The sequence below is a fragment of the Pelobates fuscus genome, chromosome 10, assembly GCF_036172605.1.
Source record: "Pelobates fuscus isolate aPelFus1 chromosome 10, aPelFus1.pri, whole genome shotgun sequence".
NCBI classification, from domain to species: Eukaryota; Metazoa; Chordata; class Amphibia; order Anura; family Pelobatidae; genus Pelobates; species Pelobates fuscus.
The window spans coordinates 35,498,526-35,642,704 of record NC_086326.1 but is presented as its reverse complement, the minus strand read 5'-3'; the positions used below and the strand labels follow the sequence as shown (position 1 = coordinate 35,642,704).

At 42.6% G+C, this 144,179-nt stretch overlaps 4 protein-coding genes across 6 annotated transcripts in view; 2 read left to right on the top strand and 2 right to left on the bottom strand.

Moving 5' to 3' along the window:
- Positions 1-4,229, top strand: part of LOC134574687 (protein FAM118A-like) — a 9,012-nt gene extending 4,783 nt beyond the window's left edge. Inside the window, exon 4 of the mRNA XM_063433807.1 lies at positions 3,147-4,229. Coding sequence (XP_063289877.1) covers positions 3,147-4,223 — 1,077 coding nt within the window. The 3' untranslated portion in view covers positions 4,224-4,229. The remainder of the gene's footprint in view (positions 1-3,146) is intronic.
- A 28,523-nt stretch (positions 4,230-32,752) lies between these two features.
- Positions 32,753-98,292, bottom strand: SHOC2 (SHOC2 leucine rich repeat scaffold protein). The gene is made up of 9 exons (XM_063434927.1): positions 98,186-98,292; positions 63,931-64,836; positions 55,733-55,870; positions 48,684-48,814; positions 40,047-40,235; positions 39,389-39,511; positions 39,020-39,157; positions 37,945-38,062; positions 32,753-36,289 (listed from the first exon to the last, which is right to left on the bottom strand). The coding sequence occupies exons 2-9, from the start codon at positions 64,628-64,630 to the stop codon at positions 36,081-36,083; spliced, it is 1,746 nt and encodes a 581-aa protein (XP_063290997.1). The 5' UTR covers positions 64,631-64,836; positions 98,186-98,292; the 3' UTR covers positions 32,753-36,080.
- Positions 98,293-98,492: 200 nt separating this feature from the next.
- Positions 98,493-103,989, top strand: BBIP1 (BBSome interacting protein 1). Of its 2 annotated transcripts, none has more exons than XM_063433760.1 (3): positions 98,493-98,648; positions 102,982-103,041; positions 103,488-103,989. In XM_063433760.1, the coding sequence occupies exons 1-3, from the start codon at positions 98,639-98,641 to the stop codon at positions 103,652-103,654; spliced, it is 237 nt and encodes a 78-aa protein (XP_063289830.1). In that variant the 5' UTR covers positions 98,493-98,638; the 3' UTR covers positions 103,655-103,989. The 2 variants fall into 2 exon arrangements, with proteins under 2 accessions (XP_063289830.1, XP_063289829.1); XM_063433759.1 differs by lacking the exon at positions 98,493-98,648 and adding an exon at positions 98,664-98,722.
- An 8,773-nt stretch (positions 103,990-112,762) lies between these two features.
- The window catches only part of PDCD4 (programmed cell death 4), a 48,520-nt gene continuing 17,103 nt past the window's right edge, over positions 112,763-144,179 (bottom strand). Inside the window, exons 6-13 of one of the 2 annotated variants that reach the window (XR_010085679.1) lie at positions 139,131-139,352; positions 122,875-122,972; positions 121,424-121,538; positions 120,699-120,806; positions 118,261-118,371; positions 115,317-115,456; positions 113,415-113,535; positions 112,763-112,928 (exon numbers count right to left, since the gene is read on the bottom strand). Coding sequence is in view for 1 of the 2 variants with exons in the window: in XM_063434802.1 (XP_063290872.1) it covers positions 113,475-113,535; positions 115,317-115,456; positions 118,261-118,371; positions 120,699-120,806; positions 121,424-121,538; positions 122,875-122,972; positions 139,131-139,352 (855 nt within the window). In the remaining variant the exon portion in view is untranslated. Of the gene's footprint in view, positions 113,536-115,316; positions 115,457-118,260; positions 118,372-120,698; positions 120,807-121,423; positions 121,539-122,874; positions 122,973-139,130; positions 139,353-144,179 lie in introns of both variants that reach the window. The other variant, XM_063434802.1, reaches the window with a different exon arrangement.

The window sequence follows — 144,179 nt, the reverse complement described above, 5'->3', positions numbered from 1 at the left end:
GGGAGGCCCAAGGTGGATAGGTCCGAATGACTGACAAACAGCCAAGGGGCAGGATAAAATTCTTAGTCGCCATGGCAACCTGGCACCTGGGTTTCATGAGCCACGATATCTATATCTATTAAAATGTTGACGCTATATAAATAATTGTATATATTTTACAGTACAGTGATAGGTTTGTTTTTTGCCTCTTTTGGTTCATCCATTTCCCTAAGTAGTTTGGATGACTATATTCAGACCAACTGAACATTCATCGAGCAAAATGAAGGTTGTTTGGGTGAATTGAATCTCCCAAACCAATTTTCTTCAAATTTTGGTTCTTAGCCTTTGTAACACTCCGCAATACTCTGTAATAATAGACGAAATAGAAGAATCCTCTCACTCAGCTATGATTCCAGCTCAGCTACTTTGGCCTTAAATTTAAAATTCACTCGGAATTCTGACTTTATTGAATAACCACGATAATGAATAACTCTGGAAGAAATAGCCAGAAAATACAACACGGATAATAAACCAGAAACGATTCACTGAAACTGAATAAATAGATTAATTCCTTCATAAAGTACCAAGAGTGCGCACTGAAACGCTGACGTGTTGAAAGTAAACCCGGGATATCTGGCACTTTAATAAAGTTATTTCTGGTAATTGCTTGATTCTTGGAATAGTTAAGACATTAACAGGGAAAAACATTCCCCCTGACTTCCATTAGAAGTGGGTCATTGTGTTTATTTGAACTTTCTTTACTGGTGCAGGGAATTCGCAGGCATTAAAGGTAAAGTGGGTGCATTGTATGAGCAATCGGTTTTATAGAAACACAATTACAGAGAAATAGCCACAGCGCTAGCAGTCACGGCCTTCTGCATACTAAGTGCAAGACGCACAGGATATACTAATCAGCCCCGATTAAAATAACCTCAATGTGAGGCTTCAGATATCTACAGTAAATTAAATACCAGAAGGAGATTGTTCCCCAGTATTGTGGAAGGCGATCTAGGATTAATATTTTATCTCATTTTTTTTCCTGTGTGTGACTGTCTTTTTTTTATTATCTATCTCATCTTGTCTATCTCTGTATCTATAAAGGATACCTATAGTCACTTTTCAAGTGTTCTTGCATAGCAAGACCACTTAATGTTATCTCACATATATATTATTATTCTTATTATAGCCAAACTTACCACCCTAACTCCTCCCACAGTTTTTACACTACATAGACAGTAATATACCAAAACGTGCGGATTGTTCCCAATTGGTGTGTTATTACTTTGTGGAACGTTTCGCCGAATGGTTCACGAAATATCGTCATTTTTGTGGCAAAATTGGTCCCATAGGAATGAATGGCTGAAAAATCTGTACATGATTTCTAAACTGCCACCGCTCCCTCATTTTTAAGCCCACCTACACAAATCTTATATCGAAATGTTCAGCTATCTCTGCTGCCACTAAACATGTCCACGGCTAAGCCATAGTCCTGATAGTTTTCCCAATATGACCATTCATTTGCAACTCACGCCGTCCATTGACATTCATTGAAACTCCACTCTAGCCACCTCAAATTTGAAGGGCAATTTCTAAACTGCGACTGTGCCTTCATTTTTAATATTTGAGAGACATACTATGCATCACAATGTCTTGTGATTCTCACAATATAAAGCTCTTCACTATAGGATGTATAGTTTTTAAAATACTACCATTTGAAGATGGCAACTGCCAGTGAAGTGAGCAATTTGGAGCAGTTTGTTTTTCACCGCTCTTCTCTGCCCTATTTAAAATCTATTAGTTCCTGTTGGCAGTTGGTGGAATGTTCGAGGGATATGAAATGGCGGCTGCAGAAACCCTGTGTAACAAGGTTGTAATATGAAGATGCTGTTATGTATGTATTAATAAAGTGAGTACTTCGTTATACAGGAATTATTGACTGATTTGAACAAAACATAATAGTGGCAGCAGGGATAGCTGAACGTTTTGATATAAATTGGTACATTTATATCCCTACATGGCAAGACCACTTACTATTATCTCACATATATATTATTATTCTTATTGAGCAATTTGTAGCAGTTTGTTTTTAACTGCTCTTCTCTGCCCTATTTGAAATCTATTAGTTCCTGTTGGCAGCTGGTGGAATGTTCGAGGGATTTGAAAGATTTGAAAGCTCTTCTCTGCCCTTGCTGTAGAGTGAGTGATCCACACTCCAACCTTTCCACAGTTACTCCAACCACACAACAGTTACTCAAGCCACTCCACACAGTTACTCTGCCCAGTACAACCTTTCCACAGTTACTCAAGCCACTCCACACAGTTACTCTGCCCAGTACAACCTTTCCACAGTTACTCCAGCCACTCCAACCATACAAGTTCCTCAAGCCACTCCACCCAGTTACTCCGCCCACTCCAGTTGTAGACTACTGGTGGAGGCAAGAACACTTTACACAATTTCCCCAGAAATTGTAGCTTTTCTAGTGTAAATATGTGAGGGGGCTCTGATATACAACATTTATTGGGTTGATGGTAGGGTTCAGATATATAATATAAATGTGTGAGGGGTGTCTGATATACAATATATTCTAGGGTGAATGAAGAAACTGTGATATACAATATATTCTAGGGTGCATGAGTGAGGGGCTCTAATATGAGTGCATTTTGAGGTGCTTGAAAATATTTATGTTTTTTTTGTGTGTGGTTTCTTATAATATTCTTAGATATATGCTAGATGTGCATTGCGTTAGTATATTCCGTTTATATGATACACTGAATGATCCACACAGATTGCTACCCTGTCCAGCTCCCTCACTAAAGCCCAGTTAATGCAGAAAGTGAGAAGCTGGGCCAGACGAGGGATTTTAGTGAATAAAGGAAGTTTTTTAGTGTCACTCAGCAGCAGTAAGGGAGTTGAAGTTAACTTGTTACCATATATGGAGTTTTGCACATATCACAGACAAAGATGCTGCTGCTGTCATTGTGACACTGAGTGACAGCAGGGTATAAGACACAGTGAATCACACAGCAATGACACTGAGTACTGACCGATATGGTAAGTGGATAATAGGGCTATAATCTGTCCTCTCATACTGGCTACCTGGGCTCCATATAAAGAATGGGGAATATATATTACTTGCTCCATAAGATAACTATCTTTTCTAATACAGGATACAAAAAGTTTACTCAAACACACGTTGAAAGACAGTGGAAATAATGTTGCCCTCAGGTCCAGGAAGGTGTTAAAAACCCTTAGTAAGAAGAATCCCAGTGACCTTGTCCTGGTGATCGGAACCGGGGTGAGTGCGGCTGTAGCCCCAGGTGTCCCTGCACTCCGCTCATGGCGCTGTTGCATTGAAGCTTTGATAGATGCTGCAGAGCAGTTTGAAGTATTGCACCCTGGCGATGTTGTGGAATTCAGAAAAAGGGTGCTGCGTGAGCAAGACTTACTGTCTGTCGCACATGATCTGATCAGGAAAATGTCTCAGAGAACCGGTCACAGCAAACCCAGCTTTTTCCAAGACTGCCTAATGGAGGTGTTCAATGACCTAGAAAGCCACATCCAGAACCCCACCGTTTTGGAGTCAATTGTTAGTCTAATGGACAAAGGGGCGAAGGTGCTGACCACAAACTATGATAACCTGTTGGAGCTATACGGGCAGAAGATGGACAGACCCATGAAATCGCTTGACCTGAATGATAAAGTGAAGGTTTTGCAATGGGTACAAAGCTGCATCAGTTATGGCGTTTTGCATATCCACGGATTGTACACGGATCCCTGTGGCGTGATTCTGGACCCATGTGGATTTAAAGATGCTGCACAGGACTGTAAACTAATAGATGAGCTGCAGAATTTGTATTGCAACAAATCTTTTGTTTTTCTTGGCTGTGGAGAGACTCTGCGGGATCAGATTTTCCAGGTGCTTTCCCTCTACGCGGTGCAGAGTAAAGTCAGTGTGGAACATTACATGTTGGTGCGAAAGGAGAATGCAGAAACTTTTTTTAAGCTTCAGGCCGATTTGCTGCTCAAAGGCATCAAGCTTATGTCCTATGGTGATTCATTCACTACCTTTCCACTATATTTAAAAGGGCTGTCTGCACTCATATGTAAAGAGAGGATTGAAAATATCGCACATGTGGAAATTGAAAAGCTGCTTGAGCCTGCTCTTAACGTCCAACCAGCTGCCCAAAAAAGGAGGCTTGATGAAAACACAGAGACTGGAAAGCCAGCAAAAGGCTTGAAATAAGAGAAGTCTGACACCTATTACTAAATCAATAAAGGGCTTCCTAATTCTCAAATACCTGTGTCCCATCAAAGTGTCATTTCGTGTCAAACTCAATGAATGTGGTTGTGAGTTGTTTAGATCTTTCGAGGACTGGATGGGTAGTGGCAACGGTTTATGTTCTGTCTCTCTATGAGAATAACGCACAGAACTTTCAGGGACAGCTGTCCATACACTGACATTAAAGGTTACTGAAAGGTTAAAGGTTACTGAGCAGAAAGGAAACAGAGCCATGTCTATCTTGGGTGGACATTTTAACACATTGATTTCACTTTCGTTTCTTTTGGCTGTACAACACTAACTTTTTTTATAGAAGGTAACCCCAAAAGAAATGCGGCTTTCGGGAACCAATTTAATGGATGGCAAGCAAATTTGAATAACTTTGTTGTTATGTTTTGTGACAAAATGCCAGCAAACAAGAACACAAGAATAAAGCAAGTCTTAAATACAAACACTTTTGTGAATCTTCAAAAACAACACTGTTTTACAACAGTTAAAAAAAAATGCTTGACATGGGATGAATGCAAATTTCTTCTCCTTATTTAACATGTTCAATGTGATTATCTCGCACAATCTCAACATAAAGGGAGACAAACCGCAGAGCTCTACCTTTAAACTGACATTCCTTTATAGTTTAACGTAACATTTGAAGCATGGTTTTCAGTCACATAGCAGGTATTGGAATTTAAAGGGGGCACTATGCACCATAACTACTACAGCCATCTCTAATGGCTCAGGCTGTGGGTGCAATCCCATTTTTGTTAAAACGTTTGGCAGCACTTTGACAATAAACAGGAGTCTTCGGCACTGCCCCTGCTTGGCATTCAGCCTATCAGTGACATCCTGGATGGACACAATTGACAGACACCCACAATCCTTGCACAGAATAGCTACACTGAATTGTTGTGATTATAGTGCACAGAGTGCCACTTTAACATTGCAAAAGGATTTTACACGGACTGAGGAAAGTGTTATATGCATGCGACATGTGTGTTAATTAAGGCAATTGCATGTACTAAAATTATGTTAGTCCTTTCTGGAGTCACAATTTCTGTGAATAGGTTTTGGTGATTGGTTTTAGTTCCTCTGGCACTGTCCGCTCCATTTAGTGTTAAACCATTTTGAGCATTTTGACATTGAATGAGGGTCTCTGGAGGTATGGCTAAGGCAGAGATGACACATTTCTATATCCATACTACTATGGCCAGGTCTGATAGGCCGAATGCGGACAGCTGTTATTTTCAGATAATCACTGCCACCCATCTCTGCACAGTCTAATGCTTCCTCGTTAGCCCAAACAGCACAGAACAGAGATGGCTGCTAGGAACTCTCATTTAACATGTTTAAAACATTAGAACAGGGATTTTACAGGGATTTTACATATCTGCTATATACTTGCTCAGTCAGCATGCAGGCAGAGGCCAGAATTACCTTAGTCCTGGACCACATTCCTGGAGGTGCCTTCCTAGTTTTATTTTGGGTCTGGTCATGGTAAAAGCATTAAGGAGTGACCGAATTCCATGTAAAACTGGTGCATTCTAAGTGAACACATTGGTGGCTTAGTCAAAATCCAGGTACAATGTAACTATATATTCAGGGGGCAAACATTGGACCAAATATCAGACTATTCAGAATACACAGATTCTGCTAGAAACCTGGAAAGATCTATGTATTTCCGGTGTTGGTTTTGTGGAATAGCCAGATTCCATGGAAAATCGTGTTCAAAAATCTTTTCCAGATACGACATATAATTAAAACATTTTATAGTATCCAAAAAAACAAACACGAAGGCGCTATATTTGTCATTGCAACAAAATGACATGTAATCTATGTAATATTTCCTGTAGAAACTATTAATGTCTAAGCAAAATGCTAAACCATAAAGAATTTTTTTTTTTTTTTTTTTTTTAATGGAGTTCAACTGGAGTTACTTTATTGTACACAAATTGCAGACAATTATAGTCTTCTTTAAAAAAATAAATAAAAAAAATTGAGAGAAAGATATGCCGAGTTTGAACATGAAGTGGATTTGTTATCAAACTAGATATAAACCCAAAGGGCCTAAAATGATTTCATAATGCATGAAATGTCACAAAAGGGTGCAAGTAAATTAGTACGAAAATATTTATTTTGCACATGTAGAAAATGAAAGATAGATAGATACATATTTTACTATGATAAATCCTATGACAAGAAAACAAACAAACGAAAAAACCAAAACGTTTCAACCACGTCAGATCGTTTTCAAGTTGAAAAAATTACCAGCGGGGTCAAATCATCCATTTGTTTCCCATGGGTTTATTATAGCAAAATACTATTACATGGAAGACCTGTGGATGGATGGATGGATGGATAGAGAGAGAGAATATTTCCTATTAATGGAGAAAGAGAGAGGGGGCGGGGGAAGAACTAATGCTCCACAGTAATTAAAACTCATTTTACAAATTGCATACAGAATTCTGCTTTAATATAGAAACACACATTCATGGGGTTTCGATGTGCGATATAAGCTTAGTTAGGTTTGTAACGGCATAAGACATATATACTATTTAAATACGCATACTTCTATCTAACTCAGTTAGAGAAAGTTGGTTGAGGAGGCCAATGCAAAAAATTGTTTACAGGTCAAAGTGTGGCAGCTAAATAAACCAAATTTAGCATATAGCAGCTTCACTTATGTATATTGAAAAGATATTCTGCTTATCTCAATATACATACCTGTGTAAGGGCACTCAGAATGCAACAATAATGATTTCTGTTATTTACATAAGACATAAAAACATTAGAATATGTGTGCCCAATATGTTCATCCGGCAACAAATCCCCGATAGGTTTTGGCGAACTTTGGTAAATATAAAATCAAACTAAACCAAAACCAAAGGGAATGGGTAGGAAACCCCTATGTCAAGCATGTCAAACTCAAAGTCTGGCACAGGCCACATAAACAAGGTTTAAGTTTATGTGGGCCGCAAAAAAGAACCTTTAATTTTCATATAAAAGTAGGTAAGTACATTATAAAAAAAAAAAAAACGCATCCACCTCTACTAAACCACAGCACTCCCCTCTACTAAACCACAGCACTCCCCTCTACTAAATCCCATTCCCCCACCCCCTACTAAACCACAGCACCTTCCCTCTACCTCCCTGTGCCATATCTAATCCTCCCTCTACTTATTGAAACCCTGTGAAGGTGGAGCACGTCAATGTAACGTGGCGTTGCGTGCCTCCATGCACCTCCAGGTACTCCACTGTCCAGTCGCAGCCAATGCAACACTGATCAACACTCACAGACATCTGCTGCAGTTGCTATGGAAACTCCCTATCCCACACTTCTAGCTCCTGCTAGGAAGTATAGGAACATTGTGACGTGATGTCACTCCATTCCAATGATGGCACACTGGCAACAAAGAATGTTTGCCCTGCTTTGTGGAATCATCCCCCCCAGCAGGGTAAATCATTAAGAAGATTGGAAGCGGAGCACAGGACGGCCCAGAAGTGTATATTTTACATTGAATACATCATGTATCATTGATATATTATGTCTTCAATGTATATGGGAGCAATTTCAGGCACGTTAATTTCTCCTATACAGGCTCACTTTAAAGGACCACTATAGTGCCAGGAAAACAAACTCGTTTTCCTGGCACTATAGGGTCTTTAGGTCCCCCCTCCCCACCCTCAGGGCCCCACTCCCGCCAGGCTGAAGGGGGAGGAGGGGTTAATTACTTACCTTTCTCCGGGGCTGGGGAAATCTCCTCCGTCTTCCAACGTCAGCACCGAATGCGCATGCACGGCAAGAGCCGCGCGCGCATTCAATCAGTCCATAGGAAAGCATTTCTCAATGCTTTCCTATGGATGTCCAGCGTCTTATCACTGTGATTTTCACAGTGAGAAGCGTGGAAGTGCCTCTAGCAGCTGTCAATTAACAGCCACTAGAGGCTGGATTAACCCTAGTGTAAACATAGCAGTTTCTCTGAAACTATGTTTACAGCTGAAGGGTTAACCCTAGATGGATCTGGCACCCAGACCACTTCATTGAGCTGAAGTTGTCTGGGTGCCTATAGTGGTCCTTATACTGTGTTATCTATGTGCCTTGATTTAAAGCCACCCTTGTATGTATTTGTCCAGCTATATCACTATATGACTTGACTGTTTATCCATCTACTCTCTCTCTCTCTCTCTCTCTCTCTCTCTCTCTCTATATATATATATATATATATATATATATATATATATATATATATATATATATATATATATATATATAATCGTTTTATACAGTTTGGAGTACGTAGGAGGGCTGGCAAGTTGCAATGACTGTTAGCCAGAACGGCAAGAGTGAGGTGGCAGCAGTGGCGTAGCGTGGGTTGTCAGCACCCGGGGCAAGGCAAGTAATTTGCGCCCCCTAACCCGTGGATTTTAGCACTCAAGTCTCTTCCACTAGATTAGTTAAAGAAACCCTTACCCCCCAAGCACATGTATTGTTTGTTATGAAAATACTTATGTAATTAAAGTAAAATGCATCTAAATACAAGTTTATTTTCCAACACTTGAGTGCGAACATGCATTACACATTCTCCACATTTTCAGCAGGTCTATGAATACAAATATACAAATGTAGTAACCTAGCATGGGCCATGCTATTATATGTCGTCTCACAACCATCGTAAACGACAAAAAATATCAAGAACAAAAACTAAACATCAAAATGGAACCATACCCTGGAGATGATCCAAGACTGGGCTAGATGGAGCCAACTTCCTCAATCCTGTACCTCTAATTGTAATTCTTTAATAGAAGTGCAAGATATCAATCTGTATAGAATATACAGATTAATTTAAATTCGCCTGCTTTTAATTAGCGCAAATTTTTCAACAACGGAATTGAAATCTACATTAAAGTCTCTCTCAATGGACAGTATTGCTAGATTACTCAGTCTTTCTTGGCTCATTGTAGATCTCTGATATGTTTTAATTAGTTTAAGTTTTGAGAAACTTATTTCACAACTCGCTGTAGAAACAGTGATACTAAGAAAGATTCTTAATGTGACAACAAAGTTAATTAAAAGCTTCCACTTATACACCCAGCGAAGCAAATCTAAAGCTGACCAGTTTGCAACCTGTCTCGTCACTGTTGAACCAACCAAACTTCAATCCATCTGGTCAGCTCAACATGCCAGTCTTGACCTGCAGACCGGGAACATCCCAAAGAAACTTCAGTTTGGGAGATGCTCTGCTAGCACTACACAGCCAGCCCACTGAGCCCAGTACTACTCCAGTCAGTCCTGACTACTACCTTTTTTTTCACCGGCTGTCCCGGACCCGATCACAGCAGTCAGCAGGTTAGGTTTTCTCCTCCAGGTCCTCCTAGGTTTTCCTCCTGCAGCGTCTGTCACCACTGGCTCCCTCTCTCCTCTCTGGCCTGTGTCACCTGCCGTCGCTGCCAGCTTCTTCTTGCTGCTGCCTGGGCTGGTCTGGTGTGCTTCTCTCCCGCGCTCAGCGCTGCGCTGGGCGGCCGCTGCACTGTCCCTCAGGGGTCAAGTCCTGGGGAATAAAGTGTGGGAACTCACTCGAGTTCCACCCTCACCCCACCACCAGAAAAAAACAAAACTTGTATGCATATATAAATGCGTACACACAAACTCAGGTGCACACATACACTCCCAGACACACACACAGACTCACAGACACTCACACACACACATTCTCTCACAGACACACACACACACATACATACATACACTCACAGACACATACACACACTCCCAGACACATACACATACACTCCCAGACACATACACATACACTCCCAGACACATACACTCACAGACACACACACTCACATACACACACACACACACACATACACACACAGTCACACACTGTAGCGTTACTTACCTTATCCGGGGGCCGGCCGCGGTCCTCTCTTCAAGCCGCGCGCGGTCCTGCGGCTCATCCGACTCTCCGAACAGGAAGACGGGCAGTGACCGCGAGATGCGGTCACGTGTCCCGCCTGCAGCTAAGAGCGTGCCGCGAGTCTCGGGCGCGCTCTTAAAGAGACAGTGGGAGCCTAAATTGCAAAAAGGCTCCCATTGGCTCCTGTCATGACAATCACCCCATACACTTACCTTTTGGGGGTGTGGAAGTGACAGGAGCCAATCACATTAGTTTGAAGGCTACTTATACTTACCTTTTTCCCTTAGTTCCTTGCCCTATCGTGGTTTCTGCTACAGTTCCCTTTAGTGCTTGGTGTGTTCTGTTGTGTTTCTCCGTATTTGACCTTGGCTTTGTATTCTGACTTCGTTTTCGCTTTATCCTTGTCTGTACTGTTTGCCGGCTTGCTGATTCCTGTGTACCAGACCCCGGCTAGTTCTCGTTTACGCTGTCTCTTTGTGCCCTTGACCTCGGATCGTTCCTGACTCTGTACTTCTCCTATTACGTCGAGTCCGGCCACTCTAAGGTCCGGTAGACATATCTCTCCTCTGTGCTGTCTTCTGTTTGGCTGGATCCTGCGTGTAGGGGTATATTCTTGTTACATTACGATAGGGCCATGGACCTCGCAGATTTAGCTCAACAGATGGCGTCCCATGAGGCTAGATTTGTAGAGCAGGATCACCGTATGGATCAGATAGCTCAGGCTCTCCAGACGCTCTTAGCTAGAACCATTCCAGCAACCGCACCTAACCCTCCTACACCCCTGCTTCCTGAAGTATCCACTTTGCCTAATACTTTGGCCCATTTAACACCTCCTCCTAGGTATGGAGGGGATTCTAAGACTTGCAGAGGGTTCATTAACCAAATAGAGTTTCATTTTGAGATGTATCCACGTTCATTTCCCACAGAGAGGTCTAAAGTTGGGTTCTTTATGCACCAACTTACCGACAAAGCACTTGAATGGGCAAACCCTATTTGGGAGTCTAATGGACCTATGGTGCATGACTTTCACAGTTTTCTTACAGCTTTTCGCAGAACTTTTGACACTATGAAAAGGTCTAAGAATGCAGCAAGAGCATTAATGAGAGTTAAACAGGGTTCTAGGTCTGTGGCTGATTTCGCTATTCAGTTTCGTACCCTTGCCTCACAGGTAGATTGGACCAACAATGGGTTAACTACTGCCTTCATGGAAGGCTTATCAGACTCTATATTGGATGAGGTAGCAGCTAAGGAGCTTCCTGTTGCCTTAGAGGATATTATTGACTACCTCATTGATATAGATAATAGGATTCGTGACAGGCTCTATACCAAGAACAGAAATAGACGTTTTGTTACACCTATTCACCCCAGAGTTAATACACCGGAGAGTGTAAAAGTATCTGAAGAGGAACCTATGCAATTAGGGGTTGCCAAACTCTCTGATAATGAAAAATTACATGGGAGAAGGGAGGGACTCTGCCTATATTGTGGTAAGAGAGACCATATGGTAAAGGAGTGTCCTTTGCTCCCGGAAAACTCTCGCACCTAAGACCTTATAGGGGACTGGCCTTGGGTGTGATATCTAAGTCTCCTACATTGCCTCCTAACCGACTGCTTCTCCCTGTTTCTTTACATATGGGAGAGAGTTGTATAGCTGAAAATATATACGCCCTGGTTGACTCTGGGGCAGCTGAGAGTTTTATAGACTCTGGTTTTGTAAAGAAAAACAACATTCCCATCAGGGAGAAGGAGATACCCTTGGCCGTTGAGGCCATAGATGGTAGACCATTGATATCTCCAGTTGTTACTCATGAGACTGCACCACTACACATGTACACAGGGGTTTTACACTATGAAACCATTCGGTTCCAGGTCATCACCTCTCCCTCTTCACAGTTGGTGTTAGGGTATCCATGGTTACGTGCCCACAATCCCATTTTTGACTGGGAGACAGGGCAGATAAAATCATGGAGTGAAGCCTGCCATGAGTCATGTACTATTGAAGTCACGCCTGTGAATTATATCAATGTTCCTACCATTCCTCCTTTGTCTACGGCTATACCCTCTCAGTATTTATCTTTAAAGACTGTCTTTGATAAAAGAGAGGCTGACAAATTACCGCCTCACAGACCCTACGATTGTGCTATTGACTTGTTGCCTGGCACTATACCTCCAAAGGGCAGGGTGTACCCCTTATCGGTTCAAGAAAACCGTGTCATGGAGGAATATATTAAAGAATCATTAGACAAGGGATTTATTAGGAGATCCTCTTCTCCGGCTGGAGCGGGGTTCTTCTTTGTATCGAAGAAAGAAGGTGATTTAAGACCTTGTATTGATTATAGAGGTCTGAATAAGATCACCATCAAAAATGCTTACCCTATACCTTTAATAACAGAATTATTTGACAGGCTCAAACATGCTACGGTATTCACCAAACTAGACCTTAGAGGAGCGTACAATTTAATACGTATAAAAAAGGACCACGAATGGAAGACAGCATTCAACACTAGGTCAGGTCATTATGAGTATACCGTCATGCCATTTGGGCTTTGCAATGCCCCAGCCGTATTCCAAGAATTTATCAATGATGTCTTAAGAGACTTTATTCACTCATTTGTTATTGTGTACTTGGACGACATTTTAATATATTCTACAGATCTACACACTCATCACAGACATGTTACGATAGTTTTAAAGACCCTTCTTGCTAATGGCCTTTATTGTAAACTAGAAAAATGTCTGTTCGACCAATCCGAGGTCCAGTTTTTGGGGTATTTGATTTCCGCTAAGGGTTTTCGTATGGATCCCCAGAAGCTCGCTGCGGTCATAGAATGGCCTCTGCCGCAAGGTCTGAAAGCCATCCAGCGTTTTCTGGGTTTCTCTAATTATTATAGACGTTTTATCAAAGGTTTTTCGTCTATTGTAGCACCTATTACCCGTATGACAAAAAAGGATGGCAATACTCGTGTCTGGTCTACCGAGGCACTTCAAGCTTTTGACTTTCTTAAGACTACGTTCGCCTCTGCACCTATTTTACAGCATCCTGTCCCCTCTTTGCCCTATATACTTGAGGTTGATGTTTCCGATATAGGGGTAGGTGCTGTCTTATCCCAAAGAGAGTCTCCTGACAAGCCATTGCATCCTTGTGGTTTCTTTTCTAAACAAATGTCCAAAGCAGAAAAGAATTATGATGTGGGTAATCGCGAACTCCTTGCTATCATTTTAGCACTCAAAGAATGGAGACATTTGTTAGAAGGCACTAAGGATCCCATCCTCATATTTACAGATCATAAGAACCTATCCTACCTTAGCGAAGCTAAAAGATTGTCTTCCAGGCAGGCTAGGTGGTCACTGTTCTTGTCTCATTTTAATTATATAATCACCTATAGGCCAGGTGATCGGAACACTAAAGCGGACGCTCTGTCCAGACAGTTTGAAACTATTGACAAACAGGAGATTGATGTTACTCCTGTCATCCCCCCAGACAGGATAATAGCAACTACGATATTGTCTATTTCCTCGTCCCTCTTGCAGGCCATACAAGCGAAACAAAGCATGGCACCTAGCGAGAGGCCTAACGATAAATTGTTCGTTGACGTTCCCGAGAGAAGGGATATTCTGTCACTGTATCATGATACTAAGACTGCTGGACATCCTGGTATATCCAAAACGGTGTCAGCTGTTTCTCTGTATTTTTGGTGGGATACCTTACGCAAGGATGTCACTGATTATATAAGTGCTTGTACTACTTGTGCATGTATGAAATCCTCTCGTAGAGTTCCTTGTGGGCTGTTGTATCCGTTACCCGTTCCCGAGAGACCTTGGTCTAATCTATCAATGGATTTTATTGTTGAATTACCCCCTTCAAATGGTAACACAGTCATCCTAATGATAGTAGATCGGTTTTCCAAAATGGCTCACTTTGTATCTCTTCGCAAGTTGCCCACTTCCAAGGAACTGGCTCTTATCTTCGCTAGAGAAGTGTTTCGGTTACATGGTATTCCCGTATCTATTGTATCCGATAGGGGTAGCCAATTTATTTCCAGGTTCTGGAAAGCCTTTTGTTCGTAAATGGGTATTTCTCTCTAATTTTCTTCCGCTTACCATCCCCAGTCTAATGGAGCTGCTGAACGTGCCAACCAGTCTCTGGAGCAGTACCTCCGTTGTTTTGTGTCTCACCATCAGGACAATTGGTCTGACCTGCTTCCTTGGGCTGAGTTTGCTCGGAATAACGCCACTCATGATTCTTCCGGCAAAAGCCCTTTTTACGTTGTCTATGGCCTGCATCCCGTTGTTCTTCCGGCTGCATTCTCCTCACAGGGCATGCCAGTTCTGGACGAGCATTTGGCTGGTTTGCGTAATACTTGGGAGCAGGTTCAGCGTTCTTTGGTGGACTCTGCTGCCCGCCAGAAGGCTCAGGCTGACAAGCATCGCAGAGCGGCTCCTTCCTATGTTGTGGGGGACAGGGTTTTGCTTTCCACACGGAATGTTCGCCTCCGGGTGCCTTCTATGAAATTGGCTCCCCGCTTCATTGGTCCTTATCGCATTATACATAAGGTTAATCCCGTTTCTTATGCCTTGGGTCTGCCTAAGAATCTGCGTATACCTAATGTCTTTCACACCTCGTTGTTGAAGCCTTACGTACGCAACCGCTATACCCGGCATACTCCCCCTCGCCCTCCTGTCTCTGTGGAGGGTCATGAGGAGTTCGAAGTGTCTGCTGTTCTTGCTTCTAGTTTCCTTAGGGGTCGGCTTCAGTACTTGGTACATTGGAAGGGTTATGGGCCTGAGGAGCGCAGTTGGCTTTCTGCGGATGCTGTTCATGCTCCCCGCCTTGTACGTTCTTTCCATTCGCGTTTTCCTGCCAGGCCTGGTCCTGCCCGAGGGGGGGGGGGGGGTACTGTAGCGTTACTTACCTTATCCGGGGGCCGGCCGCGGTCCTCTCTTCAAGCCGCGCGCGGTCCTGCGGCTCATCCGACTCTCCGAACAGGAAGACGGGCAGTGACCGCGAGATGCGGTCACGTGTCCCGCCTGCAGCTAAGAGCGCGCCGCGAGTCTCGGGCGCGCTCTTAAAGAGACAGTGGAAGCCTAAATTGCAAAAAGGCTCCCATTGGCTCCTGTCATGCCAATCACCCCATACACTTACCTTTTGGGGGTGTGGAAGTGACAGGAGCCAATCACATTAGTTTGAAGGCTACTTATACTTACCTTTTTCCCTTAGTTCCTTGCCCTACCGTGGTTTCTGCTACGGTTCCCTTTAGTGCTTGTTGTGTTTCTCCGTATTTGACCTTGGCTTTGTATTCTGACTTCGTTTTCGCTTTATCCTTGTCTGAACTGTTTGCCGGCTTGCTGATTCCTGTGTACCAGACCCCGGCTAGTTCTCGTTTACGCTGTCTCTTTGTGCCCTTGACCTCGGATCGTTCCTGACTCTGTACTTCTCCTATTACGTCGAGTCCGGCCACTCTAAGGTCCGGTAGACGTATCTCTCCTCTGTGCTGTCTTCTGTTTGGCTGGATCCTGCGTGTAGGGGTATATTCTTGTTACACACACACACACACTCCCAGACACATACACACATATACATTCACAGACACACACACACACTCCCAGACACATACACACATACACTCACAGACACACACACACACACACTCCCAGACACATACACACATACACTCACAGACACACACACACACACACTCCCAGACACATACACACATACACTCACAGACACACACATACACAGACACACACACTCCCAGACACATACACACACTCCCAGACACACACACACACACATACACAAAAATGATTTGTATATTTTTTTAAAATGTAAAAATGTCCACCCAGCCTCCCTACCTGGAGAGCTGGCACGGACCTGTCCCTGGGGTCCAGTGGGGCTTCAGTGCGGCCGGCTCTTGTCTCGCTGTCTGACGCGGCGAGGGAGCTGTGTTCTCTCTGCTCCCTCTCGCCGCGCAGGCTGTCTGCTGATGCCGGGAGCCGGAAATGACATCATATTCCGGCTCCCAGCATCAGCAAACGGCGCGGCGAGAGGGAGCAGAGAGAACACAGCTCCTTCGACGCGTCTGACAGCGAGACAAGAGCCGGCTGGGGGGGTTCCTTCAGGTGGCCATTAGGCCACCTCTTGGGCCCCCCATGACAGGGGGAACACGGGGGGCATTTGGGGGCGGCATTTTTTGGAGCTGCGAGTGCGCCCCCCCCAGATGTTGCGCCCGGTGCGGCCGGCCCCCCCTGCACCCCCCACGCTACGCCTCTGGGTGGCAGGGAAGAACTGTGTCAGGCATTTGCTAGCCCAGCACTGATTGAGTTTGTAGTCAGGATGGTGGGCCGCCTATCTTGATGTTCTCCAGGCCTGGATTGCCCCAAAGGGATACTTCCTGTGAGTATCTGGGGCAAAGCTAACTGCCAGGTAAGTATGTTGTTTCTGGAGACTGAAGGTGTTTATATGTGACCAAAGATTGCAATGAATCAATGCTCATTGCATTTACGTAAGGACCACCTACACAGAGATCAGCAAGTTATGTGCACGTAAAAGGACTTTTCTTAGTACTTGTTCACCAGGACAAATGTTGCCAGCCCCCTCCCCTGTTAGGATATCTACCTAGCTATCTCAAACCCCATACGCCATACTGTAGTTTGTCAGCCCAGTGATCAACTTTTAAATAGAGACTCTATGCGCTAATACATTCTCCTATTGGATTCACAGAATGTTGGAATAATGTTACTGTTCTCAAGCAATAAACCAGCACAGGTCTGCAGTGTGAGCAGAGCTAAAACAACAGGAGATTATATTATATCTTTGCCTAAAAGTAAACCTAGGCATTGAAGGCTATTGCAATGGATGGCTAGACTAACGGTGATTGGAGTTTGAGTACTAAACCTGCTATGGCTCAGACTGCCCATCCTTGTTAGAAACACTGTATCCCCTGCAGTCAAACACAGACTGTCGGACACATTAATAAACAAAGCTAGGACCAGGAACCGAACAATGAGCTAGTGACACCTACTGGTAGATCCTACTGTGTGCAGGACAGTGAGACATTTTGCTGGAAAATGTAAAACAGAACCTCAAGCAGCACACTGTGATACAATGCTAATCCCAGGGCCCGATTTGCATGGCAGGCGCCTGTAGACACACATTTCTAAGGCGCCCCATGCTCCCCAACCCAATAAAAGGCATATAAATATGTATCATCAGTTTATGAGCAGGACATTGCAGGCCTAAAACAATCTATAAAAAAAAAAATGAAAAAAATTCACATTCATATTTGACAACTGTATATACACTGCTCAAAAAAAATAAAGGGAACACAAAAATAACATCCTAGATCTGAATGAATTAAATATTCTTCTGAAATACTTTGTTCTTTACATAATTGAATGTGCTGACAACAAAATCACACAACAATATAAAAAATGGAAATCAAAATTTTCAACCCATGGAGGTCTGGATTTGGAGTCACACTCAAAATTAAAGTGGAAAAACACACTACAGGCTGATCCAACTTTGATGTAATGTCCTTAAAACAAGTCAAAATGAGGCTCAGTAGTGTGTGTGGCCTCCACGTGCCTGTATGACCTCCCTACAACGCCTGTGCATGCTCCTGATGAGGTGGAGGATGGTCTCCTGAGGGTTTCTCCTCCCAGACCTGAACTAAAGCATCTGCCAACTCCTGGATAGTCTGTGGATGGAGCAAGACATGATGTCCCAGATGTGCTCAATTGGATTCAGGTCTGGAGAATGGGCGGGCCAGTCCATAGCATCAATGCCTTCGTCTTGCAGGAACTGCTGACACACTCCAGCCACATGAGGTCTAGCATTGTCTTGCATTAGGAGAAACCCAGGGCCAACCGCACCAGCATATGGTCTCACAAGGGGTCTGAGGATCTCATCTCGGTACCTAATGGCAGTCAGGCTACCTCTGGCGAGCACATTGAGGGCTGTGCGGCCCCCCAAAGAAATGTCACCCCACACCATTACTGACCCACTGCCAAACCGGTCATGCTGGAGGATGTTGCAGACAGCAGAACGTTCTCCACAGCGTCTACAGACTCTGTCACATGTGCTCAGTGTAAACCTGCTTTCATCTTTGAAGAGCACAGGGCACCAGTGGCAAATTTGCCAATCTTGGTGTTCTCTGGCAAATGCCAAACGTCCTGCACGGTGTTGGGCTGTAAGCACAACCCCCACCTGTGGACGTCGGGCCCTCATACCACCCTCATGGAGTCTGTTTCTGACCGTTTGAGCAGACACATGCACATTTGTGGCCTGCTGGAGGTCATTTTGCAGGGCTCTGGCAGTGCTCCTCCTGTTCCTCCTTGCACAAAGGCGGAGGTAGCGGTCCTGCTGCTGGGTTGTTGCCCTCTTACACGTCTCCTGATGTACTGGCCTGTCTCCTGGTAGCGCCTCCATGCTCTGGACACTTTTTTTGAGCAGTGTATATGTCAGACATCCCAAGTCTCCCAGGAGACTCCCGTATGTGTAGTGCGGCTTCCCTGACACCCTCAGGTGTCATACAATATCCCCGAAATCACACACAATCTGACATACTATATATATCTATATTTATCTCTTTATCTCTCTCTCTCTCTCTCTCTCTCTCTCTCTCTATATATATATATATATATATATATTTTTTTTAGATTGTGTGTGTGATTTACAGGCCATTATATATGCTAAATGCCCTCAATAAATTACAGACATTTCGCATATATTAAGAAACCCCTCTTCTCCCCCCGAATATTATTTCTGAGCAGGGGCCCGGTCGGGTGCCCGGCCCTTTAAGAGGCTGACCAGGCCCCTGCAGTATCTGCCGGCTGGAAGGAAGTGATCAAGAGCCTGTCACTTTCTCCCAGCTAAGAAGACAGACTCCCAGGAGGGAGGAGGAGGCTGGAGCAAACAGGCAGCATGGAGGCAAAGAAGAGGCTGGAGTGAGCTGCTAGATGCCTCAGCCAGGACACAAGGTAAGCCAAGAGTGGCTGCAGATCAAATGGTTATGCCTAGTATAATCAGAGAGCACCATGTCTCTGTATTATATATTATAGAATCCGGCACAGACTCTATATACTTCAAGCACTCTGCGGTTTTCAATGATACAATATCCTGATCAAGATTGTATCATCCTGATATTTATGTATCAGTCTGTATTTTATTTTAGGATATAAGACTGATGCTATATTATCTTCAGCTCTACCAGTATATTTTCCTGCTTGTATTACAGTAGGCAATTCTTCTGATCATTTTTAGCTGATACAGCCACAGATTTTTATTTAACAACGTTTAGGTGTTTTACCCAGATGGACTTTGATCAATGTGCAATATACATTTAGGATTTTTTTTTAGGTCTATTTTTGGACTTTATGTCCACTGTTTAATAGATCTATCACGTACTAAGATCTATTTCTAACGCTAATTTTTCCATTCTTGTTATACCCTATCGTTTATATTTTGCACTTTTATCTTCTATTTCACTATATCTACTTACTCCAGGTCAGTTTATTGATTTTTATCTGTGGGCAAGTGCCAACTCTGCCTAATTGGAAATCATGGCCACAGTATAACTTGTCTCAAAGGAGGGGGTAAAAATACCTTGTTTACAGCAACGTTGCATTCAATCTAACTAGCATATGCCAACTTCCAAGAGGAAAACAAAATTGCAGGACCCCCATGGACCTACCATAAGATGGACCCTCTGCATTTAGTTGGTTTGTGGGTTGAATGGGAAGAGGGTGAAGAAGCCAGTAAAGGAAATCTGATATTTATTTTAAAAGTACTCTTGACAAAGGCGCATTCTAGCGCTGAAACGCGTTGAGGTAGACTCCACTTCACTGTGGATTTTTTAAATTAGGACTACACTGCAAGCTCATTTTAGCCCAGGGCTTCTTTCCTTATCGAGCATGGGTTTTTGGATGCAGTTTTAGGTAGACTTATTCTCTTTAGCTAGCTAGCATTCGGAAGCGAAGCTCTTTTCTAACATTAGATGATATGCATTATTTACCAGCAGGCAGTTACCCCGAGATTTTCTAAGATTATACTTAGCTATCGATTTTATCATTAGACCAGGGGAACACTCTATTATCACGGCTGGCAAAACATTATACCTATTGAGGGAGCTGAGGGACCAGCAGTAGCTTACTGGACGGGACCCCGGCATTGCAACTAATATTTAAGACCCTAGTTTTTGCTTTTTTCTCTTTTAACCCCTTAAGGACCAAACTTCTGGAATAAAAGGGAATCATGACATGTCACACATGTCATGTGTCCTTAAGGGGTTAAGGAGCCCCTTTGGGATATGTGACCTAATACCTACTATAAGGTTTTGTTACCTATATGATTACATACATACGAAGGATTAAGATGTTACCTATAGATACTCACTCTTTGATACTATTAGAGGAGTATTCTTACTAACGCTTGTGTTATATTATCATAACTATCCACAATAAGGTGTAACTAGAGGATACTAGAATAGGGGATTTGATCTGGTTTCAATTTATGTGCACTGTCATTTTCCCGACCGCTGTTCAATCACGTCTGGGGTATGGTCTGGACCTCCCCAAGCTTTCTCCAACGTTATATACACCTATATTTTTATCCCTAATTTAGAGAAATACAGGCAATGTTACCTCGAGCTTGATTATATACCAAAGGATACCTCTACTCCCATGCCACTTGGCAACTGTACAGATAGGGTTACCTAATCATATCAACTCGCTTTGTACATTGTATATCTCTCTAAGGATACTTTATCTATGTTCAGTCTAGATTATCATCTTTTGTTGGCTACTTCGTTACAAGTATATTACAACTTGTACTAATAAGCTTCAGTAGTTGGTCCTATTATAGTAGTTGATATTTTGATTTGATTTTCTTTTTGCACTTATTTCTCACTTTGGTGTCTTTTTATACTTTAGATGTGTGTACCTGGTATGGGGAATAAAAGTTATTTTAATTTATAGTTTTTTCGGTCTCTATAAGAATAGAGCACTTTACACCAAGTATTCTATGTCAGTTACCGCTTCCAGGGTAATAGGACTGATATCAGGTCAGCCCTTCCTATCATTATTTTAAAAGTAATTCTTATGTTTATTAAACTGGGAATTGTCAGATTACCTGAAAAATTACTTTTTTGGATTTTGGCTTTTTTATGCGCTTTGGTCCTGATCTCAGCTGCCTTCTCATGTCTATCTGAAACATAGTAGAGAACTCTGCCCAATCCCACCAAGTGCCCAGTGAATAGACTAAATAAAATTGTAGATTATGCTAGCTTTAGTGTACTGATAATCTTAATTTTATTAATGACAGGAGGCGAGTATTTGCTTAAGACTTTCTTTACTTAAGCTTCACAGCAGCACTTTTTTACTTAGTAACAGGATAACCAATCAGAAAAATTTAACATGGTATAAAAGTCCCTCCCTGTGACGTCACTTCCTCTTTCTGGCTGCGAACAAAAGGAACGGGAGAACTGTAAAGGGAACCGATGAGAAATCCGGAAAAGCCAGACGAGAAAGTTGATGCTTGAGAGGGAACAGGAACGAAAACATGACTTCTAGTAGAGCTGAGATGAAGCTTGAGATGAGACAGCAGCTAGACTTGTCCTCTTGAGGGGCTTTACGCTGAAACGAGAGAGCAGAGTCGAAACCAAGGATTAATCCGAGAATTGGACTTCTAAAATTATGGTGTCCAGTAATTAGAAAAAATCATATATAATAGACCACCTCCCCTAAAGTGTTAATTTATATAACCATGGAGAAAAATCCTTAGCCCCCCCTGGTAGAATATACATAGCGTGTTACTCATATCTTAGATAAACTTACCTAAAGAGGCAACCTAAGGGGGGGGAAGAAACGAAGGTGAATGGGTGGGAAATACTCGCCTCCTGTCATTAATAAAATTAAGATTATCAGTACACTAAAGCTAGCATAATCTACAATTTTATAACATGACAGGAGGCTTCGTATTTGCTGTTTTAACGCTCCCCCAGGAGGGCTAAGGAAGCGTGCCCAGCTGGACGAAAGTAGAAGTTGCGGAACGTCTGTTCCCTGGACCAGTCTGCTGAGTGAAGGATGTCCCGAAGAGAGGCTCCAGCGTTGAATGCTCCTGATGCCGCCGCACCCCTGATGGAGTGGGCTCCGAAGGAAGTTTCAATCCCGGCTAGGGAGAGCAACCACCTAAGCCATCTGGCAAGGGTTGTGGTTGATACGGGATGATGGGGTCGGACGTATGAGATCAATAGTTGGCTGGAGGAGGTTGAACGTAGAGAGGAGGTGACTGATAAATAACGAGAGAGAAGAGAGACCACACACAATTTTGGATGGTTAGGGAAATAAGGGTAAAAAACTGAAGAGGAGTTTGATTTTGTCCGTCTGGATACGGAAAAGGTGACACCTTCTGGGGAGAAGTTGATAGCGTTATGGTCGAATGCTCGAACGTCCGATACTCTTCGGAAGGAGATGAGGCAAAGTAACAGAGTGAATTTTGCTGAGAGTTGACGTAGGGTTAGATCCTCGTTGTTCGGCCAAGCTTCAAGGAAGCGAATCATGACATTAACGTCCCATAGGTGGGAGTATTTCGGTGTTGGGGGGCGAGCTAGTTTAATGCCCCGCAATAGTCTCCAAACCAAAGGGTCCTGGCCAACCGGAGCTCCCTCTAAAGGCACGTGGGCCGCTGAAATTGCTGACCGGGCAACGTTGATGGAACGGTATGAGCGGCCTAAGTCGAATAGATGTGAGAGGAAATTCAAAATGAACTGTCTAGGGGCTGTAAGGGGATCGGTATTCCGTTCCAGGCACCAATTGCACCAAGCACCCCAGGAGGAAAGGTAGCATCTTCTGGTTCCAGGTGCCCAAGAATCCCAGAGGAGTTCCTTAGTTCTCTGCGATAATTCTCCGAAATTCCAGGATCCCCTGAAAGAGTCCAAGCCACTAGTTGGAGGTGGCCCTGAATTATCATCGGATGAGGGTTTCCTTGGGGGTCCTCTAGCAGGTTGGGCCATGGAGGTAGAAGGAGGGGATGTTGGCAGGATAGGTCCAGGAGATCTGGGAACCATGCTTGGCCCTGCCAGAGCGGGGTGAGCAGTACCAGCGTGACTTGTTGTCTGCGGATCTGGAGAAGGACTCTCGGGATCATTGCGAAGGGAGGGAAGGCGTAGGCTCCCGTTGTCGGCCACTTTTGAAGGAAGGCATCTACCGCCAAGCATTCTGGGTCTGGTAGCCAGCTGAAGAAATGTGGGACTTGAAAATTCGTTCGGGAGGCGAAAAGGTCCAGAGTAAACGGTCCTCGGAGCTTGGAGATGTGGAAGAAAACTGATTCGTGCAGGCGCCAGTCGCTGACGTCCCTCCAATGCCGGGAGAACCAATCCGCAGTAATGTTCGTTTCTCCCGGGAGATATTCTGCTCGAATTGTTATGTTGCGTTGGAAGCAAAAATTGTAGATGTCCTTTGTCACTTCGGATAGGGTACGTGATCTGGCCCCTCCCAGTTTGTTGATGTATTGGACAGCTGAGATATTGTCCATTCGAAGGAGGATACAGCAGTCTGAGAGGTGGTTGGCCAGACTGCGGATTGCGAACGAACCTGCAATTAACTCCAGACAGTTGATGTGGAGAGAGTGTTCTGCCGCGGTCCATGGTCCCCCGGTGGAAGTTGCATGACAAGTTGCGCCCCAGCCTTGGAGGCTCGCGTCTGATTCCACCACGAAGTCTGGAGTGGGGCCGAAAATTGCTTTGCCATTCCAGGCAGACATGTGGCGGAGCCACCAGTTGAGTTCCTCCCTCACCTCGGTAGTGATCGGGACCCTCTGGTCGTATGATGGATGGGTCTGGAGGAACTGAGCCTTCAGACGTTGCATGGCCCGATAATGGAGGGGACCTGGGTAGATCGCCTGAATGGAAGCCGAAAGTAGGCCTACAATCCGAGCTAAACCTCGGAGAGGAATATCCACTTGTCGAAGCGTCTTGCGTAGTTCCTTCCTGATCGCAGTTAGTTTGGCTTGAGGTAGGCGGAGAACACAGGTAGAGGAGTCGATCTCGAAGCCGAGAAATTGAATAATTTGGGATGGAGTCAGTGAGGATTTCGCCTTGTTGATGACGAATCCCAAGGATTCGATCAATGAAGATGCGTAGTTCGTTTGTGACTGTAGACTGGATGCGTCGTCGCAGAGTAGTAAGAGGTCGTCGAGGTAGATTAGGCAGCGAATGCCTCTTGCTCGAAGATGCGCGGTGACTGGTTTGAGTAGTTTGGTGAAGCACCATGGAGCGGAACTCAGGCCGAATGGAAGGCAGGTGAATTGGAAGACCCGGTGGTGCCAAAGAAAGCGGAGGAAACGTCGGCTGGATGTATGTACCGGTACGGAGAGGTAGGCATCCTTGAGGTCGAGTCTGGTGAACCAATCTCCTGGTCGGAGGATGTCCCTGAGTAGATGAATCCCTTCCATTTTGAAATGCCTGTATATCACGAAAGTATTCAACTGACGAAGGTTGATTACTGGGCGAAATTCCCCTGATTTCTTCTTGACTAGGAAGATGGAACTTAGGAAGCCTTTGTCGTGTGGAGCTGGTTGAATAGCTCCTTTTGTTAGTAAGGAACGTAGTTCCGAATCGAGGAGGGTGGTTTGAGCTCTTGACATTATCGGGTAATGGGGAAAACCTGTTTGAGTAGGAAGAGAATAAAATTCTATCAAATAACCCCGGACTGTGTTTAGAACCCAGGTATCTGAAGACAGCGTCTTCCACATATCTAGACAATGTAATAACCTGCCCGCATGATAAATCGTAGTAAGATGAAAGGTAGGAAGTCTCACCTGTAGGGTATCTGTTGCGTCCACGGGCTCTGCTTCCTCTTCCCCTGTCTGCTCTTTGGGTGTAGAAACCCCTTGACTGGTAGTTGGGGAAGAAGGATGAGGTGGGGGGTCGCTGGCGTTGGCCTGAGGCCCAGAAGCGGCTGACTGTACGACCCCTTGAACGGCCAGCCCTTCCAAAAACCCGAGAGGGTTGTTGGTGGAATACTCTTTTCATGGATGATTGTGCTTTGTTCAAAGTAGTGTATAAGTTTACATGCTTGTGTAACTCTTTGATATAGGGTTCTCCAAATAATAGACCCTTAGCCTTGGGGCCCAATTCTTTGGTGCCCAGATCAGTTAATTTGGCATCCATACGCAGCAGCACTGCTTTTCTACGCTCCGTACATAGGGAAGTATTTGCATTGCCCAGCAGGCAAATGGAGCGTAGTGCCCATTCTCTTATAACCGATGGGTCTAAGGGGCCCTCGTTAGTGAGGGCTTCATCAGCCAAAAGTAGAATTCTTGCCAGGGGCCCCAGGACATCCAACATCTTGTCCTGGGTGAGGCGTAGGCTGCGCTCAATGCCCTTTTTAGGGTCACGGCCAGTTCTGGCTAGGTATGTGCAGAGCATTGGATCGAACTCCGGGGTCATGGCTACCTTGTCCGGCAAGGTCGGCCTAGGGCATTCCGCTCTTAGGCGCTTGCGGACCTCTCGGTCTAGTGGTCTCCTGATCCAGAAATGGATATATTGGGAGAGATGAAATGGGAGTGACCATTCCGAAGACCGAGGATATCTGATATGCCGTGGGTCAAATAGGGGTTGACCCAGTGTATCCATAAAGGTTTCGGCGTCTTCCGAAGGGTTCTGTTCGGGTACAGAATCCGCTGTTGTGAGATCTCTATTAAAATCTTGAGGGAAAGGTGCCCCTTTAAAAGAAGCCACAGGCCAGTCTTCTTCATCTTCAGAAGAGTGGTCGGCTTGCCACTCATCTAGGATGGCCAAGGGGTGTAAATCAAAGGAGTCGTCCTCTTCCTCTGACAGAGTAGGTTGCACGGGATGTTTAGTTTTGGTGTCAGTCTGTTTCGGGCGTTTTGCCGGTTCTTTCCCCTTGCGTTTGAGGGGTTCTGGCCCATCCCCTTTCCAATATCTTTTATTGGGTTTGGAAGGGTTCCTTCTTGTGGAATCTGAATCATCCGCCTCTTCCTCAGAAGGCGGGGGCTCAGAGGTTTTTGGGTCTTTAGGCTCAATGGGCAGCACCCGAGCCAGGGCCTTTTCCAGTGAAGCGGCAACAGCCGCATTTATAACAGCTTGTAAGTTTTGGTCTTGGATTGAAGCCTCCATAGCAATAGTGATGATACCTATGGGGCAGAATAGGCCAGCATTAGAATGTATTTGAGGCCGTCCGAAATAACACAAAACTTTATTAAAATGTTTTAAAACAGTGCAAGCTGTAGCTGGGGGTCACCCAGACTTAATAACCTCAGGGAGTAATATTTCAAACCCGTATAGAGGTATAGCGGCACAGACAAAGCGGGCCAATCATGGGCTGTATATCATAACAGCAATCATAAATATATTTAGGGATTTAATCTTACAATAAATCAGTATAAATGTGATGAAAAACTCAGGTTGAATGGTAATGGGGTAATCCCAACAGTAATGAGATGTTGAATATAAAACCGAAATATAAATATTTGGTTCCAAGTAGTACTTTCAATTCACCACCAGGGGGAGTAGTATAAGCCAGTAACTCATCAAATTGAAATTACAGAGTAAGGTATTTCCAAGGGGAGTGAAATCAAGCCTACTCTGAGGTAATATTATTATTATCTGAAAAATAGTAGTGTAAAATATATATATATCTTTATCCAGGTGTTAGAAATAAAGGAACTGCTGAAGTGCAGTTAAAATGGCCGCCGTGCGGCTATTTGGGCTCCGATCGCGGCTCCAAGAAAATGGCCGCCGCGATCGTGCTCATGCGCACAAGGAAGAGAAGCGGCCGTTTGGATCTCGCAGAGGTGTGCGAGATCCAAGATGGCCGCCGTGCGCGCTCGGGGCCGCTGGAGGCGTTCTCCACGGCCCAGAAAGCCCGGGAAAACGGGGCAAAATATGCCGACCGCAACCCGGACTGTTAAAAACGGTATATTTGAAAATTTAAATATAATACATTCGATAGATATACAAAACAGAAATGTAACTGTAAGAATGAGAAAAGAAAAATAAGGTAGAAATAAGAACTAAGTTAAGAGAAACTTAGGGAAAAAATAAGATAGGGTAGGAAACAAACGCCTAGGAATAAAAACCATATATAAAGTGAAATTATGACAGAAACGGATAGGTAAAAAATAAAGAATAAAGAATAAAGAATAAACCACAGAAACCACAGAAAAGTAGGAGACAGTGGCACTCTGACCTGTACTGGTGTGAAGCAGCAAAGAAAGAGGAAGTGACGTCACAGGGAGGGACTTTTATACCATGTTAAATTTTTCTGATTGGTTATCCTGTTACTAAGTAAAAAAGTGCTGCTGTGAAGCTTAAGTAAAGAAAGTCTTAAGCAAATACGAAGCCTCCTGTCATGTTATAAAATTAAACATGTCAGTCTAGCCAGTAAGTCTGTCCCTAATGAGGTGAAGATTTGCGAAGGTGATTAACCAGCAGGTAGAGGTGTGAGGAAGCTGCTTAGTATGAAAAATAACAATTGTCATAGGGCACCTTCAAAATAATGAGTGATAAAAATTATGATAATAGAAGTATTAACACATGCAAAAATAAATATTTGGAGTGTATTCTAAAAATCAGTTTAGCTATTTTTCTAACTCAGCCATTTTGGCCCCAAGTTTTACATAGTTGCTGGTGTTGTCCAATTGCCTTCTAGAATAACATATCAGGCTGTAGATTTCAGTCCGTAAACACATTACAGGGACACTATAAGCAGCAAAACAACTTTACTTTAACAAAGCTGATTTAGTGTATAGTATTAGATCATGCCAGTGCAGCCTCACTGCTCAATTCACTGCCATTTAGGAGTAAAATCAGTTTTGTTTCTGTTTATGCAGCCCTGGCCACACATCCCGAGCAAACAGGCAGCATGGAGGCAAAGAAGAGGCTGGAGTGAGCTGCTAGATGCCTCAGCCAGGACACAAGGTAAGCCAAGAGTGGCTGCAGATCAAATGGTTATGCCTAGTATAATCAGAGAGCACCATGTCTCTGTATTATATATTATAGAATCCGGCACAGACTCTATATACTTCAAGCACTCTGCGGTTTTCAATGATACAATATCCTGATCAAGCTTGTATCATCCTGATATTTATGTATCAGTCTGTATTTTATTTTAGGATATAAGACTGATGCTATATTATCTTCAGCTCTACCAGTATATTTTCCTGCTTGTATTATAGTAGGCAATTCTTCTGATCATTTTTAGCTGACACAGCCTGCATTAAAACAAACGCCTACTTTTTAAATCATATGTTAACTTGCTTTAAAAGTATTTTTCTCCTGCTATGTAAATTACATTTTATTGACATGCAGGAGGCACATGAAGGGTCTAGGAGGCTATTAACACACCAGTAGAAAACACATTTTAGATTAAACAGAATGTGCAATACAAGAACCTAAAATATCTAGGTTCTTTTCAGGAAGTGTTTAGGAAGGCTGTGCAAGTCACATGCAGGGAGGTGTGACTAGGGCTGCATATAAAGAGATTTAACTACTAAATGGCAGATAATTGAGCAGCAAGACTATATGGGCATTATCTACACACCCCTTAAGGACACATGACGTGTGACATGTCATGATTCCCTTTTATTCCAGAAGTTTGGTCCTTAAGGGGTTAAGGATTAAAGAAGGTCCTAAGAGTGTGCTTCATTATATAGTTATTTCCACAACTATCGCAGAGATCCCAGCTTGACATGCAAATGAGCACAGACGGGCAATGTGTTTCAGACTCCTTACCCCTTTTTTTTTTAATACAACTTTATCAAAGTAATCAGAATATTGCAAGAAAGTATTGTGTGATATATTATTATTATTGCCATTTATATAGCGCCAACAGATTCCGTAGCGCTTTACAATATTATGAGAGGGGGATTTAACTATAAATAGGACAATTACAAAAATTTACGGGAACAATAGGTTGAAGAGGACACACTTCAACAGCTGAAAAAAATAAAATGAAAATCACATCAAACCGTATACACACTGCAACCAAGTCAACTAATTTAAAAAAAAAACACAATGCAAGATCAGAGATTTAAATGGTACCAGGTTCAGTTACCCACCTATCAAATAAGCTCATTTAATGGCAGATATTTAATGGCAGATATAAGTGTCCAAAGCCTTACAAAGTAATATTGGGCACAGCTCTGTCCTGACAAAACTGATGCAATTTGTTTAACCAAACCATTTCTAGGTGAGAACAGTGGGAATCTCAATTATTGTCTATTCTAAACAAACATTTTCTACCGATTATGGATTTGCAACATAACTACTACCGAGTGATTATAAACATCATTCAGTGAGCATGTAATTAGCCACCTGGTCGCTTGTTATGCACATCTAATCACAGCCATTACAGCAGGATGGAAGCCCAGGACAAACAATGACTGTGAAAACAAGAGTAGCTGATCTAGCAACACCATTTGATGTGTTGGCGAGTTTAATGGCAGCCGTCGCTACTTCCAAGACCTAACGTTCTGCCAAAAGCATGTTCTTGTAATTTCGCGAATCCGGCTGTCAAACATAGTTTTATTATTCTGGCAAAAATACATTGGTAATTACCTAGCTACAGGTGAATGAAAATACTTTATTTAAGCTGCATCAGTGCAGACTAACATAGAAGTGGTTGTTGTAAAACCACGCACTCAAATTAATTTTGTGTAATTCATATACTGCAATTAATGGATTATATTTTCTAGGTGTGGTTTCGTTATTGGGTTATGCACCATGTAAATACATAAATTTTTTATTTTAAACAAATTTAGTTTATTGCAATAAAATAAAGGCTACGAAGTTTCTGGACTAGCCCACTAGCGTCCACACCAGGATATCTATATTAATGACAACAGTCATCCATCGTGAGTTAAACAAACTTCCTGTACTATCAAAAATCTTTTGAAAAAATTTACCTGTGCAGGTATTACTTAATGTCCAACTTTCTGACCTCAAATCACTCTAATCCCCCCTCCCCACTCCCAAAATTGTTTGCAACTAGGTTCAGAGTGACATGGAAGAAGTGGGACCTTTGGAGCAGTTGAACTTCGCTTTGCTTTATAAAGTTTTTTTGTGCCGCGTTAAAATTATTGTGCATGAATTGTCTTCCAGGTTAAAGGGTGACACCAACCCTTTGCTATTTTTGTTAAAATTGATGGTGCTCTATTGGATACTAGTAACTTTGTCCATACCCCTGCTTTTAGAGTGCCAAAACCTGCAATTAGGAAGAGAATTCCCCTGAATCCAGAACCGAGCAAGGTTTTTTTTTTCTAGTATTTCAAAAAAGACAGATAAAGGCTTTAACTAAACTCATTAGATTTTGGTTGTGTCGTCTAAAATCTACTGGAGATTTAGTAGACTAAAATAATTCAGATGACTAAAATACAACTAAAAACCTAAAATGGCTTTTTAGTCAAAAGTCTATGACAAACTAAATTGAAATTTGTGGCCAAAATTAACACGGATTTCCAGCCTTTGTCTGTTGTCACGCCACATCACTTCTTCCCTCTCTAAGATCCAATCAAATTAGGATTTGATTGTCCAATCTCCAGAACCAGAGCAAATGCATAGGAGGGGGGAAGCAAACAAAAGAAAAAAAAAAAGAAAAAGTAACCCACCTAAACAGATTAATTTAGAATTTGTTTTGAAATAGTGTTTCTGCAGAGGTGAGATACCTCTCTCCCCTGACCAAACAAAAATTATTTAAAAAAAATTAAAACACTGTGCGCTGTTTAACATATCTATGGACATGATGATATTTACAGTAAAAAAAAAACAGTTTGGGGTTTAAAGAAAAAAAAACTAAAAGTGCAAAGTCAGTTGTAAAAGAAAAACTAAAACAAATACTTCCATTTTTCAATAACTGATACTTAAAAAGAGATGCAACTTGTTCAGTTAACTCACCAATGTCTGCCCTTTATCTGGATCAGTCTCATGTCAGACTCCTTAGGGGAACATATCGGACACCCAAGTAGAAAGCTTCTTTCCTTTATGAAACTCCAGGATCTGTTATTGTTAATCGTCTCTCAGGAAACTGCTAAAAAATGTCAGCACTTTGCAAATTAAAAATTGTATTTAATGCATCCATTAGCAACAAACGAGGGGCAAGCTATAACCGCTAACCAAGTAATCGATGAATACAGTGACTATTAGAATGAAGAATTTATTTTTTTATTTTTAATCTGCACAGACATAGAAGCAAACAACTGGTCAATCATTTAAGGTGCAAATCAGGTGTGCAATAAATGATGCACATATGCACCCCTCCAGTACAGCAATGGCCAAGCAGTACAAAGAGACAAGCTTGACATTCTTCCCTGGCTCCTCATAATGCAAAGCATTGTATCACAATGGCTCTTATTCACTTAAAGTGACACTGTCACAGTCTGAGGACTTTGCATAAATTGGTCTGGTTTCTGGGGGACCAGGAAAACGTGAGATTTAATTATCCGGCCCTTACTCTAGTGGGCAACGCCATATTCTTCTAGCCGGTCTTCTTCAGAGCCAGTAAAAGAGGGCACTGCTTTACGCTGTAGTTCTAGACATCGGCAGCTCCCAGTGGTAAGGGGGGAGGAGGGGTGACAGTGCGGCTTTGAATCACTGTGGTGATATCACAAAACAATTGCTTTTTTTACACCAAAATAGTCAAGCCATAAAAATCCTGCAACTCTATTTTCTTTTACTATTAATGATTATGGCCTTAAATCTGCAGTTTCCTTGAAAATATTCAACAGATCCGGATGTATTTAAGTGTCCCAGTTACACAATTTTGTTTAAGTCATGTCATGATACTCCAATACAAAATAATTTCACTGTGATGCCCTGCTGCTGGTGAAAGGTTTGGTAAGGAATTTCATTTTGGTGTTAAGAATAAAAAAAAAAAAAATGAACAGTATTTTTCATGATTTGAGAGTTTTTATAAACATCGACTTTTTGTCAACTTAAATTTTCCGTCAGGTTTTTTAATTCTAACTTTGAATGCAGAGGTCAATATATTCTATGCAGTCTCCTTGGTGCGGTGTGCCATACATTTAACAGTCTGTGCAGTTTAGGCACAAATGGAAGACTAAGAATTGGCCGATTTTAACACTGTGCGTTCAAGATGTGTCTTTGTAACACGTGTATGTCAATGAAGGTACAAGAAAATTATAATTTTCTTTACAAAAAAACCATAAACACCCTCCCATGCAAAACTCAAAATGGGCAAATTTTACAGAGATTATTTCACCAAAACATTTCAAATTAAATTTTCAAACATGAGCATTCCCTGTCAAGGGAAGTTTAATATATAGTTTGGAATTAAAATAACCAGAACTCACTGTAAACACTTCACTTTGTGGCTTTAAAAGGCTAAAACTGCTGGGAATCTATCTCATCCTCTCATTTTAAAGAACAAAGTCATGCAACTAACTTTATTTTCTCAAAATAATGGACCAAACATTATTGTACATAGTCTGTGTGTATGTGTATATGTGTGTGTGTGTGTGTGTGTGTGTGTGTGTGTATATATGTATTTATATGCAACTAATGCATTTATATCATTACAGCCAAGAACAACACAATGCTTCATCCTCAGATCATTTTTTATTCACTTATATTACAATTCATCATTTCAACAGATTATAGCACAGCCCAGAACCAACATATTACATCACGATGAACAAATAAGCGGGCATTGCCAACTCATGGTTTGGGCGACAGCTCGAGGGAAACGTTATTGAACACTATGGTATTCCTGTAATAATGTTTAATATGTTTAATTCAAGGTTTGGTTAAAAACGTGATAAAATGGTGAGAACCGACTCTTGGAATTGGAGAGAGGAACACAAATTAACAAAGACGGAACACTGCAAACGCTTCATACACTTGGCATTAAGTTTCACCTGCTTTTCGAAGGACAAATGCAATTGGACTAAAGGCGTTTGCAAACAGATTGTACCTCTATAAGAAATTACGTTACAGCCAGTTTCAGCTGACAGGCCAGTGTTATATGAGACAATATATACTGATGCTTTGACATGTGGAATCAGCAAACATATGGTGAACAAACATTTGTAAAATATACAGCGCTCATGGTCACCTGCCTTTAGTAAGTGTCTGATTTTAATTTGCAGCTGACGTGGATTGTGATTTTTTAAAGTTTGAAGCAAAACTATTTTTTGTTTGTTTTTATTAAAAGCATTGCTCTTCTAAATTGTAGAAACCAAAAGATCGTTTCAGCTGCTTTTTTTTTCCTATATCAAAACCAAAAGTGATCCTTCAGAGTTGTAGGCAGCACTATTTCAGTCAAACGTTTATACACACAATTTCAACACCATACAAAATTATATATATTTCACCAGGAACTCCTACACAATTCTTGAAAAAAAGTATTTCATCTTAACTTTTGTGTTATAACTTCAACTTGGATGAATTCAAGAAGACATTACACTATGTTTAACTTTTTAAGTGCCTTGAGCATAATGCTTCTTAAACGTACCCATGTTACTCATTGATGTGCTCACTAAACAAAATATTGCAGTAAACGGAAAACAGATTGCAACATTTAGGCCATAATAACAAGGTTGTGACAACAGCAGAAGTTGCGAATTTTAGATATCGCCAACTTTGGACTAATTTTTGCACTTTTGTTTTCAATTCACTATAATTCAATAAACCGCTCGGACTGCTCGTTTGGTTTTTTGTTTTTGTTTTTTTAAACTCAAGCTTCTAAGTTCAGTTCTACATATATTTATATGAGTTTATTTATATATATTTTATTACACAGACAGGTTTGCTTAGTAACAGGAGTAATGAAGGTGGGGCAGCAGATTGAGAAAATATTCTGGACTCTGCTTTGGCACAATGTTTGGGAACATGGGAACTGCTGGATACCAAATACATTTTAAATCACGTGCTGGATCATTTTGGTTTCTGTCGGGTGAAATTAGAAGCCAGGTAACAAATTACAACTATAATAATCCTGTTGTGATGGGAGAATAAAAGGTTTCTGCTATTGTATAACTAGGACTGGAATCATTTCCACTGCGTTGCATAAAAACCCTAAATGGGAAATAGAAATCTTTTGATAAATCATGTGCCAGCACTCACTGACTTACTGGTTTGTTAAAGAAATAAGGCCATCATACTAATATTATAAACTGTAACAGATTTATTTTAGGGGTGCGTTCCTAGCAAATTCAACTGTACCACAGAGTGCTGGTGAAGAGTGATGTCGACATTGCACATAATGAGAGATGGACACTGCTTCTAAAGGCAAGCCAAGCACAATTCTCTTCATCCACATTCACACAAGACCATACAAAACTCCATGCAATATAGCTTCTACAGATGCTGTTGTGTTGCATTCTTCGTAAAGTTGATTCAAGGTCGTCTTATGGTTTAGAAGGCAGCACATAGTCGATGCAAATCATGGCAAAAAATATACTGGAGACCAATACAAAATGTTGCATGAACATGGCACACAGAGACTGAACGCATAAGAACAAAGAAATAGCTTGGCACCACAAATAGGTAAAAACGGAACAAGCAAAAAAAAAAAATGGCACAATAGTGGAAATACTGATCTTTCATGACTTGACAGCACCATATTTAAGCCTCTAAAGGATCTTGCTGGTCAGAAATGGTGAAGGATGAATTTTAGCCGATAGGTTGAGATGAAAGCACCATCCCAGTTGCCTTGTTAGTTGAAAACTGCTGGGTACCAAATAGCAGGTAGGCAGCGGACATTTGTCTATTACAATGCAGTTTTAACCTTTGAGCATCTAAAAAAAGCATGCAGATCACTTGACGCTGGTTTAGAGCCCTTGCGAGGTTTCGTGCTTCAAAACGGTTACTTAGTGATGTTGAATTGCAAACAAAATCTAGCCCTATACCACTGTGTGAAGAAAAGGGTATTGTAAAGCAGTGTAAAAGACCTTTACATATTGTATGAAGCATTTACCTGTATGGAAATAAAAGCAAAGTGTTTTTGTAATTAACAACTCTGCAGTCAAAATCGTCTACACCTGTAAGGGAATGCAAATAATATGCACATAGATATTACTATAAAAATGTTTTAAAAAATAGTGCACAGCCAATAAGCACATTTTGATATGTGATAATGTTTGCAATGTGAATAAGAATAGTATGCTCATCACATCCAGGTATTATATAGAAAGAAAAAAAAAAAAAGGAGGCCATGGTCACAGCAGTCAGATAAGCTGGGGAAAGACTAGGAGGGTACACATTTGTTGGATGTCGGTTGTATTAACAGAAGTCATTTCACAATTAAATATAAATGACAAAACTGGCATATCTCCACAGGAAGCATAAAAACCAGAGCAGACCATCTTCAAGGATATGGTGACATAATGCAGACTGTAAACGATACATTATCAAAACAAAAACAAAAAAATAAGTTAACGACATCAGCAAGTGGGCAGTTGGCAATTTACATGAAGGTGATTTGAGGTGGGTACAGCTGGGTAAAAAAAAAAAAAAAAAAAAGTCTGTCTTGCTATTTTTGCAAAATGGCCAATGAACCAGGACTACAGGCTCTGGTCAACAGTGATTACAACTGAAAGACGATGGCAGCCAATCTGAAGTAAACTGGCATTTCAGATTTAATAAAAATAAAAAAAAGGAACAAAAAGGGCAGAAAACCCACCAAATTCAGCAAAGAAAGAGCTCAGACAAAGCAATTCTTATTCTTTACGTAATAATAATAAAAATCTAAATGGCTATGATTCCTCTATTAGCAGAAACACATAATGCAGTCTTAATAAATTTGCCTTTCAATACATATACATATATATAGATTTATATATCTATACCTCCATCCTTGGCCAGATATAGATATATATTAACACAACATGAATGCAGTATTGTACAGTGTGTGGGACATTTAACTTGCATTAAACCATGGCACGATAAGGCCCTTGCATCTTCAGAAACTGAATGATAAAAGAAGGGCCTCCAGCAACAATCTGTGGCGGTAGGTGGCTGAGCGGGCAGTTCTCAATACTCATTATTGACAGTTTGCTGCATAAAGCCAGCTCGAACGGCAAGCCATGCAGGTTGGGGTTATCATTCAGGTAGAGCTCCTCTAAATTCTCCAGTGTACCTGTAAGATAGGTGATTTAAAGTCAAGATTTATTACAATGCAATACACAGAGAATATAGCATTAAAAAGTTACACAATTGAATTCACAGCAACTAAGAAAAGAGATCGCTATGGAGGTCTCATATACTACCACTAGGTGGCCCCTTACTATAACAATCTTTTAAATATAGTCATTATATAAAAACAGATGATTAGGCAGGTAAAAGCCAAGTGGACCATCTGTAGTTTTCCAATTAGCAAAATTGCAGGCTTTATACTAAAAAATGTATTCTGCTCAGGATGAATGCTACATTTAAAAGATATTCCAGACTGTAGTTATTCCGCAATTTTTTAAAAGCGTTATACAAGTTATGCTTTAAAAAATTTTTTTTAAAAAAAGACTTACAAAGACAATGATAGCCATCTTGGGTATTTTATGCCAACGTAAGTGCAGCCTAAGCGAATAGGCTGCACCATGGTAGATATTGGCTTACAAAAAAAGCTCCATTCATGGCTTCATCAATGGAGCTACAGACAGAAGCAAGTGTGTAAAAGGGACCAGCACAGGATCCTTTACAAAAGCCTGTGAAGGAGCCTGCTCAGAGAGGTGGGAATTTGCAAAGAGAGCATCTGCACAGGCTCACGACCCTAAACAGTTAGAAGCGTATTTAAGTGAGGGGGTTTGCTTAAGTTTAGCACACTACTGTAATTGTATGCAACTAGAAGACAGGAGATGGGACCTCATCGCACTATAACTTATGCAAAGAGAATGAGCTATCTACATATTCTGATGCTCTTAATGGGACACGCAAACACTTTAGCACCTAAATCACTGTTTTGCTGAAAAGCTTTGTGTGAATAGTGTGTCTCTTTTCATTTTGCAAAAGGTGCAGATTTTAATAGAAATTGACACTTATATATTAACCTGGTTATACCACCTTGGCTTTCAAGCAGACAAGTCGTGTTACTTCTGTGAAAGTGTGAGTGGCCATTTGTGAATGCAACTTTTACAATTTGCCTATATACACAGTTATACGCTATGTTGTTTTATTTGTGATTGGTTCAGCAGATCATCCCCTTTTCTTTGTTTATATTGTGTGGAAGACAAGAGGAAGTCTTCTGGGATACTACTGAAATCTTATCCTATACAGGAAAGTTTCTTTCTGCTGATATAAATTAAGCATTTATTACACTGTGGTGGGTGTACACACATATTGTTTTTTCTGTACCTAAGTCGTGTTACTTACTGGTTTGGTTAGCTCTGTGGAACTAAACTCAAGAGGCAGCAATTGCCCAGATCACCTGCCTTGCAAAGACTTCTCATTGAGCTGCATTGGGAAGTCTGTGATTGGACAGCCACAGAAACTCGGGGCAGGGTTGGAAGGGGAGGGCTTGCAAAAGCAGCAGACAACAGACCTGCAGGTTTTGCTAATTGTTTTTAGATCTACCCCAATGAAAAAAATATTGTTGCATCCAAGTTTTCATTTGGGGTATATCTACTAAATAGTGATTTATACTTTGTATTTAGGCATTGGAGTATCCCTTTAACTTCACTGAAAATCAAGGAAAGCTAGAAAAGGTGTGATGGAGAGTTCATGACACAGCTAACTCCAAGCACCATGTAATCATGCCCTGACTAGATCGTATTTCCAGGAGTGTGGCTGAAAGGGACTCACCTATCTCCTCTGGTAGGTGACTGAGAAGGTTTTCACCAAGGCCAAGGTGTGTTAGATTTGTGAGATGGCCGATTCCTCTTGGTAAGGTCGTCAGCTGGTTATTTGTAAGGACAAGTTTCTGTTAATAAAAATAAAATGGCTTGTTAAGAAAGAAATACAGTTTCTCTGTCATGTCATCAGTGACTTAAGATATAATTATCTTAATTTGGCTCCAAGTGCTCATCACATTGCTGAAAGGGACATGTCATTGAAGTGGTATCGGTGCAGTGTTCCTATTCCCTTAGCCTTGCAATGTAAAACACAGCAGTGTTAAGACTGCCATTATTGGCTGTCTATTCCAGCTGTTTTTCAGAGTTTTACTCTGTGAAACAATGCTGGCCATCCTTACACTTTGTATGAGAATGTTAGCGTCTTCAAAAACTCCATAGAAAAACAATGACTCAATGCTTTCCTATGGGAATGGCCTAATGCACACTCGGCGCTTGCTCATTAGATTCCCTGTCAGCGGAAGCTGAAACAGAGCCAGCGCTGGAATAAGGTAAGTAAAAATAGTTATTTTTAACCTTTTCATTGCTGCAGCGGGGAGGAGGGGGGCAGTGACACGCTATAGTGTTACATTAACAAAAAAACAGGTAGTAGATTAACTATCAACTTCTGAAGTGCATCTGTCACCCACCATAATAATTACAAGGATATTTACTTTAATCAACAAATCACGGAGTGTCAATACTTTGTTAATGTTTCCCCCCCCCCCCCCCAAAAAAATTGTACTTTTTCAGTACATTATTAGTATTTTTAACAATCGTTTAATTTGATGTAATCTTTTTTCTGTGTCTATTTAGGGAGGGGGGGGGGGGGGAGGAAATAACAGAAAAGTGGCACTCACACCACCCCCTCTCCTCCCCCTCCCCCCCAAATTTAATGATGGATATTAAACTCATGATCCAAGACACTGAAATGTGAAGTTCACTGAGGTACATATCAATAAAATACGTATATAGCCTTTACAAGCTAGGTCATGGTCAGATGGCAGGGCTACTTTGAAGAAACAGTCTTGTGGACTAAGCATTATTACCTGCAAGTCTTTCAGATAGGCAATTTCATTTGGCAGAGACTCCAACTTGTTCTCCTCTAGATCCAGCTCTCTTAACTTGCGTAAATTCCCAATCCCGTGGGGAAGCTTCTTTAAGAGATTGTTTGACAGAATGAGAACCTGACGAGAACAAAACAATGCTACTTTTAGAACTCACAAAAAATTCAAGATACCAAGGAAAGTGATAATTCAGACCAGTGATTGTCAAAAAGACTTCTCAGAAGGTCAACCTCTTATTAATCGTATTTTCACATTATGAAAGATATGTGTAGAATATATTCTTTTTCAGTGCCCCATTGGTTCTGAACCAGGACACCTGGAAGGCATGGCGTACCAGACAGCAATCCGTACCTCTATTGATACTAATCCAGACACATCCTCAGGGATTTTGGTTAACTGATTGGTGGCCAGGTTTAGCTCTACCATACTTGTCCATGTCCCAAAATCCAGAGGCAGAGAGGTCAGCTGATTGTCCTGTTATGATAAAAGATGAAGATCTTTATAATGACACCAGACACTTCTAACACAACAGCAGAGTTAAGTGAGCATTCAAACTAGAGAAATTCCAGTGATAATTGTTAATAATTTTCCAGCCACTAGATGTGAATATTGCTTCAATCCCACATAACAGAGGAAATTCAACATTAAAACAGCTGCCAGAACTAAAAGGAAGGGTGATATAAGGTGCTGTAAAGCCAGTGGGGTTGGGGATAAGTGGAGGGAAAAAAATTAAACTGGGCTGTGCCAGGGATTGTGAAAAACAAGGAAAATGTAAGGGTAATGGAGGGGGGAAAGTAAAAGAGAGTAGGCTGGAAATGGAGGGGAAAGAAAAGCAATGGACAGATCTTGTGGGGAGGGGTCATTGTGGCAATAATCTAAAACAGGCAGGTCCGGGAAGAGGAGTAGGGGGGTAATTAAGCAATGGGTAGGCCAGAGAGGATCATGGTAAATGTGAAAAATGAAAAGGAAAATAGTGGACACAAACAACAAGACAAATATGAAATTGTACCTTCATGTTAAGCTTGCTTAATACTTTCGCTCTTGAAAATATTCCGAAAGGTATTTTATTAATACGATTATGTTCCATATTAAGGGAATAGATGGTGGAGAATTGTGATGGGCCCCCAACAGGGTAGGACTGGAAGCAGTTCCTGGCCAGGGTTAAGCTGGTCACTTTTACGAGGCTGGACAATAGGCCCTGCAGAGATGAAGACGACACATCAGTCAATCTCATTGCAACAGCACATGATACATAAAATGGCCAAATCTGTGACATAGAGTAAACGAGTAAACCGTAAAACTTGCTGTAATCACAATGTTGCCGCATTTGCCAACAAAAAAATTGCACAACCTAGAGATCTTTGTTCTTGGCTGAAGCATAAGAGACCCTTTAACATTGCCACCACAGAGTTTATGGAAGAAAACGCCACTGATATTCCATTTTGCTTCAAAATGCACAAGTGTAAACAATAAGTAATTTTATAATAGCTGATAATAGGAATCATCTTTAATCCAGATGGCAATTCTCTTGTGAATTCCTGCCATGATATAATGTAAATGCCAGATAAAGTAGGAGACATCACAGAATTAATGTAAGAAACCCATGGAGAGCTGCAAAACACATTGAACAGAGCATGGGCAGACGCCAACTACATCAGGAAGCCATTGTAGGAAGACACAGTGTTGTCACTAGGCAGCCATCAGTGCAGTTAATATTAAGTCTCATGAATGGGATGTAGAATGACATCAGCAGGTGACGCAGTCACAGGTAGGGCTGAACCAAGATAAGATTAAAGCAATACAAGTGGTTAATTACAGCGAGTTTACATTTTTGCACATTTTTGTTTTTATTTAAAAAAAAAAAAAAAAAAATTCAAAGTCTACATTACCTTTTCAAAAAAAATTACTTTTTTCTCTTCATATATATTTTATCCATTTTTTAACTACAGCACAAAATACAGGGCTGGCACTTACTATAGGCAGTCTAGGCAGTGGTGTGGGGCGCTTTGTTAGAGGGGGTATGCTGGCAGTGTTTACTCACCGAGAACACAGAGATCCAGCCTCTGCCTGTGACATAGCCTCCGCACCCTCCCCTCACTGCTGCAGCCCTCCTCCTTGTAAATCAGCCAAATAAAATGCTTTCATCAAAGCATAGCGGTTACAGTTGTAAACCCAACCTCATTGCCCACCCACAAACCCTTAATGCCGCCCCTCTCATAACTAACCCTGCCTTTCCTGGCCCAAACATTCAAACTGCGCCCCCACCTGCCTTTTACCCCTCCTATCAAGTTCCTGCTTCCAGAAGTCCTTTGAAGAGGCGGCCAGTGGGAGGGAGAAGGTTCCATGTGCTGCTCCCCCTGTCCTGTTCCTGGTAGGAGTGATCACAGAAAGACTAAAAGCATGACACTGAACAACTGGGCTGCTTCCAGTGCCCCTATATCCCACCTGAGTATGTGAGGGAAAGGAGGGCAGCTTGCGGTGTGTGTGTGTATTAGACAGTGTATGAGTGCCTGTGTGTGTGTGTGTGTATTAGACAGTGTCCGACTGTTTATGAGGGGGTGTGTGTGTGTGTGTGTGTGCACACACACACACACACACACACACACATTATATATATATATATATATATATATATATATATATATATATATATATATATATATATATATATATATATATATAGCAGTGCCTCTCTACTGGACAGTTTGTGTATGTATTAAGCAGTGTATATGTATGTATTAGCATGCAGTTTGTATCAAAGATGGGGAATGTATATCGCCCAATGGCTGGGACATGCAGTTTGGGCGTTGGGACAGGAAGATTTTTATTTTTTTATTCTGCCAACACGCTATAAAGGGCAAAGTGAGCATGTGACACTGTGCTGCAGGTAATCTTTACTGTGTGTCCGATAATGTGTAGTTTGTGTGTATGGATCAGTTTGTGCCAGTGTGCTTGTGTATAGGTCAGTGTTCAGTGTGTTGTGCATGGGTCAGTGTTGGTGTGGGTCTGTGTTACTGTGTATTGGTCAGTGTGCGTATGGGTCAGTGTTGGTGAGTGTCAGTGTGCAGTGTGTTTCTGTATGGGTCAATGGGTTTATGTATGGGTCCACTTTAGTCCGTTGGACAAGTACATTTAAAAAATATATATATCCATACCCCTGTATGCATCTATAAAGCAGTGTGTGAGTATGAGACAGTTTGTGTATTGGTGTATGTATTACATGTATATAATCATATTTCAATGTACTTATTAGGCAGTATGCAAGTATGTATCAATAAAGCAGTTTGTGTGTGTGTGGGGCAGCATGTGTATGTATTGGGAAGAGTGTGAGTGTATGTGTTGGGCAGTTTTTAGGTTTTGGTGTATGTGTGTATGTATTCGGCAGGTTCTTTGTGTGTGTGTCTTGGGCAGTGTGTGCTTATGTAGAAGGCAGTGTTTTGTGAGTGTGTGTGTATGTAGAAGGCAGTGTTTTGTGAGTGTGTGTGTATGTAGAAGGCAGTGTTTTGTGAGTGTGTGTGTATGTAGAAGGCAGTGTTTTGTGAGTGTGTGTGTATGTATAAGGCAGTGTTTTGTGAGTGTGTGTATGTATAAGGCAGTGTTTTGTGAGTGTGTGTATGTATAAGGCAGTGTTTTGTGAGTGTGTGTATGTATAAGGCAGTGTTTTGTGAGTGTGTGTATGTATAAGGCAGTGTTTTGTGAGTGTGTGTATGTATAAGGCAGTGTTTTGTGAGTGTGTGTTTATGTATAAGGCAGTGTTTTGTGAGTGTGTGTATGTATAAGGCAGTGTTTTGTGAGTGTGTGTATGTATAAGGCAGTGTTTTGTGAGTGTGTGCTTATGTATAAGGCAGTGTTTTGTGAGTGTGTGCTTATGTATAAGGCAGTGTTTTGTGAGTGTGTGTATGTATAAGGCAGTGTTTTGTGAGTGTGTGCTTATGTATAAGGCAGTGTTTTGTGAGTGTGTGCTTATGTATAAGGCAGTGTTTTGTGAGTGTGTGCTTATGTATAAGGCAGTGTTTTGTGAGTGTGTGTATGTATAAGGCAGTGTTTTGTGAGTGTGTGTATGTATAAGGCAGTGTTTTGTGAGTGTGTGTATGTATAAGGCAGTGTTTTGTGAGTGTGTGTATGTATAAGGCAGTGTTTTGTGAGTGTGTGTATGTATAAGGCAGTGTTTTGTGAGTGTGTGTATGTATAAGGCAGTGTTTTGTGAGTGTGTGTATGTATAAGGCAGTGTTTTGTGAGTGTGTGTATGTATAAGGCAGTGTTTTGTGAGTGTGTGTATGAATAAGGCAGTGTTTTGTGAGTGTGTGTATGAATAAGGCAGTGTTTTGTGAGTGTGTGTATGAATAAGACAGTTTGCTAAGAGAGAGGAATACTCCACACACAAAGTATTTCAACTTGCTTAAAATGGCTGATTTCAATAGAAATTGGACCTTTTATAACTGGGGTCAAAACATCTCCCTGTCGGTCACACAGCTGGGAAAGTTTTCTTCCACTTCCTTTAACTCCACAGAGCCAGCAGAAGAGGCAGACGTGCTGTACTAACATGCACCTGCCTTCTCCCTTTCTCAAGAAGTTGAACTAGGGAAACTTGGGAAAGTTGTGATCGAGTGCGCATGCGCAAAACTGCAGCCCCAGAACAGAGGCTTCTCAGTGAGAAGCTTTGGATTGGACAGCTGGCATATAAACAAAAATACATATTTTCTTTGTGGGTATATCTACTAAATTGTTAAAATAAATCAGTGGAATATCCTCTTTTGGAGTTTAGTGATTAAACTTGTAGAACTCTCTCATGAAAACTGGATCTTTGCCTAGGGCTGCAGAATTCCTTGCACCGGCCCTGTAAAGATATATTTGCAAGAAAGGGGAAATTAAAACAGACAAAACAAGATCCAATCTGCAGACAGTGTGTGCTTGCTTCTAACTGCAAGGAATCTAAATATGCACTTTCCTAATACTGTTACAGTGTTATTAACCAAAGGTCTAAACACCCCCTGGAATGTATTATTACACACACTATGGTATTATCACTCCGCATTCAGACTGTAAAATACGGAATGTAGTGGACTGGATTTCAACCTGTCTAGATACGACGGAACCATCGGCATCTAGACAGGTTGAAATCCAGTCCACTGCATTCCGTATTTTACAGTCTGAATGCCGAGTGATAATACCAGAGTGTGTGTAATAATCCATTCCAGGGGGTGTTTAGACTTTTAGTTAATTCTAGAACCAAATGATGGAAATGTAGAAAGATTCAACAGAATTGGTTACATGAAATCTGAACTAAATTTGCAGGCAGATCAGATAGTAGTGAATTTCAATGTGAGCCAATATACTGTAAAAATCGGTCATTGCTGCCATTGAGATAACTCCTTGGGGAAAGGGCTCCAGAGAATATGTGCTCACAGAGAGGTGCATAGGAAATGGGATGAGATAGTACTGTAACCATTTATGTCCCACGATGTGGGCCCATGCATTTGAGTGATGGTAAATCCAATGTATACGCTACCATCCCATCTTGTGGAGTTTTAATATGCAATCACCACTGCACTCATATTCCAGCCAGACAAAGGACAGACTGAGATAATAAACCGCAAACTAAATAATGATATATTTGAAAGCATCAAACAAACAAAAATGTTTACATGCTTTCAGTCTGCCGAGATCTGTGAAAACACTGCGGTTTGGAGCCATTAGCTTGCTGGGCGCGGCTAGACTCATAAAAAGCCCTCACCGAAAACACGCTTAACACTTTCCGTGCTAAAACAGATGCACAACTTATTATTAACAGGATTCAATGCAGATGCAACAGGTAATATCTACGGACTGCAACCCCTGCCACTTCTAGGCATCCAGCAGGATTTCAATTTGACTACCAATTCATATTTCACAATCCCTGTCCAAAGAAGAGCTGGGGTTTACCTTCCTTCCCCCTGCATACCCCATACAGGGGAGTGCCTGACGATCATACACATAATGAGCCCAAGAAAGAGGGCTGAAAGACACCATGTAGTGATGCCTCACGTGCTGAGGGTTGTTTTATAGGAAGTCAGACGAGTGTTATGTAGCTAATAAAGAGCATGCAGATAGGAGTTTGACAGCCCCAAGCTGAAGGCCGTTTGATAAGCTTATCAATAATGTTGGCTGTGTGCGGTGAGAACGTGCAAATCTGGCCCTATTTTTTTTGAAAACTATGCCAAATTCTAATTAATTATTCATACAGATTTAAAGACAATGCTTATGGTATATTACAGTTTTAATTCAAATATAAAACGTAGTTTGTCAATACTGTAAGTGTAACCTCTGTACGATTCCAAACCGAAATATATATATATATATATCAATGTTAAACAAAAATCTGCACACCAGTCAAGCCTTTGCATCTGTTCCTAAGTTGTGTTTCAATGCTGTTGTATACAGCAAACACAGATTCAAAATAATCCATGTTTAAAATGGAATGAGGCAAAAATGTGATTCTTTGTTAAACTAATTTGCATATGCCCACCGAGAATCCTTTGCGGTACTAACATCACTGCAAATGTGTGATTTCTGTGGGAAAAGCAATTTTTGTTTAACATTGTATTAACTATCCACAGACTTTAGGTGGAAGGGGTTTTCAATCACAATTTTTCCCCACCATAACCTTTTTGACATACACACACACACACACACATATATATATATATATATACACACACACAGCATATATAGTATATATATTACATGCTCTTATCCTTTTCTTAGAGTGACAAACCTTGAAGCTTTCCCATTAATTATCGTCTTTAAACAATGTATCTTAAAACGGTGTCCCTGCAGGTCTGGACAGGTCACCGATCATAAAGCAGAAAGATGCAGTTCTTGTTCTTGCATATTCATGGTACTTCCAAATATTTGTCTTTGGAAAACATATGTAAAAAAGTCTATTTACTGAAACCAAAGTTACCAGGTCGCCCAAACAAAATCCTTTGTAACAGAGCTGAGCTCACAAGATAATATTCTGCATCCAATCATTGAGCAGAATTCTGCAAAATTATGCAATCTCTAAAAAGCAAGTGCAGGGAAACAGAATCCAGGTGATTTTCAGCAAAACTAATAAGCTAAATGTCTGAGTTGTAACAATATAAAACAGCTAGAGGCCGAACACGGGGCAGTGGTTACACACCATGTGTGCCTACAGCGGAGCCTTCAAATTTAGGGAATAAAATTATGACGGTGTTGACATGCCATGATATCACCAAACATTTCAAAACTTTCAGTGGAACTACAGCAGGCTGCAGACAGGTAAAATGAATCCCATTTGAGAAGGAAGGGGTTGTTTATGTTTATTAGAACTCACTTTGTAATCAGTTACTTGATTTCACTTGCTAGGCCCCTTCAATGGAATCCCGAGCTTTGAAACTCACATAAACACAAAGTTTACATAGTAACAGTTTTCTAGATTGTAAGCATATAGTTTTTTTTATTTTCTTTAATAAAAGTTACTGACATGCTAGAATGTGATCTCTCAATTCTGTTACTATGTGTATGTCTGAAAAATTCACGGTTACAATTCATTTAAATTGGATAACATGTTTTCCTTTACACATTGTGACCATCTCACTTTATATAAATGCTGCTGCTCTAGTTACTGCCACTGGTCTTGCGTTATCTGTAAGGGATACTATAGTCACCAGAACAACTACAGCTCATTATATTTAGCCGCTGCAGGAATTTTGCAGTAAATACGGTCTTTTCAGAGAACAGGCATTGTTTTCATTACAGCCTAGGGACACTTCCAGGAGCCACTCCTCAGATGGGCTACTAGAGGTACTTCCTGGGTCAGTGCTCTGCAGGTGGACGTTGAACTTTCCCCATAGAGATGCACTGATTCAATGCATCTGTATGAGGAGATGCTGATTGACCAGGTCAGTGTTTGGCTCTGCACCGCCCCCCTTGACTATCTCAGCCAATCTAATGTTTTTCCTAAGGGAAAGCATTGGATTGGCTGAAATAATCAATTCTAAAGTTCGCAATGGAGGCGGATCGGGGTCGGGGCCAACCTGTGAAGTGGAGTAAGCAACCTAAATGGTGGTTTTAACACTATAGTGTTCCTCAATGTATACACTGCAGTGCTAAAACACACCTCTAGCAGCTGCCCACCAGACAGACATTTTATATGGCAGCCTTTTTCCTTATCTGAAAGATTCAAGGCTTACATAAATTTACCATTTTATTTTCTTCTCTTTTATGTGAGAAACGCAAAACTCTTTTTAAAGAACATAGAGACAGGGACAAGAGATCACACTTCTCTCATTGTAAGAGAGGTAACAGACCGTTTGGGATAACGTGGGAAGTGTTCGCCTACCAGACAAAAATAGTGTGAATAACAAGTTCACTTTCAGGTAGGTGTAGATTCGAACTATACATTGTGCTGGAGGGACACAATCACCAGCAACGGTATGAATTAAAAATATACTTACCTGAAGAACATATGATCCTGTAGCATGGCATAAATGAAAGGAATGGATCCTCAAAATGCCCAGTAGTGGTATCCACAATTACTTCTAGCTTTAGTTTGCTGTGCAGTGCCACTAGAAGGTGGAACAACTGAGCAATGGTACAACAGCAGTTAAAGGAACACACTCAAATTAAAAATATAAACTATTTATTTAAGTGAACTGTTCCATTTCACCTTTAAAAGTTATTAAAAGTTTAAAAGTTAAATTGGCCTTTAACCCAGCTTTGGAAGTGTCTCCTTGTTGCAGCTCGCCCTGCCGTTGCAGAAGTCATCAATACGGACTTTTGACGTATTCGAACGCACTGCACATGCACAGTAAGTGACACAATCCACTTCTAATTCACTATGTAGAGCACTTGCGTCTGCTTTGAACTACTGTTCAAAGCAAATTAAGCAACAAACCCTTCTGGTTTGCTGGTTGACAGCCGGGAGGAGTTATAAAATCGCAGATTTAATAAAACAGGAAAAAAGGAGGCATGCCGTTAACCTCTAAAGTAGTTCAGTAAGTTGAAACCCTTTAGGGGGCAGGAGAGGTTTTACCCCCCTGAACCAGTCTTGTGCAGGTACCGCCATGATCTTCTGTCCATGATCTTCTGCCGTGCCCTTTCCAGCTCTTGGTGCATCAGCTGCCAGGAGCAGACAGCAGCACTGTACTAATGCGCAAGAGTAGAGGATTGAGGTCTAAAGTGGATCCCACGGGATGCTCCATAAAATGAACTTTTTTTTTTCTTACAGCTGTCACTGGTGACAGCTGTGGGAAATGACAAGCCTCATAAAAGGCAAGTCACCCTTTTGTCAAGCTTAGGAAAAATACCAAGACAAAGTAGTTCCAGTATTAGTTAGTACGAACTACTAACTAATGAGATGGCATTCCCCTGACAATTATTTGGCTCTGGTTTGTTCAGAACCTGTACTTGGTTATTATGTTCTTTAAATCTTAAATCAATAAAAAAAAAAAAAAAAAACATTTGGGAGAAGAAGAAAAAAAAAAAAAGTTATTAACATGTGATTGCTACTTTTTATTCGCTCATAGTGCAACCCAGGCAGTTCTGGAAGCAGGTTTCAAACTTTGGTGCTGGGTATCTGGATGCACTCTACACTCACAAAAATGTTCCCATACAAACATTATGGCTAAAGCAAGCATCTTACCTCTGGTAAAGTAGAAATGTTGTTGTTTTCCAGATTTAGCTCATCCAGCTCACTGCACTTTGCCAAGGACCTCGGTATAGCAGAAAGCCGGTTGTATCGCAATCCCAATCGATTCAAACTGGAAAGGTTTCCTGCAGGCGAAACAAAACAGAGCATTAATATTCTTGTTCCCCAAAAACTGCTTATTATTTGGATGTAAAACCCAAATTCGCTTTTGACGGTGCCATGTATATAGATTGTAAGCTCATTTGGGTCTTGTCTGTTAGTTGTCAAAAATCCCCTTTCTGTAAATGTACAGGGCTGTGGTATATGTTGGTGCTATATAAATGCTAATAATAATAATAAGTTATCTTTCATTCCTCATCCTCTAAACTTTCTATTTACATTTGTGCCTGTCGACAGTTATAGATTTTTTCAACAAAGTTATCTTATGCCTTAATGTGTCTATCCCTTTCATGAAATAACTAAGAGGATTATCACTTAGGGGTTTAATGAGGCAGGGAGCATAGTGCTGTATAATTTGTCATTCTTGTCCTACTAAAAACCAGGATTCCTTATACAAAATGAAATTAAAAACAAAAAACAAAAACCCCACTAACCTGACGAGCCATGCTGCCCGTTGGCAGATCAGAAGACGACAACTAGTCCAGAAATTCCCATGTTTTAATGCAATGGGAATAGATGGGAGCAGGTTTACTGGTACACCTGTGACTTATACAGTGTCCTGCACTGGACTGATCTATGCTATCATATTTAGTTGAATATATAGTTGTAAGCTGAAATAGACAAGTAAAATAAAATTCTATCTATACATATGCTTGTTTGACTATCTGAATGCTTTACTCTGTGGTGCTACATCACAAATCCATGAGGGGCATGCTTTATCATACCAATATGTGGGAAATTTACCTGACAAAGGGAATATCTGATGCAGGATATACTAGACACATTACTGCTATAGCAGCTTACAATAAGGTTACAAAATAAAGAAGAAAAACTGCCAGTGTCTGTCTAGTAGCAGAAAGCTCTGGTGGCTTTATACCATGTGCGTGGTGTCACATGTCAACCAGTATTATAGTAAATAAGTACATTAAGGTGATTTGTGGTAATGGCATTTCAATAAAACCCACCACTTATCTAAACAATAAAATCCACCATGATGAGAAATGCAATCTTCTCCAGCATCATAGAGGGTTAAAACAACCCCGCAATGTTAAAATGTGTGCGTCTTGTGCTACTCTCAAATTGGTGCCGCGGAAATGGGGCTTGGCAGATTACAGCAGCTCTCAACGCTTATAAAATATGAAAAACACCCAAACAAGGGAACAGATTAATAGCGTTAAAACAGTCATTAAAAGAGACTGTCTCCCAAACATGAGGTGTGTGATTAGCAGGGAAAACTAGTCCCTTACTAGCCACAGGAATCAGTCCAATTTAACGATTCCAGTGCACTTCCCTCTGCTTGGATTAAATTATCATTTGCTTATGAATTCTGTCAAAGTTAAAAGGTGTGCAACACACACCCTGCTCCAATAAACTGTGTCAATCATACACCGCTTAGGAGAAGCCATACTTTTATTTTCAAAGAAAGAAAAAGGGGGGGGGGAGACTATCGAGCAGTGGGATTATATGGATATAAACGAAAACTATATTTATGTCTTGGAAAGCTTTTTAAATTTGCAACACATTTTCCAACGTAGGCATGCGCAGCCAGAATGCAGTGTTTGCTGGGGGTTATTTACAAAATCGGGAATTCGGAAGCAACAAGGCTAATAAACTAATTATCTGGGAAACTAAATTTTCCCAATATGGTTATTTTTTCAAGTATTTCTATTTTTAACCTGAAGGAGGCCATGACACGTAAAACCAGAGGGGTGTGAGATAAATAAATGTAAAAAAAAAAAATGATATAACTCATCATGTTTTCCATTACTCCTGAAGTTCCAATGCTCCCCTCATCCCTAAGCCTATCCATACAATGCTAGGTTTTTATGCATCTTGCCACTGAATCGAAGTTTTATTTCATTGAATAATAGAGTTTTAATCACGTCTGAGGTTAAATAAAAAAATAAATACATAAATACTTAATCGCAAGGTGAAGATTTACACAATGGTTCATGCCACAGCATGTTGTATGCTGCTGTGCCTAAATCGGTTTTAGAGGAAGATATGCAGCCATTGCAAGGTACAAGCATATTTTAGCCCTGCAGTGCTCCATGCATTGAACCATCCAGACACACTCAGATGGTTCTTAATCTAAAAACGCTACTAAAATAAAACATTGACAGTTATTCACTAGCTGGGAAACTGACTAATCACTAACATTTTAGTGAAAAAAACAAAACAAAAAATCCTTGATCAATTCTCACCTATTCCCAATTTAGTGAATGACCCGGTGGAGATTATGTGTAATTATTGATCATGAAATATCTGCATTCAATATATACAAATAGGTACAAAGGTCCATTTCTGCAAAATTACTTAAGGGAATTACAATACTCTATTACCCTGTATTATTATTATTTTATTATTTATATAGCGCCAGCCTATTCCGCCGTGCTGTAAAATGTGTTGTTATGGTGGGAAGTCACAATACGAGAGAATATTCAGATATCTGTTATGCCAATCATAAAAGAGAAAATAGGACCAAATGTGTCATAATTAAGGAAGAGAGTGGGCCAGAAGTTATATATACTTGCAAAGTGTTTAGAAGCTTCAAAGGACACTATAGTCACTAGAACAACTACAGTTGAATGCAGCTTTTTAGGTATCTATAGCCTGTCCCTGCAGGCTTTTTAATATAAAAGCGTGTTAACATAAGTGCCGAGTAATAGCTCTAGGTGCAGTAACTCAGACAGCCACTAGAGGTGCTTCCTGGCTGAGTGCTGCAGACGCTCTGCATGGAAACACTGTACGCTCCCCATAGAGGATTCACTTCATCTCTAGGAGGAGATGCTGACTGGCACAGTAAGTCTTTTGCCATGCAAGCATAATAGCCTCCCAATGATTTCCTATGGGAAAGAATTGGATTGGCTGAGATAGTCAAATTTGATGATCTCAGCCACAGAGGTGGAGCAGCTGTGGCAAAATTGATGCGGCACCAGGAAAAAAGTGAGTAAAATAACCTTTTTACAGAAAAGAGGGGGCTGGGGACCTAGATAGTCATTTTACCACTATACTGTTAGGAATCAATGTTTGTGTTCCTGACACTATAGTGTTCCTTTAAGTCCATAAGGGAGTTCTTGCTGGCAGCAAGACGTGTCAATCAGGAGTTTCCTATATTAGGGAGCTAGAGACCTACTTGTGGGCTCTGGCCAAAATAGGAAGGACAGGGTTTTGTTGAAATATGGCCATTTCATTACAATTTATTTTATCTTTTATATATTTTTAATTATAAATAATATATATATATGTAAGCTCTTTTGAGCAGGGTCCTCTTCATCCTATTGTTTCTGTAAGTTTTTTGTAATTGTCTTATTTATTGTTAAATCTCCCTCTCCTGTAATATTGTAAAGCACTACAGAATGTTGGCGCTATATAAATGCTACTAATAATAATACATATATATATATATTGTAAAAATATGAAGAGGATATAAAAAGTATATTATTTTAATTACAAAGTGCGAAAATATTCTGAGGAGGAAAAAACCACAGAACTCCCACATATGTATTTGATCCTAAAGCATGCTAGCATTCACACGCTTCCCGTGCTTCTCAAACACTTGGCAAGCCTCCAGCTGATGTCACACATTTACAGCTATAGAGCTATCGGTAAGACTTGATGTGTTTGTTTTCAAAGAGCATTTAGCAGGCCCAGGGCTGGGCTCCCAGAAACTCTTAAAGACCATTCCACGAAATTACTTTAATAATTCAAGCTTTCTGCTGTTCTATAAATCATGAGGGGTTTGAATGAGACATGTAGCAGTGGAAGAAAGGGTGGAGATGCACAATCTGTAGCTTAAACGCCAAGGGTGGTACACCCCACAAAATTGGCCTGCTTATTGAAAAGCTACTGGCAAAAAGATGATGCTGGGAACAGGGGTGGATTTGAATTAAATCACTAGTCAGTGATTTTTAAAGGTAAACACTCTTTCGTGCTTGTTTTCCAATTTTTCATATTTGCAACAAGATGAAGATTTAATATTTAGAATAACGTTATTAGAATAGTTCTAGCAGAACTGACTTGTCATATACTATTATAAATACAAATGAAACCACCTCCAGTTTAATAGGTTAATGAACTATCTCCAGTTCAACAGGTTAATCACTAGTGTGTGGAGAAAGCTGTTCATTGGGTGTAAAAAAAACAAATTAAAAAAACACAATAAAGAGAAATCCCCAATATATATGAGATTCCATATCTAAGAAGAGAAAGTTCAGGGCCAAACAGCTGTACCAAAAGCCAACAGGGAGATCAGTGTAGAACAAAATATTACATTTCAAAACGTAACTTATTAGTAGTATAAAAAAACTAAAATCCTAAATGCACACGTAAGTAAAAAGGTATGGGTTAAGGTTGGAAAGCACAGGGTTACGTATGAGGATAATTAAACCCAATATTAACTAAGAATAAAATAACTAATGCAAAAAGGGCAAATAGTAGTTTGCTAGAAAGGTAAACCCCAGGAATCAGCTGGTGCCATCATGTACGGGAGGGCCGAGAAAAAGAGTAAAAATGACTAGCAAAATATAGTGCTGGGTGGTAAATAGCATGTAACATCTAATCGTCAGAAACCAATATCAGATGCAATAGCTAAGGATTCCCTAATTGCCCACCTTAGTTCCAGCAAAAGCAATGTTTAGCTGAAATGCCACAAAATAATACCTCCTAAAAACCAACAAAAACACAAATAGTACCCCAGGGCACAAGCAACACAGGCCTAGGGATAATCGAAAAGGCTATCTAACCTGCTAGCACCTACTGAATCCAGCTAGAAATTAAACCAAAGATTAAAAAGAAAATGCTGTGCTACCCATAGTGAAAACAAAAAAAGAAAAAGAAAAAACCCGACCCACATTTTGATGTTAAAACACCATTGTCAGGGACCTGCCTATTAAGCTCAGCCAGAACATATATTAACCTAATAAATATATATGGCTATAATGCTAACACTAATTATAAATAAGGTCCAAGCGAGTCCTAAACATTCCATTTATCACTGATAAATGAGCGTATTCATAACAGGAAACATTGTGATGAAACATTAGTGGAGATAGTTACCCAGCTATAAAGAGGGGTGTCAGAAAGACAAAGAGGAGATGGACAGGTAAACTGCTACTACTGTCAAAGAAATTTACTGTCCACGTCTGCACTAAATATTACAATCTCCCCACTCCACCCCTCTCTAACTAAAAGCCTCCACACAAAGCTATAAGGCTATTGGCCACAAATACAGAAAGATCGTTCAAAGCAAAGCTGTAACTCAAAATTGTCGGCAACAGAGACGCTAAAACAGTGTATTAAATGCGTAGCATAGAGTTAGTGAGAATTAAAAGCATAAACTGCGCCTATTTATTTTGGTTACACATTACATTTATACATTTAAAAAAAAAAAAAATAAAAAAAAAAAATACCTCTTCAGGGATGTAATCCAAAAGGCATGCGGCAGTCTTTACCCCATACAGAACCAAAAAAGTGCGGTTTCTTCTTTTTATTTTTGTGTTACGGAATAAAATAAAGATGTAGACTTGCAACACTAAGATTTATCTAGTCTCTCTAGCCACCATGATTTGCAAAAAAGAGTGACCCGGTCAGCTAATAAAATAATTAGCAACGTAAATTACTGCTTCCAAATGCATTATTGTTTGTTTTATTGGAAATGGCCTGCTATCAAGTTTGAACATGCAATCTTTACGGTAATAGAAAACAATTATAGCTTCCAAATGACAGCGTAGGAATTAACGGTTTGAAATTGTGCTGCTTTTATTACTGTAATGCAAGCATGTTGACCTGCTTTTTTTGTAGAACCCTAGACCAAAATTCAGGCATGAATTTCGCACTTGATTTTGTAAAATGTGAAAACCACAGTAATGTTGCCACATAAACCCTGATCAAATCGAAAACCGCCGTGCACTGGCTTAAGAGGAAACTGTCAGGAAGCTTCAAACACAATGACACTTTGCTGTGAACTTGCAGCCACTTAAAGGGAACCAACGCCTAAATAGAATTTGCCTGGTAACGAAAAGCTTTATAGCCTTTCCAAAAAACATGGGCTATGAGTCACTCACAGGACTTTAACCGCTACAAACACTAGTTTACATAATGATGACACTAACATGCATCATTGTTCACAAGGCTCTACCGTTCTGCACATGGGCATATTAAACCATCCATGCATTGCACATGACATTACCTTTGCTAAGTTACCCTGTTTTGCAACAGAAATCACACAGATGTGTTAAATACAGCTGTGAATGCTTTTATTGAGTGGAATGGTCACTTACTGCACTGGAATCTCACTGAAATTCCAAAACAATCCAAAGGATAATATGCAAAGTATGTACTATGTGTGTCCATTGACAGCAATATGTGGCAAAAGGCAGCGTTTAAATAGATGTCTGTTTGCATACATAGCCTTTTCCCTGCAGCTTTCACTAGCAACATCTACTGGGGGAAGGTATTCTTGTGTGATGTGTATCAGAATCCAAAGGCATCTCGGTGCATCAATGGAACATTCCAGTCTTGTACTTTTGCATGGGTAGCAGTCCAGAAAAAGGACACATCTCCCGCAGTTTTATATGCCAGGAACTAAAGCTAGCGTTGAGGTGGAGAACAGAGGCATTAAGATGGGAGAGCTTCAGACAAGTTTTTTTTTGTTCTTGCTAGAACTCTGTTTTATGGTACTTTATACAGATGTATTTAGATCTACCCCTTTCTTAGCTTCAAAAGTAAATATATACACATATACACACTCCTAAATCTGTCCATCAATTCTAAGCACATTTCAAATGTTTGACACTGTATTGTAAGATGAATGGGTCAAGCAGACAAATCAACTCCCCCCTCATCCCGCCTACACCACCCCAAGCGCAGTTACTCAGCATTACCTATGGTATCGGGTAGGTCCAAAAGCTCATTGTGCTGCAAGTCCAGGTTGGTGATTTGGGTGCAATTGCCAATCTCTTTCGGAAGGTGCTCCAGCTGATTGTGGGCCACATCCAGGGTAATAAGGTTACATAATTCACCTGGAGAAACAGAACAGATCAGTTAGCTTGAAGAAACCATGTGCTGTAAATTTGTGTGATCTAGCGACTGGGTGGATCCAGAGGTGGGACATACTCGTGGTAATCTAGTTGAGTCAATGGTATTTAAGCAGCAGGGTCACTTCTCTAACATGTTTACTAAACATTAATGACAGAATGAAGGGACGATGGGGAAAAAGGAGGTTTTCACAAAAACATAAATAAAGCTGTTTTATATAAGCATACACATACAGACGCATAAACACTGCTATAAATGTCCCCTAGCCCATTTATGTCTGCAGATTTTGTTTCTCAGAAACAGAGTAAACTACAAACTTTTCCACCCATGACGAGTAACAGTTGACAGGCAAAAATCAGCAGTATGTGAGTTTGGCCAGATTCTGCACAATATAAATCCATAGAGAAGGGGTTTTAAAGCACCAAAATATTTTGCATTATTGAAAACGTGTGCATATGCTACATTGTGGTCACTCTCCTGGCCCAGAGTGGCTTATAACTGCAACAATTTGCAAACTTTGCTGCAGCAACTAGCCAGCCTCCTGCAGAAGTGACTTCACAGAATGAATTTACATTCTCCTTTGCTGATCACAGGTTTAATGTGTGCATGCAGAGAAGGCATGCACAGTTTGTGACCTCCTCCCAGTGGCTGTATTGCACGTGTGGTTGGCGGCTTGAAAGATCACTGTACACAGCAGCCAAGTTCATAAAACTGAACCAGGTTGTGAATAGGCTGCAGAATGCAGTAGTATCCCTGCTTTTAGCTTATTCAGTAGTGTCACACATCAATTGTGATGAATGCTAAACTACATATCCCATGGACACCTGTTATACATGGGTGTATAAATGCACACAAGTGGCAAATGGCAGTGGAGTTTTACAAAGTGGTCCAAAAGAAATAGAAAGAAACTGGAAGAGGGGAAAACAAAAAGAAAAAAACAAGGTCCATTACAGAAACCGACCCAACATGGGGAATCCACTTACACAGTATGTCCAGGGTTCCCATACACATGACAAATCTGATGGGTATAAGTGTGCTGGCCATGTTATTAAAGAGTCAAACTAACCAATTCCAGCACCAACAGCTTTGCCGTGTAAATTCACAGCTACCTCCACGCTTTGGGCAATAAAAGATGTGGCTCGAAACTACACACAAACAGCTTTGCCATGTAAATTCAACTATGTATTTTATGAATTGCTTCAAATTTGCCATGGCTGAAAAGATGGGAAGTACTAGGAATATATACAAGAGTTGGGGAAGGAGGTTCATTTTAACACTATAAATCCTTCCTACCCAGGAAATATTTTCACCCTGCCTCTTTAACCCCTCTGTGACATCAGTTTTCCCAAGAATAATGAAATAAATGTAACCAGATCTTTTAACAGAACAAAAAAATAAAATCTGGAAAAAAAAGTTTATAAAAAAAAAAAAAAAAATACAGCTTTATTAGTAAAAATATTGAACAAGATGGCAGCTGTAGCATACAATGAAAACAATAATGCTGCATGTTTCCACTTAGCTAGCTGTCCCCATCTATTGCAGAACTATAATTCCCATGACCTGGATGGAAAACAACTAATTAAGGCAATACGTCTGAACGAGCCTTGACTGAATGATTCCCCCCCTACAATATATGAATGCTGCATAGTGCAGGGCACCATTTTCCAATTACTGCCTGCATGAAAAGCAACATTTGCCCAGGGATGGGGGTGGCAGTCGCTGGGTGCCTTGAAATGTCACTTTCAAACAAATTGACATAAACCTGGGGGACTTGGCACAGAGACTGTAGTGATTATGTAATTAAGAATGACTCTTTAAAGCACCATGGGGAATTATAGGACTGCAACAGCCTAGGATTTACCTTTTGGTCATCTAGTGTTCAACATTTTTCCTATTGTAGGCTGTATAAATATTATAAACAAAAATGTATGGTGAATAAAAACAAAAAAAAACGGTACACTGAAATAACAGGCAAGTTCTGGTAAACACACGCAGGAGGAAGGTCGATTGTGTCAAGCAGTCAGACTTTCTCAGTAATTTTCTGTAGCTGTTACACAGATCAGAGAGCAAGACACAAGGCTTCTGGGAACTGACAAAGCAATCCTTAGACACAGAGCATCAATTTTACGTAGACAGAAAAGAATGCCTACCCTGCACTGAGCAAAACAAAGGGTTTGCTTGGAGGTAAAACTAGAGGAACAATTACAGTGATCTCATCCTTTAGCATTAACCCTCTGCCTCCAGCAACAGACAGCCCTGGGCTTTCCTGTGAGGATGTGGTTTAACGTGATTTTGAAGGTTCACGGACGCTCTAACTGAATGCGATGCTGGTAAATCATAAATTATGGAACAGTGCATGTAATGCAGACACATACCAGCTTTGCATATTGATTACGATTAACCTAATAATCCTGCCAGAACTTTAAACTTGTGTACACATGTCCCTTCAAGTGTGCCCAAAACATTATTTGCAGGGATGTGTCAGGTCATGCTGAACTAGCAAGAGAGAGACAGGTAAACATCACCAAATTACTGCATAAGCAGGTGAAGTTATTCTGAAAACAAAAGGTTACTTAGAGGCACACTATAGTCACGAGAACAACTAAAGTTTAATGTAGATGTTATGGTGTCTACAGCCTGTCCCTGCAGGCACTTTAATAGAAACACTACATTTTCAGAGAAAAGGCAGTGTTTACATTTTTGCTAGGGACATCTCCAGTGGCCGTCACTCAGACAGCCGCCAGAGGAGATTCCTGGATCAGTGCTGCAAAATGCGCAGCGGCTCCACGCTCTGAATGTAGGAGCTGAACTTTCCCCATAGAGATGCACTGAGTCAATGTATCTCTATGAGGAGATGCTGACTGACGCAGAGAAGAGTTTTGACATGCATGCGCGATAGCTTACCAATTCTCTCCTATGGGAAAGCATTGGATTGGCTGAGATCATCAGGTTTCATGATATCAGTCAAGGGAGCAAAGCTGGGGTGGGGCCAGCTGCGACCAGACACTGGCGATGCTAGAAAAAGGCGAGTAAATTATGTTTTTAACCGGAGGTAAGGGGGGGGTGGGGAGGGGGTCCTACACTCTAAGACTGCTATTTAGACCAATAGTGTCAGGAATACACGTTTGCATTCCTGACACTATAGTGTTCCTTTAAAAATCAAGCTTTGTTCCATTTGTATCAGTATGAGTTTGTTTGTCTGCTTTCCTTCTAGTGTACAAAGCTGCAAAATATGTTGTCACTATATAAATAACTAATAATTATAATGATAACCATCATTTCTAGAAAGTGCTTTTGGCAGAAATACATTGAGATTATGCCCTGGGAAGTGTAACAATACAATCTTCTTACAAGGTTACATATTTAATGGGTTACTCCAAGCACCATAACTAATGCAGTGATCTGAAGTGGTCATAGTGCCGAGAGTCTGTCCGGTGTTTTGCTGTGAAACACTGTACGGTACATACTTAGTTTGCACACTTGCCAGAGGTACAACTTCTCCTCTGGTAGCATCATTGGGGTATCATTAGCCAACCGAGAACTATGGTTCTAGGCTTGTTACGGACAATTCTGTGCATTTACCTATGCACAGAATTGCATTCATTCAAAAAAACGCTCACAGCCAATTAATGGCCAGCAGGATAGACCTGCTGCTATGCAGAAGCCAGATGTCATCACCGGCTAGAGAGAAGACCATGAGTCCGGGAAATGGGCCAGAGTACTCCTGGCATCATAGCCATGACAGCTGGGTGAGAGCGTAGTGGAAACAATACTTCAGGGCTGCTGAGTGTTTTTTCATTTCATTACGATAAATCGATCCTAATACATAAAGCACCTTAAGGCTTTATGGAATGCTTTAGAATGCAAAAAAATGCCATCACTGTTTATTGGGTATAATAAAAAAAAAAAAAAACTTCTCATATTAACAACGGGCTAAATTTTGATGACATCACAGCAGATCTTTAATATTAACTACCATTTGGATTGGAATCAGAAAATTTCTACCGCCTTTTGGGTTTGTTTGTTTTTTTTAAGTCAGAGTGTAGAGGAACATGGAATGTAAGACTGGGCCATAGCGACGTACGAAGAAATAAGAGCAACAAAAAAGAGAGGGAAAAAAACAAAACAATACAATGGAATAAAAACACAGACACAAGACAGAATTGCAGACACAAACAAGGAAAAGTACAAATTAAGCAGAAAAAAATACAACCACGGAGAAGAGGGCAAGCACACAATCAAACAATGATTGACAAACAATCATATACAAAATATTCTAATTTGGTAGTGCACGCACACACACAAACACAAATAGAGTGAAAGGTCAAAGTGTTGAAAGGCAGATTACAGTGGAGCACACCTTTGGCTACCAATAACCTTTTCACTCTGAAAACTAACTTGTAAAGTAATCAAAAATAGTGAAATTTCTTTCAGGTTTCATGACCTTGCCAAATCACCACCACAATGTTCTTTATTATTTATTTATTATTGCTATTTATAAAGCGTCAAAAGATTTCGCAGCGCTGTACAATTAGTGGAGAAACATACAATATACACAGACAAATACAAGAGGTAAGAGAGCCCTGCCCGTAAGCTGATATCTAGCCATTGGAGCTCTTTTATACAAAGTGCTTGGCAAGATGGCCCGTGAGCTTACAATCTAAAGGAAACCATGGGGATTTGAGACAAGAGGTAGCAGGGGACGTTTGGAGGTGATGGCTGAACGAGTTAACAGAGAAGCAGCTATTGGTAAGATGTTAGGGGAATGAAGAGGTAATTGGGTGAGAATCTCAAACAGCTGGAGGAGCATGCTATATATTTAGGGGGACCCTGGGTGGGTGGGTGGGTGGGCGTGGGGAGAAAAAAAAATGCAGTCTTTCACTGAGTTGAGTGAGGCCTGAATAACAGAGAATAGGATTGAACAGTTATATGGAGGTATTTACAACTGGGAAGGAGAAAAGAGGGGAGGGGAGGGGGGGGGGGGGGGTGGAGGGGTAGAGTATACATGTGTTCTATACTATTGAAAAGTTTAGCAACCAAATTCTATCACCCAAAATATTAATAACTGTCTACATGAAATATTGGTCAGAAACATTAAATGACTATAGTACATATTGCATGCACAGAATATTACAAACTACAGGTAAAATGGTTACAAATCTATAGTAATATAACGAAGTAAACTTTAAAAGCATCCGATTACATAATATTTTGAAACATTCTCCATTTACAAAAAAAAAACAAAAAACATGAACCAATACATTCCTCTTGTATAAATGTGGCATGTTAAGTAACAAGACTCTCTAACAAATGTACGGCTTTAAACATCCAAACTTGTTTTAATACGCGAAAAAGATAAAAATGGTATTGAACACTTCCCCTTTAAAAACAAAATGTATGCTAGAAAGAGTTAATATACTGCTTGTCATCTTTGAGCAGCTCACCCAATGTGTTACCACACCATGTACCGAAAGGTGGAGCGTTCTTGTAAAATACACACAGAGGATAAGAAGATTAACATAGCAATTTTCCTATTCTGCGTGTATTACAGCAACAGTTTTTCTTGAAAACAGCAATAATTTGAATCTGAACTTCAATGGAAAATTAATGCTAGGCTTATCAATCATGTGCATGCTTGTCATTCTCCAATATGTTTGTATGGAATAGAAGGGATTCACTGACAGTCTGTTGCTTTCTGGTTTCTTCTGAGGAGACAGCCTGCCTGTAAGGTGCAAGTTTTCACACATTGGCATTTTTTTGTTCAGGAGTTTTTTTTGTTTTTTTTAAAGGGCAACTTTGTGTAATTTGTGTAATGTGTTGGGCAGTGGTAGGACTCTTGTGAATGTGCTTTGTTTGTATATAGAGTATGTGTCCTTTTGCTAGATGTTTTATCTCACTATAATTGTTTTAAACAATAGAGAGTCCAGAAGGAAATAAAATATAGCAATGATGTCAACCAAAATGGTAAACAGACTGCCTGATCAAAAGGGTTTGCAGCAAATCAGAAAGGCAATATCCAGCATTTTAACTATGCAAAAGCCCCCATTCATTTTCATTGATAGGCACTTGAAAATATCACTCCATTGTCCCCCAATTTTTTTATTCAGCATTTAGTAGATATACCCCTAGTGAAAAGGTGGTTTTCCCCTATTAGGTGTATATTAAGGAAAAACAAACAAACAAACAAACAAAAACAAAAAAACACAGCTTGCAATAGTTGCAGACCTTATCTGCTGTCTTTGCAAGCTGTCCCTTCCCCCCCCCCCCCCCAACAGAGACTGAAAGTCTCTGTCCCAGAGTCACGAGATCACACACACGATAGTGGCTTTCCAACACTTCTCAGCGAGCTGTATTACAGCTCACTGAAAAGGGCTTTGTGGAAGCAAAAGAAAACTTTTCTGATTGACTGCCAGGAATGTGTTGCTGCCCCTAATTATAAAAATGCAGATTTCTATTGAAATTGGCACTTTGGAGCCAGTCTCATAAAGCACCTCAGTGGAGTGTTCCTTTAAAAAAAAAAAAAAAAAAAAAACAATCAAGATTTTAGGGTTCTATGTTGTGTTTTTAAAAACATCACATTGGCTCAGCCATGATCTCTAAACAAGCAGCCCTGCAGAGTCGGTTATGTGTGGCAAAGAACATGGGATACACAAGCTGGAGGCTGAACCTGATTATCAGAGACTCCCTTCCATCTCTGATTGCTCACTAATTCAATGAACCTCATAGAGGAGGAGGAGCAGAGTTAAATATCCCTGCAAGCTAAAACAAATCCTAAAGTACAGCATTACTGCCCCAGTAAGGACACGTGCTGCTTTAAACACTCCAATATTATTACCCTATATTACTGTATGTGGAACTGCATTAAAGGAACACACAGGAACCCATTGACTAACTTTTAATGCATTAAATCAGGGGTCCTCAAACTCCGCCCCCCCCCAGATGTTGCTGAACTACAACTCCCATGATTCTCTGGCTATGTAATTCAAAGAATCATGGGAGTTTAAGTTCAGCAACCTCTGGGGGGCCGGCGTTTGAGGACCCCTGCATTAAATAGATAACACATCAAAAGACCCTAAAGTTGCTACCCTTTTTAAGCAAGTGTCAGCAGCTGAACGATTCATCCCTGACCAAACAGCCTCTATCAACCAGGAGCCTCTCATTTTGATACATGGTGTCTGGTCTTATCCAATAAACTGTTGTCCAGCAGAGTTTACAGGATAAGTAGCATACCCACCAGCTGGATTTCCATTCACCACACAGGATAAGCAGATGGCAGCCACAATGCACCTGCAATCAGCTAATGCACTGCCTGGTACACAGCTTTGTGAACCAGACTTTGTGCAGTGATTTCCTACCTAAAGCTGCAGGCGGCTCATTCGTGCAGCCACAGCTCGGGTTCTCACATAGGGAAGAGAAAAGTTTGCCTTTGTTTGTGCACAGAAGTTGGACAAAACTGGAAAGGGAGAAAGTAAAACGAAAACGTAACATCTATCTGCACCAGCAGGCAGGCGTATGTATAGCTTCAGTGAAGTGTGAGCTTATAGGCAATCCTGGGAATATAAATAGGGAGCAGGGTACTATCCTGCATCATAACAATTGCAGTCATTAAAGTGTTATTATCTTATCTGACTGAGTTCCTTTGCGCATTTTGTGCAAGGGAACACAAAGAAAAAAATAATGTTTAAGTAGACAAATAAAAATTGATTTTTTTTTTTAGAATAAAAGACAAAGTGAGCTAAACACAAGCCATTTTTACAAAATGATTCAATTATAAAAAGTCAGACTTAACTGTTAAAATGAAAAAATAAAAACATTGTTTTACAATAACTTATGCCATGCTTAGATAATTTCTCTCTTTCGAAACACAGTAATGTAAACACTGCCTATTAAAATGCCTGCAGGGACAGGCTATAGATAAATACATTAGAACCACTACATTAAACTGTAGTGGTTCTGGTAACTATAGTGTCCCTTTGTTTTATAAAAGAAATCCTCTATTGCTTGACAAGTTAACACATCTAGAGAGCGGGAAGGTTTTACTCACCGATTTCAGCAGGCAGCTGTTTGATCTTGTTCTCTCGAATGCTCAACATGGTTAGCTTTGTCAGAGTTTTGATGTCCTTCTCTACTGCTGTGAGGCGGTTAAACCGTAAGAAAAGCGTGGTCAGGGAACTTAGCCTGTAAACCACAGGAGGGATTTCCCTCAGTTTGTTATGTCGCAAGTCAAGCATGCGAAGCTTCTTCAAGCTGTCCAGAGATTCGGGCAGGCTGGTAAGAGAGTTCTCACTCAACGCCAGCGTCACTAAGTTCACCAGGCTGCCCACCTCAGGTGGCAGCGACTGCAGCTTGTTGCTGTATAAATAAAGTTCTGTTAATTGTGTCAGCTCCTTGATGGATGAAGGAAGAAGGTGTATAGACTTCTTGGCCAAGTCCAAGCGCGTGGAGTTTTCCTCCCGGCATTTATTTAGCTCTTTTATCACCTCTGCATTGCTGGCCTTTTTACGCATCCCTGAATTTGGGCGTTTTATTGTATTGTCCACAGTAAAAGTCACTGCAGGTTGTGCTCCACTAGCATCTTTCTTTCCTTCTTTGGCATCTTTAAGTTTGGTCTTAAGGTCCTTCTCCCGGGCTTCCTTTACTAACCCGCCACATGCCTTTGGATCCTTGTCTCTATCCTTCGATGTAGTGGTCACCTTCGATTCATTATCCTTAGGATCCTTCTCTTTTCCTATGCTGCCACTCATGATTGTGGTTCTGCCTTAAGTCAGGTACCTCATGAAATCTGTTATAATTCAGTGTCCGACTTAACACGCCAAAAATCACTTCCCCACAAAATATTTTAAATAGAGATCCAGGCTCGTTCAGGCTACATATTGGGTAACAAGGACCAGTTTGTAAACCCACATGTTAAACAATCAGTATGAGATTCAGGAGTCTGTCATCCAGGTTTCTAAATAAAGATAAAAACAAAAATAAACATTAACACAATGACAGCAAATCAGATTATATCCTTGTAGTCATAATACATTTAGATGTAAAAAACAAAACAAAAAAACAACAACACAGTGTTGAATATATGCACAGCTCTGTCATGACTAACTGGGACAGGTGGAATCACTAAGGAAATTTTCAACCCAGCATTTAACCACTTACCTAGAAAATGCACTGGGATAATAAAATCTTGTGTGAAATAAACATTAAGGAACTATAACAATTCAGTATATCAATTGTATCAAATATATGGCTGTTCTTCTGCCTGACTGAAAAATTAAAAAAATGATTCCAGTACAATAATATAGCGAGCCACTGAACACAAAATAAATTCTCAAATTCTGTGACTACTTTACATTAAGATTTCTGTACTGGACTAAAATTTTGCAGTTCTGTATTTCAGCTGTAAGAGTAAAGGGGAATACGTGCACATACCTAGGAAGTACAAGATGACTTACAGCATTTGCTACATTGGTTTTCTGCATGTAGAATTAGATTGGCTGGGTGTGGTGAGAGTGTATATGAGACAAATAATGCAAAGAAAATGTTTTATTTCCAAGTGACTGAAAACAGGCTGGAAAGGTGAGCTCCTATGTACTTATGTTAAAGCTACAACTACTAACAACTGGTGAAGTATGGGGATGGGGGGGGAACAAATTAAAATTTTCTTCAGCCCACTTACAGATCCAATCTCAACCTGCCTACACGATCTTGGTATTGCTGTCTATATAAGTACAGAAAATAAAGGCAGTTTGAGCTATAGACAGCCGTGGTATCTGCTTCCAAAGATGTCTATGTGATAGACAGTGTCAGTAATCAAATGGTGCTAGAAAAGCTTTCGTACCTAGGGTCCAATGAGCGCCGCTCCCCCTTTCCACTACCAGACTTGAGAGAGCCGGATGATCTTTCTCTAAGCCAAGCCCAGCGGTGCAGGGCCAAGATCATTGTACTAGCTTAGGAGAGAAGGAACTTTTGCTCTGCTAGCTGAAGTAAGAAGTCAGGGAGAGATGCCTGGCCTAACCAAGGGGAGAATTTAAACTTTTCTAAAACAGCGTGACTACTTCCGGTGAGGGGTACCAGTAAAGTTCTGACACCATAACAACTAAAGTTGGCTATAGTGGTTATGGTGTCCAGAGTGTACCTTTAAATGTTCACTTTCTGGCACATGCATAAAGTCAGAAAAAGGGTTTCCTGAAGGGAAAAAGAGGTTTCCTGAAACTTGCTGGGAGAGCTTTCTATTAAAGTTCAAATTATCTTTAACTCACCCAGACTACTAACTCAGCCTGTGACATTGCAAAGCACAAGGGCTTTGTCCCAGAAGGCAGGAAGTGTACGACCAGGAGGAAGGCACAATACAGTGTAAATGCACAGAGAATAAGAACTACAACATTCAGGATAATCTGTTTTATAAACACTGCAAATAGGGTGTGGAGACTATTGCAAAATGCTTGGGAGGGCAGTAAAAACAACTAACAAAATCTGTGTGTGTAGAGTCTCATATTTAATTAGTAAATGTGCAGTTCTAAACCAGACACCGTGCCTTCGGTGTTAAAAGCAACCTATTTTATGGTGCTCTACAACATTTTTCAGATTTTTTTTTTGGGGGGGGGGGGGGGGTGCCAATTGCACTCAAAAGAACGCTTGTTATGGAATAAAACATAGCTCATTGTTTCCATTTAAAAAATACAGAAATGTATGCACACGTAGCAAATGTGAACTCAGAAGCCCACTTGTCAAGTGTCCAAGATTATTATTTTAATCAGGGGTTTGAACGCAATCAGAGTGTACACATCTCATTTTATTTCCAACGTGGAGCCGATATGGTCACACATACTCAATCCTTCCAGTTATCCCTGACTCGTCAAGCTGCTTAATCCTGGAGTAGCAGCAGCAATGGAGGTCAGTACAACAAGCATGCAATTGCACAAAGGTAATGAAGAGATAGATCAAGACTCATCTAGGGGTGGCCAGATCCACAATGTTTTCCTGTAAACACATTAACTGTTTGATTCTGATTTTAATTTAAAACTTCAGGAAGGAAATCAGTTTACTAATTAAAGCAGTCCCTTTGGGATTCAATTTTAATTAATGAGCTAATTTTCTTATTATTAATCTGCTGCTTATGAAGTTTACATACAGCATGGCGGACGCATTCATATGAGACATGTAGAAACCAGTAGATCAAGCAGTCCTGATCTCAGCTCGTCTGGAGATCTACCTTTTGGGCCCCCCCGGTGTAGAAAGTGAGGTTCTGCATTTACTATAGAGTCACTATAGACAATTGATGAGAACTTGCTGCTAGACTGATTTTCCTCTCTAGTCGTTTCTCTCACACCTCACCCCTCTGCCAGTCCTTACATTGGCTTCCTGTATGCTATAGGAGTCAATTCAAGGTACTAACTCACACCTATAAAGCACTGAACAACTCTAGCCCCTCTTATATCTCCTCACAGATCCATAGGTATGTCCCTTCTCGGTCTCTCCGCTCTGCCCGTGACCACCTCCTGTCTGTTGTCCGCACCCGTACGGTCAGCTCGCGCTTGCAGGACTTCTCGCGGGCAGCTCCCTTCCTATGGAATAGCCTGCCTACCGCCATCAGACTCTCCCCTAGTCTTGCATCTTTTAAGAAGTGCCTTAAAACCCATCTCTTTAGGAAAGCTTATGGTCTCCAAGACTAACCCTTACCTCACATACCTGTCTCTTGCCCTCTCCTAAAGGGCAGCCCACCTTACTTGATTGCAAATTCCTGTCCTAATGTGTTTTACACCCCACCTCCTATAGAATGTAAGCTCGATTGAGCAGGGTCCTCTTCAACCTATTGTTCCTGTAAGTTTATCTGTAATTGTCCTATTTAGAGTTAAATCCCCCTCTCATAATATTGTAAAGCGCTACGGAATCTGCTGGCGCTATATAAATGGCAATAATAATAATAATAATAATAACTGCATTTACCAATGATGAAGTGTACACACACTCAAAGAATACTTTGGGACAAGGTTCATTTCAAAGCATGCAGAATTTTCATGAAACGGGTGAAAGGTTAGTTTATAAATTACCACTCAATTTAGTCAGAAGGATCAATAAATACTACACGATCACCATTATCAGCAAAATGCAAGAGGAGTATGAATTTGCTATACATTCCAAAGACGATGTTGTGAAACAATCGGCAAGCTTTATGTAAATGCTCCTCACTCCTCTGCTACATGTGTAATGCAGAGATCAAATGTGAGCCCTTGGCAAAAACAAATGAAATGTGGAAAAACAGAAAAAGAACAGAGAATTGCCACAAGTATGATTAAACGCTGCAATATGGGCTGGAGAGATTGTCTCACCCATGGACGTCCTTTGTAAAATTATATTTTTTATTTGTGTTTATTCATTATAAACCAACTTGTGGGAAATTGAAAACCAAACTGCAAAGTTTGGGCAAGACTAGGAGACTAGGAGAAGAAAATCGTAAACTCTTTATCCACAGTTTGGCTATTTTCAGCAGATCTTTTGTAATTCCATGAATACAAATGTGGTTTAATTGTTCCAAGTATGTTCAGCATTTCTAGGCAATTCTTTGGCACAGTGGGCAAATAGCACCTAAAAACACAAGGGAAAGCTGAGCGCTACTCAGCACATCAGATTCTGACTGGATGTGAACACTAGCATTAGCATTAGGGGCACTAGCATTAGAAATACAAATCTGTACTCCCAATGTTATAGCCTCATGTCCCTAGTTATTTTTAGCCACACTACCCATTAAAATTTTAAAACTAAATATATTTCCTCTTTTTTTGGGGGGGGGGCATCTGCTCCTCCTCACATGGCGTCATCCTCAAATTGTTCCTCCATTCCAATGCATTGAGGACCGTAGGCGCATCCACTACAGATTTGGTCATTAAGAATAATTGCATGCAATGATTCTCTACGGCAAGCCATGATGGCACGGCGCATGCATACATGTCACAGTATAGCTTGGTATAGGAGTCGGGAAGTAGCTCGGCTCTCCTAGCCTGTGCTCTTGGAGGCCTGACTTGAAACCGCATTTCCAAGTCTTATAATTATTAAAAGAAAATGTCCTTTGATTAGACCGTTTCACCTTGCAGGTTCTGAACATGTGTTGGCAGAGTGCAGTGCACATTGACGGCAGATGTAAAATAAGTACAGAATTGACTTTAGGCAGCCCGGAACAGAGTTCAAAGCCGCGTGAGTCACATGTGCAACAGGCCCCCATCACACAAATACAAATAACTCAAACTGAAACACTATACATTCAGACTCCGACCATCATGACCACTCAAAAAGCAGAAGTGGTCATGTTGGTTGCAATAACCCTTTAAAGAGTACGCTATAATAACAAGATGACCATGCCCACATTGGACCACTGTCAAAAGAGGTTAAGTGCAGGAAAATTTATAATAGCTTCGTAAAATTTAATATTATTGGGTCTGCTTGCAACTACAGGCACCCCCCTTCTACCCAGAAGAAGTCTCTGGGAACTCTCTTCCAGTAGTTTAGCAATTTGGGGGTTAAACCATTCATAAATGAGCGTCCTTGAGGTGAAGCTGAGGTGGTGTCTGGATCGGTCCTTTTAAGACACATGGAATGCACCCATAATATGCTGTGACTGATGTTTAAAGAGCTGCATAGTCATTCTGGTAAACTATGACCAGTGTTTGTTCACAGATTCAAAAATCCCATGTGTGGTTGTTGGTAAACACTGACTGCATGTCTGTGTCACTCAGTGTGATCATGGAGCAGACATAAAAAGTTGTAGATTCAGCTTCCCCGAATTCATCAAACCTTCTACACAATGTATGCTTAGCTCTTTGCTGAAGGTATATAACAGTATTTAAATAGAACGTTTGACTATTGACTATCATATTTTACATTTACAGCTTGTGGTTAGCATTAAAACATTTGGGAGTTTTTATAAGTGAGATAATTTAAGAGATGTCGAGCTAGTTGCATAGTACGTTTATTTAAAGTGCAATGGATGTGTGCTCTAACTGGCAGTAAATTAGCTGCAGGAACATGGTTAAAATGGACCTAAAAATATATTTCCATTCGTGAGTGTATTTTAAAGGGTCACTTTAATCACCATAATACTTCTGCTGGCTTAAATGGGTAAAGAGCAAGGACCTTGTCCTGCAGTTTATGATTTCAAAGCTCATTATCTTTTGGAAAATGCACAACCTGAGCTGAGCACTCTCTCCGCCTGTGAGAGAGCTGAAGAACACAGCTCTGCTATAAGGTGCACAATGCCCTGGATCATTAAACAGTATTGCTAAAAGAACTTTACTCCCTTAAAGGGACACTATATCGTCCGGAACACAAAACTTATTCCTAACCCTATAGTGTAATAAACAAAATCTAGCCCCCTGCCAGAGGGTGGCCCTTACGTCTCTAAATATAGTAAAATCTGATCTTTGCTCCAGTCTGCTGGTACTGGCTCTGCCCTTTTTCTGCCTTCTTGGCTGACATCATTAGTGGTGATCTCAGCCAATCACAATGCTTTCACATAGGAAAGCATTGGATTGGCTGAGACTGCCAAGGAAGCAGATCAAGGGCAGAGCCAGCACAAGACAATCAATGCATCTCTATGAGTAAAGTTCAGTGTCTCCATGCAGAGGGTGGAGACACTGAATGGTAGTCCTGCCCCAGGAAGCAACTCTCGTAGCCATACGAGTAGTGGCCAGTGGAGGGATCCCTAGGCTGTAAAGTAAACACTGCATTTTCTCTGAAAAGACAGTGTTTACTGCAAAACGCCTGAAGGGAATGATTCTACTCACCAGAACAAATACAATAAGCTGTAGTTTTGGTGACTATAATGTCCCTTTAAGAGGGCGTCTGCCAGCAATGCTCCCTGGTTCCCAGCGATGACAGAGGCCCACTGCCCCTGCTGTGGAAATCTCCAGCCACTGAGAGTTTGGCTGACACTATGGGAAGGTCCTGTGAGGTGCTTCTGGCACCAGGGACCCATTCCTAAACAGTTTGTGTATTTACTCTGAGAGGGCTCCATGGTAATCGTGGCGGCATAACCACAACACCATGCTATAGTGCTGGAAGTGTTCCTTTAATCAGGTATATTATCGTTAAACCCTCAATTGCAATGGCTAAAGGCCACCAAGTATGTACATACTGTGAATCTGGCCCAGGATACACTGGTCTGACGGGGTTATTCTTTTTTAACATATTTGTGTTTATTGTGTTTTATAAGAAACAATAAAAGGGGGGGGGGTTCCACATTGTGATACATATACAGTAGCAGTATACATTACATGGTAGTTTGCGTTAACAACGTCTATTAATTGGGATAACACATATTGCAGGTCTTGCATTTACGCATATAATATCTAGTACATATGTCCATGTCATTACAAATCTCCCCATTTCGTTATATTACAACATATTGTATGTGCAGGACCACCTCCTGGGATTAATTGTACTCATTAGTAATGTCTTGGTGCCCGCGTGTGTTTGGCTCATGGCATACCTATCGCTTTTCCCTCATTGGTAAGAGTGTGTGGAGTTTGGGAAAACCCAGGGAAGGAAGTGAACTCATCTTAACATAAACTTGAACTTGCACTTGATCTGGATCTGGATCTGGATCTGGGACCAGTAATGAATGCAAAGGGAACTTCATTTGGGTACGCTCAGCTCGGTTGGGACTTATGTTTTGTGGTTATGTTTTTATTGTTATCGGACCTGGCTTGCTATGCAGTACCCGCCCCTCAATGCGTGAGCCAGTCATGCCATATCACCTCATGTTGCTGTGCTTTCCCCTTCATTCTCAGAGCCATGTTTTCATATAGACAGACATTATCTAATTTCTTTGAGATCTTTTCAATGGAGGGGATCGCTTTGTCTTTTCAGTGAAATGCTATAGCCATTTTAGTGACCGTGAGAAGGTTTACTATCAGAGGGGTATGGTGCTTCTGGTGCAGCGTTGGCAACATATGTAGTAAGTATCCTTCAGGTGACATCGGCAGGGTAAAGTGGGTTATCTTGTTTACCAGTGTTTGTACGCTTAACCATAGTGGCTGAATGTCTTGGCATGCCCAGAAGACATGCAACAGTGTACCCTGGGATTTCTCGCACCTCCAGAATAGAGGGGAGGCCGTACATCTTTGCCAGTCTGTGAGGCACCATGTACCATCTCATTGTGATTTTGCTATATAGAGATGCTGCTAGATGCCCTCTTGGTGATGGATATGGTGTTGTGCCATTGTTGTGCCGTGAGCTCTCTACCGATATCCTTCTCCCATTGTGTCATGTATTGGAGTTTGTGTGGGGTAGCAGCTTCCCACAGGTCATTGTAGCACAGTGCAAGGGGCTTGATGTGGCGGGCGTTCAACAGGTGTTGTGGACTGTAAGCTATAGGTCTTTGAGTGGTCTCATTGGCTTGTGTATTGGCCTGTAGGATGTTCTTGACCCTTAGGTATAGGAATAGGTCTCTGGAGGGGAGGGAGAATTCCAGGCCTGTAGAAGTGTCAATGTGCATTGTAGGATTGTTTTTTTAATGAGGGTCAGGGCGCCCACCCACAGAGCTTGGGTTATTTCTGCCGGGTGTATGCAGGCATCTTCAAAGGAGAGCCAGATTGGGGTTGGTGCTCTCTCGGAAGCTCTGAGTAGTCTTAGACCTTGAGCTAATAAGGAGGCCTGGTAGTAGAACCGAACATCGGGGAGGCCGAGATCTCCTCTAGTGAAGTGGAGGCCTAAAGTCTTGTTTTTAATTCGCGGGGGTTTCCGTTTCCAGACGTGCGCGTTTATAACAGGTTGGAGCCTGTGAAGGAGGCGGGCTGGCAAGGTTATGGGGATGGTTCTGAACAGGTAAAGTATGTGCGGGAGAATCATCATCTTAATTGAGTTGATGCGGCCTATCCAGGAAACCTCTAGGTCTTCCCATGATGTTAATTGTGTTGTGAGTTTCTGAATCAGAGGAATATGGTTTTCTTTTTGTAGGGTGCTGATTGATTTAGTAAGTTTAATCCCTAAGTATGAGAGCGACTTTTTCCTCCAGTCGAATGCATATGTGCGGTCAAGTTGTGTCGTGAGGGTGTGCGGTATTAGAATAGGGAGAGCTTGTGTTTTTGCAGTGTTGTTTTTGTAGAAGGATACTTCACTGTATGTGGCAAGGAGATTTTGCAGCTGCGGGATAGAGTGCTCTGGTTTTGTGAGGTATAGAAGAATATCGTCGGCAAGCAATGCTAGTTTCTGTTCGTCCTTTGGCGTAGATATGCCCTGAATTCCTTTTGTTTGTTTTATATGCCTTATCAAGGGCTCTAGGCAAAGAATAAAGATGAGTGGGGAAAGGGGGCAGCCCTGTGTGCGGTTTCGTATGGCTAATAGAGTCGATAGGAAGCCTGTGCTAAAGATTTTAGCTGACGGTTCTTGGTACAGGGCTAGGATGCTAGTTATGAACTCTTGGGAAATGCCCATTTGGGCGAGTGTTAATCGCATATATTTCCAATTTAGGCACTTTCTCAGCGTTAAGCGCTAACAGGACTTCCCCTTGATGTGTGGAGTGGGCCCATTCTATGAGGTTAATGAAGTGTCTGGTGTTGTCGCCTACTTGCCCGCCCGGGACGAATCCTGCCTGCTCCTCTGAGATCAAAGTTGGGAATAGAGGTTTAAGTCTGTTTGCTAGTAGTTTAGCATACAGCTTGATGTCGGCGTTGAGTAGGGAAATAGGCCTTAGGTTAGCGCAGATCGTCGGGGATTTGTTTGGCTTGGGTAGCGTGACTATAAACGCTTCCATCACTTCTTTAGGGTTTTGCCCAGTTTGTTTAATGTGATTGAAGAGGTTGGTGATGTGCGGAAGTAGTATGGTGCTTAGTTTGTGGTAGTAGTAGTTGGACAGCCCATCCGGGCCAGGCGATTTATGTTTAGGTATACTAGCGATCGTGTTGGCCACTTCTTCACAAGTGAATGGAGCTTCTAACAGCTCCTGTTGTGCTCTTATAATGGATGGGATGTGGGTAGTATTCAGGAAGCGGGTGATTTCCTCTTCAGATGGTTGGTGTGTTTGGTGGTCCCTGTCAAGCTGGTATAGGGAGGCGTAGAAAAAGGCCAATTCCTCCACAATGTGGTGTGGGTTGTACAGTTTGTCGCCCGACTTGGAAATTATGTACGGTATTTTCGTGTGTAAGTATTTCTTCTTTAGTTTGTTAGCTAGTGCTTTACCTGCCTTGTTCCCTGTATTGTAATGGGTTTGTTTAAGGTAGCGCATATGCTTCTCTGTTGTGGCAATTTCAAGATTGTGTAGGTCAGTTCGGATTTGTTGTAACTGCTTGTGGGTCGCTTTATGAGGTGTGGGTTTGTGTTGGGATTCTAATGCGGCGAGCTTTGCGAGGAGTTCAGCTTTGGTATTGTTTTTTATGGTGGCTCCCGCCTGTGTCAGAATGCCTCGCATAACTGCCTTGTGTGCTAACCATTGAGTTGTGACGGGCGTGGTGCAGGCTTCGTGTTGTGAGAAAAAGTCAGTTAGATGGGTTAGGACGGTGGAGTAGGTGTTGGGGCGGTCCAGGAGAGCCTCATTGAGGCGCCAGGTTCCCGTGCCACGGGCCGGGTTCAGGACCCAGAGCGGCGCGTGGTCAGACCATGTGATAGGGCCGATCGCGACCGTCATGACGTGTGTTAGTGTGGTTTTGTCCGTGATGCATAGATCAATTCTAGAGTGTGTCATGTGCACCGGGGAGTAATACGTGTAATCTTTGGTTCCTGGGTAAAGACAGCGCCATGAGTCGTATAGGTCATGTTCAAATAGTAATCGACTGAGGTGTCGCCCCAGTGCTATTGATGCCCTTTTTGGTCCTTTGTTCTGTGTGCGTTGAATGTCTAGGTGGGGATCTGGGGTGCAATTGAAGTCTCCACATAGAATGACATGTTCCTGCTTGTATTTTTCTACCTTCTTTAGTGCCTTTGTGAGAAAGGCCGTTTGGTCCTCGTTGGGGGCGTATAGGGAAGCAATCGTTATCAGTATGCCATTTAATGTGCCTACTAAAATGAGTAGCCGGCCATCTCGTCCCGTATGTTGTTGGCTTGGTGTGAACGCCCAGTCATCGTGAAAGTATATGGAAACCACTTTTGAGTTTGTTGGGGAGTGTGCATGATATGCTTGGGAGTAGTGTCGGACTGCAAATCTCGGGGGGTTGCGGCTGCAGAAGTGTGTCTCTTGCAGACAAGCTATGGCCACCCCAGAAGTTCGGATGTCTCGTGCTGCCAACCTCCGTTTATGGGGGCTATTAAGGCCTTTCACATTCAGGGAAAAAAGGGTCATAGTGTTGGGTGTCCCAATGGTTAGAATTTGTGAGTGCGTATCCGCTATAATGGAAGTCCCTCGTGGGGGTTTCTGTGGCATTAGGTGTGTATAGGCTTCCTGCGATAGTGTGTTGGTGCTTTGGTCTCCCTCCCCCCTCGTCTAATGGTGTTCCCTCTTAATGAATAGTGTGGTCCTGTGGAGCATAGTTCAATACAGTGATCCCAGATAACAGAATAAACATAAACATAGAAAACAAACAAAGTATATACAACAGTTCCCTAGTACGTAGGGTAATCATTGTTGTTGGGGTGACCGCCCAGCCTAATGCTTGGGAGGCAAGCCCAACTGGGGGATTAAAGTTAACCTGCGTGGTTTGGCCTTAACCGGGACCCTTTTCTTATATTAGATATTACAAAGCTTACATTATACAGACAGCCTTATATACGTTACTTTTATGTGAGAGCATCCCACTCTCTCAGTTAAGTATTTATGTTTCCTTTTTTTGTGCCCTTTATGTGCCCTCCATCCCATCTGCTATAAGACCCAGTGAGAAAGGTATAAGTGCCCCGGTGCAGATACAATTTGGTGCCATATACATTACACAACGTTATGGTCGGCTTCAGCGTCCAAGTCCTTTCCGTTTAGGCCCGTGGTCAGTTCGTTTTAGTGGGACGGAGGGTTGTGGAGGGAGAGTTCATTTGTCCCTTCTTGGCGATCCCGCCATGTGCCATTCAGTTGTGAGTCTCCTCTGCGGTTTCGGATCTTGCGCTGGCTGGTCCGGCGACTGGAAAAGTCCCCATTCTCTCAGAAGGCGCAATCCATCCTCTGGTCCCTCGAGAACGTGTTTTTTGTTATTTCTCCAAACGATGATCTTAGTGAGATAACCCCAGTGGTATGGGACATCGTGGTTTCGGAGAGTCTTCGTAAATGAGATAAATTCTCTTCGTCGGCTCATTGTGAGAGCAGATAGATCCGCGAACAATTGCACCCCCTGGAACGGTTCCGGTAGCGTTGTAAGTTTGCGCGTGGCAGTCAGCAGCGAATCTTTTGCCGTATAATAGTGGAACCTGACTACCACATCGCGCGGGGTGTCTGCTGTGAAGCGCTGAGGCCTAGGTAAACGGTGCGCTCTGTCCAGTAGCCACTCCGTGGCGTCCCTTGCCGGCAGCACGGCCTGACACAGGCTTTTGATAAAGTCGGGCAGGGCCTCGTGTGTGAGGTTATCAGGGATTCCTCTAAACCTGAACCATTGTTGCGCCTAGAGCGATCTATGTCCGCCATTTTCCGTTTTAGCTGCGTTTGTTCTTCACTGAGAGCTTGCAATTTAGCCTCCATATCAGTGTGAGCTGAACATATTTCTTCTGTGCGGACTTCTAGTCTGTCAGTTCTGTCTCCCAGCTCAGACAGGTCCTGTTTGAAGTCTGCCATCATTTGTTGGAAGCATGCAAGGTAGCCCTAAGCTCTTGTAGCATGTTGTAGAGGCTTCTCTCACTCACCGGGTTGTCTGTTTAACGGCCTGTGGGATCTCCTGTGCCTGGCTGATCTTCGGAGCTAGAGGCATCTTGGCTGGAGCGGAGGCGGTCTTTTTTGGTGGACCTGATCGGGTCCGTGATTTTCAGCTGCTTGGAGGGCGCCATGTGAGTGCTTGCTGCCCGATGGAGCTCTGCAGGGTCAGGATTGGTATGTCTATACCGGCTGTCTGTAGCTCTCGGGTCCGTCGGCCTGGGAGCTCTTACTCCATGCGCCTTTCCCGGTCGGCCGCTACTCTGAATATGCACACTGACATTCCCAAGTAAGAAAAATTACACAGCAACCTGGAAGAAGCTTTTAATTTATTTACAATATCCTATTTTAGTTTACCAACCGCACAGGAAGTGGGTAAAAGTGTTGTCACATTTACAGGACTGTGTAACGGCTCTCTAGCAAATAAAAAAAAAAAAAAGATTGGATATTAACTTCTGCCATTTCTGAGGTCAATATTATAGGTTGCCAAAATTTATTTTCCACCTAATAAAATCTGTACATCAAAGCAATTATTTAAACAATGCAATACAACAAGAGAGGATTGTATGGCCTGCTCATGGGCAAGAAGGGTTTTGAAGTAAAGATGACAATTTGCTGTCTGATGCCAGGGTATACCAAAAATGAAACTATAGAATTATAACAATTACATTCTATTTACAGCAAGCACTAAATAAAGTAGATTTAAGTGGACAATCCAGTCTTGAATATTTTTTATTATGAAGATGCATTAGAACAAAGGGGGAAAAAAAAACAATTAAAATATACGCACACATAAATGAAGCTGCAACAACTAGTGACACTTAGAACTACTGTACAGAAGAAATCTATGAAAACATACAGTTTACTTATAACGTGTACACTGCACACATATCTCTGTATTGCATTACATCTGTAAGCGCCATTATCTGAAGTGCACGAAACATTTGAAATGGAGGAGAAAAACTCACAATTATGTCCCTCTTCATTTTCTCAAAAAAAGTCCTTACAGACATAATGATACAAACAGAATGATACAAACAGAACAAGCAAAATTAAGTGCAGGCGTATGAAGCTTGGTGTTAACAATCTTGCCACAGCTGTCATCTACCTCTATCTGTGAATACCAGGCGATGATACAGTCTGTAAACCAAAGTATCAGTGTTTGAATGTGGGAAAAAGCCAACACAGAAAGAGCATACGTTGTCCTTTAGCACTTTTCTCTGATACAAAACTATGTACGCAGTGAGAATTATCAACAACTGAAAAATTCAAAAGCGAATTTAAAATTTAAGACCAAAATAGCCGAACTAAAAAAAATCTCTCCAAGTTAGCTGTGCTTCCAGTTCAGATGATCTGACCTTAAAATGTGTAATTCCCAGGGGAAATGGCTTAGCGATCCAGCAATATGCTGCGTAATCTGCTAGCTCTGTGGACCATCGGCATTCTTATGCGTGTAGACAAGCTTCCTTAACCCCAAACCACAGCATACTTATCTGGGGGAAGGCTCCAGGGAAGCATGGCTTCGAAATCAGCCAAAATAATTACAGCATTGACATCGCCGAAAGCACAGGCCCAAGATGGCACCTCCAGACCACGCTCTATAACATGCATAGCTTGGAGGAAAGACCAGACAGGGGGGATATGATAGAAACATTTAAATACATAAAGGGAAGGAGACTATTTAAAAGAAGAAAAACTACCACAATAGGACAGTCTTAATTTAGAGGGGAAAGGTTTAAAAATAATATCAGGAAGTATTACTTTACTGAGAGGGTAGTGGATGCATGGAATCTCTTCCAGCTGAAGTGGTAGAGGTTAACACAGTAAAGGAGTTTAAGCACGCGTGGGATAGGCATAAGGCTATCCTAATTATAAGATAAGGCCAAGGACTAATGAAAGTATTTAGAAAGTTGGGCAGACTAGATGGGCCAAATGGTTCTTATCTGCCGGCACATTCTATGTGTATATGTTTTTTTTTTTCTTTCGATCCACAGGATGCTGCAGGACCTTCAAGCCTCTCTGCAGTCAGACCTGGCTAAAGTGGCAAGAGACACAAGGGCAGACATACAAGCCCTGGGAAATAGAACATCCCATTTAGAAGACAAGACAGAAGAATTAACTGCGACCCACAGCGCGTTGGCAGATGCTTACACAGAGCTCTGCACAAACGCTAATCAACTCACAGATAAAGTGGCTGATCATGAGGACAGAGATCGGCGCATTAGGGGTATCCCGGAGGTGCTGCCGACGGAATTAGTGGCCTATGCTGCTGACCTTTTTCTTGCATTGGTTCCTGAGTTGACCACTCAAGATTTGCTATTGGACAGAATCCATCGCTTGCCAAAGCACCTCGCAGCTACGAGCAGTCTCCCACCACAGTATCCAGGGACTGGAACGTGGTCGCCAAGGCTAAGTGACTCTTACCCATCTGTACCTTACTTGGTACCTTTATGGTCACCTGTGCCCTCAGGTTTTGGGACTTTGCTTTCCATATAAGGGTGTTTCAATCACTCCTTTAGTTTCTCCCCAATTCCGTAAGGGGCGATTAGGTTAAGCAACCAGATTTCATAGGGATAAGTTACTTGCCCACACACATCACTCAATTGTACACAACACATACACTAGAATTGACAGATTTCTCACTCAAGCCGCCATCATGCACAAAATCCAGGATGTCAGCAAAGGACTGATAACGTCAGACCACGTACCCATACTCAAGTCACTCCATGAACGGATCCCAAACACTGGCAGAGGCTCTTGGAGGCTTAATGAGGCACTCCTGCTTGACCCCAAGATAGTCTCTGCTATCAGAAACGAACTACAGCTCTGCTTCTCCGACAACACGACTTCAGACGTAAGCATCAAACAAGTTTGGCAGGCCCATAAAGCCGTGATCACAGGGGTTCTTATTAAGACTGCTAGCTATGTTAAAAAAACAGAATTTAAGCGTACACTTACTTGATATTACGCACAAAAAATAAGACAACCCCTTCCTCCATATTGAAGGACAACCTGGTGAAATTACAAACCAAAATGCGTGAAATGGAAAAAAAACATCCCTACTAAAACGATATAAACAAATTTTACACAACTGGGTTCCCAACTTAAGGCACGCTCCAAAAGTGCATATGTGTACTCACATGCCAAAGAAAAAATCATTAACCCACAAGCCATAGTAGACACGTTTGCCTCCTATTAAGGCAAATTATATAACCTCAAAGATGACCCATCAACGAATGTTCCCTCACCGAGCGACATTACCAAATTTTTAGAAACACTACACCTCCCCAAACGGACGGCTCCCTTTGACAGTTTGGAAATATTTGAGGCTATCAAACACCTCAACATAAAGCACCAGGGCCTGATGGCTACACAAATCTTTACTATCAAACTTATGCTGACATTTTCTACCCGCATATGACAAAGCTTTTTAACTCCTGCTTCTCTAAGGGTGCCCTACCTATTGATATGTTAGTAGCACACATCTCCACCCTGCCTAAACCAGGCAAACCACCTACACAATTCCATAATTTTCGTCCCATCTCGCTCCTAAATAGCGACATCAAACTCTACACCAAGATCATTGCAAATAGATTGGTGGACATTCTTCCCCGGCTCATACATAATGATCAGTCAGGGTTTGTTCAGGGATGACAGGGCTCGGATAACACAAGAAAAATAATCAACATCATATCGCACATGGGTTCAGCAAAACAGAGGTTTTCACCTAGCACTCGATGCTGTTTCTGTTGTAAATGCATGCCCCCTCCCTCACCCTCTTTTGTTCTGTACCCCTACCCCCCAGAGACAATATGCCAGTTCCTAATACCAGAACAAATTATGCATATCCTTAGCCTCAGCCTGTGCAATAACCCCTGCGCAATCCAGCACATAAAAAGGCTCTCCCTGGAAGAGCACAACAGGAAATATTCTAGGCAGCCCTTTGTACGCATAACCAGGCTGGTATGATTATCTCGATGTACGCTATCTCCCGGAATGTACATTGTTTCTTTCCCTTCTTGACCCTTTATGCTACAAAATGAATAAAACTTAAATTAAAAAAAAATATATTGCAATTCCCTTTGATTTTCCAAGAATTCGCAATTTGGAGAATAAACCTGTACGTGTGACTATTTAGCAGTCATTGCAAAGACAACCCTTTTTGTGATGCAATTACCTACATATTTATACAGAGGAGCTTAATTGCTGTACTTTATGCTCAATTGTAGCCTGAGCTTCATATACACCTTACCAACAGTGAGCTGGTCTGATGGTAGTTTTCCTGGCTAGGTAATTGGTCTACCAGAGACATGTTCGTCTCTCCAAGAATGAGAAGACTATGTACTTTTAGTAAGAATTCTCGATAAGTACAGACTGTGCGCTTCTACATCAAAGGCCAATCTTTACAGCACTGAGATTTAATTTCTTCTTTAGCTTTGTTTAATCCAAATCAGGAAAAAAAAAACACCCCATACAAAGTATTCCGTGCAAGAAGACTGAAGCTGTACAAATTCTGTAATAAAGGCATAAATACACAAAATGCAGACAGGGTAATCCAATCTACTAACAAAACACAAAGTATGCTTCAGTCAAAGCATGCAAGCAAATCTGTTATCGGGTTAAAACGTACATTGAATCCCAAATGGGGTCTTCAGGAACAGATTATTCCTTGATTCGGTGAGCTCAAAATCTAACCGTGTCAACTATCTTACAGAGGGAAAGGATGCGTTTGGCTATAGCAACATTTCCAGGCTGCCTTAGATAACATTGTTTTTAGCTGTATAACTAGGCATTTTATGGGAACAATGTGCAAAATTAATGGCATTCTGTGCTCTTCCTTGATACATCTACAAGATGCAAAAAAAACTCAATGCGTGACATTCATTAGTGATGGGCGTTGCAGAGAAAGAGATAATGATCTAATTTTAATAAATTGCTTTTCCAGGAAAAACAGTATGCATGAAATGTGGATCAGATTTGTAGCATGAGGCTGTATGTTCATGCAACATTTACACTTAAATAATTTAAAAATATTTGCAAAAAAAAAAAAATACTAATTCAGACAAAGACCTTAATACCATTGTGATTTTACATATCAGTCCACACACAATGAATACTTTTTAAGATGTTCTTCAAATGAGTGATTAAAGGAACACTCCACTTCCTAAATACCCAAAAAGATCACTGTTTAGTAAATATACCCCAATGGAAAATAATGCATTTGAAGAGACATTATAAGAACCCAAACAACTTTAGCTAATGAAGTTTTGATATGTATATTATGCCCACACAGTCTCACTGATGAGTTACCTGCCATTTAGGAGTTAAATCACTTGTTTATGAGCCCCACCTTCCTGCATGTGACTTACACAGCCTTCTTACGCACTTCCTGTAAAAATAAATCTAAATTTTAAACGTATTTTATAGTATTGTCTTTCATTTAGAATTTCTTATCTCATCTGTTCTAGAGGCTGCCTCCAATCTGTGAATACAAATTAAAGGAACACCATAGGGTCAGGAACACAAATGTGTATTCCTGACCCTAAATTACAGATCTCTTGTCTGAAGTCTTTGCAAGCTCTCCCCTTCTAACCCACCACAGACTGTGTTTGTCCAATCACACACTTTGTCATGCAGCTCAATGAAAGGTCTCAGCAATGCAGCCAGCAAGGATCCATTTTTGCATGTAAAAATCATAAAATAGTGTTACTGACTAGTGATTTAAATTGACTATTTCATTCAAACCTACCCTGTGTGACACACAAATCATACAGCCCAATTAGAGCAGAATCAGGAAACGTTGAGTTTAGTGTCAGCATATGACCGCTCACACAGGCTGCTATGTCTAAGCCTTGGAGGTTTTTTCTTCTTTTTATTAGTATTTTATTCATGGCATGAAATAAACAGAACAGTACAATTCCAGAATGTTAGGAGTATTATGGACAATACAATAATAAAGTATGCCACTGAAACGGTGGAGTGAAACAAACAAAGGAAAACAGACGGTCATTTGTACCATATCAAAATACAAGTGATGCATAAAGGCAAGTTGTCATTGCGTGTTTGAGTTTATTTCTTAAAGAGACAGTATAGTCACCAGAAAAACTACAGCTTAATGCCGCTTCTAGTAACCCTCTAGTCATTTGAAGTGGTCATGGTTCGCTATCAAACAATGCACAAAGCGAGTTTAACCCCTTTGCTGCTTGGAGTACAACTCCACATCAGGCAGCATCATTAGCCAGTCCAGAACAAAAAAAAAGTTCCTGGCTGGCTATTGTCCAGCCTAAACATATTTCTATGCACAGAGTTGCATTCACTGGCTGAGAGTAGTCAGCTGACACGCCAATGAACGGCCAGCGGGATCACCATCCGGTTTCTGCTGCTCTGCAGAAGCCAGATGCACGTTACCAGTCCACAGAGCAAAAGACATTCGGCGCTTAGCAGGGGCCCAGGTAAGACTAAGAAGTTGCCCCATTACCAGGAAATGGGCCAGGATACTCCTGGCACCATAATTACTACACCAGGTTGTAGCAGTTATGATGCCTAGAGTAACTTTTAAGCATTTTTCTTCAAACTGTTTAGAACGGAGCACAATCCACTGTACCTAACAAATTGATCGCAGGTGGCATGAAAAAAAAGAGTTAAGAAATACCTTCTACAGTTTATTCAGTGATCTATAGAAAATTTAAAACCAAAACGCAAACGTTATACTAAGATAGCTGGGCAGAGTTGAAAAAAAAAAAAAAGGCAAATCAGCCAGTTACCTAAATTTCACAATTCAGTTTAACATTTACTCCAATATTGTGTTTAGTAACTAGATCTCTAAGGCATACTCCTTAAATGAGGAAATAATGGAATTATGATTTTTGTTTGCCATCTCCTTGCAAACTTTCCACAATTTTTGGCTTAGTGAATGAAGCATACGGCCACCATTCTGGCACAGGCCTTGAAGTTAAACAATTGGCCATGTTGAGCAAACTTTGACTCTACTCCTTTCCCCCTCTCAATTGCAAATGCATGAATTCGCCTCCTACCAAAGTACAAACATCTTATTCTCTTATCACACACAACCACCAAATAGCTGCTACTGATGCCCACTGCACATATATCAGCACAAGGAAGAATGGTGGATTTCTAGGGGGAGGGGAGCAGTCCCCTACCCAGTGTAACTGTATGATGACATACTAGATACCCTGAAAGTACATTTTATTTTGCACTTGTCTGTAAATAGAACCAGGTCTGTCCATATCAAAAAACTCCTCCAGTAATTTTCTACTACAAACTGCAGAACAATATCATTAAAATCAACAAACCAAATTCTTGAGATTCCTCATTAAATCACGTAGTTGTGGAGTGCTCCACCCTTTGCTAGATCATTAACCGTTCATGGTGACTGGCCCTCTGCTCCAATATCTTGCTCTATTGTCTGATCGTGAACAATGCAAGGCGTCCCTTCCTGTGGCAAACACAGGAACCAGGGGCACAGGCCGAGAGAGCCATAACAATTTGCAAGCAACTCAAAGATACTTAATTCTAATTTGCGCTGCATTTCCAGATGCGATCGCAACATAACACGGAGAGTGCAAAACTGCATTCATGTTATTGCGGCCCTGTTTGATGCAGCTGCTACAAGCAGCACCGGTGAAAGAGGACATATCCTCACCCTAGCTGTGATCACTTCCCACAGTCAGATACAAGGAGGCAGGAGCCAGCTGGAAAGGCGTGCACAGTCACATAAACATTGCTGTTGGCTGCAGCTGGCGATGCCTTCAATAGCCTGATATAATCCTTCAAAGCTCAAAAGCCAAGCAGCCGATCCCACCGTTTGGCCATTAAAAGGGTCTGTCACATTTTTCACAGATTGCGTCTTGTGTTATAAGCTACATTTTCCTGATTATAGATTTAGATCAGACGTGGCTGATCTAAATGCTATAGCACTACAATGGCAATGATCCATTTTCAGCCTTGAGGGTAGCCAAGCATTATGAGTGCTGGGGATCTATCTACTGTAAATCTTATCTGCCCTCTAGAAAGGAATTACCAGGACCTTTTATATAAATGACTAAACTTAGTGTGGTTTTATCCAGGGTGTGTGGAAATTGTATTAAAAAAAAAAAAAAACAATTCTACAAGTCCTGACACAAAAGTTACAATTTGCAGACCCTGCTTAGACCTGGACATTGGAAGGGTTATTCACTGAACTCTGGATTTTCCCAGATTAAATCTGAAAGAAAAAGCAAAGGCCAAAATAGTTTATATGGAAAAAATAATCCAACTCCGCTGTAGTCACAAAAGGCTATTTTTTTTCCATTCAGATTTAAGCTGAAAAATAATATCTGTATCGTGTTTTGGCTGGGTGTATGCCGTATGTAATGTGCGTGTGGTGTGTGCAGACTGTATGTAATGTGCGTGTGGTGTGTGCAGACTGTATGTAATGTGCGTGTGGTGTGTGCAGACTGTATGTAATGTGCGTGTGGTGTGTGCAGACTGTATGTAATGTGCGTGTGTGTGCTTGCTGTATGCTGTATATGTGTCTGGTGTGTGCTAGCTAGCTGTATGTTTTAGTAGTATGTGTGTCCGATGTGTGTGTCCTGGTTCTCCTACTCTCACTAACCCTCAAGCAAAATCCAATTGCTCCTTGCAGTTCCGGCACTCACTGAGTCTGAGTGCATGCTGGAAGACCCACTCAAGAGCGCCAGTACAGCGGATTCAGCGTTTACATAGGTCTGCAATTTTAGCGACTACTCACCCTGGGCGTCGACAATACAAATTCTACATCCCTGCCTCATCACTCCAAACAGCACAACTTGCAGGGAAAAGGTATTCATGTGTAAACAGTGGGGTATTTACCACTTGCTGAATCTACAGAGCAAAAGTAATATATTAACAGTGCATATGCTACAAGACATCAAAATATTAAATGCAACTCTTGAAGGAGAGAGTGTTAACTAAGAAGTAAAAATTACCTGGGTAAAATATCTAATCTGTACCAAATTTAGACTATTTGGCGGTGACGGCATTGCGGTTTTGGGGACCTAATTTATATTTTAGACCTGTATAGACAGCTGTAGCATTTAGCTTATTTAATGCAGCGTGAAGCAGGCATATTGTAGAATACTATTTTTTTATTTAAATGTGTGCAAGATAAAGTACACAATTTCTTAAAGTTATCTGCCATGGCAGGTATTTGCAAAACAATTTTTTTTTTTTTAAAGACTACCAATAGTCTAAGAAATAGTGGAAATAAATTTACCCCTAGTCACCCCAGACACACATACAGCCAGCACACACCTGACACACATACGGCATCCAGCCCGCACACACCTGACACACATACGGCATCCAGCCCGCACACACCTGACACACATACGGCATCCAGCCCGCACACACCTGACACACATACGGCATCCAGCCCGCACACACCTGACACACATACGGCATCCAGCCCGCACACACACACCTGACACACATACAGCATCCAGCCCGCACACACCTGACACACATACGGCATACAGCCCGCACACACACATCAGACACATACAGCCAGCACACAGGGCCTAGTGTGTATTCAATGAAGAGTAGCATTTAAGGCCTGGCAAGCAGCATGGGACTTCAAATATTACGCCCTGTTTAAGACCTTTCCACACATTAAGGAAAGCTGGGTTTATAATTTGGGTTTGTAATGAGGATTAAATAGGCCCTGTATTGGCAGGAAATAAATAAAAAAAGACTGATTAATATTACACAGTCTACTTGTCCTTCTATCGGAGAAAGTATCAGTTGTCTGCTGATTTCCAGACAATAATTGTGTGTCTATAACCATCATGAATGAATCAAAGGACCACTGAAGTCACCCAAGCCATTACATTTCAATGAAGTGGTTTGGGTGCAGTGGCCCTTTCATTTTTCTCTGCACTGTAAAACAACAATTTAAAAGAAACAGTAATCTTTAAATTGCAGTGTTAAATAAACCTTTAGTAGCTGTCAGATCAAGTATGACAGCGTAAAAGTGGGTCACATGATGGGAAGCCCCAAAAGGAAAGCATTGATTGAAACACGTTGCCTAATAATTTGCATACAAACTACCCTAAGGCACTGAGAAAGATATTTAGAGTGTCATGATCTGAAAAGTGGTGTAAAATTGTAAAAGTTTAAAAATTAGTACTGGAATGAGGCTGCTTATTGGCTTTCTATGGTAACTGCCCCACTTAAGATCACAAAGGTTTTTTGTTGTTGTTCTTACGCTGGAGTGTTTCTTTAATAGTTGCTTTTTATACCGTAATGTACGTACAATTCTTTCATTCTAATTGTTAATCGTTGAAAATACATTTTTCCAAGAGGTTGAGTTCTCAATGCTTACCACTGCAGATCAGTGCATTTTGACGTATTCTCTCACAAGAATCACACAGACACATTTGAGTGTGGTCAGTCATAGTGCTGCATACGGCGCTAGCTAGACTTACAGAGAGAATCCCAAAAATGTAATTCTAAACCACACAATATAAACAACAAGGATAACCAGAAACTACACCTTTAAAAACGGTGTACAGTGACTAAGAGCGTTCTTGGATGAGATTTTCAGCAGGTGATGCAAGATTTGGGGAGGAATCAAAGTCTAAATCAAAACTAAAGTACGGTGCAGAGGACTATCAAACCGTGGCAGAATTATGGCCTAACCCAGCGGTTCCAAAACTGTATGCCATGGCGCCCTGCACACAGGGGTGCCGCAGAATGTTTCCCCGGAGCTATGAGTATAACACCGGGGAAACAAACTACTCAACAGGGGCCCATTTGGGTGTCTGGGTCCTTTAAACCGCGTCCGGGCCCCTGTAATGTCGGCTGGCTGGGAGGAGGTAACGGCCTGTCACGTCCTCCCAGCATCCTGCGCAGCAGGAGGCAGCTGCAGCATGAGCGGAGAGGATCAGGAAGAGCTCCAGACCTCTCACTCCCAACAGCAGCATGACTCCAAGCCCCCCTCCTGGCACATAAGGTAAGCTAACAGGGGGTGGCTGGAGATATTTAAAAAAAAAAAAAAAAAAAAAAAACACTTGTGTGTGTATATAGGAGTGGATGAGGGTGTGTGCATATATATTTTATATATATATATATATATATATATAAATACAAAATAGAATGGCTGCACTCACGGAATTTCTTCAGTTTAAAATATAACTTTTAATGAAATCGCATAAAAATCGACGTTTCAGTCCAGCCTGTGGACTTTCATCAGGATACCCTGATGAAAGTCCACAGGCTGGACTGAAACGTCGATTTTTATGCGATTTCATTAAAAGTTATATTTTAAACTGAAGAAATTCCGTGAGTGCAGCCATTCTATTTTGTATTTGGATATTTGGAGCCCTGGTATTGCACCCGGTTCATGGCAAGAACTGAAGGACAGCTTGAGTGCAAGGTATTATATATGTTTTTATATATATATATATATATATATATATATATATATATATATATATATATATACTTAATACAATGTTAAACAAAAATCTGCACACCAGTCAAGCCATAAGACTTGCTTTTCCCACAGAAATCCCAAAACTGCAGCGATGTTGCAACCGCAAAGGATTCTGGGTGGGCATATGCAAATTAGTTCAACAAAGAATCACATTTTTGCCTCATTCCATTTAGATAGATGTGTGTGCGTGCTTCTGTGTCTGTGCATCTGTGTGCAGGGTGTGTGTTTTTATGTCAATGTCTGTATCAATGTTTGTGTGTGGCAGGGTGCAGGTGTGTATATGTCGGTGTCTATATGAATTTGTGTGTCAGTGTATTTATATGCATCTGTGTGTTAATGTGTCTGAATATCTGTATAAGTATGTATGCGCATACATCCAAGCAGTCAAACACCAGCACAACATAAAAGCACACTCCTGCAATCTAACACAAACATTACATACAAACATACCCCTGCATTCAAATTAAAAAAAATATATACAAACACACCCCTTCACGCAAACACAAAAGTACATCCACATTTAAAAGTGAACATTACATTCAGACACACCCCTGCAATCAAACGCAAACATTACATACAAAAACAGCCCCTATATTAAAACACAATAAATGTATACATGCACCCCTTCAAACCACCAACACTGTACATTACACTATAACACCAGTAAATGCCGCACTGCTCTACAAATATAAAACATGGACATTTTGACTTTGAGTGGAATATTAAGGGCGCATTGAATCTAAAAAGTTTGGGAACCACTGGCCTAACTTATTTTGCTTTTTAGTATCCTTCCTATTAATGTATTTTGTTGTTTTTCCTTTTATTGTGTAGCTATAGGACAGAAATGCACAGTGTGATCTCACTTGATGTAATTTTTCGATCTTATATTTGTCATTGTTCAGGTGTTGCTTATGTACCAGAAACATTTTTAGAATTTTAAATATTAAGAAATGAATGGAGGCACATAGAACAAAGCACTCTGGCAAATACTATTTTTTACTATGCCTATCAAACTACAAGTAAACTTTTACCAATTAGAGAAAAACAAAATGAACACAAAATATCTTTGTATGATTTGGATGCAGTCAAAATATACTTTAATATTCTCCAAGAAAAATACGGGATTGGTCTTGCGACAAACCCACACTACTCTACAATATTGGCATACAGCTGCAAGGTCCTCTGCTAGCTAAGAGTTTGAAATGTCTAACATTTTCCATTTCAGACAATCTGCTAGCTAAGAGTTTGAAATGTCTAACATTTTCCATTTCAGACAATCAATAAATTGCACAGCTCTGACTATTCTGGACACTGGAAAATGAGTGATGTGCAGATTTAGATTATTTGAAAGTTAGTGTTGCCGTGAAAGACCGTATAAATCAGCTTTTAATTTCTTTCAGTTTCAGTGTGCAAACTACTTTCAAATCGCAGGCTTAGACAAACATCAGGCTAAAAAATAAAAATATTACCGCTTTATTTTTGACATAGTCTATAGTATTTATAGTGCGTAGAAAATAAAATGTGTACATCCCAGAGAAGTCAGCATTCCTGATTTCATACAAACTCTTCAATAGTATGATTATACTGTAGCTAGGGATTCTGGGAAAGAATCTGCTAATTAAAGGTTACTATTTTAAGAATAGTCCCAGTGATGGCCTAACCATGGCAGTGCAGATACTTTATAAACTATTTTTCTCGGGATGCTAAGCTTGCATATAGGCAGTGAAGGTTAAATTTGGCACCCAATGTGTTTGTGCACTGCTTTTCCCGTGACGAACAGACAGCATTAAATGGAGAGGTTATCAGATGTACACAAAGTATTTGAAATATAGTCGAGGTTAGAGGCACAGTGCCAGATCTTAACCTTGCATTCAGCCTTTATCATCCCTAACTGGAATCATCAGCATAAAGATGACTTCTGGCAAACTATTGTGAAGATGATACGCCACAGGAAGCATACTCAATATTTAACCTGGAAAGAGACGTATTTTTTTTTCTCTTCACCAATTTAGCAGTTAATTGCACTAGACATGTTGGTGATAGCAAAAGCAAGGGATGCAATTTAAGGGACACCATAGTAACCAAAACAACTATCATAATGAAGCAGTTTTGGTGTATAGATCCTGCCCCTGCAGTGTCACTGCTCAATTCCATGGCATTTAGGAGTTAAATCATTTTGTTTTAATACAGCCCTAGCCAACCTCCCAGCATGTGACTTGCACAACCTTCCTAAACACTTGTGAAGAGAGATTTAATGTTTACACTTCCTTTATTGCACAATCTGTTTAATTTAGAATTTTTATCTCCTGCACTGATAATCGCTTGGTAGATCTTACTGGAGCCTACTGTGTGTGACCCAAGTATAATTTACTGAGCAGGAGATTAAACCCTCTAAACTAAGTTATCATCTGAACGAAAATGAAACAATTTTTATTTTAATGCAGGTTGTGTGAGTCACAGTCAGGTGAGGTGTGGCAAGGGCTGCATTAACAGAAAAAAAAGGTGATTTAATTCCTAAATGGCAGATAATAGAGCAGTGAGACTTCAGAGGCATGATCTATACACTAAAACGGCTTCATTAAGCTAAAGCAGTTTTGGCGACTATAGTGTCCCCTTAAAATACACTGTAGAACTAGGAAATATTCTTAAGCAGGAGGTCACACTGATTTCACAAATAAAAGTACCCATTAAAATGTAAAAAAATGTTATATATATATATATATATATATATATTTGTTATGCTTTGTTAATAGCTCCCTGCGCTTAAAGGGACACTATAGTCACCCAGAGCACTTCAGCTCAATTAAGTGGTCTGGGTGCCAGGTCCCTCATGTTTTTACTCTTCAGATGCAAACATAGCAGTTTCAGAGAAACTGCTATGTTTACATTTGGGGTTAAGCCAGTCTCTAGTGTCTTCCAGACAGCCACTAGAGGCGCATCTGCGACGCTGGAGGCATATTATGCCTCCATCGCGCAGAGCGTCCATAGGAAAGCATTGAGAAACGCTTTCCTATGGACACTTTGAATGCTGCGCATTCGGCTCCGCTGAAGTCGGCATGGGAGGAGAGGTCACCAGCGCAGAGGGAGCCCGGCGCTGGAATAAGGTAAGCTGCTGAGGGGGTTTTAACCCCTTCAGCGCCACGGGAGGGGGACCCTGAGGGTGGGGGCACCCTTAGGGCACTATAGTGTCAGGAAAACAGCTTTGTTTTCCTGACATTATAGTGATCCTTTAACAAATCTTTGTTCTAAAGCAGGTTCCTCCCACAGGTGAAGATCCATACAGTATGGAAATTGGAAGAAAATAGTACATGCTACAGTGAAAAGAAGGTATGTACATAGATTCACTCCACAGTAAAGGTTGTAAAAGTTAAACCAGTGACCACAAACAAAGTGAATACACACGAGGTTATACTACACTGAAAGTGTTATGGGATGCAGAATCCAGTTCCAACACAAGTTAATACGGTGTTATAGTTGCCTTGGACAGAAACATGACTATGATGCACAGAAATATGACACTTTCCTTGCTCCCAAAAAATGCAAATTCCTCTACAAATTTTAACCAACCCTTGCCACAAATCAAATGAGAAAAACTGGTACGATCACAAAACATACGAGCAACATCGAATTGTCAAACATAGCATTTAATCCAGAGAGCACAGTTGCAAAATAAACCCACATTAGTTCAAAACAGAACAAACCTATAAAAAAGGGTTGTTAATTAAAAAGGTTTGACCTATGGAAATCGGAGTAATAAACCAATAACACTGTGGCAGCTAGGGGATTAATAATCAACTTTCAATAGCAGTGTTAATTTCAGAATCATTTTACAGTGTACAGTTTTTGATTATTTTTGTAGAGAGCTCATTTACAATGTAACATCACAATATAGAGTTCAAATAAAGGGTTTACAGTATAGTGGTAACATGTATAACTGCCATGCACATAATGTCATATTTATAAAAATTTTATACAGAGTAATAACTATGCATAATAAGCAAACATTGGATAAACTATGTACAGCCATACATCTTGAATATAGAGTGTGTACCGCCTGTATCCAGTACAGTGTATAGGGCGTTACAGCCTATTCCCAATGATCATTAATATTTCCATCAGATTGATTCCCTGACTCTCCCAGACCCAGTCTTATACAGCCCATGCCGACTTTAACTGTCAACGTTTATTCACTAAACTTTAAACTGCGGTGAAGACAATAGAACTGCCGAATTCAGGACAAAATAGCCAAGCAGTAACTTTTTGCCCCAAATTCTGTAATCTGAGTTTCAATGTGCTATAACCCATTGTTTCATTAATAAACTCCCCATCATGTCTGCCAATATTTCTGCCAGTTCTGGTAGTTTGGGATAAATTCAACCGAAGTATTTATGTACTAATTGTGGAGAAATTACAATAAAAATGCAAGATTTTGTACAAAATGGCTAAGGTACAAAAGTAGAGTTGGAGAATGTTTTCCATTTAATTTGCAGTTGCTTTGTAATTTCTCCTCAATTTCTGGGTTAGTGAATAACCTCAACTATAATGTCAGTCCATGTTATCCCGACTATGGGGTATATTCTTTAAATATGGGAATTGTATGTTTCAGCCCAAATGGAAGAATTGGAAAGATTCAAAGAATCTTGGAAACTCTGGCCTTCAATCTACAGCTTTTTTTTATTTTTTTATTAACGTTTCATAAATCTCCAAAGTCAATGGCAATGTCCTCCAGCAACCATCTTAATTTTACTCATTTCTACTCTTTCCTCCTCCTTACATCTCAATTTCTCTCAGGGGCAAAGTTACCCAGTCATTGAGAATGTCTCATGCCAGGGCTGCCTCCCACAGGGAATTACTCACAAAAGTGAGAATTTAAAGTGAATTTCCAATTCAAGGCTATATTAGTGAACAAATATTTCTCTGGTTGTGTCTCTCGCTCTCTCCCAGGGGCCCGGTCTCTGGTCGTGTCTCTCCCAGGGGCCCGGTCTCTGGTCGTGTCTCTCCCAGGGGCCCGGTCTCTGGTCGTGTCTCTCCCAGGGGCCCGGTCTCTGGTCGTGTCTCTCCCAGGGGCCCGGTCTCTGGTCGTGTCTCTCCCAGGGGCCCGGTCTCTGGTCGTGTCTCTCCCAGGGGCCCGGTCTCTGGTCGTGTCTCTCCCAGGGGCCCGGTCTCTGGTCGTGTCTCTCCCAGGGGCCCGGTCTCTGGTCGTGTCTCTCCCAGGGGCCCGGTCTCTGGTCGTGTCTCTCCCAGGGGCCCGGTCTCTGGTCGTGTCTCTCTCTCTGTCTCAGGGGCCCGGTCTCTGGTCGTGTCTCTCTCTCTGTCTCAGGAGTCCGGTCTCTGGTCGTGTCTCTCTCTCTGTCTCAGGAGTCCGGTCTCTGGTCGTGTCTCTCTCTCTGTCTCAGGAGACCGGTCTCGGGTTGTGACTCTCTCTGTCTCAGGAGACCGGTCTCGGGTTGCGTCTCTCTCTGTGCCTCACGGGACCGGTCTCGGGTTGCGTCTCTCTCTGTGCCTCACGGGACCGGTCTCGGGTTGCGTCTCTCTCTGTGCCTCACGGGACCGGTCTCGGGTTGCGTCTCTCTCTGTGCCTCACGGGACCGGTCTCGGGTTGCGTCTCTCTCTGTGCCTCACGGGACCGGTCTCGGGTTGCGTCTCTCTCTGTGCCTCACGGGACCGGTCTCGGGTTGCGTCTCTCTCTGTGCCTCACGGGACCGGTCTCGGGTTGCGTCTCTCTCTGTGCCTCACGGGACCGGTCTCGGGTTGCGTCTCTCTCTGTGCCTCACGGGACCGGTCTCGGGTTGCGTCTCTCTCTGTGCCTCACGGGACCGGTCTCGGGTTGCGTCTCTCTCTGTGCCTCACGGGACCGGTCTCGGGTTGCGTCTCTCTCTGTGCCTCACGGGACCGGTCTCGGGTTGCGTCTCTCTCTGTGCCTCACGGGACCGGTCTCGGGTTGCGTCTCTCTCTGTGCCTCACGGGACCGGTCTCGGGTTGCGTCTCTCTCTGTGCCTCACGGGACCGGTCTCGGGTTGCGTCTCTCTCTGTGCCTCACGGGACCGGTCTCGGGTTGCGTCTCTCTCTGTGCCTCACGGGACCGGTCTCGGGTTGCGTCTCTCTCTGTGCCTCACGGGACCGGTCTCGGGTTGCGTCTCTCTCTGTGCCTCACGGGACCGGTCTCGGGTTGCGTCTCTCTCTGTGCCTCACGGGACCGGTCTCGGGTTGCGTCTCTCTCTGTGCCTCACGGGACCGGTCTCGGGTTGCGTCTCTCTCTGTGCCTCACGGGACCGGTCTCGGGTTGCGTCTCTCTCTGTGCCTCACGGGACCGGTCTCGGGTTGCGTCTCTCTGTGCCTCACGGGACCGGTCTCGGGTTGCGTCTCTCTCTGTGCCTCACGGGACCGGTCTCGGGTTGCGTCTCTCTCTGTGCCTCACGGGACCGGTCTCGGGTTGCGTCTCTCTCTGTGCCTCACGGGACCGGTCTCGGGTTGCGTCTCTCTCTGTGCCTCACGGGACCGGTCTCGGGTTGCGTCTCTCTCTGTGCCTCACGGGACCGGTCTCGGGTTGCGTCTCTCTCTGTGCCTCACGGGACCGGTCTCGGGTTGCGTCTCTCTCTGTGCCTCACGGGACCGGTCTCGGGTTGCGTCTCTCTCTGTGCCTCACGGGACCGGTCTCGGGTTGCGTCTCTCTCTGTGCCTCACGGGACCGGTCTCGGGTTGCGTCTCTCTCTGTGCCTCACGGGACCGGTCTCGGGTTGCGTCTCTCTCTGTGCCTCACGGGACCGGTCTCGGGTTGCGTCTCTCTCTGTGCCTCACGGGACCGGTCTCGGGTTGCGTCTCTCTCTGTGCCTCACGGGACCGGTCTCGGGTTGCGTCTCTCTCTGTGCCTCACGGGACCGGTCTCGGGTTGCGTCTCTCTCTGTGCCTCACGGGACCGGTCTCGGGTTGCGTCTCTCTCTGTGCCTCACGGGACCGGTCTCGGGTTGCGTCTCTCTCTGTGCCTCACGGGACCGGTCTCGGGTTGCGTCTCTCTCTGTGCCTCACGGGACCGGTCTCGGGTTGCGTCTCTCTCTGTGCCTCACGGGACCGGTCTCGGGTTGCGTCTCTCTCTGTGCCTCACGGGACCGGTCTCGGGTTGCGTCTCTCTCTGTGCCTCACGGGACCGGTCTCGGGTTGCGTCTCTCTCTGTGCCTCACGGGACCGGTCTCGGGTTGCGTCTCTCTCTGTGCCTCACGGGACCGGCCTCGGGTTGCGTCTCTCTCTGTGCCTCACGGGACCGGTCTCGGGTTGCGTCTCTCTCTGTGCCTCACGGGACCGGTCTCGGGTTGCGTCTCTCTCTGTGCCTCAGGGGACCGGTCTCGGGTTGCGTCTCTCTCTGTGCCTCAGGGGACCGGTCTCTGGTTGTGTCTCTCTCTGTGCCTCAGGGGAGCGGTCTCTGGTTGTGTCTCTCTCTGTGCCTCAGGGGAGCGGTCTCTGGTTGTGTCTCTCTCTCTGTGCCTCAGGGGAGCGGTCTCTGGTTGTGTCTCTCTCTCTGTGCCTCAGGGGAGCGGTCTCTGGTTGTGTCTCTCTCTCTGTGCCTCAGGGGAGCGGTCTCTGGTTGTGTCTCTCTCTGTGCCTCAGGGGAGCGGTCTCTGGTTGTGTCTGTCTCTCTCTGTCTCAGGGGCCCAGTCTCTGGTTGTGTGTGTCTCTCTCTGTCTCAGGGGACCGGTCTCTGGTTGTGTGTCTCTCTCTCTCTCTCTCTCTCTGTCTCAGGGGACCGGTCTCTGGTTGTGTGTCTTTCTCTCTCTCTGTCTCAGGGGACCGGTCTCTGGTTGTGTCTCTCTCTGTGCCTCAGGGGACCGGTCTCGGGTTGCGTCTCTCTCTGTGCCTCACGGGACCGGTCTCGGGTTGCGTCTCTCTCTGTGCCTCACGGGACCGGTCTCGGGTTGCGTCTCTCTCTGTGCCTCACGGGACCGGTCTCGGGTTGCGTCTCTCTCTGTGCCTCACGGGACCGGTCTCGGGTTGCGTCTCTCTCTGTGCCTCACGGGACCGGTCTCGGGTTGCGTCTCTCTCTGTGCCTCACGGGACCGGTCTCGGGTTGCGTCTCTCTCTGTGCCTCACGGGACCGGTCTCGGGTTGCGTCTCTCTCTGTGCCTCACGGGACCGGTCTCGGGTTGCGTCTCTCTCTGTGCCTCACGGGACCGGTCTCGGGTTGCGTCTCTCTCTGTGCCTCACGGGACCGGTCTCGGGTTGCGTCTCTCTTTGTGCCTCACGGGACCGGTCTCGGGTTGCGTCTCTCTCTGTGCCTCAGGGGAGCGGTCTCTGGTTGCGTCTCTCTCTGTGCCTCAGGGGAGCGGTCTCTGGTTGCGTCTCTCTCTGTGCCTCAGGGGAGCGGTCTCTGGTTGTGTCTCTCTCTGTGCCTCAGGGGAGCGGTCTCTGGTTGTGTCTCTCTCTCTGTGCCTCAGGGGAGCGGTCTCTGGTTGTGTCTGTCTCTCTCTGTCTCAGGGGAGCGGTCTCTGGTTGTGTCTGTCTCTCTCTGTCTCAGGGGCCCAGTCTCTGGTTGTGTGTGTCTCTCTCTGTCTCAGGGGACCGGTCTCTGGTTGTGTGTCTTTCTCTCTCTCTGTCTCAGGGGACCGGTCTCTGGTTGTGTCTCTCTCTCTCTCTGTCTCAGCGGACCGGTCTCTGGTTGTGTGTCACTCTCTCTTTCAGGAGCCCAGTCTCTTTCTCGTAAGATGCCCACTCTCTCAGGGGCCCAGTCTCTGGCTCTCCCTCGGGGGCCCATTCTCTGGCTGCCCCTCTCACACTCTCTCTCTCGGGGGCCCAGTCTCCGGCTGCCCCTCTCTGTCTCGGGGGCCCAGTCTCTGCCTGCCCCTCTCTGTCTCGGGGGCCCAGTCTCTGCCTGCCCCTCTCTGTCTCGGGGGCCCAGTCTCTGCCTGCCCCTCTCTCTCGGGGGCCCAGTCTCTGCCTGCCCCTCTCTCTCGGGGGCCCAGTCTCTGCCTGCCCCTCTCTCTCTCGGGGGCCCAGTCTCTGCCTGCCCCTCTCTCTCTCGGGGGCCCAGTCTCTGCCTGCCCCTCTCTCTCGGGGGCCCAGTCTCTGCCTGCCCCTCTCTCTCTCGGGGGCCCAGTCTCTGCCTGCCCCTCTCTCTCGGGGGCCCAGTCTCTGCCTGCCCCTCTCTCTCGGGGGCCCAGTCTCTGCCTGCCCCTCTCTCTCGGGGGCCCAGTCTCTGCCTGCCCCTCTCTCTCGGGGGCCCAGTCTCTGCCTGCCCCTCTCTCTCGGGGGCCCAGTCTCTGCCTGCCCCTCTCTCTCGGGGGCCCAGTCTCTGCCTGCCCCTCTCTCTCGGGGGCCCAGTCTCCGGCTGCCCCTCTCTCTCTCGGGGGCCCAGTCTCCGGCTGCCCCTCTCTCTCTCGGGGGCCCAGTCTCCGGCTGCCCCTCTCTCTCTCGGGGGCCCAGTCTCCGGCTGCCCCTCTCTCTCTCGGGGGCCCAGTCTCCGGCTGCCCCTCTCTCTCTCGGGGGCCCAGTCTCCGGCTGCCCCTCTCTCTCTCGGGGGCCCAGTCTCCGACTGCTCCTCTCTCTCTCGGGGGCCCAGTCTCCGACTGCCCCTCTCTCTCTCGGGGGCCCAGTCTCCGACTGCCCCTCTCTCTCTCGGGGGCCCAGTCTCCGACTGCCCCTCTCTCTCTCGGGGGCCCAGTCTCCGACTGCCCCTCTCTCTCTCGGGGGCCCAGTCTCCGACTGCCCCTCTCTCTCTCGGGGGCCCAGTCTCCGACTGCCCCTCTCTCTCTCGGGGGCCCAGTCTCCGACTGCCCCTCTCTCTCTCGGGGGCCCAGTCTCCGACTGCCCCTCTCTCTCTCGGGGGCCCAGTCTCCGACTGCCCCTCTCTCTCTCGGGGGCCCAGTCTCCGACTGCCCCTCTCTCTCTCGGGGGCCCAGTCTCCGACTGCCCCTCTCTCTCTCGGGGTCCCAGTCTCTGCCTGCCCCTCTCTCTCGGGGGCCCAGTCTCTGCCTGCCTCTTTGGCTGTCCCTCTCAGGGGCCCGGTTGTCTCCGAGGCCTGCAGGGACCCCCACACACCGCCAGCCGCTGCCCCGGGTTGTTCCCGCCCCCGCCCCGGGTGTCACGCACCGTGTATCCGCCGTGCCTGGTGTCTGTGTCAGTCAGTGCTCAATCCGTGTCCCCGCTCTTCTCTCCTCCTCCAGCGCCGCCATCCCCAGCCTCCGCCTCCTCCGCGCTGCGACGCATGACGTCACTCGATCCCGCCCCGTCACAAGCCCCGCCCTCAGAAAAACAGGGAAACAGAGCTCGCTTTCCAAACTTTATTAACAACTAACAACGAACACATCCGGGTTACCCGGCCCACAGCCCCACAGCCCGCTAGGAGGACCCCGTATGTTCTCTATCAGGCCTCCCCAGCCCCGGGCTGTCAGCTCGCCCGGGGGACACAGATTTCACATCTCCTGGCACCCTCTCCAGCCGACACGTACTAACAGCCTGTCTGCCGCGTCACGTGATCAGACACGGACTGCAAGAACCGGCATGCTTTGCGGTATCAGAACGTATAGAACGTGATGACGTCACATGTTACTAGGTAACCTCGGAGCAGGATTAGCAATATAGGGACCAACGGAGGAAATAAAGGGATAAGAGAGATGCCGGGACAGGGTGAGACAGACACTGGGATAAAGGAGATACCGGGACAGGGTGAGACAGACACTGGGATAAAGGAGATACCGGGACAGGGTGAGACAGACACTGGGATAAAGGAGATACCGGGACAGGGTGAGACAGACACTGGGATAAGAGAGATACCGAGACAGGGTGAGACAGACACTGGGATAAGAGAGATACCGGGACAGGGTGAGACAGACACTGGGATAAGAGAGATACCGAGACAGGGTGAGACAGACACTGGGATAAGAGAGATACCGGGACAGGATGAGACAGACACTGGGATAAGAGAGATACCGAGACAGCATGAGACAGACACTGGGATAAGAGAGATACCGGGACAGGGTGAGACAGACACTGGGATAAGAGAGATACCGAGACAGGGTGAGACAGACACTGGGATAAGAGAGATACCGGGACAGGATGAGACAGACACTGGGATAAGAGAGATACCGAGACAGCATGAGACAGACACTGGGATAAGAGAGATACCGGGACAGAGTGAGACAGACACTGGGATAAGAGAGATACCGGGACAGCATGAGACAGACACTGGGATAAGAGAGATACCGGGACAGCGTGAGACAGACACTGGGATAAGAGAGATACCGGGACAGCGTGAGACAGACACTGGGATAAGAGAGATACCGGGACAGCGTGAGACAGACACTGGGATAAGAGAGATACCGGGACAGCGTGAGACAGACACTGGGATAAGAGAGATACCGGGACAGGGTGAGACAGACACTGGGATAAGAGAGATACCGGGACAGGGTGAGACAGACACTGGGATAAGAGAGATACCGGGACAGGGTGAGACAGACACTGGGATAAGAGAGATACCGGGACAGGGTGAGACAGACACTGGGATAAGAGAGATACCGGGACAGGGTAAGACAGACACTGGGATAAGAGAGATACCGGTACAGGGTGAGACAGACACTGGGATAAGAGAGATACTGGGATAAGAGAGATACTGGGATAAGAGAGATACCGGGACAGGCTTAGACAGACACTGGGATAAGAGAGATACCGGGACAGGGTGAGACAGACACTGGGATAAGAGAGATACTGGGATAAGAGAGATACTGGGATAAGAGAGATACCGGGACAGGGTGAGACAGATACTGGGATAAGAGAGATACCGGGACAGGGTGAGACAGACACTGGGATAAGAGAGATACCGGGACAGGGTGAGACAGACACTGGGATAAGAGAGATACCGGGACAGGGTGAGACAGACACTGGGATAAGAGAGATACCGGGACAGGGTGAGACAGACACTGGGATAAGAGAGATACCGAGACAGCATGAGACAGACACTGGGATAAGAGAGATACCGGGACAGCATGAGACAGACACTGGGATAAGAGAGATACCGGGACAGCGTGAGACAGACACTGGGATAAGAGAGATACCGGGACAGGGTGAGACAGACACTGGGATAAGAGAGATACCGGGACAGCGTGAGACAGACACTGGGATAAGAGAGATACCGGGACAGCGTGAGACAGACACTGGGATAAGAGAGATACCGGGACAGGGTGAGACAGACACTGGGATAAGAGAGATACCGGGACAGGGTGAGACAGACACTGGGATAAGAGAGATACCGAGACAGGGTGAGACAGACACTGGAATAAGAGAGATACCGGGACAGGATGAGACAGACACTGGGATAAGAGAGATACCGAGACAGCATGAGACAGACACTGGGATAAGAGAGATACCGGGACAGCATGAGACAGACACTGGGATAAGAGAGATACCGGGACAGCATGAGACAGACACTGGGATAAGAGAGATACCGGGACAGGGTGAGACAGACACTGGGATAAGAGAGATACCGGGACAGCGTGAGACAGACACTGGGATAAGAGAGATACCGGGACAGCGTGAGACAGACACTGGGATAAGAGAGATACCGGGACAGGGTGAGACAGACACTGGGATAAGAGAGATACCGGGACAGGGTGAGACAGACACTGGGATAAGAGAGATACCGGGACAGGGTGAGACAGACACTGGGATAAGAGAGATACCGGGACAGGGTGAGACAGACACTGGGATAAGAGAGATACCGGGACAGGGTGAGACAGACACTGGGATAAGAGAGATACCGGGACAGGGTGAGACAGACACTGGGATAAGAGAGATACCGGGACAGGGTAAGACAGACACTGGGATAAGAGAGATACCGGGACAGGGTGAGACAGACACTGGGATAAGAGAGATACCGAGACAGCATGAGACAGACACTGGGATAAGAGAGATACCGGGACAGCATGAGACAGACACTGGGATAAGAGAGATACCGGGACAGCGTGAGACAGACACTGGGATAAGAGAGATACCGGGACAGGGTGAGACAGACACTGGGATAAGAGAGATACCGGGACAGCGTGAGACAGACACTGGGATAAGAGAGATACCGGGACAGCGTGAGACAGACACTGGGATAAGAGAGATACCGGGACAGGGTGAGACAGACACTGGGATAAGAGAGATACCGGGACAGGGTGAGACAGACACTGGGATAAGAGAGATACCGAGACAGGGTGAGACAGACACTGGAATAAGAGAGATACCGGGACAGGATGAGACAGACACTGGGATAAGAGATACCGAGACAGCATGAGACAGACACTGGGATAAGAGAGATACCGGGACAGCATGAGACAGACACTGGGATAAGAGAGATACCGGGACAGCATGAGACAGACACTGGGATAAGAGAGATACCGGGACAGGGTGAGACAGACACTGGGATAAGAGAGATACCGGGACAGCGTGAGACAGACACTGGGATAAGAGAGATACCGGGACAGCGTGAGACAGACACTGGGATAAGAGAGATACCGGGACAGGGTGAGACAGACACTGGGATAAGAGAGATACCGGGACAGGGTGAGACAGACACTGGGATAAGAGAGATACCGGGACAGGGTGAGACAGACACTGGGATAAGAGAGATACCGGGACAGGGTGAGACAGACACTGGGATAAGAGAGATACCGGGACAGGGTGAGACAGACACTGGGATAAGAGAGATACCGGGACAGGGTGAGACAGACACTGGGATAAGAGAGATACCGGGACAGGGTGAGACAGACACTGGGATAAGAGAGATACTGGGATAAGAGAGATACCGGGACAGGCTTAGACAGACACTGGGATAAGAGAGATACCGGGACAGGCTTAGACAGACACTGGGATAAGAGAGATACCGGGACAGGGTGAGACAGACACTGGGATAAGAGAGATACTGGGATAAGAGAGATACCGGGACAGAGTGAGACAGACACTGGGATAAGAGAGATACCGGGACAGAGTGAGACAGACACTGGGATAAGAGAGATACCGGGACAGCATGAGACAGACACTGGGATAAGAGAGATACCGGGACAGGGTGAGACAGACACTGGGATAAGAGAGATACCGGGACAGCATGAGACAGACACTGGGATAAGAGAGATACCGGGACAGGGTGAGACAGACACTGGGATAAGAGAGATACCGGGACAGGGTGAGACAGACACTGGGATAAGAGAGATACCAGGACAGGGTGAGACAGACACTGGGATAAGAGAGATACCGGGACAGGGTGAGACAGACACTGGGATAAAGGAGATACCGGGACAGGGTGAGACAGACACTGGGATAAGAGAGATACCGGGACAGGGTGAGACAGACACTGGGATAAGAGAGATACCGGGACAGGGTGAGACAGACACTGGGATAAGAGAGATACCGGGACAGGATGAGACAGACACTGGGATAAGAGAGTTACCGTGACAGGGTGAGACAGACACTGGGATAAGAGAGTTACCGTGACAGGGTGAGACAGACACTGGGATAAGAGAGTTACCGTGACAGGGTGAGACAGACACTGGGATAAGAGAGTTACCGTGACAGGGTGAGACAGACACTGGGATAAGAGAGTTACCGTGACAGGGTGAGACAGACACTGGGATAAGAGAGTTACCGTGACAGGGTGAGACAGACACTGGGATAAGAGAGTTACCGTGACAGGGTGAGACAGACACTGGGATAAGAGAGATACTGGGATAGGATGAGATATCAACACACTACCTTTTAACCTTTTGTGTTGCTAAAGCTTCATTCACACCTGTGTAAGTGTTGGGTCCATATTGTGTGCATCCCACATTTCATCTTTCACAGACAGGTTACCTTGAATATGTGGTAGTTGCAGAGTATTCATTAGTGATCTTTGCTTATATTGGTGTTTACAGAGACGATTTTCAAGATGCCAGAGGTGAAATCCATGTTTCGTGAGGTGCTTCCTAAACAAGGTGAAATACTATCAAATATTCATGTCTATAGGGAATGTATATCCCGATTGTAACTTTTGTGAATAACATTAACTAGTAATAGTGTCTGATTTAGGCTTCAGACTTGTAACCATAACATGCACATTAATGCACAAGTCTACAAGTTGTCATATGACAGGCTTGGTTTTATTTTTCAATTTATTTAAAATAATGTTCAAACACTAATATATTTATGCAAATAATGTAAAATATAAATATCCTGCAATGGCCCGGCTTTCTAGAGATCTCATGCGTCTTCAGCAACATCCATTGACGCAAGGAGCTGGGTGAGATCTATCAACCAACACTCCCCCTCCCTTTGTTTTGGTTTTCTAGGTTCCTGTTAGTTTCTAAATATGAAGTATTATTCCTTCTAACCAATGTGGCTTCATGTCTTCTAATTCTGTTTTCGATGTGTCCCTTCATAGGACAGCTGTGTGTGGAGGATCTCCCCACAATGGTCTTATGCAAACCAAAGTTGCTGCCTCTGAAATCAGTGACCCTTGCCAAACTGGAAAAGATGCAACGTGATGCCCAGAACACTATTCGCCAGCAGGAACTTGCTCAGCGCGAGCAACCCTTGAACCAGTCCTAAGAATCTTGATTGGTTCATGTAAGATGGTCAGAATATAGGCACAAATTGAGCAGAATGTTTTTGATTGTTTAGCGAGAGTAATGTGCTGCATTAATCTGTACAGGCAGTGGAAGATCCCTTTGCAATCCCACCCAGAGAAAAGAATTGCCCCAAAAGATGAAAACTCAACATTCTTTTCTTCTTAACTATTCTAGTCAGACATGTATAGTACACTGCAAACCCATGCTTTATTCAGTTAAAAGCATGTGTCTGTTTTAAACGGGGTGCCTGCTGCTTGATCATATCACTAGAGCAATTTATGCACTTTCTATTTATAACTTAATAAAGAGCATGAAAAATAATACATTTGTAATGCTTTTCTAACATAAGTAACAGGTAATGAGTCTTCATAGCCTCTGCTAAACTGTGAGGAAGTAGCCAGTGATTTTGGTCATCACACCTTTCCCTCCATCTTTAGCTGTAGCATTACTCCTATGGAAGTTCATCATGACAGTTTGGTTATCCATGATTCTCATAGGTTTAGCAAAACGAGTTTATGATGAACCTAAGATCAGAAAAGCACTATATAATATGTCCTATGGGTGGTTCCCACCAAATGCAACCGATTCTTCCTTATGTAATAGTACAGGATATATAAAATCAAATGTGAGCCTTTCTGAGTAGCAGCGAACAACAGGACAAGTGATATCACTTAATCCATTTTTGCGTATCTTTTACTCTGTAATCCATTAATACAGGCATTTAGTCTATGTACAGACAACTTTCAAGCTTCTTGGATTTTACAGGCTCTCAAAAAATATCTTGGAAATGAATATACAAAAGATTTATGATGTTTAGAACAAGCCCAAAATAAAACAAATAGTCATCAGGAACTTAAAATACCATGTGCCTTTGTCTGCACAGATGCACATTTGTAATTGTGATATTGATCCCATAAAATGTCATGTATTTTTATAAAGTGATTTTAAAAAATTACCATTAATAGGTCCATTCGTTAGACCTCTGAAGGAATAAACCAAACTTTAAATATCTGATGTCATAATGCAATGTCCCACTCATTTAAAGGTTTGTACAGGACACTTTATGCCAGAATAGAGATATGGGGACTAGGTTAAAAATCTCAATGGGGTCAAACAGAGAGCAGACAATAACCTTGCAAAGTTAAAGTGCCCTTCAATCTATAATGAGGTAAGGAGGTCCCTATAATTCTGCACTGCAGCAAAAAGGACATTCCCCTACTCAGAGATGGGAGCCTGTGTTTGGTATATGGTGTAATGAGCAATTCTGGAGCAATGGGGGAGATTTAGCAAAATGTGTTCTGTTCTAAAAAGTGGTGCAGATTGTAAAAGGAGAGGCGTCGCCAATGGAATGTGCCCACTGGTTTCCATGGTAAATGCCCCACCTTTTGAGTACTTAAAGCTGCACTGTCATGCCATATTTACTTTTTCCCAATCACTTCCTTTTTCCTACTGTCTTTTTTTTTTCCCCCCATTAATTTGTAACTGAAAATATAATACAAAGCATGGATTACTTTGTCTTATGTATTTTTCCTACACCTGACTTTCTTCGACACTGAGTGGCGCTACAGTGTCAATCCTGACAGCCGTTACCAGTGATGGCTACAGGGACTTGGCTCTGTCCATCGACTGTCTCACAGGATTCTCCATAGACCTCAATGCAGTGGTGTCTTTTCCGCTGAAGAGGGCCCACGGGAAGATGGAGGCACCTGAGAGGAAAGTAGAACTCACCTTTCCCTACCACCCCAGCCACCAGTGATGGCATCAGGGGTCTTCTCAAATTCTGCAAAGTCCCCAGATGGTGATAGTGCTACTTTAAGACTTCTTTGTGGAACTGAACACTTAACAAGTGAATGTTATGATTTATTCACTACAAATCAAGCTGTCGTTAATTAGAAAGCAAATTAATACATTTAGGCAAAGAAAGCTCTATTATAGCACTACCGTAGTCACAGAATGACCATTTTTAGTTTCTAAATTTACTTTAATTGGGTATTTAATTAATAAACCCCTTGTGTGTTACACGATGCCTTTTAGTTGAGCTGTTTTTTCCAGGTAGACTATTTTGGCCTCTGATGTCCAACAGTGTCGGGTTATGTCAAAGTTGAAATGTTTTTCCTTAGAAAACCAAGCTAAATAGAAATGTAGATAGGGGCAGAAGATAATAGCTAACTGAATTATACTCTGTCTAAAGCACAGTCTTTTAGGGAAATTACAAATCTCATTTGTTGACATTAAAGGGACATTCCAGGACACCATAACCACTTCTTCAGAATGAAGTTATGATGCAAGGAAGTCAAGAGGTTAAGCCATTAATTAACATTCTAATAGCAGTCTTGAATCCGGCACCTATTCGCTCTGCCCAGCTACTTCTGATACAGTCCAAGGCTTAAATCAGAAAGCCTTGGTCTAGAGTTACTAAGTGCCAGCTGATGCTTTCAGGCTGTAAGTAGCACCCCACTCACCAACCACTTAAGCATCTCCTTTTGTTACACCCCACACTGCACACTGTTGGCTTCTGTACTATAAGAAAAGTTGGTTAAACAGTATAAAAGTGTTTTGTTTACTTACCTGTCCAAATTCAGATGTCTGTCTTTTGCTTGGGACCCAGCCCTGCAATTGTTCTTACATTACCTTAAACACAAGTTTCTGTGATCAAAATCCTTTTGAACAGGAGTCGTCGTCACTTAAACAGAACTTTTGTAAATTTAGTCAATTCAAGACTTCAATGTACCTCAAAGGGTAAATAAGGGATACCCAACAAATAACGAATGCTCATCATGTACAGGTGTTTGTGCGTGAATTATACCATTAAAGGATACATCTGCTTTGTAGCTATAACTAGCAAAACGATAACATATACCTTAAGAAATACACTGCAATGCCACCATTATGCATGTGTTCATGGCACACATCACCTATTAGCAGCATTAAAGGAACACTCCAGAAATGTTTGTAATCTTGACGTTTGTAATGTTGACAGTTTGTGTTGAGAAAGTTCAGATTTTTATAACTGGGGCAGAAACATCCGCAGAAGGTTATCTACCTCTTCAGCGCTGGTGCGCTGAACTAGAGCCTTACGGCCTTCCCCCTTTCTCAATGAGCTGCTCACGCACTCTTACTGAGAAAGGTCTGCAGCTTTTACAAGTGATTTATCCACATACCCCCAAAGAAAATGGGGAAAAACAAACACATGCATGTTAATTTTTTTGATCTAAGGAACAATCCATTGCCCAAATGTAGGGGTTTTATCACTATTTAGCAGATATACTGCCAATGGAAATATGCATTCAAATTTTGGTTATTTTTATATTACATAAATGTAAAAAATTGTTTGCAAAATATCTTCATATCTCTAAAGCCATCCCCTTTTCTCTGCCTGTGCAGGAGAATACACCAATGTAAGGCTTCTCAGTAAGAATCCTCTGTGTTGGGGCTGCAAGCACATGCACGCAAATGCTTTCCAATGCTTCTCAATCAGCTGTAGGACAGATCCCCATGTTATTCAGTTCCATCTTATTTCCTCACCCCACGTGCTGAGGCATAAAAAGTTATTAATGTAACTAGTTTAAGTCTTAATAACGGAAGGCAGTTGCAGTCTGTAGCATAATGTAGAGAATTCAATATGGCCCTTACGCTCTGCTGAAGGCTTAAGTCTATCTTCTGTCCGTACTCCCACCTCTGATGCTCGCCTTCAAGACTTCACGAAGGCTGCACCGTTCCTGTGGAACTCGCTTCCCTCCTCCGTTAGATGCTTACCCAGTCTCCACTCCTCCAAAAAAAATCACTAAAAACCCACTTCTTCATAAAAAGCGTATCAATTAAACTGTTGACTGATTCCTCTCTTGTAACTGTCATTAGTCTAATACTATCCTTACCTTTTGTGTCATTTTACCCCACTCCCTCTAGCGTGTAAGCTCATTGAGCAGGGCCCTCAACCCCTCTGTTCCTGTATGTCCAACTTGTCTGATTACAACTACATGCCTGTTCGTCCACCCATTGTTAAGAGCTGCGGAATTTCTTGGCGCTATATACATAATAATAGTTATTGAAAGGGTTATTTCTAGACGTGCCATGTCCAGCTAAATATCAGATATTATGGAAGGGTTTTTAGATACCGTGGTGTGCTGGTCCATGATCTGTGTATTTATTTTGCTGCTGGTCTGTGGACCCAGGGTCTCTTACACCCACATGTGCTGAACAACATTGATTAAGTGCTGGCTACTTTATATTATTCAGCCAATATCAGAGAGCTGGCTGATAAGACAGATATTGTGTATGCATTTTTAAACACAACGCTGAAAAGATGTAGCTTATTTATCACCAGGTTCTTCTGTATTTTGAAAACCAGAGAAATGCTGGTGTATTTAAAAAATAGTGGGGCCTGTGTACAAAAACAAGGAGTGTTCACAAACACACCCTGTCAATTAAATGTTAAGCCATAGTTAAATGTGTGAAAAGAATACAGGGTAAAACAAAATAAATATATATGTATTTTTTTATTGCAATGTTAAACACAAATGCACACACCAAGCAAGCCATAAGATTTGCTTTTGCCACAGAAATCACACTTTAACAGTGCACTCAATACTGCAAGGGATTCTGGGTAGGCGTATGCAGACAAGCTCAACAAAGAACCCCAGTTTTGCCGCATAATTCCACTTTATACATGGATTCCTTGGAGTATGTGTCTGCTGCATACAACAACTTAGGAAGAGGTGCAATGCCAGTGAACCACTCATGGACAGCTGTTTCATTGTTATTTCAACTCATCAGCATGAAATGGTTACTGGCTTGCTATGGACTTATTTGATATAGAGATTATATTATATATATATATATATATATATAATATAAATTTATTTATATTAAAAAAAGAGCACTCTAGGGACTTGAAATAAGTACAACAAAAACAAATAAGTAGGAATGCAGAGCAGAAGAGAAAAACACTTCTAAGGTGTAGATATAAGTATATATATATAACCTTATTATAACGTGATGGGCGATATCTGCAGAAAGATATATAAATCGCACATAGTGTAATACAAAATAAAATATAAGGACACACAGGATGACTATATAAAACTCACAAGAGATCAGGCCCATCATCCTTAGTCAGAAGTGGTCTTCAGAATATATTAGAGGAGTCTTCTTTCTCACATGTAAAGTAAAGAAACCAGATAATAGTGCAGACAGAAATAAAACTGCAAAGAATTTATTTTATAATGCACTTACAAAAAGGTCCAGGTAAAACAGCATATAATCCACTGCAAGGTGGTATTAAAAAGAAACAATAGCAAGTCCTCCAATGGTATAATCCGACGCGTTTCGTCCACAGGACTTCCTCAGTGATTATACTTGAAATAAGACTTAACTTTTATTACCTTATTTTAAATTTAAAGAATCACTATAGGGTCAGGAACACACACATGTATTCCTGACCCTATAGTGTTAACACCACCATCTAGCCCCCCATGCCTCTATAAATATAGTTAAAAAAATGTACTGTATTCAAGCCTGAAGCTGTAACTCTGCATGCTGTTAGACTCAGAAAAACAAACAAACAGTCTGCAATCACAATGCTTCCCCATAGGATTGGCTTAGACTGACAAGGAGGCAGATCAGGGGCAGAGCCAGCATGATTCAAACACAGCCCTGGCCAATCAGCATCTCCTCATAGAGATGAATTGAATCAATGAATCTCTATGAGGAAAGTTCAGTGTCTGCATGCAGAGGGAGGAGATACTGAATGTTTGGATGCATTTTAGGCAGCCATGACCCAGGAAGGATCTCTAACAGCCATCTGAGGAGTGGCCAGTGAAGTTATCACTAGGCTGTAATGTAAACATTGCATTTTCTCTGAAACGATTGTGTTTACAGCAAAAAGCCTGAAGGTAATGATTCTACTCACCAGAACAAATTCAATAAGCTGTAGTTGTTCTGGTGACTATAGTGTCCCTTTAAAATGTCAACGTTTCAGCTTGATTCCCTCAAGCTTTCATCTGGACTTGAGGAAATCAAGCTGAAACATTTACATTTTTCATTTAAAATAAGGTAATAAAAGTTAAGTCTTATTTCGATTCCCTGAAGTGCTATCCTTTTATATATTTTTGTATTTTGGCTGGACAAGCACCAGGCAATACAGTAGTTTTGGTGGAGTGCAGGAGATATAGATATCTATATTATACAGCAATGACACCGGAATGTCGTTTGGACTAGAGAAGTGCGGGCGGATGATAGCAAAAAGAGGGAAGATGATCAGGACAGAAGGAGTTGAAGTTCCAGAAGGCCAAATAGAAGCTGTAGAGAGCAACTACAAGTATCTGGGGGTACCACAAAAGCATGGCAACCATGAGGAAGAGGCAAGGAGGATAGCAACATCCAAGTACCTCCAAAGATTCAGACAGGTCCTGAAGTCCCAGCTTAATGGCAAGAACAAGATCCAAGCCATCAGCACATATGCCCTACCGGTCAACAGGTACCCAGCTGGAATAAGACCTGGCCAAGAGATGAACTGGTCACTATGGATGTCAAGAACAGGAAACTACTCAATATGAATGGAGGATTCCACCCGAAATCCAGCACCCAGAGACTGTATACCAGCCGGAAGGAAGGAGGCCGGGGCCTGATGAGTGTCAAGGCCACAGTCCTGGATGAAACACAGAGCATCCACAAGTACATCAGGAAGATGGCTCCCAAAGATGAACTGCTAAGGGAATGCCTGAGACTTCAACAGATCGAGGATGCAAAAAAAGAGAAGGTTCCTTGGCAAGACAAACCTCTCCATGGGGTGTACCACCAGCAGATAGTGGATGTGGCTCACATGACAAAATCCTACCAGTGGTTGGAAAACGCAGGACTGAAAAGACAGCACTGTGGCACCAATCCTAGCAGCACAGGAACAGGCACTCAGCACCAGACCAATAGAAGCTGGAGTCTACCACACCAGGCAAGACCCAAGGTGCAGACTTTGCAAAGAGGCATCTGAGACAGTCCAGTAGCCAGAAGCAAGAGGTTAGCAGGAACAGCATACACAGAGAGACACAAACAAGTTGCTGGGACTGTGTACCGAAACATCTGCACAGAATATGGATTGGACCTGCCTAAGTCCAGATGGGAGATACCACAAAGGGTAGTTGAGAATGGCAGGGCTAAGATCATGTGGGACTTCAAGATCCAGACAGAAAAGCAAGTGCTGGCCAACCAACCTGACATCGTGGTGGTAGACAAGGAACGGAAGACTGCAGTCGTGGTGGATGTGACAATACCCAATGACTATAACAACAGGAAGAAGGAACATGAGAAGGTGGAGAAATACCAAGGACTGAAAGAAGAAATAGAAAGGATGTGGAAAGTGAAGGCAGTAGAAGTCCCATTTGTGATTGGAGCACTCAGGGCTGTGACTCCCAGGTTGGGGGAGTGGCTTCAACAGACAACATATTCCAGGTGGGACATCTGAGATTGCTGTCCAGAAGAGTGCAGTTGTAGGAACAGCTAAGATACTGCGCAGAACCCTCAAACTGTTTAAAAATAAGAATGTTCTAAAATATCTCATCACCTGTCATGGAGTTTACATGTGCAGTTAACTCTGTGGGTTACTATTTATGAATCTGCAACTGATCTGTAGCTTGTACCATAAATACATAAGCAGTTATGGGCTCATGGGCATATTTGGCAATAAATGCAGGTAAGTGATCAGGTAACTTGATTTGCCATTCTGGCCATCCACAAATAGCATATACCCAAACAAACAATTCTTCCATGTAAATACATAAAAAAACACAGTATTTTATAAATACAGATTGTGCAGCCATGTTGTTGGTAAATTCATAGGTAAACATTTATGACCATGGAAGTTTTTCACATTTATCACGGAGGAATATCCTAGTATGACAGCTGCTGTGGTCTACATCTTTTTCCATTTACACTGTTAAATGTTTCTTTCCATAGCAACTTGCAAGCAGACATGTTAAAAAGGGATAAGAATTTCCACTTGCCACTGGTGAGTGTGCCATGGACTCTCCGGATTTGCTGTGGTAAGTCATTTTTAAGGCCTGACTAATCGTATCGGATTGACTTTAAATATTGTGGAATGATGTCCTTAAAAGGGACACTCCAGGCACCCAGACCACTTCTGCCCATTGGAGTGGTCTGGGTGCCAACTCCCACTACCTTGCAGGGTTAACTCCACCTCTAGTGGCTGTCTACTAGACTGCCACTAGAGGGCACTTCCTGCATCATAGCACAGAAAACCTGTGCTAGAGCGTCGCTGGACGTCCTCGCGCTGTGTGAGGACCTCCAGCGTCACTTAATTCCCCATAGGAAAGCATTGAAAAGCATTTTCAATGCTTTCCTATGGGGAGCTCTAATGCGCATGCGCGGCATTGCCGCGCATGCGCATTAGGTCTCCCCGGCCGGTGGGCGGGATCAGTCTCGCCCACCGGCCGACATAATACAGAGGAGGAGCGGCGGCGGAGGAAGAAGCAGCGACGTGGGACATGTCGCTGCCTCTGGTAAGTGACTGAAGGGGTTTTCACCCTTTCAGCAACCGGAGGTGGGAGGGAGAGGGGACCTGCAGTGCCAGGAAAACAAATTGTTTTCCTGGCACTGGAGAGTCCATTTAACAAACATTGGGGGCGCAAGAAAATTAACAAAACACCAGTAATTTGTTTTTCTGAATTTTATAGAACATCCCTAGGCAGAAAATCGTGTATCTTTAACGCTCTTTTGTATTAAACATTTCCTCTGCTATAAGTAAACTCTTTTTTTTCCTCTCAAACCCTTGTTATTTGTACAGTCCTGTTAATGAATAAATCATTTGTAATGGTCTGGTATATTTTAGTATAATGTTATAATATGAAACAATTATAGCCTTTTGAGTAACTAATATCCGCAGGTCCTCTACATCAGTTTTGAGTGAATTACAGGAAAATCAAGATTCTGCAGACTGGAAAGTAAATTTAGTTATTTTTGCATTTCCTCCCACTACAAGGTGAGGCCCAGTAAAATGTTCTGTATCTCATCTAGACCCGTCATCCAGGAATTACTTGTTCTTACAATACCAATAATTCACTTACACAATGACCAAACATTCTGCATCACTAAATGTGTTTATTTAAACTTTTTTTTTTTTCCCCAGAAATATATTCACACACATTCTAACAGAATTCTGTTCATATTTCCAGTTAGTCTTTTGTAGAAAAATAGATGTTCCAGCCACCATATTCTGAACGGTCATGTCAAAAGTAATATGTTCTCTGGAAAGATGAATAAAAATATTTCAATTTTCCCATCCTCACCTGCTTCAAGGGGGCGGAATAAGCATCCCCTTAGCAAGCAGAACAATTACGCCAAAAAAAAAAAAAAATCTAATTTCATTCATTTACACCACCAAAAGCAAAACAAAATTATAATTTCAACAGCAGCAGCCAACGCGGAGTCTGGGCAACACATTTCCCAGTATTATAAAGCTCTGTATGAACCAGTGAATTTACCACAAAACACTGACTTTGAAAGAAAAAAAAGTGGCAGGTGAGCAATGATGCCAAACATGGAATGATTGGGCCTAACAGATTTACAGAAAGTTAGCTTATTCACACCACTCACATGTGGATTTTCCCTGTTCAAGCCTCCATCTCTTACTTGTGAAATTGAACATATAAAAAGTAGTTTAGAAAGGCTTTGTCCCCAGAACTGTGTGTGTGAGAGAGAAAGAGAGAGAGAGAAATGTATAAAACATGAACCGTGCTTTGTAAATTCAAATTTCCTTCCTTTCACGTCTGATTCTGTTATGCTTTTTCTCCCTAGTAGCTCTCGCATTTCAGACGACCCCCATCTCCTTCACTTACAAAGCGTTTTCTTCCTCTGCAAAAGGAAAAAATAAAAATTCCGGGATTATAATTAATGAGCAAACACAAGACTAAGAAAATGCGAACCATGGCTGTAACAAATTTAAAGTGTAATTGGCACGCAACTGAAAAAGGCCTTTTATAGAGCCCTTCACTCTTTAGCCATTGGTAGAAAAATATTTATCCAAAATGTAAAAGAATCTTGAAATAACCATCCCAGATGTGATTTTTCTGCTGATTGTCTTTTTCTTTTTAGTGCTAGATCGCTTGATTCACAAACCAGGAAGAGTACAGGAGAGTTGACAAGGAAACTGCTGGTGCTATAAAAACAGCCCAATAAGGCTGAAACATGATGAATGGAATTTTAGATTAAAATATAGTTTTGAGGGGACTGTTGTCATTTAAGGAATGTGTGAAGGAAGATGATGCCTCAAAAAGAGACCCTACCCAAAGCTAATCAGGGTACTTTGATTGCACGAAATAATTAATTCACAATAATGAAACCTTTATCATGTTAGCACTAAATGGTGACTTACATCTTCCACCCACAGTGTATTGCATTAACAGATCTTTATTTGCTGGATAAAGGCTTTTTGCATATGTCATGAATTAATTAGAAAGAAAAAGATAGAGAGTGTGTCAGATCGCTGAAACAAGATAGGGGGTAACCCCTACTGAATAACAAATAAAAATAAAGAAATACAAGTATACCTGGAGGGTACAGAAAATTCGAATAGTACACCTGCAGGTTACTAGTATAATGTTAGCAATCCATAAAGAGTAAAATTTAAATTTTAATAATCAATTTAAAAGCAAACAAATGTATATAATAATAACTGTCCTATCCTCTTTCACAGTATTCCGGACCACCTAGGGTTAAACTGTGAAAGAGGCTAGGCTCCACCCCCCTCTCTCACTCTGGCAAGACTCACAGCCAATCAAGAGAGAGGGTGGGATATTTAAACAACGGTTAAGTCCGTTCCCAGTTCCCTTGGAAGAGCCGATTTTCGGCAAAACGCGCTTCGGGACTAGCATAGGGGAGGGTAAGGGAGACAGACAGGGATGATGCTGCAAATGCGATTTGTAGATGCATATACAGCCACCCTCTTCTAGATTATTAAAAGTTAGATTTTACTCTTTATGGATTGCTAACATTATACTAGTAACCAGCAGGTGTACTATTCAAATTTTGTGTACCCTCCAGGTATACTTGTATTTCTTTCTTTTTATTTGTATATGTCATGAGTTTTAATAATAAACTTAAGTTGTGATAACCTGAACTAATTACGGACCTGAGAATGCAATACCATTTGTATACATTTACTTAAAATATTGCTCTTTTTGGCACCAAGGCTTCTGGCTAAATGTACGTGACAGCTAGTTTACAGTATGATCCAAAATGAAAGATCTCTGGCTATGTGAGGGTTAAGGAAGGTGTCTAAGACCTTAGACATGCAGTAAGACCTTCACCAAGTGTCTGGGGAAAGAGGAAATCTTGATGAAACACTGGGCCTGTTTTTGTTTTATTATTTTTAAATGAGGGATTTCTGAAACCTCTGTTACTAGTGGAGTTTTATTAAACGCATTCTTGGAATAGTTAAAGGATATAGAAGAATAAAACTGGATTCATTGACTGCATTTTTCTTTCTGGGGTCGGTTTTGAGTATGACTGTCTAATATTGATGTGGCCAGGAAACCAGAAGATTAGAAAATTATATATATGTAAATATGAGATATATGAGATAGAGTGAGTTCTACTCATGTAGCATTAGTGATTTTAAGAAAAGAAAAGGTCACCTGGAAGGACAAAGGTCTCTTATTTGTTTGGAAATAATCCCAGCCTTGAAACAGTCTTCCACAAACCGTTCTAGTACAGAGTATGCATGTGGCGCATCCAAATTAATATCGGGAATTTCACTGTAAATCCGATCATAGCCCTGAAAAAGAGGAGGAAATAATTGCCATCACCTGGATTACACAATGAAAGCATTAGAAATGTGCAAATAATTTGTGTGTCATAACCGTGAAATTGCATCTGCCTGCATGTCCTAAACAGGGAAATGAACGGTGATGTCTTACAACACTTGGAAAATGTTGTAAACACTAAAACTTAACAGGACACTATAGCCACCAGAACAACTACAGCGTATTGTATTTATTGAATCATTCCCTTCAGGCTTTTTGCTGTAAACATTTTCTTTTCAGAGAAAATTCAGTGTTTACATTACAGCCTAGTGATAATGTCACTGGCCACTCCTCAGATGGCTACTAGAGGTGCTTTCTGGGGCATTGCTGCACAGTGTGACTGACATTCAGTGTCTCCACCCTGTATATGCAGACACCAAACTTTCCATGTAGAGATGCATTTATTAAATTCATCTTTATGAGGATATGCTGATTGGCCAGGGCTGTGATTGACTTGTGTTGGCTCTGCCCCTGATCTGCCTCCTTGACAATCTCAGCCAATCCTTTGGGGAATGGTGATTGGCTCAGACAACCACTTCTGATGATGTCCTCAGGCAAGCCGGGGCATAGCCATCAGCTGCAGACTTGAATACAAGTAAGATTTTACTATATTTAGGGAGGCAAGAGGGGGCCAGATGGTGGTTTTAACACTATAGGGTCCGGAATATATGTGTGTATTCCTGGCCCTATAGTGGTCCTTTAATAGTACAATAATCTAAAAACATTTACATTTGTAAAATTTTACAAGTTGAGGCCAAATTCCATAAGGTAAGTACTGATGATAAGGCTCCTAGTCAAAGTCAAAGGAATCTATATATAAAAATAGTCACACGCTTAGTCAATTTTTAATAAGGAATTTTTTTATTTATTTTTTTGAATCAATAGTATTCTTACAGCTATTTATTAGTGTTCTCATATATATGAGAGCAAATAAAAAAAATACCGTATATACTCGAGTATAAGCCGACCCGAATATAAGCCGAGGCCCCTAATTTTACCCCAAAAAACTGGGAAAACGTATTGACTCGAGTATAAGACCAGGGTGGGAAATGCAGCAGCTACTGGTAAATTTCTAAATAAAATTAGATCCTAAAAAAAATTATATTAATTGAATATTTATTTACAGTGTGTGTATATAATGAGTGCAGTGTGTGTGTGTATGTGTATGAGTGCAGTGTGTGTGTGTATGAGTGTGAGTGCAGTGTGTGTATGAGTGTGAGTGCAGTGTGTGTATGTGTGCAGTGTGTGTGTGTGTGTGTGTGTATGTGTGCAGTGTGTGTGTATGAGTGCAGTGTGTGTGTGTGTGTATGAGTGCAGTGTGTGTGTATGAGTGCAGAGTGTGTGTGTATGAGTGCAGAGTGTGTGTGTATGAGTGCAGAGTGTGTGTGTATGAGTGCAGAGTGTGTGTGTATGAGTGCAGAGTGTGTGTGTATGAGTGCAGTGTGTGTGTATGAGTGCAGTGTGTGTGTGTGTGTGTGATGCAGAGCCCTGGTGGGGGGTGGGCATTTTTAATTTTTTTTTTATTATTATTATTATTATTATTTGAATTTTTTTTTTTGTTATATTATTTATTTGTATTATTATATTTATTATTATTTTATTATTTATTTATTTTTGGTCCCCCTCCCTGCTTGATACATGGCAGGGAGGGGGGCTCTCCTTCCCTGGTGGTCCAGTGGCATTGGCAGTTCAGTGGGGGGGGGACTGGCAGAGAGCACTTACCTCTCCTGCAGCTCCTGTCAGCTCCCTTCTCCTCAGCGCCGGTCCGTGCAGCTCTTCTGTCAGCTCACACTGTAAGTCTTGCAAGAGCCGCACTATGACCCCGTGGCTCTCGAGAGACTTACACTGGGAGCTGACAGAGGTGCTGAACGGACCGCCGCGGAGGAGGAGAGAGCTGACAGGAGCTGCAGGAGAGGTAAGTAACTGCACACAGCCCCATTGTCTGTATTATGGCAATGTAAATTGCCATAATACAGACAGTGACTCGAGTATAAGCCGAGTTGGGGTTTTTCAGCACAAAAAATGTGCTGAAAAACTCTGCTTATACTCGAGTATTTACGGTAAGTCAAAAAGAAACCAAGAAAGACATACGTCTATGTATATCTTGTTTCAAGCACTAGGGGTCATCCTCATGAAGTGCCAATATGACCTCTATGTGGTTCAAGTCTTGACCAGTAGAGGTCATAATGGCAAGGTCAATATGAATCTCATGTAGACCACTAGGGGTCATCTTAGTGAAATAAATGCAGTCCCTGCCGTGTCCACTAGAGGTCATCATTCTAATCACCAAGTAATACTGAATAATGAAGGGATCTCAAAAATAGGAGTCAAAATACCAGAGCCATGTAGCAATACATGATTACCAATGGAAGTCCACCTCTCTCTACACAAAAGAAAAACCTGAGTAACAGAATATGCATCAAAGGACACCACGTCCTACTGTACGGAGATTGGGGAGGGAACAGAGGGGAAAGGAGCATGCATATCTCCAATTAGGAAGTAGTTTGAACTGTGTCTTTATATACTACCATCGTATTTACCAGCTAGTCTTAAATGGAATAAGTACCCTACACATACGATAAGTGAAAGATATTTGAGAGAGCATTAAAAAAAAATAAAAAAATAAAAAGGAGCTTGCAATAAAAAAGTAAGGAACAGCCGTTTAGATCATCAGAAGACACTCGACAGTCATTAACCAGAGTCTCTCCTCATTATCATGTAAATGTTAATGATATAGACTACATGCAGTTTCAGACAGTATTTACTAGAGCATTACCCTTTTCATCTGATCCAAAGTAATAACTGCCGACTTCCATAAGGCGTCCAACAAATTCAGCATTAGTTTGTATGTTGTATCTCCAGTTGCTTCAAGAACCATCAGGATTGCCTATAAGTAGAGTGAAAAAAAGAACAATGAAAAAGTAGAAAACCATGAAGACTGATCTAGTGAAGGGTGCTATAGTCTCAAATATAACAAAATGCAATCATTACATTCCTAACAAAAAGGCCACTATATATCGAATTCTAATAACAGAACAAATAGTATTTCTGCCTCAATGCTTATATTTCTGACCCTGTGTAGACACAAGAAGGGACATTTAGTCTTACATTTCTTGTGCTACTAACGTTTTTTTGCAATCTATACACAAAATTGCGTTTTTTCCCCCTACTACTTAATGTTAAAGGGACACTATAATCACCAGAACAACTACAGCTTATTAAAACTTTTCTGGTGAGTATTGTCAGTCCCTGCAGGCTTTTTAATGTAAACACTGCCTTTAAAAAAAAAAAAAAAAAAAAATACAGTGTTTACATTACTGCCTAGGAACACCTCTAGTGGCCACTCATCAGGCGGCCACTGGAGATGCTTCCTCGGGTCAGTGCTGCACACCATTCAGCTTCTCCACACTCTGCATGCAGACGCTTAATGCTCCCCATAGAGATGCATTGATTCAATGCATTTCTATGAGGAGATGCTGATTGGCTAGAGCGGCGTTTGGCCGTCCCCCTATGGGAAAGCATTGAGATTGCCTGAGATCATCCATTCTGATATCAGCCAAGGAGGCGGGTCAGGGTGGGGCCAGAGCCGGTGGACCAGAGTGGCACTGGAAATAAGGTAAGTTTTCTTATTAGTTAAGTGGGGCAAAGCATTGGATTGGATAAAGTCAGCAAGGGGGCGGAGCCAAACACAGTTTTGGCCATTCAGCACCTCCTTCTCATAGAGATGCATTGAATCAATGCATCTCTATGAGCAAAAATTCAGCGTCCCCAAGCAGAGCTTGGAGATGCTGAACAGCAGTGCTGCCTACTGTACAGCACTGAGCCAGGAAGCCCCTCCAGTGGCCATCTGAGGAGTGGCCACTTGGAGGTGTCCTTAGGGGCAATGTAAACACTGCCTTTTCTCTGAAAAGGCAGTGTTTGCATGAAAATGCCTGAAGGCAATGATTATACTCACCAGAACAACTACATTAAGCTCTAGTTGTTCTGGGGACTATAGTGTCCCTTTAACATTAAAGGAACACAAACATTTATATTTTGGAGTATCTGGCTGAGCTACAAGCACTATTTTAAAGCTCCGGCTACCTGGAAATAAATCCATATTTTCTTTTGGGGGAGATGGGGGGGAATTTGGCTAAGGATGGTAGGAGTTTAAATATACATCTAGTGTCTTAGCATGGTGAGACAATCACTTGCTAAATAGTTCATGTGGAATAAATCCAAACTACCTCATCCAGCAGTTGGTCGAGCTTGATAAGACTTTTTGTGCCAAATGGCTTTAATTTAGAAAGTCATGATTTAATAGAATCATACAATACCTAAAATGGCATTTCAACTAATACACCCCTAAATATAATCTTGTACAAACCACTAAATATCAATAAACCCATCCATCTTTATAAAACCTTTAGATCTAAGATATGTCCCAGCACCAACAAGGAAATATGTGCTGGGTAAAAAGAGTGTTTATCTTGATTAGTTCAAGAGGCAATTTCTGCAGCTAATAAAAGAGGACATTTTCGGCCTTAAACAAATGTCAGTGTAAAATGTATTAAATGCATATTTATTGGAATACAGTATGGTACTGAAATTCGCGGTGTTCTGTTGACCTCTCATTATATAGCCAACGGTGGATTTTAGTGTATGAGGACACACTATGTATATCACAAACAGGAGGTTTGTAAAAACAGATGAATACAAGTGCGTTGGGAAACCTCTTAAACTTGACCGAGTGTATAATACACTAGAAACCAAAGGCAAGATTGTGCTCCTTAAAGTGAACCTGCCGAGACAAGCTCATAGAAAGGGGGAAAATTACTAACCCACTCTCCACCTCTATACTGCCGCCATCTTTTCATTTTCATGGGTGTTAAAACCCATCTCCCACTTCCTGCCCATTGCTTCACTACCCAACCTTTGGAAGCAGAGCAGGGTTTACCCCTCCTATTACACAAGAATTGTGAATTTAATGCCAATGCATAGGTGTCTGAATGGAATGACTGTATATTTCTCTTCGAAAGCACAAAATACGCTTGTACAGCATTGTCGTGAAGGCAAGCAGGAGAAACACCTGTCAACCAATTCTCTGCATACAAAATGTGCTGTCAGGTGAAGGGGAGAGAAAATTCTCTGACAAATCAATAAATCTAATAGGAGCTTTTGTAATAAGTGCCTCATTAATTATACAAAGTACTACTACACAGTAATAAGCCTTACTTCATACACAAGTTCATGGTGAAAGTGTGGAACCTCTAGCTCTTGAAGACAACGTTCTGCTTCGGATACATCATTGGAAAGCAAATACTCCTTCAGTAACATATCAATCTGTCACAGGCAGAGATAATATAAAAGTTAAATCGTTTCCTTGTCATAGTCATGATACAGTTACAATTATAGTATCCGAACTGCAAGAAACCATTATTGAATTTCAAACGCTTTAGGACAGTTTGGGTGCGTATATATATATTACAATATATATGAATAATTTAGAAAAACTACTTGAACCGTTCATCCACAAATATTCCATTATTTTAAAAGCTTATCTAAAAATACGAAATTTATTTCAATGTCAGAAAAGGGCAACACTTATAATGATGACTGACTGGGAGCCAAATGTGAGGTACCCAATTCCATGTGAATTTCTACATTTAATTTTATTATTTCAAACCTCAAGAAACCATACTTGCTCTATATAGAGAGCATAATATATAAAAAAAAAAAAAAAAAGTGTTTTAAATAATGTGTAAATGCATTGATGCCCCATTGATGAAGGACAAGCTATGAAATTTAAATAAAAGTTGGCCGAGTAAGTAAACTAACCAATTCTAACTCAACACAGCCGGTATTCATATGGAGTGCCAAGGAGGGTGTATATTTTTCATTATTACTCAATACGCATAGAACCATGAAACACAATAAACGTGTTAATAAATAATACATACCTCTTTAGCCAATTTCTTAACTGGCTGCTGTCCGCCACCTGATCCCCAAACACTGTCGATTTTCCTCCCTCCCTTAGTCATACTCAGTAGAACAGTTGCTCGATTTAATGCCGCTCTGAAAAGAAAACATAGGTTCCAGCAAATCCGATTAAATCCAGCTCCACTGCTATCACAAGTCAGTATCTTAAAACAAACATTAATCAGCACCCTCAGTGTTTTAACAGGTAGGATACAATGAGATATTACTCAATTCCAATTCAACTGTACTCATTATAGTAACTTCAAAAGACAGAAAAGTTACTACAATTAGAGCATTAGCCAACTGACCAAGGAGCAAAGACACTTAAGAGGAAAATATCTGTATTCCAGCACGTAAAGAGTAGCTAGTATCCCTTAGTGGGCTAAATACAATCACAATGCAATGTAGGCTCATTATGTTCCCCTTGCACCCACTCAGGTAACACTAGGTACCTACTGAGTTGGTACTAGGTACCTAACTCATGCTGCCTGCAGTCTTTTATGTGATGATGTTTTCCATATGCAGTTGTGTTTTTCTGATGATCCTTGATTGCTCTGTTTTGTCTTATTCACATGCAGGATGACAAAAATAAAGAATAAAAAATAAAAAGTAGCTAGTATTTATGTTACTCTTTTCTTTTCATTACACATCTGATGTCTTTATACATATTTGGAAGTATAATGGGCTCTGCCAGTGTAGTTCATGTAAATTAATGTGCCATTTTCATAATCCTTGACGTAATGAAATTTAACCAGCAAGCATGCTTTGTTCATTTTCATTGTCAGACATATCATCCCAGAAATCATCATGCATTTGCAAACATGAACCCCAACTTCTACAACTTGCAAGGTCAAGTAGTGTTCAAATGAAACTGGCAGGAGCTTGCCCGAGCTCTGCATGATCGTTGTACATTTATATCTGTAGAGTTGTGTTGGAACGTAAAGGAACACCCCAAGCAACATAACCACTAAAGTTCGCTGTAAAGGTTACTCTGCTAGGAGTGCCTTGGCACCCAAACAATGTAAGAAATCAAGATACTTATTTTATTTATTTAAATGGTTTGACTTTTTACCTAGGTTCCACCAGGCACTGCTCCCCACCTCCACTAAAGCTGGAGAGCCTGAGGTTCCTAAGCAGGATATTCCATTATCCCTCCCCCCCCTAAACTAAACCCTGCTCTGCTGTGTCTGGCTATGGTGCTTTGAGTGTTGTTTTAAAAGAATTATATAGTCATTCTTCTATAGTACTACCAAAAAAGAAAAAACTCTCAGAATCAACAAAATACCTTAAAGACACAGAGAGGGAGTGGGGAAAACACAAGACCACAGCTAGCCTAGCCAACTAGCAAAAACATTATGTCGTCAAGATGCATTCTTATGTCCTGTTGTAGCTGCCCCAAAAATTATTCTCAGTTTCTTCCTGTAAGACCTACCGAGAATGATCACAATCCACTGTGCCTTTGTAGCCATCTATATAATTTTTGCTCAGGATCCCATCGCCAACTGCTCGAGCAATGAACTGTCCCACTAACTGCAAAGACAAGTTAAAAACCAAGTTAAAGATAAGATAATTGTAGATTATGCTAGCTTTAGTGTACCTATAATCTTAATTTTATTAATGACAGGAGGCCAGTATTTGCTTAAGACTTTCTTTACTTAAGCTTCACAGCAGCACTTTTTTTACTTAGTAACAGGGTAACCAATCAGAAAAAAGATAACAAGGTATAAGAGTCCCTCCCTGTGATGTCACTTCCTCTTTCTGGCTGCGAACAAATAGGAACAGGAAACTGAAGAGGAACCAGATGAGAGATTCAGAATGCCAGACGAGAAAGTTGCTTGAGAGGGAACAGGAACGTAAACATGTCTTCTTGAAGAGCAGAGATGATACTTGGGATGGAACCGTAATTAGACTTGACCTCTTGAGGGAGCTTTACGCTGAAACGAGAGAGCTGAGTCGAAACCAAGGATTAATCCGTGAATTGGGCTTCAAATTATGACATCCAGTTGTTATAAATCATATTTTATAGCCCGCTTCCAACATAGAGTAAATCTATCCACCCATAGAGTGTAACCCATTGCCCCATGGTAGCAAGACATAGCGTATTTACTCTAGTCCTAGATGAACTTACCTACAGAGGCGACCCTGGGGGGGGGGGGGGGGGGAACGAAAGTGAAGGGTGGGAAATACTTGCCTCCTGTCATTAATAAAATGAAGTTTATAGGTACACTAAAGCTAGCATAATCTACAATTTTATAACATGACAGGAGGCTTCGTATTTGCTGTTTTAACGCTCCCCGAGAAGGGCTAAGGAAGCGTGCACAGCCGGATGAAAATAGAAGTTGCGGAACGTCTGTTCGCGGGACCAGTCTGCTGAGTTAAGAATGTCTCGAAGTGAGGCTCCAGCGTTGAATGCTCCCGATGCAGCCACTCCCCTGATGGAGTGGGCTCCGAAGGAGGCTTCAATCCCGGCCAGGGATAGCAACCACCAAACCCAATCGGGCAATGGTTGTGGTTGACACCGGATTATGTGGTCGGACGTATGAGACCAATAGTTGGCTGGAGGAGGTTGAATGGAGAGAGGAGGTGAGTAATAAATAACGAGAGAGAAGTGATACCACACACAATTTTGGATGGTTAGGGAAGTAAGGGTAAAATACTGAAGTGGAGTTTGATTTTGTCCGTCTGGACACGGAAAAGGTGACACCTTCTGGTGAAAAGTTGATAGCGTCATGGTCAAATGCTCGAACATCTGATACCCGTCGGAAGGACACCAAGCAAAGTAACAGGGTGAATTTTGCTGAGAGTTGACGGAGGGATAGATCCTCGTTGTTCGGCCAAGTTTCTAGGAAACGAATCATGACATTAACGTCCCATAGATGGGAGTATTTCGGTGTTGGGGGGCGAGCCAGTTTAATGCCCCGCAATAGTCTACAAACCAGCGGGTCCTGGCCCACTGGAGCTCCGTCTAGGGGAACATGGGCTGCCGAGATGGCTGACCGGGCAACGTTGATGGATCGGTATGATCGGTCTAGGTCAAATAGATGAGAGGAAATTCAATATGAATTGTCTAGGGGCTGTAAGGGGATCGGTATGCCGTTCCAGGCACCAATTGCCCCAAGTACCCCAGGAGGAAAGGTAGCATCTTCTGGTTCCAAGGGCCCATGAATCCCAGAGGAGTTCCTCCGAAATGCCAGGTTCCCCTGAAAGAGTCAAAGCTACTAGGTGGAGGTGGCCTTGCATTATCATTGGATGAGTGTTCCCTTGAGGGTCCTCTAGGAGATTGGACCATGGAGGCAGAAGGAGAGGATGTTGGCAGGAGAGGTCCAGAAGATCCGGAACCCAAGATCCGGAACACAGGTTGAGGAGTCGATCTCGAAGCCGAGAAATTGAACGATTCTGGATGGGGACAGTGATGATTTCTCTTGGTTGATGACAAATCCCAAGGATTCGATCAATGAGGATGCATAGTTCGTCTGTGAACAGTCTGGATACGTCTTCGCAGAGTAGCAAGAGGTCGTCGAGGTAGATCAAGCAACGAATGCCTCTTTCTCGAAGATGTGCGGTGACTGGCTTGAGTAGTTTGGTGAAGCACCACAGGGCGGAACTCAGGCCGAATGGATGGCAGGTTAATTGGAAAATCCGGTGGTGCCAATGAAAGCGGAGAAAACGCCGACTGGATGGATGTACTGGTACAGAGAGGTAAGCATCCTTGAGGTTGAGTCGGGTGAACCAATCGCCTGGTCGGAGAATGTCTCTGAGGAGATGTATCCCTTCCATTTTGAAATGTCTGTAAATCACAAAGGTATTAAGTTGGCGAAGGTTGATTACTGGGCAGAATTCCCCTGATTTCTTTTTGACCAAGATGGAGCTGAGGAAGCCTTTGTCGAGTGGAGCGAGTTGAATCGCTCCTTTTGTTAGTAGAGCACGTAGTTCTAAAATCGAGAAGAAGACTGAGCTTTTGACATTGTTGGATAGTGAGGATATGGAATAACCCTGAACTGTGTTTAGAACCCAGGTATCTGAAGACAGCATCTTCCACATGTCTACACAATGTGACAACCTGCCCGCATGATAAACAGTAGAAAGAGGAAAGGTAGGGAATCTCACCTGTTGGGTATCTGTTGCCTCCGCGGGCTCTGTATCCTCTTCCCCCATCCGCCCTTTGGGTGTAAAAGCCCCTTGGTTGATAGTTGGGGAAGAATGATGGAGTGGGGGTTCTCTGGCGTTGACTTGTGGACCAGAAGCGGCTGACTGCACGACCCCTTGTACGGCCAGCCCTGCCAAAAACCCGTGATGGTTGATGATGAAATACCCTTTTCATGGATGACTGCGCCTTGTTTAGTGTGGCGTATAAGTTTACATGTTTATGTAACTCTTTAATATAGGGTTCTCCAAATAGCAGACCCTTGGCATTGGGGCCCAATTCTTTAGTTCCCAAGTCGGCTAGCTTGGCATCCATGCGCAGCAGCACTGCTTTTCTACGCTCAGTACAGAGAGATGTATTTGCATTGCCCAGCAGGCACATGGAGCGTAGTGCCCATTCTCTTCTCACAGATGGGTCTAAAGGACCTTCATTAGAGAGGGCTTCATCAGCCAGTAGTAGAATTTTAGCCAGGGCCCCAGGATGTCTAGCATCTTGTCCTGGGTGAGGCGTAGGCTGCGCTCAATGCCCTTTTTTGGGTCACGGCCGGATCTGGCTAGATATGTGTGGAGCAGCGTATCAAACTCCGGGGTCACAGCGACCTTGTCCGGCAGAGTGGGTCTAGGACATTCGGCTCTTAGGCGTTTGCGGACTTCCCGGTCTAGTGGTCTCCTGATCCAAAAATGGATATACTGGGAGAGATGGTCTGGGAGTGACCATTCAGATGATCGAGGATATCTAATCTGTCTCGGGTCAAAAAGAGGTTGACCCAGCGTATCCAGAAAGGATTTAGCGTCCCCAGAAGGATTCAAACCGGGTACTGTATCTTCGGTTGTGAGGTCTCCCATAGTAGTTTGAAGGAGAGATGCTCCTTTAAAAGATGCCTCAGGCCAGTCCTCCTCATCTTCTGAGGAGTGGTCAGCTTGCCATTCATCTAGGATGGCCAAGGGGTGTAAGTCGAAAGAGTCATCCTCTTCTTCCGACAGAGTGGGCTGGACGGAGTGTTTCTCTTTAGCATCCGCCTGTTTGGGGCGTTTCGCCGGTTCTTTCCCCTTGCGTTTGAGTGGTTCTGGCCCATTCCCCTTCCAATATCGTTTATTGGGTTTGGAAGGGTTTCTTTTTGTGGAATCGGAATCCTCCGCCTCTTCGTCAGAAAGCGGGGGTTCAGAAATTTTAGGATCCTTTGGCTCAATGGGTAGCACCGAGCCAGGGCCTTCTCTAGTGAAGCGGCAACAGCCGCATTTATAATTGTTTGCAAGTTTTGATCTTGATTTGAAGCCTCCATAGCAACAGTGTTGGTACCTATGGGGCAGAATAGGCCAGCATTAGAATGTATTTTAAGGCAGTCTCCATATATCACAATAGGTTATAATTCCACAGTACAAGCTGAAATTAGGGGTCACTCAGCATAAATAACCTCCGGGAATAATTATTCAAACCCGTATAGAGGTATGGTGGCACAGGCAATGCGGGCCAATCGCGGGCTGTATAAGTAAACAACAATCATAAATCTTATTTAGGGATTTTCCCTATACCCATCCACAGTATAAATATGGGTTGTATTAATCATAAGGCATAAATTGGGAATTTACCCTATATAAATACCAAAGTATTAAGACCCAAATCATAGGTTGAGTGATATTGGGGGTATACCCAATCAAACAGTATTATAATAATGTATTGTTTCTTTAATGGAAAAAAATAGGTTGTATGCCGTATAAACAAATCCCCACCAGGGGAAGTTAGTCAGAACAGATTGTGACTGATATCTTGGAAATTTAAATCTGCAATTTTAATACATACATACATACATATATATATATATATACACACACACACACAATCTGTGACTTTAAATGATATAAATTAAAGTACTGAAACAGCCGCGATATGCGGTAAAAAATGGCCGCCGCACGGGCGGAGTAATTGGAGATCGCGGATCCAAGAAAATGGCCGCCGCGATCTCGCGCATGAGTGAAGGAGGAGGCCGTTTGGATCTCGCGGAGGAGCGTGAGATCCAAGATGGCCGCCGTGCGCACTGAGAGCCGTTGGAGGCGTTCTCCACAGCCCAAAAAGCCTGGGAAAACAAGGCACAAGAATGCCGCTCGCAAACCAGGCTAAAAGGAGGTAGAAAGAAATATTAAATGGAAAGAAAAACAGAGTTATAATGAAAAATACCAAAGAGTAGAATTTAGATGAGGGAAAACATATAAATCTCAGTAGTGAGGAAAGTATAGGAAATGGGTAAATAAAATAAAATAAAATAAATAAATAAAACCCCTAAGGGATCAGATATAAGAAGAATATATATACCAATAAATATGGATGAAAAACAGATAACAGATAAATCAATAAGTAAACCACAGAAACCCACAGAAGTAGGAGACAGTGGCACTCTGACCTGTACTGGTGTGAAGCAGCAAAGAAAGAGGAAGTGACATCACAGGGAGGGATTCTTATACCTTGTTATCTTGTTTCTGATTGGTTACCCTGTTACTAAGTAAAAAAGTGCTGCTGTGAAGCTTAAGTAAAGAAAGTCTTAAGCAAATACTAAGCCTCCTGTCATGTTATAAAATTAGTCTACAAGTGAATGCTGTATCTGCGTGAGTGAAGAGTAAATGCATACATACAGAAATATAAAAATGTATAAAAAAACTACTTATAATACAACATTTTGTTAGATAAATATATAGTGAGCACATCAATATGAGGAATATATTTGGAAGAGAAGTTTTATAGCCAAGTGCAGAGGTGTGAAGGCACTGGACATCCCTAGCTTACAGAACTCTTTGAACACTGTTCAGTTATGCAAAGCATTTAATTATTTAATAGATTCATTAGAAAACAAAAATGGTTAAATCGGCAGTAACAGGTATGTTAAAAATGTAGAAGTCATTCTTCAACCTAATTGCCATAATATTGCTCTATTTTGAAGAATGTTTTAATTTTGCCATAGTAACTTAAGAGTTTGAACTAGTTTACAGTTTGTGGTCTGTAGAACATACTTGATCAGCAGTCATGCAAAGCAGAGAAACACAATGGCACATGTAGTTCTGTCTAAATACACATTTTTATGGCTTTCCAAACAAAATTATAAAATAAAAAATGAGAATTTAAGATTTATAAAAAAAAAAAAAAAAAAAACATATCCCCCACCCAGAAGAAAAATAAAATATGAAACACAAGCACAAAAAGTACTACTGTGGTGGAATCTCGGTAAAAATAAATTTAGTAGGCCGAGATTACCACGTGGCATGTGTACGTGCATATGCTGACGTATCGATCAGTTGGTTGCACGAGGCAAGATACGATCAGTAGTGTACGGAGCATGTGCAAGAATACAGGATGTAGTATTCCCCCTCCTCCATTGTGCTGGACAAGCCATGCGGTCAAACAGGAAGTTAATTCTTATTTGTGTTGATTGGTTAAGAGAATGTGCGGGTGGAGCTTAATATGGGAGGAGTTATATGCCTATATAAGGAGCCTGCACTATTGTCCGGGGCTCAGAATTTGCTGTATTTTGGTGACGCTAGTCCCTCTGAGTCCCGATCGGTGATCCAATAAAGAATCTCTTCCTTCCTGAAGAAACCTGTGTCCATCTCTCTGTGCTTGGCTTCCGTCAGTTTCTCCGGTATCATTTGGTGCATTGGCCGGGAAACTCATCGTTCAACGGTAGCTGAGAGGCAGAGGCGTGAGACGGTCTATCTTTGCCCACGTTCTCTACGGCTGCACCCCTGAACTTCTGCGTGGACCTCCCTTCGTCTCGGCGCCACTGGTCTGTTGTCCAGGAGATCATCGGCCTCTACGTGAGAAGTGCTGGGGTGTCCCCGTCGATGAGTGTGAACTCAGGTTCAGGAACGAGGAGGTAAGACAACTGCTGTTTTAGACGGCAGGACCCACTAGGGGTATACCGATTGTGCGGTAGGCCCAAAGGGGTTTTGAATCTGTGTATCTGCCCCCTCTGTCGGAGGGAAGGAGCGAAGGCGCACCGCTCGATCGAACGCTCTTTAGTCAGACCGTTTGATTTGGTTAGTCAGGCGGGGTCCTGGTGTAAATAGCCCTAGCCGGACACCGGTGTCTTGTCTAGACTAGCGTTCTAGGGTGTATATTACGTTCGCTAGGTCGGAGGGACCGGGAGACTAAGCGGCGCCTGTGTAAATTCGGTTCGCTAGTTCTCATCCTATCTGGGCTAAGTGGGAAGGCGTGTAAATTTGGAACCCACTAGACTTTTGATAGTTCGACTAAGAGGCGCCTGTGTAAATTCGGTTCTCTAGCTCGCTATATATGTGGTGATTGGGCAGTGTGGCTAACCAAAACGGGTGTATATAGTTTTAGGTAGTCCATTCAAGGTACTGGCCAATAGTTTAGTTGGGAATTGTAAATGTGTTAACGATTGTTTTAGTAAAGTGTATATCTTGTTAGATAGCGCGAGCTCAGCCGTCTAGCGAGAGTGTTAATAGTGTGTTGCTGTATTATAGTGCACGGTACCATAACCCTGTATATTTACTGACACTGTATATAAGTACTAATCATTGTTGTCCATTGCATGTTTAACACCATAACCACTAATAATTGTATTGTGACCTTAACTTGTGCTTTGACCTATGCTAACCGTACTGTAACCGCTATTTGTAAAAGACGATGTTACTGGGGTGTGTTATAGACGGGTAATTCATATATAGAGAATTATAGCGTGGGTGACTGTATAGTTACGCCAAAGGGCATACTATTGATTATATAGTGACTGGTGTAGCAGCTGTGTGTGTACGGGAATTCCCTGAGTGTTTATTGTTATTGTGTACGTTTCACTTGGTAACCGTACCACGTGGTGCTGTTGCCAGAGGAAACGGGTGTGACTGTTGAATAGTACGCGTGTATAGTATTCGTTGTCGACGACGTTCCATTGTTAAGTATGGGTGCGTCGCAGTCAACGATTCCGGATCCCTTAGGTTGTATGGTGAAGAATTTTAAAAAGGGATTCAAAACTTGTGATTTTGGGGTTAAAATGTCTTCTGTGCGTTTAGTTACTTTGTGTACTAGGGAGTGGCCTACTTTGGTTGCGGCATGGCCGCCACGTGGCAGTTTGGATCTAACTCTGGTACAGCGCTTACACGTGGCTGTATCAGGTAGGCCAGAACTTTACGGCCAGTTTCCTTATATTGACTGTTGGAGACAGGCCGTAAATGACTCGCCAAAATGGCTCCAGACATGCCACGAGGAGCAGTGTCGCCTCATGGTAGCTAGGACTTGTTCGTCCACTAGGACTGGTGTTAGGCCCATTTTGGACACGCCCCCTGAGTCCGAGATCCCTTTGCCGCCCCCTTACTTTCCGTTAAGGGGAAGTGACGCAAACGCAGGAAGTCCTGCAGCCCTCCCCTCATTACCCCCATCCACTTCCGCTTCCTCCTCCAGTACAGGATCCACCCCCCCTCGTACTAAATCTCCCCTTCCGGAACCAGAACCCACCCCCATTAGAAACGAATATCCTGATTTGGCGCCACTTCAGACTTCCGGTCAAGCTTCATCTAGCTCGGCTCGAAGTGTTTTATTTACGACCTTTTCCCAAAACCAACCTCCCACATCCCCATACCCTATCTCTCCCCGACCGGAACCCATGACTGACGCCTCTCTACGTAGCCCCATCCAAACCCGACAGTTGACTGGTGCCCAACAATTAAAGCACTATCAGATGCCTCTTCGTCTGAATCCCGGGTCAGCTTATATTGATGCCGCAGGTCAAATGGCACACGCTGACCCAGTCTTCGTATATGTCCCATTTACTACAACCGATCTTTTAAACTGGAAGACCCATAATTCCTCGTATACTGAGAAACCACAAGCCATGACTGATCTGTTCACCTCAATAGTACAGACGCATAATCCGACATGGGCTGATTGCCAGCAGTTATTAATGACTTTATTTAACAATGAGGAAAGGACAAGAATAAATCAAGCAGCCATAAAAGCACTAGAGGATAGAGCCCGTGCTTTGAACCAAGCTAATCCAGCAGCATGGGCCGCAACACATTATCCCAACACTGATCCCGATTGGAACGTAAATGGTGCTGATATGGTTCAACTCAGAGCCTATAGAGACGCTATAATTGCTGGCATGAAAGCAGGAGGAAAGAAAGCCATTAACATGTCGAAGACAGTTGAGGTGATCCAGAAAAGCGATGAAGCGCCCAGTGTCTTTTATGACCGATTATTGGAGGCATACCGCTTGTATACCCCCTTTAATCCGGAAGACGCAGATAATTCCCGAATGGTGAACTCCGCCTTTGTCAGCCAAGCTTATGGAGATATTAAGCGCAAGCTACAAAAGTTAGAAGGGTTTGCAGGTATGTCCATCACCCAACTAATGGAGGTAGCAAATAAGGTCTATATGAACAGGGATACAGAAAGTAAGAAAGAGGAAGAGCGCAAGATGCGTAAAAAGGCTGATATGCTAGCGGTAGCGATCGCAGGCGTAGATAAACGGGGCCCAGATAGAGGCGATAGTAGATGGAGTAGGGAGCCTTTGAGTAGGAATCAGTGCGCGTATTGCAAGGAAGAAGGGCATTGGAGGAACGAATGTCCGCAAAGAGAGCAGTACGAGAGAGACCTACCCAGGGCAGGCTACGGAAACTTTAGAGGCAGAGCGAGAGGTAGAGGAGGCCCCGGAGGGAGCAATGGTTATAGAGGGAGTAATGGGAACAGAGGAAGTGTTAGGGAAGACAGGTATATTCCAGCAGCGCAAAGATCCCGCGATAGAGAAGGTAGGGACTTTGTAGGATTGGCTGACACGGTCATGGAGGACTATTGATACCGACCGGGCTCCATCCCCCTTGGTCGAGCGGAGCCTATGGTCGATGTATCAATAGGGGGAAAAAGGAGTGCGTTCATGATCGACACTGGTGCTGAACATTCAGTGGTGACTAATCTAGTTGCTCCTCCATCTGGAAGGACTATTACTGTGATAGGAGCAACTGGAAGAAGTGCTGAAAAACCGGTTCTTAAAAGTCGACTCTGTACATTGGGAGGCCACGTAGTAAAACACCAATTCCTTTATATGCCTGAATGTCCAGTCCAATTGCTGGGACGTGATATGCTATCAAAATTACAAGCGCAGATTACGTTCCTACCAAATGGAACAACATCCTTAAAGTTTAATGGACCTTCAGGTATTATGACTTTATCCGTACCAAAGGAAGAAGAGTGGCGACTTTATACAGTGTTGACTAGCCAAAACCCTAGGAGTGATGAGACATTGTTTAACATACCAGGAGTTTGGGCAGAGAACAACCCACCAGGACTGGCCCGCAATATTCCACCTATAAAAATTGAACTGAAACTTGGGGTTTATCCAGTAAGCCTAAGACAATACCACATCCCACAGAAGGCTAAGAAGAACATCCAATCCTATCTGGATAAGTTCATACGGTATGGTATCCTAAAATTCTGTACTTCCCCCTGGAACACCCCATTGCTGCCTGTTCAAAAGCCCGGTACAGATGAGTATCGACCTGTGCAGGACTTAAGAGCAGTCAATGATGCGGTTGTTAGTATACATCCAGTCGTACCCAATCCATATAACCTGCTTGCTTTAATTCCGGGCGGGGCTACTTACTTCACAGTCTTAGATCTCAAAGATGCCTTCTTTTGCCTCCGAATTGCCGCAGAAAGTCAATGTATTTTCGCTTTCCAATGGGAGAACGCTGTAACGGGCTCAAAACGCCAAATGACTTGGACAAGACTGCCCCAAGGGTTTAAAAATTCACCTACCCTATTTGGTTCAGCTCTAAGTCAAGATCTACTGGATTTCGAGTCTATCCCAGGAGAATGTGTATTGTTACAATATGTAGATGACTTGTTGATAGCAGCAGTTACAAAAGAAAAATGTCAGCAAGCAACGCACGATCTACTACATATTCTCTGGAAGGCAGGATACAAGGTGTCCAGGAAGAAGGCTCAGTTGTGTTTGCCGACTGTCAAGTATCTGGGATTCCATATCTCTGAAGGTCAAAGGATTATGGGGCCAGAGAGAAAAGAAGCTGTCTGCCAAATACCAATACCCAAGAATAGAAGACAAGTGCGAGAATTCTTGGGGGCAGCAGGCTTCTGTAGGATATGGATTCCCAGCTATGCGATACTGGCAAAACCTCTGTACGCAGCCATCAAAGGTACAGAGCACGACCCCTTCTTATAAACCCAAGAACAGCAAACGGCATTTGAAGATGTGAAGAAGGCTTTGATGAGTGCCCCAGCATTAGGTCTACCTGATCACACACGACCATTCTACTTATATGTACACGAGCAAAGAAGAATGGCTGTGGGAGTATTGACACAGTACTTGGGATCATGGCAAAGACCTGTTGCCTACATGTCTAAGCAACTGGATGCAGTGGCCAGCGGACTTCCACCTTGTCTAAGAGCCGTAGCTGCAGCCGCCCTGCTAGTAGCTGAAGCCGATAAACTCACTCTGGGTCAAGAACTTTATGTACGAGTCCCACATGCAGTACAGACGTTGTTGGATTACAAAGGAAATCACTGGTTTAGTAACAGCCGTATGACCAAGTATCAAGCAATGTTGTGTGAAAACCCAAGAGTGCATTTAGAGACTGTAAACACCTTAAATCCAGCTACCCTTTTGCCACAACCTACTGAAAGTCAACATGATTGTTTGGAAGTAATGGATGAAGTATTTTCAAGTAGACCAGATCTTCGTGATTTTCCCATCCAGAACCCCGATGTTCAATATTATACTGACGGCAGTAGTTATGTGAAAGAAGGGATCCGCTATGCAGGATATGCAGTAACAACAATAGACAAGGTGATAGAAGCTCGGCCACTGGCGAAAGGAACATCAGCACAAAAGGCAGAATTAATAGCACTAACACGAGCGTTACAATTGGCTGAAGGTTTAAGAGTGAATATCTATACGGACTCTAAGTATGCGTTCTTAACCACTCATGCCCACGGAGCTTTGTATAAAGAAAGAGGACTACTGAATTCAGAAGGCAAAGAAATCAAGTACGCAGCTGAAATCCTACAACTATTGGAAGCAGTGTGGGAGCCGAAAGAAGTCGGTATCATACATTGTCGAGCGCATCTGAGAGGAGATGGTGATGTAACCAAGGGAAATCGGATGGCAGATAGTGCAGCTAAGCGTGCTGCTGAATCAGGAAGACAGGAGTATGTGGGGCATATAGCTGCTCTTATACCAACTCCACTGTCCCAATGGACTCCAGTTTATACAGCTCAAGAAGAGGAGTGGTTAAAGACTGAACCGGGAAAGTATTTGGAGAACAAGTGGTATCAGCTAGAAGATGGAAGAATAGTTATACCAGCATCACTAGCGGTAGAAATTGTCCAAAACTATCATAACGGGACACATTCTGGGAGAGACAGTACAGAAGAATCTCTCAGGAAACATTTCTACATACCAAGATTGTCCAACTTGACTCAGGCCATTGTACGCAGATGTGTAACGTGTGCTAAAAATAATGCAAGACAAGGACCAGTAAAGCCACCAGGAGTCCAGTTTATGGGGGGACTCCCCATGTCCGATCTACAAATAGACTTTACAGTAATGCCTAAATCGGGTGGACATCGTTACCTGTTGGTAATTGTGTGCACCTATTCAGGCTGGGTAGAAGCATGTCCTACTCGTACAGAGAAAGCAGGAGAAGTTGTAAGATTCCTGCTACGAGAAATAATACCCCGATATGGACTACCCTGTTCTATAGGATCGGACAATGGTCCAGCTTTTGTTCATCAGTGCCTACAACAACTGACTCATATGCTTGGTATAAAGTGGAGGCTTCATACCGCATATAGACCCCAGAGTTCTGGTAAGGTAGAGAGAATGAATAGAACTATTAAGAACCAGTTGGCTAAAATGTGTCAGGAAACCCAACTTAAGTGGAACGTTCTCTTACCTATAGCTCTATTGCGAATCCGCAGTACCCCTACCAGAAGGATGGGCCTCTCTCCTTTTGAAATCATGTATGGGCGACCACCTCCCGTACTTGGTAACTTAAGGGGGGATTTGAGTCAGTTGGGAGAAGGAATTACCCGGCAGCAGGTTGTAGAGTTGGGTAAGACTATGGAGGAGGTACAGAAATGGGTACAAGATAGATTACCTGTGAATATTTATCCCCCTGTTCATAGTTATCATCCAGGAGACCAAGTGTGGATTAAAGAGTGGAATAATGTACCGTTAGGGCCCAAGTGGAGAGGTCCTTATGTTGTTCTTTTGTCTACCCCTACAGCGATAAAAGTAGCCGAAGTAACTCCGTGGATACATCACTCCAGGGTTAAACCAGCAGCAGTCGATTCTTGGCAAGTTACAGCAGATCCAGAGAATCCCTGCAAGATCCGGTTGAAACGCACCACTCAGTCGGAGTAACGAGGAATTATTGTGGATTACAAATTTTATTGTTACAGGTGTGAGTGAGAAGGCCATAATAAAGCCTGTCCGCTTACCAACACATAGTGTATAAGCCAGGAAAGTCTCGAAGGGACACCTGTGAAGACGAGCAGAACTCCATTCCCTGCAGCCCTCACATCCTGGAAGCTGAGGTTCCATCGCACGGACGAAGACTGAGGATGACGGCGAAAGATGTGCTTTTGATTGTGTTTATTTACATGTGTTTTTATATTCAGGAAGGTAGAGGTACCGACACTCCTAGCTGTGAGGTATGCATTAAGACTACGAGAACAGGTAACCATATTTCCCAAACCCTAATTTGGCATTCACAATACGAGTGTAAAGGAGAGGTATCAAGATGTAGATACCTAAATATAGACTATAGTGTGTGCCATTTAGGAGTAGGAGAACCTAAGTGCTTCAGTCCAGAGTATCAACCTCGTACAATTTGGTTGACTCTCAGGAATGGAGATCCTCAGGGGACCCTAATTAATAAGACGGTGTTAGAATCCGTATATTCTTCGGGTGTTCTGCTATTTGATGCGTGTAAAGCGATATCAAGTGGTAGAAAACCGTGGAATGTATGTGGGGATCTTAGATGGGAGAGGACGTATGGGTCTAATGATAAATATATTTGTCCCAGTAGTAAAAATAAATATGTAAGTCCTAGATGCCCAAATAAAGACTATAACTTTTGCCCATATTGGTCTTGTGTGGGGTGGGCGACTTGGGGACAGACAGTAGACAAAGACATGATAGTGACTAAGTTGCCGACTAGCCCTTATTGTAAGTCTATGGAATGCAACCCAGTCCATATACTTATTAATAACCCCGACAAGTTCCTAGATAAGTATGGAAATTTATTTGGGTTTCAGATATACGGGACGGGTTTAGATCCTGGGACATTATTGTTTATAGGAATAGAGACTGATACGGTATCCTCCCAGACTCATCAAGTATACCATTCCTTTTATGAAGAGATGAGTATAGATAATAAGATCCCCCATAACGCTAAAAACCTGTTCATTGACCTAGCTGAAAGTATTGCCGGTAGTCTTAATGTTACCAACTGCTATGTGTGTGGAGGTACTAACATGGGAGACCAATGGCCTTGGGAAGCAAAGGAGGTAATGTCCGGTTCTGAGGCAGTTGACCAACTAATATCTACACAAGCCGATTATCATTTGAGTGTTAGAGGTAAATCTGAGTGGAGATTAAAGACCTCCATCATAGGTTATGTTTGCATAGCAAGGAAAGGAATAATGTATAATACTTCTGTAGGAGAATTAACTTGTCTAGGGCAAAAAGCTTATGATGATGATACTAAAAATACAACTTGGTGGTCGGCTTCAAATGTCTCAGAACCATCTAACCCGTTTGCCAGATATGCCAATTTAAAGGATGTGTGGTTTGATTTATCCATCACATCTACCTGGAGAGCCCCAGCAAATTTGTACTGGATCTGTGGTAAGAAAGCCTATTCGGAGTTGCCACAGGACTGGGAAGGGGCATGTGTGTTGGGTATGCTCAAACCATCCTTCTTCTTGTTACCAATTGAAACAGGTGAGACTTTAGGTGTTAAAGTGCATGATGTGAATCATAGGAAGAAAAGGGGACCCATAGAGATAGGCGCCTGGGAAGATGATGAATGGCCTCCCCAGCGTATCATAGATTATTATGGGCCAGCCACGTGGGCAGAAGATGGTACCTTTGGTTATAGAACCCCTATTTATATGCTCAACCGCATTATAAGATTACAGGCGGTGGTTGAGATTATCACTAATGAAACATCACAAGCGCTCAATCTTCTAGCGAAGCATAATACCAGGATGAGGACAGCAGTATACCAGAATAGATTAGCCTTGGATTACCTTTTGGCAGTAGAGGGAGGTGTATGTGGGAAGTTTAACCTAAGCAATTGCTGTCTTCAAATAGATGACGTAGGGCAAGCAATAGCTGAGCTTACTAGCCATATGGTTAAACTAGCGCATGTGCCTACTCAGGTATGGAAAGGGTACAATCCAAGTAGTTGGTTTGGTAGCTGGTATGAGTGGTTTGGAGGGCTTAAGGCAGTGGTAGGTGGAGTCCTACTGATTTTACTGTTGTGTCTACTCCTACCGTGTCTTATACCCTTAGTAGTTAGGTCTGTGCAAAGCCTGATAGGAAGTATAGCAGAGAGGAAGGCTGCTGCACAGATAATGGCGATATATAAGTATAAGGCTCTAGATCAAGGAGAACCAATGCAGGAAGATGAGTGTTAAAAGATTCACATCATAAGATAAGTCTGGTTTGGTTCAAGGTAACTTGCGGTGTAAGCAAAACTAAGGTTATGTGATGCCTCAAGTAATTGTAAAATATCAAGAGGCATCAAAGGGGGGAATGTGGTGGAATCTAGGTAAAAATAAATTTAGTAGGCCGAGATTACCACGTGGCATGTGTACGTGCATATGCTGACGTATCGATCAGTTGGTTGCACGAGGCAAGATACGATCAGTAGTGTACGGAGCATGTGCAAGAATACAGGATGTAGTATTCCCCCTCCTCCATTGTGCTGGACAAACCATGCGGTCAAACAGGAAGTTAATTCTTATTTGTGTTGATTGGTTAAGAGAATGTGCGGGTGGAGCTTAATATGGGAGGAGTTATATGCCTATATAAGGAGCCTGCACTATTGTCCGGGGCTCAGAATTTGCTGTATTTTGGTGACGCTAGTCCCTCTGAGTCCCGATCGGTGATCCAATAAAGAATCTCTTCCTTCCTGAAGAAACCTGTGTCCATCTCTCTGTGCTTGGCTTCCGTCAGTTTCTCCGGTATCACTACAGCCTGCTGCAGTGGTCATGGTGCCAGGAGCACCCTGGTGCCCTTACTTGCAGATGTTTCTGGCTGCACAACAGGACGTGACCAATCGCACATCACATGACTAGTTACCATGGAGGATGAGGTCTGGGCATTCCTAGCACCATAACAACTAGAAACATAAAATAGTTGTTATGGTGCTTGGTGTGTTCCACTAAAATTAACATGACGTAATAAGCCATCAAGTGAAATACCCCAAGCGTGGACTAACACAAGCCGCAAGGGACGAGCTATATACAATACGAGACCCTTTGTTTTAAAAATAGACAATTTAATATACCTGTGGAGCTTTAGGGGTGTCCAAAACTAATTCAGGCAGCTCCTGAAGAAGTTGATCGAAAGACTTTTCAACATCATCCGTGCTGAGGAGAGTACCACACAGATCAGACAGGAGCTTGGAAGTCATTTCTCTGTGGCTTGCTTTTCCTTCTAGAGCCAAGGACACGGCCAGCACTGGCAGCCCACACTTCATATACCCAAGATTTAAATCTCTTAACATTTCCTGAAAGAAACACACAGTCAGAAGGGATATCTGGACAAGACATGCATTAACAGGGTTACCCACTAAACTGAGGATTACAGAGAACTCGCAAGCGATTTCACAAATGTTCGACTACAAGGATGAATGTTAAAAAATACTCCCAGTGTTTAATTTCCAGATTGGCTATATTGGGCTAACATTATGAAATGAATGACCTTGTACAGTATGTTCCTAGTGCATTTGGCAGGTATGAAGTGAATACTACATGCACATAGATACCATCCTACATATTTACTTTTTAAGGCAGGCCCGTTGCATGGATGTACAGGGCACAAAGAATGGTTTGTGACATAAAAATTGGAACCCTGGGACAAGCCTGTGGTTAACACCTGCTTAGCATTCACTTCTAGTTCACAAAACCCAGAGTTATGTATATTAACAGTTATCACTCATCTGTGTAAAAGCCAAATTCCCTTTTTCTATTTAATCCAACAGACTTTCTCCACTAGGTGTCAGACCAGTCTGTCTATACATTTACACATCTGATACTCCCTTTAACCTACAATAAATATGGCTTTCTATGCAGTGCTTTTTTACAGGTATACATTTTAGCAGCCCACATCACTATTAGGTTGGCTAGATATGGATAGTTTATATTTAAAAAGGGGGGGGGAGGGGATTGGCTAGGGCTTTAATACCGACATACTAGAGAAGAGTCTGCTTAAGAGCTGGGGTGCACTTGGAGCTCTTTATATGCCATGCGGTCTCCCTATGGAGATTCAAATATATCTCCCTAAACTGGAACGCTGTAAGCAGCTGAACAAGAATGGGCCAGGCTCCTGCCAGATCAGACATACTATACTCCAACATGCATCAGGGCTGGGAGGAAGGGATTACATATTACAGAGACACGTGTGAAAAAAGAAGAAAACAGCTCTGACCAGCCTGCTCCAAATGGACACTAAGGAAACTACTCTCTTGTACCGAAAGGATATGCAAATAGTAGGGTGGCTAAAATATGCTTTTATTCATTTACTTCTGTATGTGTGTATCAGTGTTTTTCCAACAGTGGTTATGTACGTTTCTGGCTTGTTTGTTTGGGAATATGTATCAGGAAGGGCAAATCCATGCATGTGTAGGTAGGTGTTCATCGCTGGCAGTGTGTGCCAGGAAGCCCCTGCAAAAAGGTTTTATAAAGAGTATATAAAGCAGCCCTGATTAGAACACCTATTATTGTTATACAACAAAATAGATCCAATACACTATGGATACTGAATGTAATGTGTAGAGTGTTCTCCATTTTCTTCTTTGTGTCCAAGCACAAAGCTCATTAAGGCTGGATTGTACAATACATTTTCAGTATATAACACTAGGACATGTTACTACCACAAGTCATTCATAGTGTGTAAGGGAGTAATATTCATACTACAGAGATGTCCTGTGTATGCCATAAGATATATGCAGTACTCCATAATGCTCTTATAACTTGGTGTCACACGGTACAGATGTTGAACAAGGGTATTTCAAGAGCAACACTCCTATTAGAGGTAATGGATATAATAGACAAATAACTTTTTAAATGTTTAGTTATATCAAGCAAAGGCCCATTCACATAAACATCATATGTAATCAATTTCTCCAGGTAGGGACCATAAAAGCTCAGTCCCGGACAGGCAGTCAAGGGGAAATTATGTGCACCTATGACTAAGTAGGCTTCTCCACAAAGAACACTACAAGATTTATTAACGATTCTGTTGGTGCCTACATACAATGAGAACCCTATATTTATTTTAAACGCCAAGTTTAAGTCAGATGGTCAAGTGCTTCATTTGCCCTTTGAAGAAGTTTAGCCTTCGTGTTCAAAAGGAACATACGTTACGTGGTCAGTAAAAGAGGAACTATTCCCACCAAAAAGGGGCCAGTTCCTCTTTTTCAGTTAGAAAAAAATAAAGAAAAACGACAACAAAAATTCTTGCAACCTTTATAAGCACTTTTGACTTAAGATAGTACTTTCACAATTTAGGGCAAAATAGCAAAAACAGGTTACTGCGACAGCACACGTGTTGGAACAGAATGGGTTAAAACCATCCAGATGGCTATGTGAAATCACACTAGAACAGCAGCACAGGGTGCCCATACTGAGCATACTACAGGGACACCTGACCAATTAAACATAGCCTTCTGCTAGCTGACACACACAGGCTTGTCCTATACTGGTGACACTGCTCCAGCTGCCTCCTCTGTACAATGTCAAATGCATTTGAAAAAAATAACTCCACACATTGTTATGAAATTTTATGATATGGAACTCAGGGCTACACCCCGCCGGGAATTGTTGTTAAGCCAAGTTTGTGTAGGAGATTAGAAAGTTTCCCTTCCTCTGACCATTTCAAACACTACAGGGGCTGGAACTGAAAAGGTCTCATTGCTTTCTAAAAAAAAAAAAATCATCATAAAACATGGAGTGTTAGACGTATAAAACAATTTATAATAAAGGAAAAGTTAGAAAAATATTACGAATTATTGTCTTTAGAATCTTGCAATCAGACATCCCAAGAGTTTATTGGTATTAAGCTACCTGTATTGTGTTTTCAAATTGAAAAACGCCACTGGTGTTAAAGTTACACTCCGCTATTACAATGCTGCAAGCGGGTTGTGACACAAGAAGTTACATGTCACTGCCTAGATTCATTTAACTAAATATAGCAGCAGCAATTTGGAGAAATAACTGCAGGTATAAGTAGCAACATAAAATCCAGAACACCAAGGCAGCACACAAGGGACCTAGCACAAAAATTGTGTCCCTGGCTGTTGTTCACAAAAGATCTCCTGACAGACACATACACACCTAACCAATTTTTTGTATTGTCCTCCCTTTTTGGTCACCGTTGTCAGCAGTGAGGATACAACAATGGCAGTTTTCTAGCTCTGTCCCTAATGTCCGGTGGGAAGCAAGTTGTCTCTGTTTTATGTGGTAGCAGAGACAGCTTACCCACAGGGCCGGCGCGTCCATAAGGCGGCACAGGCGGCCGCCTTAGGGCGCACCGGCTCCGGGGGCGCAAGATTTCAGTGACCGGCAGGAGGGAAGCTTTCCCTCCTGCCGGCCACCATCTCCGCCCCCCAGTGCGGCAGTGCTGCGATTAGGTGCTGCGAGGGAGCTCTAACCTCTCTGCTCTGCTCCCTCGCGCGCTGTCTAGTGATGCCGCGGGAGCCGGAATATGACGTCATATTCCGGCTCCCGCGGCATCAGCAGACAGCCCGCGAGGGAGCAGAGCAGAGAGGTTAGAGCTCCCTCGCAGCGCCTGATCGCAGCACTGCCGCACGCCGCCCAGCAGCCCCACTGGACCCCAGGGAATGATCCACACCAGCTCTCCAGGTAGGGAGGCTGGGTGGATATTATTTATTTATTAAAATAATTTGTGAATGTATGTGATGTGTCTGTGTGTGTGAGTGTCTGTGTGTGTGAGTGTCTGTGTTAGAGTGTCTGTGTTAGAGTGTCTGTGTTAGAGTGTCTGTGTGAGTGTGTGTGTCTGTGTGAGTGTGTGTCTGTGAGTATGTGTCTCTGTGTGAGAGTGTCTGTGTGTGAGTGAGTGTCTGTGTGTGAGTGAGTGTCTGTGTGTGAGTGAGTGTCTGTGTGTGAGTGAGTGTCTGTGTGTGAGTGAGTGTCTGTGTGTCTGTGAGTGTGTATGTGTCTCTGTGTGAGTGTCTGTGTGTGAGTGTCAGTGTGTGTGAGTGTCAGTGTGTGTGAGTGTCTGTGTGTGTGAGTGTCTGTGAGTGTGTGTCTCTGTGTGTGTGTGTCTCTGTGTGTGTGCGTGAGTGAGTGTATGTGTTACTGTGAGTGACTGTGTGTCTGTGAGTGTGTGAGTGAGTGTATGTGTGTCTGAGTGTGTGCGTGAGTGAGTGTATGTGTGTGCGTGAGTGAGTGTATGTGTGTGCGTGAGTGAGTGTATGTGTGTGCGTGAGTGTATGTGTGTCTGTGAGTGTATGTGTGTCTGTGAGTGACTGAGTGTGTGCGTGAGTGAGTGTATGTGTGTCTGTGAGTGTGTGCGTGAGTGAGTGTATGTGTGTCTGTGAGTGACTGTGAGTGTGTGCGTGAGTGAGTGTATGTGTGTCTGTGAGTGATTGTATGAGTGTTGCATGTGAGTGTGTCAGTGTATGTGTGTGTCTGTCAGTGTGTGTTTGTTTGTGAGTGTCTGTCAAATCAATGAGAGTATCTTTGTCATTGAGTCTGTGTGTGACTATCAGTGTGTCTGTCAATGAGTGTCAATCAGTGTGTGTGTGTCAGATCAGTGAGTCTCTGTGTTTGTCATTGAGTGTGTGTGACTGTCAGAAGAACACTAAGGTACAGGGAAGGGAGGGGACCAATAATGGACGGGGAGAGGGGCTGGTTAAGAGGCACATAGGTGAAGATGTTATTTTTGAATGGGGGGGCGGAAAAATACATCTTCGCCTATGTACCCAAAAATCCTTGCACCGGCCCTGCTTACCCACTCCTCTGTATGTAAAGCTGTTTGTAAAGTTCCTTCTAGGACAGATATTCCACTCACAATCTCCGCTCACTTAAACTTTGTATCTGTGTCAATGGAGAGTTCGCCAAACAAGGCAATACGAATTCCATTTAGGGGCAAAGGCATAACTGAGCAGCAGACACACAAAAAATTTTCATGGGAGCAAAGAACAAATTTATTGAAATTAGTCATAGGACCCACTTCATAAGTACATGTCTCAGCTAGAGGTAACCTGTGTCACTCATGCTCACAGCTTTGCCAAACGTGACACACTGGGGAAATTTACAAAGTACTAACAATGGTGCAATCACAAAAAACAACAAAAAAAACCTAGTAAAAC

What these genes read in the sequence shown, in the direction of transcription:
- BBIP1 (XM_063433759.1), top strand. An exon ending in TGAGGTGCTTCCTAAACAAG is followed by an intron (nt 103,042 to 103,487) that starts GTGAAATACTAT and finishes GTCCCTTCATAG; the next exon opens with GACAGCTGTGTGTGGAGGAT.
- SHOC2 (XM_063434927.1), bottom strand. Translation starts at nt 64,630, where the DNA reads ATGAGTGGCAGCATAGGAAAAGAGAAGGATCCTAAGGATAATGAATCG. An exon ending in GGACCTACCCGATACCATAG is followed by an intron (nt 48,815 to 55,732) that starts GTAATGCTGAGT and finishes TTTCGCCTGCAG; the next exon opens with GAAACCTTTCCAGTTTGAAT. An exon ending in CTGGATTAGTATCAATAGAG is followed by an intron (nt 39,158 to 39,388) that starts GTACGGATTGCT and finishes TGTTCTCGTCAG; the next exon opens with GTTCTCATTCTGTCAAACAA.